This window comes from Asparagus officinalis, chromosome 7 (genome assembly GCF_001876935.1).
Source record: "Asparagus officinalis chromosome 7, Aspof.V1, whole genome shotgun sequence".
Taxonomy (NCBI): domain Eukaryota; kingdom Viridiplantae; phylum Streptophyta; class Magnoliopsida; order Asparagales; family Asparagaceae; genus Asparagus; species Asparagus officinalis.
The window spans coordinates 100,320,570-100,437,802 of NC_033800.1; the positions used below are offsets into that span (position 1 = coordinate 100,320,570).

A 117,233-nucleotide genomic window follows, 5' to 3' on the forward strand; every position below is an offset into this window, starting at 1 on the left:
GAGAGAGATAACGTCAAACTCGCGGAACTTTCGAAAACTTGTGGAGGCGGCTGTTGCTGTAGCTGCTCTTGAAAAATCACAATAGATAGCTTAAGTTCAAACAAGCTGCAAACGGGAGGTACACAATCAGACGACTTGTCCCAATCACTGCGATCCGCAAACTCCCACAAATTGACCAACAAACGCGACCTCACCTCTAAGGATGATTGATCTTTGATGGCCAGGTGTGACAACTAGGCATGGCTAATATCGTAGCAACTATTAGAGATGCTGATGAGCAGTGGGACTGCAATTTTCAGAAATAAAAAGTTGCGACTCAGTTGGTGAGTTGCTCTGGTAGAGAGCTATGGGCGAATATTATCTTTAAGCCAGCCACTATGGATTATGATTGCCCGTCTAGCTCTACAGACAAAGCTACAATCAATAGCTTTGGTCGTCGCGTGATCGAAAAGCGCGCAAATAGGAGGGACTTTTTCACATAGATCGAGAAAGGTTAATATTCAAGCGACACTTCCGACAACTGATGAATAACTTCTATGCCAGCAGTCTTTCACAATCTAGACAGTGAAAGCTTACAATTCTGACGAGCTTCACACTCCACTAACAGTAAAGCCACCGGATTTACTGAACAACGGTCTTGCAACGCTGTACAGAAGAAGTTACAAGATCAGCTAACTTCTTCTGAAACGCGGGTGTCATCCCGCGTCATAAACTTTGGCAAATGAAGGCGACCACCTCGGTCGTCAAGAACCTAGTCGCGGGCGACCTCGCGTCGTCAAGCACACAGACGACCCTCGCGTCGCAAGTCCACATGCGCCCTCGCGGTCCGTCAGAAGCTCACGGACCTTACGCTCTCGTCGTCGAACCAACAGCGACCCTCGCGTCGACAATGCACAAGCAAACTAGCTGAGCGACGCCTCGACCGCGTTCAAAGGTGTTCACGCAACACGCGACCTCGCGTCAATGGGCTTCAGCTTATACATCCAACTTTTCGCGTCTCAATTTTCAAAGAACACGAAGTTGAGGTTCTGACCGCCAGATTGGGCGTTTGACTCACATTCAAACATAAAGTTCGAAACGCGCTTCCAAAACGCGTTTATTCCCACGTTCTGAGCGTTTCGCGCCACATAGGGAGGGCGGATATAGGCAGTCAGTTACAATCTGCCTATTTCTCCTTATAAAATATCACCAAAATACTCGACAGCATTGTCTAGGCGGATGCGGATTTTTTGATAATGCAGGATCTAGGGTTGCGATTCTTTTACATCAAAACGCGACTCAGCGTTTGCGAGATCGGCAACAACGAGCAACGAAATCCTTGGAGATTAGGATTTTTGAACCAACGCTCAGAAAATGCAAATCGTGGATGAGAATCCTTCAACACAGGAAAAACCTCGGCTTGATTATTTAACCGACATTTTCCCGCCTGTCCAACAAACTCTATTACCAGAGTTTCAAAGCTCGTTCAGAGTTCTTAACTCAATTCAGCAGTTATTCATAAAACTTTCCGTACGGAAAGTTCATCGTTCCCCACGAGATAAAGACCAGCGGACGGGATTCGTCAACGAGAGCAAGTTCGGACGCAATCAATCGAAGAGAAGCACGCCATCCCTGCCAAGCAAGAACCCAGTTTTAAACAAAGGGGACAAATCAAATCGTGTTTCCCTCTTTTTGTAATCAGTTGTAAACCGAGATCAAAGGAATCAAAGTCACATTTTCTTTATTCTCTTCTTTACAATTTTTCCAACAAACAGGGGTACTGGACTTTCTGGATGAAATTGACTTTTAGCAGTCGATCGACTTTCTCTGTAGCTATCTGCTTTCTCTCAAATTCGAGAGGTCCCTTCTTCTGTTAGACCGGCTTGCTCTATCGGTCGATAGACAACTCGTGAGTTATAACTTCTGGAGTGATTCCTGGTATATCCTTAGGTCCCAGGCGAAAACATTTGTGTTGATTCAAAGGAAGGCAATGATTGTTCTAAGTTATGGCTCGGTTAGCTCCGACATGATCTTCCTTGGTTTCATCGGGGACAAGTTGAATTTTCTAATTTTTCCACAAGAGTGGTTCACTCCCTTGCTTCATCTTTTTTCAGGCTTGCATCTTCTCAATGTGCAGAGTTTTGAAAGTCCATTTGCATTTTAAGAGAGTAGATAGCAAGATCTAGCTTCTTGTTGATTGCTCTACACAAGGTCGACCCGTTCTAGAGTCAGGAACTTGATCATTTAGTTTTAAGAGGAGGGAACAACTTGAAGGTCGTTCAAGGAAGTTCTTCTAAGCAGAACTTTGTAGGTTGATTTAACATACATCATAATAAATTGAAACTAAATTATGGACTAGCGACGGTAATCACCGACTACCATGGGTAGGATGATCAATCCTTCTTGCTGAACCAAATGACTCGAGAAGCCTACAAGGGGACTTGGGCAAGGCTGTAGCTGGATTTATCAACCTGTTTGGTTGAATGCGTCCATGAATAGGACATTTGTAAAAAATTTAGTGTCCACCAGGATCCTCTTGACCTAGAATCCATCAATTTATGCGGAGATAATGATGGGGTCATCATGGGGGTGTCATCACGCTTTTCAGGTCAGCATCACTGAAGGAGATGGGCTAATCTGCTTTAAGCTTTTTCTCATAGCAATTCGCCTCCAATGCTCATTGAGCATACTTCTTCTAAGCATTATTTGACATTTCCCTTGTTGTAGGACCACCACTGATGATGTCAATGTGCCTTTGTCATTGGCCTCCTTCGGCTGATCACTTTGTCGATTTGGATGAGGTGATCTTGACCTAGATCTCCTCCTTTTTTATTTCTATTAGGATGGCTCTTTCTTGCCATGGTTGGCAAGGAACTTCATCAATAGGCCTCTTTCCATGAATTCCTTTATATCTCTTTGCAATATTTAGCAATCATTAGTGTTGTGGCCGTGATCCCAATGGTACCGATAGTATTGTCCGACATACATATTCTAAGGATTTGATCTCTTAGGAGGTCGGACCTTGGTAAGATGTCCCTCCTTTTGGATCAAATGCAACACTTGTGAAAGGGGAGCGTTGAGGGGGGCGAGCACCAATTTCCTTGTTGTCTCCTTCCTCTGCTCTCTTATGTCGACTCGGTTGGATCTAGGTTTAGATTCAGGCTAGTCCTATTCTATCTTCTTGCCTTTGGAAGACTTGGCTTCTGCGGCTTCCTATTAGGCTGCCTTCTTATGGGTGCATATGACTAGGTTTTGGCCATGAGCTGGTCAAAGTTGGCTAAGGGGTGCATGATGAGAGAATCAAACAATTTCTCATCCTCTAGACTTGTGATGATTGTTTCCATGGCGACCATGTTGCCAGGGCCTCCCACTTTCCAAGTGCTTGGCTTGGAACTTTTTGAAGTATTCTCTTGAGGTTTCTCTGGTCTTCTACTTGATCTGCGGTAGGAGAGCGGAGGGTGCCTATGATTTTGTGCCTACCAAAAGTGGTGCATGAATTTCTATCTAAGATGTTCAAAGCTGTAGATAGATTTATTCTTGAGAGAATTTCACCACATCTTCACACTACTACTAAAGGTGATAGGAAAGGCTCTGCAAATAATTGAATTGGTCGCATGCTATATGCTCATCATGAAAATGATATACTGTTCATGTTCGGTCAGGTCACCTTTGCCCTTATATTTCTCAATGTGGGGGCATCTTGGACTTAGGATAGGAGGCGTTCATGGTATCATTCGAGAAAGGAGTATTTCCCCCAGTGACATCGGCCACTATGTTGTACGCCCAATCATAGTTAGAAGCTAGATGGGCTGTAGAGGGCTTGGCCTAGGTTGCTCGAGTTTGGGTCGTGTGGGTGTGCCTTACAACTTGTGACATCCCCCATACAGCCAGAATTAGGCTGTGGCCTGCTCTCTCCTATCCCCTCTTGATAGGGTAGAGGTTGTTATGGATCGGTGGCAAAGCGAGTTTGCTATTGTAGCAGTTGGGAGTGGTTTCCTTACCCCCACCCCTCTTGCTCCTATTGCTGGCGCTGCCCTTCATGGAGAGGGGTGGCAGACAATGGAGGAGGTCGAGAGTTAAGAACATGGCTGAGAAGTTCATTGGTGAATGAAGCAAACTGCTATTAGAGAGACTAAGCTATCCTTTTGGTAGATTCATCCAACTTGGCCTGAGTAACATAGCCGGAGCTAGAAGATTCTTGAGGAGTGTGTAAATTTGGAACCATAGATTAGTTATAATCAACCTTTATCTAAGGGAGAAAAAATGCCCTACGTTGGCACCAAACTGATTATGTCAGAAAGTTAATTGCATAGATAAGTTAGTATTTAGAGGAGTTTAGGATCCTTTGATCTTCCTTGATAGATTATCAATTAGGAGGAAGTACAAGAAATAACCATTAGAGGGCTAGAGTTTGTTCCTCCGACGTGCCCTCCGACATTCAAGTCAGTAATAGATTGAACAAGTTTGCAGAATCTAGTTTCAGGGAGTTATTTCGTAGTTTTTTGTGTACCTCCGAATAGTGAAGGTTGTCAGCTATTTATAGAGAGTTGACAAATGCACATCGGCAATTTGAACAGGCCAGTGCAGTCGGCTGATTAGGCTGCACTTTACACGTGTCGATAGCCGGTTGAATGAATCACCTTTGTGTGTAATGCAACAATGACAGAAACAGCTGAAGTACTGGCATGATCCGAGGAGTCATAACTTCAACTAAAAAGTTATAATGACTCTGACTCAACATTAAATGTGATGGTGATTGAGTGACAAAGTACGAATGTGAAGTTGATAAATTTGTCTCGTCATTCGAAGCATTCTTTAGTGAGAACCCAAGTATAAGATGTGTTTCGTCTCGAATTTGACCTCTTTTAGTGTATCTCGGCTCGGAGACGATTTTTGTCCCAAACTTGGGTTGCCAGAAAGGTCAGCCATGCTCACATGCGGGTTGGGCTCTTGGATTAGTGCGACTCGGGCAGTTAATTATGACATGTGGCCGACTGCCGCTCCGTTGAACTTGATCTACACATTTTTAAACCCAAACACATCAATTTTGGTGTGAACCTGTCGTGTTTTGACCCTTCGTTGAGCCGTGCAAAAAAGTTCTATTCATTCGAAACCGTTAAAATTACGGTAAGTGGATGAAGGGTCAAAACACGACGGGTTTATCCCAAAATTGGTGTGTTTGGGTTTAAGAATGTTTAGATCAAGTTTGACAGAGCGGATCGCAAAAAAAATTTAGGAAATGATGTGATTTTAGACTACGTCCTTAGGTGGGAATCTAAGGTGTCACCTTAGGAAAACATTACCCTATATATAGGGAGAAATGAATCTAAGTATGACTCCCTAGGCTAAGTTCCTAAGGATGCGGCATCTGGACCGTTGATCCAAAAACCCTAAGAATAATGCTTAGCCGCCTTGCCGTTCATATTCAAAAATCCAAAAATAACAACTTTATATATATAATATATATATATATTTATATTATATATATATATATAATATAATATATATATATGAGAATGAATCTAAGGTGACTACCCCTATGCTAAACCTAAGGATGGCACAATCTGGACGTTGATTCCAAAAACCATAAATACATCTTAGCCTCCGTTCAATATTCAAATCCCAAAAATAACCCTACCCTTTTCTCATTACCCTCTCAGATCTCGCCATCACCGCGCTACCTCCTCCTCTTCCAGCGCCAGAAATGCGTCGCCCCGCTCAGCGTTCGGTCGTCGTCTCCTCGCCGTCTGCCTTGACATCCCCTTGCCTCGCCATCACCTCCCCCTCCTCCTCTCGCAAAACCGAGATTGCTGAGCTGAAGCGTCGCCGACCCCCCTCAGCGTCGGGCCGGCCGTCCCCGTCTGCCCTCACCCTCGACATCCCCTCGCCCTTGCCATCACCTCCCCCCTCCTCTCCAGCGCCCGAGATCTTTAAACCTGCCATTGATGGATTTGAAGCTGAAAGTTACACAGTTGTAAGTAAAGTGCAGTCTTTTTCTCTATATTCTAATGTAACTTTACTTCAACTAATTTTCCTGGACAAGTTTCCTATGCTATCATCTATTGAGACCATTTCGAATCTATGATGTAGGTTGTAGATGCTGTTCTGAGAGATTATATATTTAGGCATCTTACAAACAACCATGACAAGTTCAATTTGCTAATGTAAGTCAACAATTTTTTTTTTTTTTTTGCATTTTAACTCCCATTACATGGATCAGTTTGATTTCCTCATCCTCTGACATCTTATTTGAATGATAGTATTTGCTACTATGTGACACTTTGTCATTTAAATGAAATTGTTTAGTGAAATTGAAAGATCAACTTGATGACGATTTTCTAAAGATTTTGAACTTCTTATAATGTGATTAATTAATATGAGTGTCACTTGATTAATGTTCTAGTGTCAGCATTTTATTTTTTGCTCGCATCGGTAGTATACCATCAACCACAAGAAGTGCTTATTTTGTTGTTTTAGTGGCTGTATATTATAGACGCATGCATTTTTCTATAATACCTGTTAATCATTGTTGATCTCTGGTAAATATTTCGCTTAAACTTTCTGTTGAAAATAATCTAACCTTGAAGTTGTTTCTTTGTGATTCAGAATGTGGAGAGAGATCAGACTTCTTGCTGCCTCTAAACCTGTGATTGCATCCATGTCTGTTGTTGCTGCAAGTGGGGGATGCTACATGGCCATGGTAGCGCAGACTATTGTTGCTAAAAAGCTGACATTGACTGCTTCAATTGGAGTTGTTACAGGTAAACCTAGATTGATCCTGTGTGACGATTATAGTTCACATGTTTTTCAGGGAGGTGAGGCATTGGTGGAGGTGGGTAATTGGTGTGGTTGTGGTTACGAGTATTGTGGTGATTGGTAGTGGTGTGGTTGTGGTTTAGGACCAAGCAATTTGATAATTTATTGAGAGATCACTTACTGAAGCCAAGCAATTTCTTCGACAACTGGATTCTCAAGTCTGCATCATCGAATTGCAATACCATCAGAGGAAAACATGTACATGTGGACTATAAAGATTTTTAGCTGGTTAATTGGTATATTTGATACAATCAGTTTTCCCTTCAATTTTGTTGCTCTGAAGGAAGTTGAAATGTTGGCTTGGGAATGTTCATTGTAGACTATGTACCTGAGCTTTTGAGTATTAGTGTATCAAAATTTCTGCTGGAATGAAAAGCCCTGTTCCTTTTGATGCCTCTGTGTTTATGCTAGTCCTCAAAACTTGTGATTCTTGTACTTAGTATCACAATAGTATTAATTTTCTCACTGCAGGGTCTTCGCTAATGCAATGTTGGAGCAAGTTCCTCGCCCAATATCAATGTTGGTGCAATGTTGGAGCAAGGTCCTCGCCAATGCAATGTTGGTGCAATGTTTTGTACCCAATTATGTAACTCCTTAATTAATTTTTGTAACTCCTTAAGGAGTTACAAAAGTTTTTTCTAGAACTATGAGTTACAAAACTACAAAACTGGTTTAAATTTTTTTGTAACTAACAAAAGTTTTTTTGTAACTCCTTATTTAAATTTTATAACTCCTTAGACCAGATTTGTACCCAGCTAGTGAAGTTTTGTAACTCGTAGTTCTTGAAAAAAAATTGTAACTTCTTATTCAAATTTAGTAACTCTTTAGATCAGTTTTGTACACAGTTAGTGAAGTTTTGTAACTCACAGTTTTGGAAAAAAAATTATAACTCCTTATTCAAATTTTGTAACTCCTTAGACTAGTTTTGTGCCTAGTTAGTGAAGTTTTGTAACTCAGAGTTCTTGAAAAGAAATTTGTAACTACTTATTCAAAATTTTTAACTCCTTAGACCAGTTTTGTGCCCAGTTAGTAAAGTTTTGTAACTCACAGTTCTTGAAAAAAAAATTGTAACTCCTTATTCAAATTTTGTAACTCCTTATACCAGTTTTGTACCCAGTTAGCGAAGTTTTGTAATTCACAGTTCTTGAAAAAAATTTATAACTTCTTATTCAAATTTTGTAACTCCTTAGACTAGTTTTGTATCCAGTTAGCGAAGTTTTGTAACTCATAGTTCTAAAAAAAATTATAACTCTTTATTCAATTTTTGTAACTCCTTAGACTAGTTTTGTACCCAATTAGTGAAGTTTTTTAACTCACGGTTCTTGAAAAAAAATTTGTAACTCCTTATTCAAAATTTATAACTTCTTAGACCAGTTTTGTATCCATTTAGCGAACTTTCGTAACTCACAGTTCTTGAAAAAAAATTGTAACTCCTTATTCAAATTTTATAACTCCTTAGACCAGTTTTATACCTAATTAGTGAAGAGTTCTTGAAAAAAAACTTGAATAAGTGGGTACAAAACTTAAAGTTTTGTAACTCTTATGCAGGTTTTCGCAACATTTCAGAACGAGTTACAAAACTTGAATAAGTGGGTATAAGTGGGTACAAATTTTTTTCAGAACGAGTTACAAAACTTGAATAAGTGGGTACAAAACCTGCATAAGAGTAACACAAGAATTATACCCACTTATTCAAGTTTTGCAACTCGTTCTGAAAAAAAAGTTTGTACCCACTTATGCTGGTTTTGTACCCACTTATTCAAGTTTTGTACCATCTTATTCAAGTTTTGTACCCACTTATTCAAGTTTTATACCTCATTGTTTTGGAAAAAAGTTTTGTACCCACTTAATCAGGTTTTGTACCTCTTTAGCTCAAATTACCTACTTATTCAAGTTTTGTAACTTGCTATTCTGAAAAATATTTGTACCCACTTATTCATGTTTTGCACCCACTTATTCATGTTTTGTACCCACTTATTCAAGTTTTATGCCTCATTGTTCTGAAAAAAAGTTTTGTACCAACTTAATCAGGTTTTGTACCTCTTTAGCTTAATTATATACCCACTTCTTCAAGTTTTGTAACTCATTATTCTGGAAAAAAAAATTTGTACCCACTTATTTAGGTTTTCTACCGACTTATTCAAGTTTTGTACCATCTTATTCAAGTTTTATACCTTATTTTTTTGGAAAAAAAGTTTTGTACCCACTTATTCATGTTTTGTACCTCTTTAGCTCAATTTTATACCCACTAATTCAAGTTTTGTAACTCATTAATCTGAAAATTGTTTGTACCCACTTATTCAGGTTTTGTACCCACTTATTCAAGTTTTGTACCCACTTATTCAAGTTTTATACCTCATTATTCTCAAACCGCAACATTACAGGTACCATATGTAATATCATCGATAACTCTGCTCAAAAGAAACTATAATCAACAACTAAGTAGACATGTAAAATATCATCAACAACTCTGCTCCAAAGAAACTATCATCGACAACCAAGTAGACATGTAAAATATTACAAGTATAAATTGTACTTACAATAGAAAAATGAATATCATCCACATATTCGCGTACTCAGCAACAGCCAAGGAAAAAAATATTTACAAAAATTACAGAGATAGTTGAGGCTCAACTCCAGCTAGCAAAGCGTCAGCAATTCGAGGACAGTGCTCTAGGCTCAGTGCAGACAAATGTAAGCAATTCTCAACTATTGGCATGATCCCTTCATCATCAATAAACTAATTTATCAGCTCTAGCTTTTCAAGCTGTTATCAAAATTCAGCAACAAACATTGATCCCACATTTTTCATAGAATGACAGTTTTGAAGTGTAAGAGATGCAAGCATTGGGCTTAGTTGTGCAATAATCTTTAGGCCATCGTCAATGATCCCAACAAAAGGAACATCGTCAAGATAAAGAGAAGTCAAATGATGAAGAGGATAGGTCCCCACGCCTACATACTGAAGCACTGGCACAATGATCCCGTGACGATTCAAGGAAGTTGAAGATGCGCATCAGGCACTATGGGGGGAGTTTGTTGATTAGATTGTGACTTCCTGCCATATTTTTATTTTTCTTACACTCGAAACCAAACTTTGGCGGCTCTCCACTTATCATCCTTGTCAAGCAAAAAATCATCATATCAAAATCATGGGTATACAAATAGGAGTAGATGGAGGCTGTTGCATCACGTCAACAACACACCGGCCTCCACTCTACAAATAAACTCATAGAATTAATATTTATGGTCCACAAAACAAACGGATGCTTGTGATGATGATTGAAAAAAAAGGGAGAATGAATAGAAAGTAATCATAAAAGCTTCCTGCTTAAAACTATTTTCCCCTCTTTCATTTGCTTTCTCCTTTGAATAAATTATGTATTATTACTTATCAGTGTTGCAGCAGTGTTGCAAGGATCCTTATCAAAGATTGTCGACATGTGAAGAAAACTGAAAACTCAACCGAGAATTATTTAAGCTCCACAACAAATTTTCAATTGGAGAATCTCGTTACAAATTCCCCAAACAAATTGCATAAATGATCAGTTCTTGCTGTGCAAAGCAGATATAAGCAATAATAAAACCCAGCATGTGTCATGGTAAATGCAACAATAAGGAGTAAATCAAAAGAGAATAAGGAAAATATGTGAAGAAATACAGTATAACTGGTGAAGAACAAAATGTTGTTACATTGTAAACTTTGACACTACCAATTCCAAAGCATTACAACCTCTGAACCAACCTCCACCAATGCCTCATCTCCATGAATGAGACCACAACCACAACCATAACACTACCAATTCCAAAACATGTGTATTACATGTGAAGTTGTTGTGAGGATTTATGGACTTACAAGATAATGAGCTGATATCATAAACTAGACCAGCATTGGGGAGTGTTATTCATTCTGCAAACCTAAAGGAGATGGAGATCAAGCATGAAAACAACCTAAATGGGAAATATAAATAGATTAATTAGCACAACAAACAACCAGTCAATACCAACGTAAGCTTAAACCAAGGCTGGGCAGCAGAGTGGGAACTCAGTCCCTCGAGTTCGGCGTCTCGCGGGCGGAGGATAGTTGGTGGGGCGCTGAGATCTAGTCGAGGGCACGTGAAGGGGTTCGGCGGAGAATGCGGGAGAGGCGGGCAGCGAGGTCCGGCGGCGATCGGGGGCAGAGGAGAGGAGGGGGCGGGTGAGATAATGGTCGAGGGATCGTGGATGGGCGGCTGTGAATGGGGAACATAGAGGTGAAGGGATCTAGGCGAAGAGCGCGGCAATGTCCGGCGGGAGCGCACGGTAGAGTTCGACCGAGGAGAGGAGAAGGGACGTCGCGGGCCTAGACTCGAGAATAGTCCGAAACTTGAGGGTCGAGGTCCGAGGTGAGGAGAGGGTGAGTGCTCCAGCGGCGAGGCAATGAACGCAGGGCGCGCGAGCTCCAACAGAGACTTCAGGCGAGGAGAGGAGGAGGGGTAGGGTGTTGGCCAATCTCTGTTTGAGATGAGAAATGTAGGGTGAGCACGGGTTCGCTTCAAACCGAAAAAACCGATCGACCGACGGAACGACCAGAAAAAAGCGGTTTAAATGATAAGACGCGTTCGGGTCGGGTTAGATAACTTTTCAAACCGACCGACCCGACAACCGACTCTATTCCCCTGACCTAAACCCTACCCGTTTATCCGTACCAACCCTCAAGACTCAAGTTGCACCTAACTCTCAGCTCATTTCCTCTCCTCACTCTCACTCCCAGCCGCCCACCTCCCATTTCCTCAATCTCTCTTTCACTCTCCGCCATCAGCGACAGCCGTCAGCCATGCGACCGTCAGCAGAACCGCGAACGCGCGAACCGCGGTCCGCCTCTCTCACTCTCTCTCACTCTCCTCAGCCGACAGCCGCGGTCCACCTCTCTCACTCTCTCTCACTCTCCTCAGCCGACAACCGACAGTCGACAGCCGCCACCCGCGTCACGAGCGCTCCGCAGTATTCGATTCTTCATGGATCTGTCTCCGGCTCAGGATCAGGCTCAAGATGTATCTCCGGCTTTAGGAGGGGCATCCGCACCCGTCACCGTCGCCGAGGCCGAAGTATAACATCTCAGTGATCTCTTTTGCTCTTCTTCAAGCTTCCTTCAATTCTAATCTATTTTATTTTTGTTTTTATCATGATGCTGGTAATGGGTCTCGAAACCATCAATCCAACTCTTTTAATCAGAACAAAGATTCCAATTCGAACGATTCATCTATGGATTTGATTATTTTCATTTTTGTTGTGGATTTTTTTTGATTGAAACTTGTTAATCATAATTGCCTCAAAAATCTATGGATAATGGAAGTCAGCAACAACAACAAGATGATCCATTACCAGCATGAAGTGCTTGATGAAAGTTTTATTCACTGTACAAAGTTGTCGAATATGGTTTGTTGCGTTCGTTTGCTTCTACCTAATTCACTGTACAAAGCTGTCATGGGGATTACTTTGTTGAACTATTTGCTCAATTGAAACTTGGTTATCTATTACACTTGCTGCTGTGTTTATTTGCTTGGATGCCTGGATATAAACTCTTGGGGCAAGTTATATTTGTCCCTTTGATTTGTTATACTTGATGAAGTTAGAACCGAACAAACCGAACCGAACCGAACCGATTTGCAACGGTTCGGTTCGGTTTTGAATTGTAGGTGGTTCGGTTCGGTGGTTCAAATTTTGATAAAAACCGACCCGAACCGAACCGTGCTCACCCCTAGAGAAGATGGGTAGGGATATTTTTGAGGGAGGGGGTTTGAACGGATGACTAAGATTAACTTGAGGGTTATGAAATGGACGGTCCAGATTCCGCATCCTTAGATGAAATCTAAGGAGTCACCTTAGATTCATATTACCCGAATTGTTCCTAAGGTGACGCATTAGATAATCATCTAAGGACGCGTCCTAAAATCACATGATTGAGCTACATTATAGATGATCCGCTCTGTTAAACTTGATCTATATATATCCCAATTAAAATTGTGCCTTCATTTCTAGGAACAGCTAAGAAAGATGGACAAGATAATAACAAACAATACACTTCATCGAACTTGGGGGAAAGCTATAGCGTGCATCCACTTCCAAAAAGGCAAAAATAACAATTATCTTTCCACATCGATCCCGACCTCTCTGACGTTGAAAAGCGCGCCAAAAAAGAACAACATCCACCCTTTTATAACCACTCATGTCTCTACACGTCACCTATCGTTTCCGCCACGTCACCTTCAGCTCCATATAAACGGCCCTAAAAAAAAAAAAAAATCAAAAATCAAAAATCAAATCCTCATCGAAGTCCGTCTCTCACACGCAACAATGGAGGATCCGATCACCGCCGCTGAGAATAGCGTCCTTCAACGCCGCATCCAAACGCTAGCTCTCCACTTCCCCTCTCCCTCCTCCTCCTCCTCCGGCGATCTCCTACCCTTACCGTGCGGTTACCGTAAGCTCACCGTCAACACCTCCGACCTCTTAAATTACATGAAGGGCGAGCACAGAGAGATTCAAGAAAAGATCTTTGATTACTTTCGATCTCATCCAGAGCTCCAGACTCCGATCGAGATATCGACGGCGGAGCATCGAGAGCTCTGCATGCGGCAGCTATCAGGCCTTTTCGGTACGTGGTTGACGATCCTTCGCTGTATTTTGCGATCGTTGAGGCTGCTGGTGGGATTGATATCTCGTTGGGAATCAAGATGGGGGTTCAGTACAGGTGAGAGGATCTAATCTGGTTCTTTTTGGTTGATGGATTGTTGTCAAAATTTGATCTTGATCGGATGTGAAGTTTGCGGGGTTTTGGATCAAAATCTGAGTTTATGCTTAAAATTGATAGGATCATGAGTTTTTAACCCCTGTTAAAACGGAAGGAGGATTGGCACTTAAAGGAGCTCCCTATAATTTTGGAAAATGAATAATTTAGCTGTTTTTTTTGGACTTCTAAACAAAAAATTATTTTAGAACTAAATTGAGCTGTTGAAGTTAGCTGAATAGTGACTGGAGTTGAGGAATTGGTAGTAACTTGAACATGGACAATAAATCCACTGTTAGTGTTAGATTTTTATGTTCATTCATCCAATAGCCACCTAGGTATTTCAATGTCGTCGCTTAGATTTGTTTTGATTTTTCCGTCATCTACAATGAAGATAATAACTATTAATTTCTTGAACTTTTAATTTCTTGTGGTATGAGTTAAATTGGAAATGTTGGGCTAGTTTTAGCCAGTAATAGACCTTCTTTTTTTTTTAATGTTGATTACTCCTTGTATGTTTGATCTATAAAGTGGGATCTAATTATAGAGATGATTTTAAACTTCACCAGCACTCAAGCATAGCATGTGATTTCGCTTGCTGATACTTGTAACTTTCAGAATACCTTTTTCAGTTATTTGTATGGTTTTAGTGGCCTACTTTATGTAATGTCCCCTGTTTGCCTATTATTTCAGAGCTATAATCAAATAAATTAATATATTGTTAGGCATGTGTGATTAATAGTGCATTAAATTAGATTCTAGGTGAGTAGGAATTATACATCATATTTCCATAAGTAACTAGAGAAATGATCTCTCTGACCACTGTTGCGCTGTCTCCACAATTAATATGACGGATTTTGTCAATAACTAGTTTACCCAAAAGCCGTAGTTGTTAGCCTGTTAGGTTGTAGACTAACAATGTATATGAAGATAACATTAACTCTTAATATGCACCCTCCTATGGGATTTTATGGGCCTCATGAAATGGCCTTTTCGTGGGATTTTGTGGCCCACAGGGTTGACATAAGCGGGATAATAAATTTACTTTAAATTCGTTAATGATGAGTTTTAAACACAGGAACTCTTGAAACCTGGTGTGTGTTAGTGGAGTAACGATGTGTATTAATTCTTATATGCTACTCGAAATTTGATTTCGCTGGTGTATAATGGAAAAAGGAAAAAAAACATGTATTTTTGCTGAAATGTGTACTGCAACCATACCTTTTGTTTTTTTGCCATCATTTACTCTTCACTTTGTTGATGAGTAGCTATTTTGTATGCCACCATTTTCATATGGTTATGTTTCTGTATGGTTATATAGGCAGTTATGAAGATTTGGGGGTATATAGGCAATTATGAAGATTTTTTTTTTTTTTTTTTTTTGGGGGGGGGGGGGGTTTGGTATATGGTTATGTTTTGGGTCTGCTTAAAATGTACCCTCTGCTTTATGCGTACTGCAACTTATAGAAAACAGAAAACAACCAATTTTATTCCTTGATTGGGAACAGGTTACTTTGTTAATAACTGAAAAGGGACATACACGTCACTCCTCAACAACAAAGAAATTACATAATAATCTCATGAGTGTAATCTTTGATGCTCACAAACATTCTGAATCCAACATCCTCTACTTCTTTCCTGCTTAAGGTGATTTGTTGGATTATTCATTTTATTTATGCTTCCACATCCTTCCTAATATGGGTTTTGATGGATTGTTCACTTAAAGGCATTGGAGAAACATAACCGTATTAGTTTTTTCTAATTAACTATATTATATTTTAATTCATGTAAAAAATGAGCTTTTTTCTTCTCAATTTTCCAACTTTTGTGCAGTCTTTGGGGAGGTTCTGTATTAAACTTAGGCACAAAAAAGCACAAGGATAAGTACTTTGATGGGATCGATAACCTGGACTACCCTGGATGTTTTGCAATGACAGAACTCCATCATGGTAAAAAAACTAAATTCATATTACTTTTGTGATATTTATCATTAGAAGCTTCTAACAATCATAAGTATGATTAGGCTCCAATGTCCAAGGCCTCCAGACTACTGCCACATTTGACCCTGTAACTGACGAATTTATATTGGACACACCCCACGATGGGGCAATTAAATGGTGGATTGGCAATGCAGCGGTCCATGGAAAGTTTGCAACAGTCTTTGCCAGGTTAATCTTGCCCTTTCAAGGAAAAGGTGGAGAATCTGCTGACATGGGAGTTCATGCATTCATTGTCCCCATAAGAGACATGGAGACTCATCTGCCTCTTCCTGGTATTGAAATCCATGACTGTGGCCACAAAATAGGCCTCAATGGTGTTGACAATGGTGCACTTCGATTTAAATCTGTGAGAGTTCCTCGAGATAATCTCTTGAACCGGTTTGGGGATGTTGCTCGTGATGGAAAATATACCAGCAGTCTTCCAACCATCAACAAAAGATTTGCTGCTACCTTAGGGGAACTTGTTGGAGGGAGAGTTGGTCTGGCCTATTCCTCAGTAAGTGTTCTGAAGACTGCAACCACTATTGCAGTGAGATACTCTCTACTGCGCCAGCAGTTTGGTCCTCCTAAGAAACCCGAGGTCAGTATATTGGACTACCAATCTCAGCAGCACAAGTTGATGCCAATGCTAGCCTCAGCATATGGATTCCATTTTGCTACACGATATTTGGTGGATAAGTACTCTGAGATGAAGAAATCTCATGATGAGGAGGTCGTTGGTGATGTTCATGCTCTCTCTGCCGGCTTGAAGGCTTACATAACCTCATTTACAGCTAAGTCATTGAGTGTGTGCAGAGAAGCTTGTGGTGGCCATGGTTATGCTGCTGTAAACCGGTTTGGTATTCTGAGGAATGATCATGATATATTTCAAACATTTGAAGGAGACAACACTGTTCTTCTGCAACAGGTAAGGATGTGACATACTAGTATTAATAACGCAATAATCATAAATTCCAAGACTTGAACGAAGTAGCTTGGTTGCTAAATCCTCCTTTATTTTGTCAATTGACAATATCCAGTTTCATGCAAGTCTTTACCGTGATCTATATTCACCGCTTCAGATCATATTTCTTTCATCTACATGTTATTTTTGATTTCCCCTCATAATGGCTGGCTGTGCAATTTCTGCATCTTTCTGTTCTAATAATAGCATGTCAACTGTTAACTGAAGTCAAATCTTTTTTCCCCTCTCTTTTTGAAGGTTGCTGCTGACTTGTTGAAGCAATACACGGAAAAATTTCAAGGAGGGACTCTTAGTGTCACATGGAACTACTTGCGGGACTCTATGTCCTCATATTTGTCCCAACCAAACCCAGTAACTGCTCGTTGGGAAGGAGAAGACCATTTGAGGAATCCTAACTTCCAGCTGGATGCTTTTAGAGTAAGCTGCAATTGTCTATCGTGGTTTAGTTTAGCATGTTTTGCTATTCCCTTTAAAGTTTGAAGTTCTCACCATTTATTCTTTTCAAGATTCCCTTATCGTTGTATCTTCGGAAACTTATATTCCTTGTTGTGAACCTCCTTTTGAAATGAAACTAATTTTGCATACGTATGTAGTTACAATTGTACTAAAAAGTTCCCCATATGCTATCAAAAATGAAACTAGGGTGAATTGATAAAGAGAATAAAAAGTGTGTGATCAGTGAAAATAATCCCCTATCAACTATGGAGGTGGTTGGACACATGGTCAAATAAGATTTGATTTAAGACTCCTCTAGACATTTCCCCTTCCCTGTCAGATGGCTTGTTTATTAACCAATCCACCTGAATACATTGATGGAATTTCTAACAATTCCTTTGGGCCTTCAATTCAGTCTTATGAATGATACACTTGGTTGATCTTTTCCAAAGATGGGAAAAACTATCTTCCATGTTACAAGGAGAGAAGACTTACCTGCTGAATTAGTTTGTCTTGCTATCCTGCAAGCACTTACAAGCTGAAACGAGTCCGCCACTGAATATGAAAATACTATTAAGACATTATAGTACAAAACCAACAGACTCATTGACCTGTAGTTCGCCTTGTAAACATGGAAGTGATTATTTGAACTCAACGACATACAAGTTAAGGTGGAGCATTTGTGTTTGCTTGTGTACTAGGCATTGTGGAGGTTGAGACAGTGTGTTTATAATAGGAAACTAATAATAAGAATGGCATTGTGGAGGTTTAATAAAAACATTTGAAGGTATTCTGGTTAGGGAGCATTAAATGCATATAGAAGGTAATCTGCTTTGGGAGGATTAGCGAGCTTGGTTAGGAAGTAATAAGGTGTGAAATTGGTGAGAATAGTACCAACATCAACAAGGTTTTTGATTAACTCATGGTTAAATAATATATTTTTTAAAAAGATTATGTTAAGGATTTTTCCTTTTGGTCACCTCGGTGGACTTCCAGAGTTGGCCCTTAGCCAGATTCGTAGCTGCACAAATTCTAGGAAGGTTTATAGAAATGTCCGCCTGATTCTTGAATTTGAGCTTACAGGAAGGTCTATTGAACGTTTATAATTATTTCAGAATCTTGACCTAGATAGATTTTTATTGGTTTCAAGACAGCCAAATTCAGCTAGTTGTCACACTATACCTGACCTGACAGGGATATAAAGAGGTCCACCAGCATGGTTTTGGACTAGCTATGCTGAGCCTACCTTTTATTAGTATGTTGTTTTGGCTCGGAAGGATCTATTTATGGGCAAACAGAGCTATATATAAATAGTGTGCTTGGCTCAAATTTCTAAGCAGATCTTTATCTGTTCATGATGGTGCACAGATATGCACTAATAGGTTCCTAGAACTATAAGATTTAAGAAAACTAGGTTTTAACAGAAAAAGGCAAAGTCTTCATCATTTCTAATTATAATGTTGATATAATCAGTATCGTGCAAGTGAATTCTCCATATTGGCATTTTAGACGTATAACAAAGCCTTTGTTTTTACAGTACCGAACATCTCGATTGCTCCAAAGTGTTGCTGTACGTCTCCGCAAGCATACAAAGACACTTGGAGGATTCGGTGCTTGGAACAGATGTTTGAACCATTTGCTCACACTTGCAGAGTCACACATTGAGTCGGTTATTCTTGCCAAGTTCATTGATTCTGTCCAACGGTGAAGTCTTCAAATGTGGTCTTAGATCAGATTTTCATGTACTTCCTCAGGCTTAATTTCTTTTTTTGTCTTTTTTTGCAGCTGCCCTGATAGCAACACACGTGAGGTTCTGAAGCTGGTTTGCGATCTCTATGCCTTGGATCGGATCTGGAAGGACATCGGCACTTACCGCAATGTGGATTACGTAGCTCCTAACAAAGCTAAGGTAATTGCAATGACAGTTTCTTATTGGTTCAATGTTTCACATGTAGAAATTCCTTGCTTCCCATTTGGTTGTTGTGAGATCTTTAAAATTCTATTTTCCAAATAACTTCTGATTTCATGTTGGTTACATACTATGTAGCATGTGTACTTCTAACATGAATCTGTATCCATATCAGATGCTCCATACCCATGCCAGCGACCAATACTTCCTTAGACACTCTTTGGATATATGCATGCACTTATTAAGTATAGAGGGAAACTGGTATTATTTTTATTAAGATGAGGGTAATATATCCAAAGGTATGTGGTTTAGTTTCCCAGGTAATGCGGGACTAAAATAGCCTATACAATGAATATCATATGCCATATATTAGCACTTCCCCTCAATAGGGATATGGATGAACCGAAGACAATTTGCCAAGAAGAAACACATGTAGTTGTACTGTATGAACCTTGGCAAGAACATTTGCAATCTGAAGGTGGTGTGCACATTGGATAGAGAGATTGTGCCAGCAAGGAGATGATGTCGTGTCGGGGCAATCTATTGCAATCTGAAAAATGGTCGATTTTGCTAACTAAATTATTTTTAGGCTGGCTTTACTAATTAAATTTTAGAAGTGATCTGTTTCAAAATTTTCTCCTAATTTATACTATAAATTAACATATTCTAACGTGCACTGAATTATACAATACATGTTTTAGTTTAAAACACTCGTCATATAGTTTCTTGGACGTATATCCTACACATACACTTCTTGAAACTCATTGGACAAAGTTGTATTTATTTCAACTCGTACCCATTTCAGAATTATGATTTTAAAGGGTCTTAGATATTAGGTTAAAAAATAAGCGAATTTCTAATTTATAATTTACATAATAAAAGAACATGAAAGTGTTATATGGATTTTATCATTTTAATTTTCATAACATGTGAATGAAATATATTAACCTCATGTAAATTAATTGCAATGTTGTACAGACATACATAAATACATACATACATATATAGATTGTCATGTCCCACACCCATACTCGTGTCCGGGTAACTTAGTGTAGGGGATCTAATCGACTTTAGATTCCAAACAAAGACTTGAGCTTTTTAGAGTTTTACGGAATACCTTAACCTTATGGAGAACTAATCAAGAACAAACAACAATCACAAAAAACACAAGAAGATGTACTTGGTTCAGCAATTTGTCTACGTCTAGAGCAGGAGAGATTATACTTTATTTTAGAAGAAGTAGATATATAAATACTTTCCTCTCGTTATCACAACACAAGAATGGTTCATCTAGCTTCTTGTGGATCCTCACAAGAATAGTAACCTTCCTCTTGTAAGTTCTCATAAGAGTTATCTCCTATTCTTCTTCTTCTTCACCTTCTTGATCTTGCTGACATTGTCTTTGATCCTTTCCTTATGGCCTCCTTCCGTCACAGGCTCTCTCTCACACCCTAGGTTTGAGATAATACATTTTAAATAGAATGGGAGACTTGGTCCCCCAAAAAAAAAATCCAGATAGAAACCCGAATAAAATCCAATTTTCACAAAAGACACAGCCGGACTTTGTCGGGGTTGCGTGCGCCTACTATATGCGATCCTGATGCAGAAGATCAATTAATGGACGAGACGAGACGAGATCAAGTAATGGATGAGACAAAGGAACAGGCGGACGAGATGACATCAGTGGACGGGACGACATCAGCGAACGAGACGAGTTCTCAACTCGACGCAAGCCAGACGAGACGAGTAGACGACTCGAGGCGACAGGATGAGACGACATGTCCAGTCGACACGAAAGGCGGTACTAATCGACACTCTTCGTGTCGACTCGAATGAAACGAGACAACAAATCCAGTCGACACGAAAAGCGGTGCTAATCGACACGCCTCGTATCGACTCGAACAACAGATTATTAGGACATCAGATTTTTTGGTTATTTCCTTTTAAATTCAAACTTTCTTTTAGATTAGGGTTAGGATAGGCTTAGTTGGCTATATATATTAGTTCATTTTGTAAATCGAATAATTAACTTTTTTTTCAATTATTCAATCAATAGAATTTTTTCCCTTGTTTTCTTCCCTAAACTTGGGAAAATTTGGGCTTGTGGATTCAAACTTGTTATCTACCTGTTACTATCAGGGCTAGTCGGCATTGGAACGATATCTGATCGGCCTTCCCATTTCTACGTCTGCGTCAGGTCCACTCTAGACCGTGACCGCGTGCCGTGGGCGCACACAATCTGAGTGTTGGATCTCGATAGTGTGCGCCTACTGCACTCTATCGAGCCACTATGTTGAGCTGTTGCTGTCGCTTTCAAATGCGTGAAGGCCCCTCTCAATTTGGGCCATTTACAATAATGTCTACCTTAGCTCAAATTGTATCTATCTCCTGCTGTCAAGGCTCCACCTTATGCTGTGTACCGTCCTCAAAACCATGAGTGGCTAAATGTTTTCGTGACTCCATCTGATGTCATGTACCTTCCTCAAAACTCTGAGTTTCTGAGCATCTGTGATGATCTCCACCTAAAGCCGAGTGCATTCCTCAAATCTATGAGTACCTTCACAACCTGCGCTTGAAGTTGCATACTGTCGCAGTCTCCACCCGATACCGTGTGCCTTTATCAACTGAGTGAGTTCCTAAATTTCTTTTATAACTTTCGCCTAATGTCGTGTATTGTTTTGGTTTACACCGCATCTTGCTCATGAATGAGTACCTGAATGATCATTTCACGACACTCTGCACAATGCCGTATATTGGCCTCAATCATGATTAGTCATCACCTTCCGAGTACCTAAATGAATCTCAAAATCAACTCCTCGATCAGAAGAGCTTCACTTCAAATTTCCTGATTTTTTGACAATCAACTGGACTGTCTGATCTGAGATTTAAGAGATGAATAATTCTCAAATCACTTTCGCATGAGCCGAGTGCTGCAAAAAACTCATGTGTCCTATGTGAAACCCTCACGTTACTGCCTTCAGCACTTCACCATGCCATATGTTGCCAGTTCAGCGCCTTAACCATGCCGCTGTTCTTTCCACCCTTGAGCCGCCGGATTGCCTTACTTCTGGCATCTGTTGCTCCTGTGCACGTCTTGATCATCAGTGATTGTGACCTGCTAAATACTGTCTTCACCGTCTTCGGCTAAGCTTCTCTATCGCGGAATATACCTTACACTTCTTCTGCGAGCTGTTCAACCTTTTTGTTTTCCTGCGACGTCCGTCAACAATCAACCCGGCATTGTATGCTTGCGATAGATATGGAATCAGATCCATAGCTATTAAGCACCTACGCGGATTTTGTGCACCTCTGCCTCTGCTTGCCAACTGGTCCTCCGTCAAATCCACCGTCTTTCCACATATCCCTGCACGCTTTGACACTTTTTCCTGTGAGCACATTTTGTAAATCTCTGCTACAACGTTCACCTTATATGTCGCTTGCATCATTCACTACTTCCACTGGATCTCTTGATCACCTATGCAACGCCGAGAACCTTACAAATCCTGAACCTTATTTTCATTGTCTTCTTTGCCGTTGCTTGGAACCCTAATTTTCCCTCAAACAAACTTGGCCATGATTTCTCCACGAGAATCATGAATCTAAATAACAAGTAGCTCTGTTACATCTTTTAAGGGATCCCGTCAACTTTAGATCCCAAACAAAGACTAACTTTTTTGGATTTTGCGGAATACTTTAACCTTATGACGAAATAATCAAGAACAATCAATAATCATAGAGGACACAATAAGATTTATGTGGTTCGGCAATTTGCCTACGTCCATGGGAGAAGGGGAGAGTATACTTTATTTAAGAAGAAGTAGATACATAAACACTTTCCTCTCGTTATCACCTCATAAGAGCGTTTCATCCAGCTTCTTGTAAATCCTCAGAAGAACAATAACCTTCCTATTGTAAATTCTCACAAGAATAATTTTCTTCTTCTTTTTCTTCTTGTTCTTCTTGTTCTTCTTCTTCTTCATCTTCTTGATCTTGATGGCTTGGCCTTTGATCTTTTCCTTGTGGCCTTCTTTCCTCACAACTTCTCCCTCAAACCCTAGATCTGAGATAATTTCCCTTTAGGTAGGATAAAAGACTTGGGCCCTAAGAAACCGAAGAAATCCCCAAAGTAAAACCCAATTTGCACAAAAAATGTAGCTAGACTTCATCGTACCGTGTGCGCCTACTGCATGCAGTCCAGTCTCTGGATCATGACCACATGCGGTGGGCGCACTCAGACTGAGTGCTAGCTCTCGACAGTGTGCGCCTACTGTTCACTGTTGAGCCGCTGTGTTGTTATTTTTGTTGTGCTGCTGTCTGTTGCTTTCAAATGCAAGAAGGCCCTTCTCAATTTGGGCCATACAACACATAGGTTACGTACGAAAATTTACTTGGTGGCAAAACTGGAAATTGATTGGATAATTATAGTGTAACCTTTAATGTGGAAAGGATAATGGTAGGGCTCTTTAGAAGCTTCATGATTTACAAACTTAATTATGATGAACAAATTATACCTGAAAAATCTGAAACCACTTCCTTTGCCAGCAGAAAGCATAAGCTACAAGTCATCATCCAGTATTGGAAAATAAAAATAAAAATAAAATAAAATACCATTTTTCTTTGTACACCAGACAACTAGACTACCAATCGGAATTTCTAAAATCCTCAACTATATGAGTAAAACAGATCTCAAATATAGAAAAGGTTTTATAAGAAGCATACCTTTATTTTATTCATTTTGGGGGTTGAAAAAAGTGTACCGGTTCAGAAGTTCCCATATAGGTAGATCTCATCCTTTCGTTATTTGCTTTTCTCTTTATTATTATTTCTTTAAGTTCTTTCATGTCAATTGCAAATTAGTCTTTGTATCACTCTCCTATTTGTTGGGAAACCTACTAGTTACAGGAGACAGCTCCCAGGGAGAGCATGCTTCTCCATTTCCTACATCTAAAAATACCAAACTAAATCACGTTCAGTTTCTTACTAAATTTTTGTGCATTATTCAGGCAATCCACAAGCTGACTGATTACCTAAGTTTCCAAGTGAAGGGGATCGCAAGAGAACTAGTAGATGCATTTGATTTGCCAGATCATGTTACTCGTGCACCCATCGGAATGACATCAGAAGCTTATGCTCACTATACACAATATGTGGGATTCTAGTATGGAAAGAGTTGAATTCTCAAAGTTAAAAGGGCAATGATTTCTCCAATACTGACCAATACATAAAGAGTAAACTCAGCTGCGGCAGGAGGTCAATGCTGAAGGGTGCCTTGCTGTTGTGTTTTTATCCAAAAGCTTTGAAGAATTAACCTTTGCCGATTCTTGCTTAAAATCAGAGAAAAAAAGAGTCATAAGTTAGCCACACTTTATGCAAGTAATAAAAATCAGAGAAAAAAGAGTCATAAGTTAGCCACACTTTATGTGGTAATAAAGGCCATCCTGCGAGGAGAAAACTGTATAATGGTGATGAGTTTATATGTGGAACATACTCTTACGCAACAAGTCAATACGAATGAAAGTATGTCAATATACTGTGTATGTTGTGTGGGGAGACTTCCATGACAGCTTTTCCCCTTTATTACTTATTTTGTGCCACTAATATTCCTTCATCATTCTATTGTGATTATGTGAATATTAAGAATAAGGATCATTTGTATGAGGTGTTAACCAAAATTGGGAGGTATGGACGTGAGCTTGTACTCATTCATTCATATACATTCTTCTCACAGTGTCCAATTTAATGATTAAACGCATAATCGGCTTTACAGGAGCAAAGAGAGAACCAGCCTCAACTGAAAGCAAATCTCCATAAGAAGTAGGATTCTACATTTATCAAGCCACCATATTTATACAGATCTGCTACTAAGTCTATTTTCAGTCATATTTCCACAAAAATCCTTGAGTTACATCATAAGTTGGAAAACATATATCAGATGCAAACATAATCATCTAGAGTGAGGACATGACTTTCATGGAACCGCATTGCACAGCGATGAATGCGAAGCCAAGAAGTCTCATTTTCCTATAACATAGTACTCAGCGTGAGCAGCCTGATCACCTTCTTCGGCTCTTCAAAAGCTTTAGCTGATGCTTCCAAAAATTTGTGCCAATCCATTAAACAACGGTAAACACTTACTTCTCCTTGAGATGTGTAGCATTCAGACAACGATGGAATTGTGATGCAGTTGTGAATCCTAGAGTTGAGAGTCTTGATACGAAATTTATGCGCCTCGACCAATTCCTCAAACAATCCATCTAGATCTGGAAGTGAGAAATGGGCTTGATTGAGGAAATCATTGAGATTCTATCTTCGAGCTAGGGTTAAATTGCGGACAGACCGCTGCCCAATTGTGAGTTTACAGTTGATGGTCACGTAATGATGTTAGTCCTCATGTTCCTAATAGGCAATCAATTTCCACAACCAGTAAGTCCTCTGGAATTAAATCAAGCTGAAAGCAGGCTTCTTCCTTATCTCTTCTTCCTTCATCCAACTCCTCACTCTCCTCGCATCCTCCCACCTCCCTTTAAATGCATATATATTCGAAAGCAGCACATAATCCCCACAATGACCCGATTGCATCTTCTTTAACTTCTCCAATGCAACCTCAGCCAGTTCAACATCCAAATTTAACCTACAGGCACTAAGAAAACTTCTCCAAATGATAGGATTGGCATCCACCTCCATCGATGCGATCAACTCCAAGGCTTCCCCTAAGCGCCCCGCTCTACTATAAAGATCGATCATACATCCATAATGCTCCACTCTCGGTTTTATCCCATAGTCTCTCTTCATTGATTTGAAGTGGCCCAATCCTTCCTCTACTAACCCAACATGTCGACAAGCATTCAGCACACCAACAAAGGTGACCCCATCTGGCTTAAAACCATGCTTTTTCATCGAATCAAACAGTTTGAGTGCATCAACAGCATGCCCATGAGCTGCAAGTGCTCCAATCATCGAAGTCCATGCCATTGCATCCTTTTTCCTTATTTTATTAAATACTTCTCTTGATATCTCAATGCATCCACATTTTGAGTACATGTCGATCAAAGAAGTCCCTAAAATTGCATTGAAACATGGATATTTCTTGTCTATATATACATGAATCCTCTTCCCAATATTAAGTGCACCCAAATGTGCACATGCGCACAATGCGCTAACCAATGTTGGGGCATCAGGGCTCAGTCCCGATGCTTGCAAATCATCAAATATCTGAATCGCTTCGCAAAAATAGCCATTAGAGACGTAGCCAGCTATAAGAGCATTCCAAACACCAGTATCCCTCCTCCTCATCAAATCAAACACTTGCTTAGCCAAGTCCAAGCAACCACATTTTGCATACATATCCAACAGGGCAGTGCCTATATTAACCTCTCTTTCAAATTGCATCAGTCTTTTGCTTACAAACCCATGAATTTGCCTTCCCAATATAAAATTCTTCAGCCTAGCGCAACCCGAGAGCACGCTGATGACCGTAACATCAGTAGGCACAATTCCTATCTCCCACATTCGCCGAAACAACTCAAAAGCCTCATCTAAAAGACCATTCTGAACATACCCCGATATCATCGCATTCCACTTAATCACATCAAATGAAGGAATAGCACCAAAGAGCACGCGAGCCGAAGCTATGTCGCTGCACGAAGCGTAAGCATGCAATGCGGTGTTGACAACATGGGCACTCGATTGGTAGCCCATGACGATGGCGAGGGCATGAACGGCCCTGGCGCCACTACGAGAGTCAGAAAGAGCACAGGCCTTGAGTGCGAGGGTGAAGGACGAGGAGTTGGGTTTGGGGGAGTTTGGGTGGAGCATTTTGGCAAACAGGTGGAGGGCATTGAGAGGGGAACGAGAAAGAGAGAGGGCCCTGAGAAGGGCGTTGAAGGGGAAGCGGGAGTGGGATTGAGAGCGAGAGAGTATTTGGTGGGCATGAGAGAAGCAGAATGCGTTCGTTTGGATGAGTTGTGAAAGGAGGAAAGGGTGGGAGGAGAGGAGGCCTGAGGTTGTGAGGGAGGCTTGGATTTGTAAGAGCTTGGGGAGGGAAGTGGGGTGCCTGTCTATGAGGTGGAGGTAGGTTTTTGGGTCAATTGATGGCATCGGCTGATTTATCTGCGTATCTTGTTTATCTTCTGGCTAAGGTCATTATTTTTTGGGGGTAATTTGTACTGAGCAGTTGCATTGGACGTATGATGCCTTTTTAAGGTTACTCCTGCAAGTCAGGCTGTGTGTCAATAGTAATCATTGCATGCATTAAGTCCTTGTCACGAAATATAGTTGCATTGCATATCATGTTTTCAGATTCCTTATTTGCTATTCCTTTTTTCTTTGGGTCTGGGATTTTTAATTGTATGTCCGTTGTTTTCAGAATTTTTTCAACGTAGCCAAAGTTTCTTTTAATGGGTGTGAACGCCTCAAGGATCTTTCCTCCCAGGTTTTTGCTATAAAACTCCAATATATCTACATGTGGTGATTCTTATATCCTGGAACGTTGGTTTATGAATCCTCAATTTTAAGGTATAAGATGTTATAGCTACTTAGCAAACAAGGACTCAAATCAGCCTGTCCTACTTTTGTTAATTACTAGGCTTTATACATGTGCAATACACGTGATTAAATATTATGATTAAGTACTTTTGATTTATTTCTTTACTAAAATTTGATCCTCGGTTTTACTTTTATTGTTTTTGCTCACTTATATTTTTAAACTTTAGTATTGTGATTATTTATTTTATTTTAATGTTTGTTTGAATGGGCTACATCAAATTTAAAATTTTCATGTTAATAATTGAATTGATAAGAAATAAATGTAATCTATGTAGGGATTTTTAGATCTCACAAAAACCCAAAAAAGCCACCAAACGCAGCAAATAAAATCACATAAGATTTAAAATGGAGGGTGAGTTCACTACCACATAATTGATCTATTGCAGCAGTTAAGGTGTAATGGTTTTAACTGTTGCGTTAGATATCTATCGTAACGGTTTACAGTGCGTAATGCAACAATTTATAAAAAACGTTGCCATAGGTCTAATAATTATCCCTAGACCTAATAATTGTTCCTTCGGCTTTTGGAGCTTAAGTTTTTAAAGCCCACGACCCTAACCACTTAACGAAATATCTCCCTCTCAACTGTCAAAGACTTTTGGCCCTGACCGCTTAACGAAATCCATAAAATTTTCCGCTCCCAAAAATCGCCATGGCCAAAATTTTCCGCTCCCTAAAATCGCCGTGGCCAAGATCAACATATAATCATCGATCTCATCACTGAATCTCATCTCCCCTCTCTTCACATGGATTTCGATTTCGAAAACCCTAGAATTCTTCTTCGAGCCCATGAGCAAGGTCGATTTGATACAAGGGAAGCCCTAGCGATCCTCTCAACGTCGATCTTCATCCAATCTCAAGTAAGTTCGTGATTATTTAAGTATGTTTTTAGAAATTTCTGCGTGGATCATCTCAAGTAAGTTCGTGATTATTTAAGTATGTTTTTAGAAATTTCTGCGTGGATCGATTGATTTTCAGTAAAAAGTATGCTAGATTGCAGGGGCTTTTTTCACCAGTGATATCTGAATTTCTAGATTGGTTATAGTTTTTGATCTATTTCTCTAGAATTCCTGTATTATAAATTCAATTGATTTCAATTGTAGTCAAATTTGCTAATTTGCTTGGTGCTCGTTGGGTAAAAATAAGGGAAAATGCTGAAAATTTCGAATAAAGAAAAGAAATGCATTGAATCTAAAGCCTCCAAATCTCGAGAGAATAGGGTTTCAGGGACTTCCCCCTCTATTTTTCTTATTTTTTTCTATCTTTTCTTCCTAGTTGTTGCTCTGAAACAAAATAGAGTTTCAGGGACACATAGAAAATCATCTTGTTATGGTATCTAAGACTAACAGTAAAAACTCACTTTCTCTTCTATTTTACTTTCTTTTTTCTTCCTTTCTATCAAACCAAACAGAGCAACACACCTGGTGGCCAAGGTCTTTGTTCTCTCTTCCTTTTTAGGCAGATAGAGTATCTCTGCAGATAGATATTTAGAGTTACTAGATGCATGGTCCTGCATATTCTAATTCATGGTCATTAATTAAGAGCCTGTTGTGAAATTTTTATGCAAGGAAAGTCATGCTTTGTTTAAACTGCTCTTGTTGCTATAGAGACTTCTTGTTTTGGAGTTAAACAAAAAATAACTAGTGGATGCTGTGTTCTCTTTCTCTACTGTTCAGCATTTCAGCGAAAAATCCACATCTTAAGTATAGGATTATGTATGTATCGGTGCACTTACAATTGTATACATACAACTAGCTTTCTTTTTTTGTATACATACAACATGCAACCAGCATATTTTTTTGTAGAATTTACCATACGACTAACGAATCCTATCGTGTAAGTATTCAAACTTCGAGTTCGCTGAAAAAGGTAATGTAGTTGGAGTTCTCTTTCGGCCCCTTCCCTCCTCAACCCCCCTATATTCTTCTTTCAGACAAGAGGTAGGACATTGCGGTGTGATTTACAATATTCACTTGTCCTAATAGTCCTTGTCGAACTACACAAATTTTACTGCTCAACAATAAAATTTGGTGATCCTAATGAATTGGATTGGAAGGTCAAGAGGTGAAGTTGTGATCACCAAATTCTGCCTCTCTACCCATCTACTAGTCATGATGATGTCTTTCTATGTTAGGGACGCCGCTCTTAACATTTGGTAAACCGCAAGGAATGTTTGGATATATTCCCAATATCAACATTTTCCTCTTAATCCATAGGACGATCGCGGTAATGGAGTTTCTTTTTTCTTCTATTGCTAAATATGCAAATTGACACAAGTTAACTGCTCAGATTTCTAAATTTCCATGTTCATCACTTATCCTAACAATACTTTACCTATTTATTAAAGTTAACTGCTCAGATTTCTAAATTTCCATGTTCATCACTTATCCTAACAATACTTTACCTATTTATTAACATTCAGATTGCAATTGAGGAGAAGGAATCCATACTGGGAAGCATACCAGAAGATTTTAAGGAAAGGGGTTCACTGTTGTATACTACTCTAATAGATGGGAAGGTACGTACACCTTTTTAAAACAAGATTTTCAATTGATTACATTTTTAGCCTGCTATTTCAAAACCTAATTAGTGCTGAAGTCCAATGACATTCATAGTTTCATGTTACTCAGATCATTGGATGTCTATAGAGCAATGCTTGAAATGCTACGTATTCGCAAACAGACAATAAACCAAACATGTGATTTCAATTTTAATTCAACCTAAATGAAAATGGTTAGATGATTTACTCATTAGCTAATTGCTTGAGGTGTAAGTTAACACATGTGGTTTAAACTCAAGGTTTAATAACTAGTTTTAGTTTTGGACCTCAACTAAATAGCCGGTGTCCACAGTTTCCGTCCTTCTCCGTTGTTTTTGTTTCTATTTCTGCTCCTGTTTTGATTCCAGTGGGGGTATTTGTGTTGAAGCTTAAATGACTTGCATCAAACAAGGAGAGAAAGGAGAGCTCAGAGCTATTTTGGGGTATTTGTGTTGAAGCTTAAATGACTTGCATCAAACAAGGAGAGAAAGGAGAGCTCAGAGCTATTTTGATTGATCTTACATTGCTGAAGATAGACTTGCATCAAACAAGGAGAGAAAGGAGAGCTCAGAGCTATTTTGATTGATCTTACATTGCTGAAGATAAAGTTTGTTATGTTACCCATTCTGCTTAGACGTGGCATGACATTTCAGATAGAAAAGAAAAACTATGCGGGGGACACTTTTGTGAAAACAATATGGGATCGCCCCATTTTGCATAAATTTCTGCTAACTCTATTTCATGCCAAAGCCTAAAGCTAGTAGCTTATACATCCAAAGAAATTATTCATGAGAATATAATATCTTAAACATGATGCTAAGTAATATATATCTTAAACTATGCGGGGGACACTTTTTTTAGGGGATCTCAATTTAGATGTTGTACTTAAAGTTTTGTGTTCAATGATTAGATGTTGTTGATTGCTAGGAAGTAAATGTTTTGTGTTCAAGGTTTGGCTTATTGACTAATACAAACTCATGTAGAATCAGAGGGACCTGGTGCATCTCCTCTTTGATGAATTTTTGCATTCAACACTGAGTTTACAAGTTCTCCCTCTCCAACATCACAGCTTAATACAGGTTCAATATGTTCACACAGAGTGCTAGCATCTGACCATGAACTTCTGAAAATGCAAGTTAACCAGACTGACCTACAAACACAAAGGCACCATATTTAAATACAACATCAAGTGAATCTGCAGCATATTAAGTACAACATCAGGTGAATCTATCATGCCATGATTTTAGCCTTAAGGTCCAGCTGATGCCTTAATTTGGTAGAACAAAGCAAGTTACCAGTTAAGCTTAATCAATATGTTATACACTATATTTTACATATGAATTAATGAGGAATATAGGTAGAATCAACACAACATAAACTGAGGAAAATGTTGTATAAAATTGTAGACAGATAGGTCTAGAATTGAATGACATTATCACACCCAAAGGTTCTACAATCAACAGTAGATCAAACAAATGTGGATTTGATCTGTAAATAAAGATTGCAGACCGTGATTCTTAATAAATCTTAACAGAGGAAAATGATCCACTAGAAAGAGGACAGTTAGCATTGTGAGCACGTGATGAGTGGGTGGGGGCCACTTACGAAAAGTGAGGTGTTCTCGAAACACCTGCAGACCCACGTTCTCGCGTTCGTGGCCACGAATTCATTTGTGGTGGCAAGCGGGTAAAAGGCAGGCCCACCCAATTGAACATACATATAAGTACCTAGTTTTCTCCCAGGGCAGAGCGCGAGCAAGGACGTGTGCAGGAGGCTGTGATTTTTATTTTTCGGCTGAGCAAAAGAAGGGCAGCGGCTGAAAGGTTAAAGCGGCTGATTTGATTTAATTGCGGCTACAGTGTTTGGCTGGGGATTCTTTTCGTCAGAGGAGAAAAAAAGCGGCTGATTTGATTTAATTGCGGCTACAGTGTTTGGCTGGGGATTCTTTTCGTCAGAGGAGAAAAATACCAGATCAAATTGTGGTTTTGCTGCAGATTGTTTTCTTTTGTAGAGAGATATTGTAAGAGGGATCTGAGAGTTTGTGAGAGGGTTTTATTTGTGAGATTGTAAACCCCAATTGTATCTCTCCCTCTAATAGTAGATCTCCCCCTCCTTGCCCTGTGGACGTAGGCTATTTGCCGAACCACGTAAAAGTTGTGTTCTTGCCATGATTTGTAATAGCTTGTAGGATCCCTCGACAGGTCAGTCCTAGAACTGATGAGAGGAAGAGCCGATATCTCACTTGGTTGAGATATCCGCTTCAGATTCTTGTTTCCTTGGTGAGACGGGAATTCTTATCGATCTAATCTCTCTTGTTGTGCTGTCGAAGTGCTGCCGAAATTTCCGCTGCTCACAACAAGTGGTATCAGAGCTCCGGGTTGGATTTAGGGCTAGTTCGAAGGATTCACTGAAGGATTCTTATTTGAAGAATTAGATCGATAACATGGGAGAAACAAGCACATCGGGATCGTCTCTTTCGAAGGCGATACAGAGTCTGAGCATCAATAATATAAAAATTGATGTTCCGAAGTTCGACGGCAAGATCAATTTCGGTTTGTGGAGGTGTCAGGTGATGGACGCCTTGGATGCACAAAATTTGGAGGAGACTCTTGAGTTACAAGAGAAACCCGCTGATATGGAGGACAATGTTTGGAAGAAAATGAATAGTAGGGCTTGTGGAGTAATTCGGTCATGCTTGACGCCGGATCTTAATTATGACGTAATGAACGAGACGTCGGCGAAGAGAATGTGGGAAACACTCAATGAGAAGTATCTGACGAAGAGCATTGAGAATCGGCTTCACTTGAAAAAGAGGTTTTACCAATTCAAGATGAAGAGGGGAGTTTCCATTCGGGAGCATGTTAACAACTTCACGAAGCTAATTTCAGATATGGCCAATGTAGATATCATGGTTGAGGATGAAGACAAGGCGATGCTACTATTGTGTTCGTTGCCGGAGGATGATTTTGGAACGTTTGTTCTCACTATGATAAAAGGAAGAACTACGGTTAGCTACAAAGAGGTGACCTCAGCTTTGGTGAATTATAAGTTGAGGAAGAGTGATGGCGAACCCTCCGAGAAGGCATCAGGAGATGTATTAGCAGTTCGAGGCCGTGGTCCAAACCGTCGTCCAGGTGATCGCTCAAGATCGAAGTCAAGAGGTGGCCATAGAAATATTTGTAGGAATCAATGTCGCTTTTGCAAAGAAGAAGGACATTGGAAGAACGACTGCCCAAAGTTGAAAGATAAAGCCGGGAAGAATAAAGGGAAAGCTGTACAAGCTTCGGAAGTGAATGTTGTCAAGGCTAGTGACGACAACTCAGATACAGATTCTTCAGGCTATTCGTGCTCTGCACTACCGTCAGTTTGTTACGCTGACTCTACGGAGTGGATGATGGATTCTGGTGCTACATACCATATTTGCCCTAGGAGGGATTGGTTCTCCAGCTTTGAGGAGTTGGAAAGAGGGGATGTCGTGCTCATGGGTAATGATCACGTATGCCCTATTGGTGGTATTGGTACAGTACGAATCCGGATGTGTGACGGGGTGACTCGGGAGCTGAAAGAAGTGAGATTCGTTCCTCAGTTGACGAAGAATATCATTTCGCTTGGAACTTTGGAGGCAGCTAGCTATAAGGTGATCTTGGAGAATGCTACTCTGAAGGTCACAAAGGGGTCTATGGTGGTGATGCGAGGTATCAGGGAAAACAACCTTTACTACTTGAAGGGCAAGACAGTAACAGGGGGTCTGGCAGCTTCGATTACCACAGAGGAAGATACTACCAGCTTATGGCACATGAGATTGGGACACACTGGTGATAAGTCCCTGCAGGTATTGGCGAAGCAGGGGCTATTGAAGGGTGCAAAGACCTGCAAGATGGAGCTGTGTGAACATTGCATACTTGGGAAGAAGACAAAAGTAAAATTCGACACCGCTATTCACAATACCCAAGGTATATTAGACTACATTCACACAGATGTTTGAGGCCCTTCCAAGCACACATCACTTGGTGGGGCCAACTATTTTATCACTTTCATTGATGACTATTCCAGAAGGAATTGGGTATACCCGATGAAGCATAAACATTAGGTCCTGGATATTTTTGTGGAGTGGAAAAAGAAAGTGGAGCTGCAGACAGGTAGAAAGGTGAAGACTCTACGTTCAGATAACGGTGGAGAGTATAAGAGTGATCCATTTCTGCAGTTTTGTCGGGATCACGGTATTAGGCGACACTTCACAGTACGTGAGACACCGCAACAGAACGGGGTGGCTGAGAGATTGAACCGTACCTTGCTGGAGAAGGTGCGATGTATGATGACGCAGAGTGGATTGTCAAGATCCTTTTGGGCCGAAGCGTTGGTTTATGCGAGCCATCTCGTGAATAGGTTGTCGTGCACTGCGATACAGGGGAAGACTCCGTTGGAGCGTTGGTCTGGTTCAGTAGCTAGTGACTATGAGTCGCTTCGGATATTTGGGTGTCCAGCTTATTACCATGTCAGTGATGGTAAATTGAATCCGAGGGCGAGGAAAGCAGTCTTTGTGGGATTTAAAGATGGAGTTAAAAGCTTCAAGTTATGGGATCCACAAGACAAGAAGATAGTTATTAGCAGGGATGTCACATTTGACGAGGTGTACATGATGAAGCCTCAAGTTTCTCAGCAGGTGGAGGAAGACCAGACAGTTAGGATATCGTAGCAGGTGGAGGATGATGTGACTCCACCCACTCCAGATAATATTGTATCCATTGAGGCTCCTACAGAGGTAACACTGGAAGGAGATGAGATGACAACCGGGCATTTAGAGGATACAGTGGATGTTAAGACTCAGGAACAGGATCATGTTCAGGAGTCCATTGCAGCTAATAGACCAAGAAGAAACATTCGTCGGCCAGCTAGATATGACGATGTCATGGTTGCATATGCTTTATCAGCAGAAGTCGTTGATGATTTGGTTCCTTCTACATTCAAGGAAGCAGAGTCAAGCTCTGATTCGAATAGGTGGAGGGAAGCTATTGATGAAGAGATGCGGTCTCTTCATAAGAACGATACTTGGGAACTTGCAAAGCTACCGAAAGGTAAGAAGGCTATTGGATGCAAGTGGGTGTATGCAAAGAAAGAGGGATCTTCTATTGGGGAAATTAGATTCAAAGCCAGATTGGTTGCCAAGGGATATGCACAGCTAGAGGGCATTGATTACAACGAGGTATTTTCACCTGTTGTGAAGCATTCGTCGATTCGTATTTTATTGGCATTGGTGGCACAGCTGGATTTGGATTTGGTCCAGATGGATGTGAAAACAGCCTTTCTACATGGAGATTTAGAAGAGGAGATCTACATGACACAACCTATGGGGTTCAAAGCTGCAGGAAAGGAAGAATTGGTATGCAAGCTGAAGAAGTCTCTTTACCGATTGAAGCAATCGCCGCGACAATGGTACAAGAGATTCGACGGCTTTATGATTGGCCGAGGGTACACAAGAAGCCCATATGACCCGTGTGTTTACATGCACAAGCTACAGAATGGTGAGTATATCTATTTGCTGTTATATGTTGACGATATGCTCATAGCTTCCAGGAATACTTCAGCTATTAGAAAGTTAAAAAAAGAGCTGTTATCCGAATTTGAGATGAAGGATCTTGGAGAAGCAAAGAAGATATTGGGTATGGAGATCGAGAGAGACAGGGTGAAGGGGAAGTTGAAGTTGACACAGAAGAGTTACTTGCAGAAGATGCTGAAGAAATTCAGTTATGATGGCAATGCCAAAGCGGTGAGTACTCCATTAGCTCCCCACTTTAAGCTATCAGCTAAGATGTCACCTGTTTCAGTTGAGGACCGTGAATACATGTCCAAAGTTCCATATGCCAATGCTGTGGGTAGCTTGATGTATGCGATGGTGTGTACAAGGCCAGATTTGTCACAGGCCGTGAGCATGGTATCCAGATACATGCACGACCCCGGGAAGGGTCATTGGGAGGCCGTGAAGTGGATTCTACGGTATATCAAAGGTACCGTGGATGTTGGTTTGGTATTTCAGAAGAATGAGAAGACAAGGCAGGATTGTATTGGTTACGTGGATTCTGATTATACGGGGGATCTGGACAAGCGCCAGTCTACTAGCGGATATGTGTTTACACTAGCAGGAGCACCGGTATGTTGGAGATGCACACTTCAGTCTACAGTGGCTCTCTCCACTACGGAGGCAGAGTATATGGCGTTGACTGAAGCGGTAAAGGAGGCTTTGTGGTTACAGGGATTATTGGAGAACTTGGGGATTGCACAGGAGACCCTTCGGGTATATTGTGATAGCATGTCAGCTATCTATTTGGAGAAGAACCAGGTTTATCATGCACGCACGAAGCATATCGATGTCAGATTCCATTTTGTTCGTGACGTTTTGGAAACTCTCTCGTCCGATATCGGAATGAGATGATTCAAGATGCGTTAGAAATCTGACGAAGAGACATACAAATTTCAATAGATGAGCCACTCATGGTGTGGTCATACAATGGCCGAGCCACTCATTGTGTGGGCGAGACACAACTCCTGGCTGAGGCCTTTCGAGGCCATTGGATGAACTACGTGAGGCTTGATTCCTTGGGCAAGAGGATACGTAGGCAGTTTTTATGATGCAGCCGGTTTGGATTAGTTGATTTTGATGGGGTGAGATCGTTTTGGTGAGTAGATACCGACGTTTGGGTGAGTGTTCGCACTCTCGTTTGGGTCTCGACTTGTTGAGGATTGAGAAGCAGCAAGTGAGACATTTGGTTTGGTTGGTGTCGGCTCAGTTTTGGAAGAAACTTCACCGAGGTGGAGAATTGTGAGCACGTGATGAGTGGGTGGGGGCCACTTACGAAAAGTGAGGTGTTCTCGAAACACCTGCAGACCCACGTTCTCGCGTTCGTGGCCACGAATTCATTTGTGGTGGCAAGCGGGTAAAAGGCAGGCCCACCCAATTGAACATACATATAAGTACCTAGTTTTCTCCTAGGGCAGAGCGCGAGCAAGGACGTGTGCAGGAGGCTGTGATTTTTATTTTTCGGCTGAGCAAAAGAAGGGCAGCGGCTGAAAGGTTGAAGCGGCTGATTTGATTTAATTGCGGCTACAGTGTTTGGCTGGGGATTCTTTTCGTCAGAGGAGAAAAAAAGCGGCTGATTTGATTTAATTGCGGCTACAGTGTTTGGCTGGGGATTCTTTTCGTCAGAGGAGAAAAATACCAGATCAAATTGTGGTTTTGCTGCAGATTGTTTTCTTTTGTAGAGAGATATTGTAAGAGGGATCTGAGAGTTTGTGAGAGGGTTTTATTTGTGAGATTGTAAACCCCAATTGTATCTCTCCCTCTAATAGTAGATCTCCCCCTTCTTGCCCCGTGGACGTAGGCTATTTGCCGAACCACGTAAAAGTTGTGTTCTTGCCGTGATTTGTAATAGCTTGTAGGATCCCTCGACAGGTCAGTCCTAGAACTGATGAGAGGAAGAGCCGATATCTCACTTGGTTGAGATATCCGCTTCAGATTCTTGTTTCCTTGGTGAGACGGGAATTCTTATCGATCTAATCTCTCTTGTTGTGCTGCCGAAGTGCTGCCGAAATTTCCGCTGCTCACAACAAGCATAACATTTTACCTCCCAAATCAAAGTTGATGATTTGGATTATCAAACATGAGCATGTTTTCAATCCACTTCCAGATATTAAAAATGAGCGTGTTTGCAATCCACTTCCAGATATGATAATATTATATATTAAAGAGAGATTTTCTTCACACATATCAAATGAGCAAAAGGTTCATACTGAATGTTGCCATCCGACAGTATCTTTTGATAAATGACCTACAATTGTAAAGTCAGCATGTTATGTACTAGGATTATCACTTCTCCTCCCTGCCCCCATTATGTTTGCTCTGAGTAAAAACAATTAAAGAAGTAAGTGTTTGCAATCGATTGTATAAATAAGGCGAATGGAAGGAGTATAATACAAATACAATGTTCTATCTTACTAAATATCTGAATGCTATTACAATTACTTTGCTTCCAAATTTGCTTCCAAAGGGCATTAAACATAAATTAATAATGAGACAATAAATTTATAAACCCATGAAACCCTTATGATTCGCATTATTCCAGCATGATTTACCCTATTATCTGCTGCACTAAGCACATGAAACCACCAAATGTTCAAAAGGTTCATGTTGTACACATGATTTTCTTTGCTCACTTTTTTTTTTGTTGGTTGGTTTTTGAAACTTGTTAAGAAAATATTCGATCATATAGAAATTAACACTTACATTTATGCTAGGCTGTGACAAGAACATAATATCTGTGTAGAGATTAAAAGAGGCTCTGACAAGTATAATAATGTGCATACAATAATCTCACTTGTGTAAGGCCTCAATGATTCTTGGTCTTATTATTTTTTTCAATTACATGACCCTGAAACTAAAAAGAGAAGAAATAATATAAATTTTTAAATTCCCAAACTAATTGTTTAACTTCACTTTCACACATTATGCATTTTCCGTAACCTTCCCAAATAGGCAGATAAAAAAATATTTTTAAAAAAAATTGTCAAGTTGATTAGTATTGTGAAATACATGTTCAGCAAAAAAAGAATTAGAAATTGTCAAGTGATTATCACTTCTCCTACTTGGATTAGGTAACTTTGTATCAGGGAAAGTGTCAGCTGTCAATTTTTGAAATTGATCCAAATTATTTCGAACCAGTTCAATGCAAAAAGATTGTGGTATTTTAAAATTCATCCACAGGTGAACTTGTTAGTAATTTATTCATCCAGTGAGGATTCCTTTATGTTAAGCTATTTATTTTGAATAATTGCAATGTCTTTTTCGCCCCAATTTTATTATCATCATTGCAAAAATTATGCTGATTCTTAGAAATTTACACATGTACAGAAATGACGAAAGCCAAGATTGAGATTGATACCGACAGGTTCCTAGTGAGTATTTGACATTGAAGCACAAGTTTTTCGAAACAAATAGAGAATATAAAGTCTTTGACCGAGAAGTTTCATGTTTTGTAATCAAATGTTGATGTTGTTTGAATGTTAGTTCTGTACGATATTTTCTGAGTTGAAATGTTGGTAGTGTGGATTTAATACTTTGTAGTTTTTGTACTATACTGATGAATTTTGGCACTTATCATTATGGTTGATTATGCTCAACATTTTTAATTTGATATTGTGTATTAAAATTTAACTTGGCCATGTTCTTAGAAAGATTGTCCAGGTAATTGAATACTATATGATTGTGACGTAGAGAACCAAGAACAGCTCAATCGGAGCTGTTGCAATAGCTCAATCAAAAACTGTTGGACCCTAGAGGGGGGTGATTAGGGTCAAGAGGCTATAATTATGCAATAAAATTAAGACAAGAAAACAACAGTATTCTAATGCAATCAAAATAGAGGAGATAGGGTTAGGAATCGTTATCCTGTGACGCGCGATATGTTAATGAGGTTCGGTCCGCTGACCTACGTCCCCGCTCCCCACTCTCGAGGAGAAATCCACTACACAACCCGGTTTGGAAGCCGGAACTTCGTCTACACAGCGATCCCCACACGATCTCACACTACACAGTTGATCTCACTAGATCACACTCCCTCACAGTTGATCTACACAAGATCACACTCACTAGATAGTAGAAATGGTGTAAGACTCTCTCTTTACAACGTCCTTATGGCAAAGAGAAAGAACACACTGAAGCTGGGAAGTGAACACAAAAAACTCAGTGAAAACAGGTTTTGAAAATATAAGCTCTGAGAAAAACAACGTCACTGGTTTTTCTCTCTTTACAACGTCCTTATGGCAAAGAGAAAGAACACACTGAAGCTGGGAAGTGAACACAAAAAACTCAGTGAAAACAGGTTTTGAAAATATAAGCTCTGAGAAAAACAACGTCACTGGTTTTTGCAAAAGCTGGGACAGAGAGGAAGAAAAAGAGGTGAAGTTTAAATAGGAGAAAAACAGCTGTTTAAACCCATCCCTAAATCCCCCAAAATCTGGAACTAAAACGTGGTCGACCGACAGAAATTTCGGTCGACCGATGGAAATGTTCGGTCGACCGACGGAAAATTCGGTCAACCGCTAACCAGATCAGAAAAGAGAAAAACAAGCAGAGACTTGTCCGGTCGACCGGTGCGGTCAACTGAAGGAAGCTCTCGGTCGACCGCGGCGGTCGACCGACGAACTCTCTGCTGCCCAGAGAGGAATGAACATAAGTGCGGTCGATTTTGCAGATAGGTCCTCATACTTTTGAAAAATAGTATTTTGTGAAAAACGCTTAAAAACAAGTATGAAAACGTGTGTGTGTGATATCCCAATAGCTTCAAGTGAAGTCAATAACTCTTTGCCTATATTCTATTACTAGAGAGAAAAATAAAAGATAGCTAATATCCTCATATAGAATGCAATGCTTGAGTCTTGATATAGCTTGAATTTGATGAAGCTTCTATATGAATTTGTTGTTCTTGAAACAACGTTTGCTTCATCACTATGCCTCCTCCTCCTTTGGATATCATCGTTGTAGCGCATATTCCATCCAATCCTCCATTTGTGGCACTAATAAGCTTGATATATGAATTCACTACATTTGTACTTAATAAGCCATTAGTACCGATAATGGTGGTTGTAAAACATCATCAAAACATAAGGGCTAACAATCTCCCCCTTTTTGATGATGACAACCAACCATTATATAAGAGCAAAAATAAAATAGCTTATAGATAGGTGCTCCCCCTATCTATGAGCTCCCCCTAAATATATGCAACAAATGAGGAGATTTCTCTCCCCCTTTGTCACCATCAAAAATGGGGAAAGAAATGCAAAATACAAAATGCAACTAAACAAGCAAGCAATGTAGAACTTTCACATAGTGCATAAGCCCAAACCATTTCTTATGCGACAAAAATCATCCTCTCCAAGAGGCTTAGTAAATATATCCGCTAATTGAGATTTTGTGTCAACAAATACTAGGGATACATCTTGTCTCTCAACATGATCGCGTAAGAAATGATGGCGCACATTAATATGCTTGGTTCTAGAGTGCAAAACTGAATTTTTGGAAATATTTATAGCACTAGTGTTATCACAAAAAAATTTTATATTTTGAAAATTCAAATCATAGTCAACTAAGCTTTGTTTCATCCATAAAACTTGAGCACAACATAAGCCGGCGGCAATGTATTCCGCTTCCGTAGTGGACAATGCAACACAATTTTGTTTCTTGAGCCCAAGAAACAAGTGAATTTCCTAAGAATTGGCATGTTCCACTCGTACTCTTGCGATCTACCTTACATCCGGCAAAGTCGGCATCACAAAAACCATATAAATCAAAAGAGGTGCTTTTTGGATAAAATAAACCAAGGTTAAAAGTTCCGCAATTAAATGAGATGCTTTAGGAGATGCTTGAAAACGTGCACATGCACACACACTAAACATGATATCGGGTCTACTAGCGGTGAGATAAAGAAGACTACCTATCATACCTCGGTATAGTTTTTGGTCCACGTCTTCACCACTTTCATCCGCATCAAGCTTAACACTTGTACTCATGGGAGTAGGCGCATGCTTAGAGTTCTCCAAATTGAATTTCTTCACCAATTCCTTAGCATACTTGCTTTGAGAAATAAATATCCCATCCTTTGTTTGCTTAACTTGAAGCTCGAGAAAGAATGTAAGCTCTCTCATCATACTCATCTCAAAGTGGTCCTGCATAACCTTAGAAAATTTCTTGCACAAAGATTCATTAGTAGCACCGAAAATGATATCATCAACATATATTTGAACTAAAATGAAATCATTTTTTCTTTTTCTCACAAAAAGAGTGTTATCAATTGTTTCTTTTGAAAAACCATTTTCAACAAGAAAACTAGAGAGGCGAGCATACCAAGCTCTAGGAGCTTGTTTCAACCCATATAAAGCTTTTTGAACCCGGTAAACATGATTAGGAAAAACATGATCTATAAAACCGGGGGGTTGCTCAATATATACTTCCTCCTCTATAAAACCATTCAAGAAAGCACTTTTAACATCCATTTGAAATAATTTGAAATTTTTAAAGCTAGCAAATGCCAAAAACATCCTAATAGATTCCAACCTTGTAACCGGTGCAAAGGTTTCATCATAGTCTATGCTCTCCTCTTGATTGTATCCTTGGGCAACCAAACGAGCTTTATTTTTAGTAACAATACCATGTTCATCAAGTTTGTTTCTAAAAACCCATTTAGTACCAATAACACTAGCATTGTTAGGTCTAGGAACTAATTTCCAAATATCATTTCTTGTAAAATTGTTTAGTTCTTCATGCATAGCCAAAACCCAAAATTCATCATTTAAAGCATCATTAATCTTTTTAGGTTCTAGTTGAGATAAGAATGCAACATTACCACACTCACTCAAAGCTTTTGAGCAAGTAACAACTCCTTGTGAAGGGCTCCCAATGATTTGTTCCTTTGGATGGTTTGATGCGAATTTCCAAGCTTTAGGAAGTTCAACTTGTTCATGAGCATTGGAGCTATCCACATCCTTTTGAGCTTTTATAGAGGGAGTATCATTGATTTGTAAAAGGTCCAATCCTCCCTCAACATCATCATCATCATCTTCCTAGGTAAAACAACTTGAGAACCAACATTAGTCTCATCAAAAGTGACGTTTATAGATTCTTCAACAATGAGGCTTCATTTATTGAAGACCCTATAAGCCTTACTTCGAGGTGCATAACCTAAGAAAATACCAACATCAATTTTGGAATCAAATTTATCATGGTGATCTTTTGTATTTAAAATAAAACATTTGCAACCAAAGATACGAAAATAACCAATAAAAGAAGTTTTTCCATAAAAAAGTTCATAAGGAGTTTTCTTAAGCTTTGGCCTAATCAAAACACGATTTAAAACATGGCAAGCCGTATTGACGGCTTCGGCCTAAAAATATTTTGGCAAATCATATGAATTTAACATAGTGCGTGCCATCTCTTGTATGGTGCGATTTTTCCGTTCAACAACACCATTTTGTTGTGGTGTTCTAGGAGCGGAAAACATGTGAGTTATACCATGATGAGCACAAAAATCATAGAAAAATTCATTTTGAAATTCACCACCATGATCACTTCGTATTTTAACAACTTTCAAATCTTTTTCATTTTCAATTCTTTTGACATGATTAGCAAATTCTTCAAAACAATCATTTTTCTTTGTAAAAAATATTGTCCATGTAAAACGAGAAAAATCATCAATAATCACAAAAACATAGTGTTTCCCTCCAAGAGAGGTAACACGCATAGGACCAAACTAATCAAGATGAAGTAATTGCAAAGGTTTAGAAGTCGATACCTCATGGATGGATTTGAAGGAAGATTTTGTTTGTTTACCTTTGGCACAATCCTCACATATGGTATCTTTGATGAAGTGCAAGCTAGGTAACCCTTTAACAAGATTTCTCTTAGACAATTTTGATATTAGCTCCATATTTGCATGTCCAAGTCTCTTATGCCAAGTCCAAGGGTTTTCATCAATTGCCGCAAGGCACATCACATCTTGATTCACTAATTCATTCATCTCAAAAATATATATATTAAATTTTCGATTAGCAACAAAAACAATTTTTCCATTCATACTAATGATGCATTTATCCGGTTTAAAGGAAATATCAAAACCTTTATCACTCAATTGGCTAATGCTAAGAAGATTATGATTCAAACCATTTACCAAATAAACATCTTCTATAACGGGTGAGAGTTTCTTACCAATAGAACCAACACCAATGATTTTACCTTTCTCATCACCGTCGAAGGAGACATTACCTCCTTCAATTCTTGATAGAGTTGCAAATAACTCTTTGTTGCCCGTCATATGATGTGAGCAACCACTATCAAGGTACCACACTCCTTACGTTGTTGCCGTGATGTTCCCTACAAGAGAAGAAGATGAAGATGTAGTAACTTTTGGTACCCAAGTCTTGGGTCCTTGGTGGTTAGTAATCTTAGTACCTTTGGGTACCCATATCAATCCATAAAATTCAATGTTATCATTAATTCTACAATGAGTAGAAATATGACCATGTTTCATGCAATAAGTGCACACAAAATTTCTTTTGTATGTATGAGTGTGAGAACCATGAAACCTATTTCTACCATAGTAATGGTGATTAGCATAAGCATGAGTGGGTCTAATCCTACCACCCTCAATTTCTAATCTCTCAGTCTTTGATCTTAATTGCTTATTCTCGAAATCGAGATCTCCTAGCAATTCATCTTTTAGTGCAAGAGAGGTTGTTAATTGTTCTAGCTTGATATCACAAGAAGCATGCAACTTTTTAAAAGAAGAAAATTCTTTGGACATTCTTTTGAATTCAATGTTCAATTCTTCTAGAGCCATAGTTAGATCACATTGCATGTAGAAGGATTCACTCTCGGTGTCGGATATTACCTCATGTTCAAGGGCCATGAAGCAAACGTTGGGATCATGAAGAGAAAGTTTGGCTCCATCTTCATCGCTATCCGAATCACTTGGTTCAGATTCTTCCCATCCGGCATACATAGCCTTCTTCTTCTTGTACTTCATGTACTTCTCCTTGAGCTTGGGGCAATCCTTAGCGATGTGACCCGGTTCATTGCACTCAAAACATTTACCTACACGAGAGGAAAACTTGTTGTTAGATCGAGGGTTAAATTTCTTGTTCATTCTTATGAGTCTAGAGATTCTTCTAGAGAGATGAGCCACTTCTCTAGAAAAATCGACTTCACTATCTGATGACGAAGAGGAGTAATCACTAGCTCCTTTGAGAGCTATGGTCTTCAATTTTGGTGATGGCTCCTCAACTTCCCGTGATGGCACTTCCTCCTTCTCCTTCCCCTTGAGCTTCTTCTCATGGACCTTGAGCTTTCCGATGAGGCCATCGAGAGGTAAAGTGGTAAGGTCATGAGCTTCTTCTATCGCCGTCGCCTTGGGTTCCCACATCGGAGTCAATGAACGGAGAATCTTGTAGTTCGTCTCTTGAATAGTCAATTTCTTGTCAAGACCATGCAATTCATTGATAATGTTAGTGAAGTGAGAAAACATAGCATCAATTGATTCATTTGGAAGCATTTGAAATAACTCATATTCATGCATAAGTCCACTAATTTTGGATTCCTTGACTTGGGGGGTTCCTTCGTGTGTAATACACAATTTCACCCAAATTTCGTATGCGGTTGCACACGTGGAAACCCTATTATACTCGTTGGGGGAAAGATCACAAATTAAGGCATTCATAGCCTTAACATTGAGATTGGCTTGGTGCCTTTCTCCATCGGTCATAGTCCCAACTTTGGACTTCTCTATGTACTTTTTCTCTATGAGTTCTAGGATGTCAAGGTCAATGTAACGAAGGTAAATTCTCATCCTAGCCTTGTACTTTTTCTCTATGAGTTCTAGGATGTCAAGGTCAATGTAACGAAGGTAAATTCTCATCCTAGCCTTCCAATAAGCAAAGTTACTACCGGTGAAGAGTGGTGATCTAGTGGTGGATTGTCCCTCTAGCATATGCACATTCATTGAAGTCTCCATAAGATCTTTTCTCTAAGGTGATTAAACCAAAAACTAATATAGAGACCAAGCTCTGATACCAATTGTTGGACCCTAGAGGGGGGGTGATTAGGGTTAAGATGCTATAATTATGCAATAAAATTAAGACAAGCAAACCACAGTATTCTAATGCAATCAAAATAGAGGAGATAGGGTTAGGAATCGTTATCCTGTGACGCGTGATACGTTAACGAGGTTCGGTCCGCTGACCTACGTCCCCGCTCCCCACTCTCGAGGAGAAATCCACTATACAACCCGGTTTGGAAGCCGGAACTTCGTCTACACAGCGATCCCCACACGATCTCATACTACACAGTTGATCTCACTAGATCACACTCCCTCATAGTTAATCTACACAAGATCACACTCACAAGATAGTAGAAATGGTGTAAGACTCTCTCTTTACAACGTCCCTATGGCAAAGAGAAAGAGCACACTGAAGCTGGGAAGTGAACACACAAAAAACTCAGTGAAAACAGGTTTTGAAAATATAAGCTCTAAGAAAAACAACGTCACTGGTTTTTGCAAAAGCTGGGACAGAGAGGAAGAAGAAGAGGTGAAGTTTAAATAGGAGAAAAACAGCTGTTTAAACCCATCCCTAAATCCCCCAAAATCTGGAACTAAAACGTCGCTGAGATCTGTATTGAGCGGCATCGAAAAAGACAGAGATAGCCGTTTGAAAAAAAATACGGCGGTCGACCGGCGGATATTCCGGTCGACCGATGGAAATGTTCGGTCGACCGACGGAAAATTCGGTCGACCGCTAACCAGATCAGAAAGTTTTTAATGCTAAAAGCAAACTGTTTAGAAAAGGAATTTTGCAGATAGGTCCTCATACTTTTGAAAAATAGTATTTTGTGAAAAACGCTTAAAAACAAGTATGAAAACGTGTGTGTGTGATATCCCAATAGCTTCAAGTGAAGTCAATAACTCTTTGCCTACATTCTATTACTAGAGAGAGAAAAATAAAAGATAGCTAATATCCTTATATAAGAATGCAATGCTTGAGTCTTGATATAGCTTGAATTTGATGAAGCTTCTATATGAATTTGTTGTTCTTGAAATAACGTTTGCTTCATCACTATGCCTCCTCCTCCTTTGGATATCATCGTTGTAGCGCATATTCCATCCAATCCTCCATTTGTGGCACTAATAAGCTTGATATATGAATTCACTACATTTAAACTTAATAAGCCATTAGTACCGATAATGATGGTTGTAAAACATCATCAAAACATAAGGGCTAACAAAAACCGCTGCAATAGCTCGATCAAAACTGTTGCGATAGCTCAATCCAAACCGTTGCGTTAGGTCTTTTAAAACTGTTGCAATAACTTCAAAACCGCTGCAATAGCTTAAAAACCGTTGCAATAGCTCAATCAAAATTGTTCCTTTAGCTCTTCTAAAACTGCTGCAATAACTTAAAAACCGTTGCAATAGCTCAATCAAAATTGTTCCTTTAGCTCTTCTAAAACTGTTGCAATAGCTTAAAAACTGTTACAATAGCTCAATCAAAACTATTCTATTGCTGTAGCTCTGCTCGCTTTCCTTTTAAAACCGATGCGTTAGGTGCAGGGACAACGGTTCAAGAAACCGTCGCAATAGACTTCAAAACCGTTACGGTAGAGGTAGGGCAACGGCAGCATATAAGACGGTTTGAGAACCATCGCACTTGCTCAAGGGCAATGGTTCTATGGCTAGCGGTACGGTTTTGAACCGTTGCATTAGAGCAAATATGTGGTAGTGGTTTGAAAAATAAATGAAGGAGAATCTTAGAGTTTACAATTGAAAGACCAAATAACAAATCCTCTTTGGTTAATGGCTACAATACAACCCCCAATTATTTTAGTATAGATATAAAATATAGATTTGGTTAAAAGTAGAATAGGTGACAATATTGGATGTATAGACGAATGTGTAGGATCGCTGACCTATGGCAACACAAATACTAGAAAGTGGAAATTAATAGTGTTTATAAATCTTTAATCAGAAAAGTTACTAACTAAAAAGATAATGAATAACAACACAAATCACAGAAAAATAGACAAACACAAATACAAGGATTTATCCTGGTTCGGTCCTCCAGACCTACATCTAGTCCCAAGCCAATCATGTTTGAGATTTTTCTTTTCTTGATTTGTAAATCACAAACCAACCTGATCTTAAAAACCACAAGATCAAACTTGACCAATTGACAAAACCATGCCAATTGCAACCAATCTCTAAACCAAGAGATATTATTTCTCAAACCGGAGATAACATTCCTTTGAAGCAAAGTACAAAACCGATTCTATAAGCCTTGATAGTGTAGAGGATGTGCTTCTCACTGTGGCTATAGGTTTTACTCTCAGATATTTTGCATATCTAATCATTTGATTTGAAGAACAAATGGCAAACGAGTTTTTCTACTGGTGTTCTTGACAAATATGCACTTTTTAGAGTTAAGAGTTCTAATGCATACCATGTAAATGTAAGATGAGAACCCCTCTATTTATAGATGAAAATATGGCTGTTAAGAAGTTAATAACGTTCTTAATTTGAATAAATAGTCGTTGGAAAACATTTAAAAACGATCAACTAATTCAAATTCAAACCAGTTAGAAAAACTATCTCGGTACTCGACTACAAAGCTTAGTAGTCGACTACACTGATCAAAAAAAGAGTTTAGTTTGTGTTTAAGCATTGTTTTAATTTTGTTTAATCAAGTTTTAAAAGAGTTTAGTTTGTGTTTAAGCATTGTTTTAATTTTGTTTCAAAAGAGGAGTTTTTCACAAGGAGGAAGACTTTGATTTCAACTGAGGAATTCATCCTCATCATCATATCTACAGCTTCTTGTGTTTATAGAGAAGATTTCTAACTCCTTTATCTAGCTTATTATTATTTGATTTTCATATTAGCTAGTTTTATTTGAGTTAGAATTTTTATTGTTCTCATTGATCACTCACACCTTAATTGAGCTTTTAATATTATTCATACAATATATTATTAGGTTGTGGTGAGTGATGTAGTGAAAGTGAGATTCATAGTGTTCTCATTCATTGATAGAGAACAAATCTTATAATTGAGCCTTATTGTGAGAATATCACTTTGTAATACACATTTACACCGAGAGGAGTGTGTGGTGAGGACATAGTCGATACCAAGAGGAGTGACGTCTGTAGTAAAGCCTAGAGAGTAGTAGTAAAGCCGAGCATTTGAGGGAGATGATACGTGAGGACCAACACTTGAGATTGTAGTTTGTATATGTACATTGTGAGAGATTTATAGAGTTTTCGGTGAGCTAAAAAACCGAGTGTGTAGAGAAGTTTCGGCTTCCAAACCAGGTGTGTCGTGATAGTGGGTTTCTTCCCGAGAGTGGAGAACAGAGACGTAGGTCGGAAGGACTAAAATCCGTGATCATATCATTGTGTTTGATTTGCTCAATGTGTCCACTATTTGTTTTATTTTGTTTCTTGTTTATTTTTCCCTTTGCATATATATCCTTGCCTTAATTCAATCGAATATCTATCTTGCTAGGATATATTTGTTAATAAGTTTTAATCGACATTAATATCTAATAAGATTAACAATAACAATGTTCACCCCCCTAGGATCTTTCACTTAGTAGTCGGCTATTAAGGAGAGTAGTCGATTACACTGTACATTGTAGGCGTAAAAAAGTGCCTATAGGTCCCCGTACACGGCTCGAGACAGAGAAAAGATGATGAATGTCAATATCCGAGTCATAGAAGATCATTTGACGATGACAAACACTTGAAGTGAGTCGACGGACCATGCAAAACGATGGAACTTCGGAGTGACGGAAACACGAGCTGATCGGGAACCCCGTATCGCTTGCAAAAGGGCGGAGAGCCTCTCGTGTATTGTCCACTTTACATATGATTCAATTATGGGAGCTTGTAGATCTTCTTGACGGCTTTCCGACGCATCTTGAATCGCATGATTCCGAGTTCGGACGACGAAGATACAGTAAAAATGGACGGAATGCGCAGTACTACGTCCCGGGACTCGGCGAGAAACCCAGAGGTGTCTCAGCCAACCCGAGACACCCAAAGGTGTCTCGGATTGGCTAAGACACCCTTTGGTGTCTCGGATTGGCCGAGACACCCATGAGTGTCTCGGCCAAGCCGAGACACCCAAATGTATCTTGGAACTTGTAGAGTGATTTTGGTCATGATCCGATTCAAATCTGAAGAAACTCAAAACATGAAAGTTGTATATCTCCTCGTTATCTTTCCAATGCATCTTGAATCAGGTCATTTGGAGGTCATATGAGGAAGTTATGACCAAAATACCCGAGATACTCATTGGTGTCTCGGCCATGGCCGAGACACTCACAGGTGTCTTGGAACTTGTGTAGCTGTTTTAACCATGATCCTATTCGAATCTAAAGAAACGCAAAACATTAAAGTTGTAGATCTCCTCGTTATCTTCTCAATTCATCTTAGATCAGGTCATTTGGAGGTCATATGAGGAAGTTATGATCAAAATACCCGAGACACTCATTGGTGTCTCGGCCATGGCCGAGACACTCACATGTGTCTTGGACCTTTGTGGAGCTGTTTTAACCATGATCCGATTCAAATATAAAGAAACTCAAAACATTAAAGTTGTAGATCTCCTCGTTATGTTTCCAATTCATCTTGGATCAGGACATTTGGAGGTCATATGAGGAAGTTATGATCAAAATACCCGAGACACTCATTGGTGTCTCGGCCATGGCCGAGACTCTCACAAGTGTCTCGGACCTTGTGGAGCTGTTTTGACCATGATTATATTCGAATCTGAAGAATCTTAAAAGATAAAAGTTGTAGATATTTTCGTTATCCTTCCAACACAACTTGAATCACCTAATTCGGAGGTCGTATGAATGAATTAGAGCGAAAATACTGAAGAGGGTACAAACTGTCTCGCACATGTGCGAGACACCCCGAACTGTCTCGCACTCGGGACGTGTGTTTGACGGTTTTCGATCAGTTTTGACGGTTCCAGAGCCTCCCTAACTACCTTGGGGTTATCTTTAAATGTGATAAAGTGGTTATAACTGAAGATAAGAGGGAATCAACCGTTCCTATCTAAACACAGGGCTCCTGAAGCCTATAAATACAGCCCCAGGGCCTTCATTTTTAGGGATCTGGAATTCTCGAGCGTTGGCGAAGCCCTGCCGAATTGAGGAGTGAAGAGCCACGAATTTCAGAGAGGAGGAGGAGACTTCAGCGGATTCTTCGTCATAAAGAAGAGGAGTTCGTCAGATCTGCAGCCCGGTTCGTCCCTTAAGATTACCCCGTTGCGCTAATCTTAAGAAGAGTAATTATCTCGCCGTTACCGAGATAAGCGCTACGGTTTCTTGATTCCTTCGCGAGTCAACGAAGCTCTGCCCAATTTTTCAGCAATCAGATCTGATCGACCGTGGTCCACGGATATCAACATCCCCGTCACAGGCCAAGATCCCACGCAAGCAACAGGCGATAAACACCCGTTGCGTTTGTTTGAAGAGAGTTGTATTTGTTTTATTTTATTTTCATTGTGTAAGAGTTGCGTTTGTTTGAAGAGAGTTGTATTTGTTTTATTTTATTTTCATTGTGTAAGAAAGTCTTATAAAAGACTAATTTTACTTTGAATCTGTAATCGATAAACGTGTAATGGATTCAGCAATGAAGAAATCAACTTTCACCGCAAACATACATATGTAGTTTCTGGATATTTGACTGAGGATTTTTTAGTCGACTACTAAAGGGATTAGTCGACTCAATATATTAAGATATGAGATATTTAATATGTTTTGAGACACACTCTATATTTATAGACTCTAATGGTTAACTTAGGGGATTTCTATAGTTAAACACACATGTGTTAGTGTGTTCTAAATACTATGTGCGTGTATGTTTAGTGTGTGTGATCAAGGCTTTTAATAAAGATTCTACCCAATGAAAGAATTCCCAAAATACAATTGTATCATTGAAGCATCTTGATTTCTTTCATCTCCAATTAGCCTTGTATCAACTTCAATTGTCTTATATTGCGTGGTAACCCCAATAGCTTAAGTAGATTTTAAGAAGAAGCTCTATGAGGTCTGATTGCTCTATATTGTTGTTTGCACATCAAAAATTTTAATTAGATCTCTCAATTCTTATAAGTTGTTTAAATTACTAATTATACTCTTTATTTGAAGGATGTAATAGAAATTCAATGATTTGAGGGACTAATTTTGAAATAGGTTAAGAATTCGAAGACCTAGTAGCAATTTAAATGATTCGACAGATTAATTTAAAAATATAAAACATTTAAGGGACTATTATAGAAAACTTATTTTGGTTATTTGGTGGCTTAGTTTCACGTTAGTATCCCAACATTTATCTACTATTTCACTTTGAAGCCTAATAAGAGTACTTTTTTGAACAATAAATACTACCCTGTTAGACTAAAGGAGAAACCAATTTAATAGTAAATCTCCATCAATTATTTGTTGATGGGTATAACCAACATGCATCCTCATTAAAACTCTTGATATTCATTATTTGTCAATTGATCAAAAGGCATAAACTTTCGGGTACCAAAGTGCAAGTAATGCAACATTTAAAGGTGGAATCTTGAAAACCTTCTTTTAGTTTGCTATTCATCTAAAGTTTAATTTATAGCTTATGGATTTTTATTTATAAACCCAACGTTTCCCTCATATTTAATTTAAAACCCACATAGTTTTATATGTTCTCATACATACCCAGAGTACAAACTATATTTATCTTTGAACCCAAAATATGAATACAAAGTATGTAGCTACAAATTACAAAATAGTACGTACACCCTATAGCATGTAATTATACAGTTTATTGTATATAGCTATACATCCTCTAGTATGGAGCTGTACACCTTTACTCTGTAAGTCAGTAAGTGTACACTTAGTTGTATGTAAGTAAACTTTGTATCTCGGGTATATGAGAACCTATATAACTACGTGGGTTTTCATGTAAATGGGCACAAGACCTTGGGCTTCTAAGCATAGCTGCATAGGTTACTTTTTTGCCTTTTCATCCCTTGAAAGAAGAAGAAAGTGATACCGCATGTAATTTTCAAATTAAGGGAGTGTAAAATTGTCCTAATGCTTTTTAAGAACATCTTGTGCCGTAAAGCGTCTCATGGGCCCCACAATGCGCGAAATTGGTTCCGCAAACATACATGTGGTGGTTTCGACCTTTTTTTTATATAATTTACAGATATATTTCAAAGCTAAACTCTAGTTCCTTCGAAGCTCACCTTGTGCCAAAATCAGCCCAACACCTTTAGTAAAATAATATAAGAATATAATGAATTATTCTGTAATTTTTTTTTGGTCTAAAAAAACTAAAATTTCACTCTCATTTATTTTTAAACTCACCCATTTCGAAAATACTCTAAGCCGAAAAAACTTTATTGAAATATATATTTTAAAACTTATTTAATTTTCTATTAGTTCGGTGTACATTGTAAATTGTTATATTTTGTTCTAGTTTGCTATTTTGGTAGAAAGAAATTAGATATACGGTGTATTTTTTAGTCAAATTCCTAAACAATTATTATTTTGGCTTCCTCCACTAATATTGCAGCATAAGGGAATGTAGATGGATTTTTTCCTATAAGCTTAAAGTTTGACTCTTATTTATTTTTAAACTCACCAACTTATCAAAAGGCTTTTTTCCCCAAAAACCCAAAATTCTACACCAATTTATTTTTGAACCCTCTTGCTTAAAAAAAATCCCTGTACACCCAAAGTTTTACCCTTATTTATTTCTAAACCGATCCTCTTTGAAGAGTCGAGAACAATCTGTCGAATTAATTTTAACCCACTTTTTATATCAATATTTTAATAGTAGTTATATTTTGTTACCACTTGCTATAGTTTTGTTCTATCTGTTTAGTTTTACAATGTTTTTTTTTAACTTAATGCCTTCAATTGTTACTTTTTTTTTTGGTTTTTCTTACATTAATGACAGACATTTGTAGCGTAGGTGGGATTTTTTTTGTTCTATGAATTGAGGTTGTTAATGAGCCTTATCCAAGTTGGAATTGTTACCTTCTGGTTTGATCACCACTCAGAAACTGGCCCACTTGTTATTCCAATCAGGCTATGAATAAACCAGGATAATGCGGTTCGACGTTAAGCTTGTTTAAGCGCTATTTTCTTTTATTTTCTGTTGGGCAATTACCGGCCTAGTTTTTGACTAACACACTCTTTTTCTCAAGGTTAAATTCCCAGAAACCCCGCATACGGTTGGGCATTTCTCTGATTGCCCCCCTAACTGTCAACACGTCACAAAACCTTCAAGTTTTGGGGCTCCCAGGAAGGTCCCCCTAAACTTTAAAAATTTCCACTGAAAAAAAACTATAACAGCATTAATCAGAGTTTTTACATAGATGTATAAAATCACGCATGGTAATATATTTGCCAGTGAATGTTGTGAAAGTTGTGATTCACTATATATATGGCATTTTTGAAAAATATTGAAAGTTGAAGGGGGGTTTTCTGACAACCCTAGAAAACTAAGAGGGGACTTTGTAACATATTTTATAAGGGGTTATTTGAGAAACGTGTAAACTTAGAGGGGGCGTGAGTGAGGGGATTGTTTCAGAAATCTGCCCTTATATTTTCAAACCGGCCAAATTTGCAGGTTGCCAAATTGAACCTTAGGGCCATTACAATTGCCCTGTTAGATCTGATAGCGGCCCAAATCTCCCCATTTACCGTAGCCCATAAAAACGTAGCCCATAAAAAAGGCGGCAATTCATTTAACCCGTGCAAACGGTTTCAGCGTTCTGTCGGCTTAGTTGTTAAGAACATTGAATTCACGCTCAATTAGGAAATGTTTAATTAGTTGGGGCTGTTATTGGTGGGAAGCTACTGTAGCTGTCAAGCTATAATAATATTACATTAAATACGTTGTTTGTTTGGGTAAAGGAGGCTTACGTGGCAGTAAAAAATCTGAGTTGGCAACGTCTTGTTAATTCCTGACAAAAGGCTCTCTTTTGGGATTGTTTTACTGTAGCTGATAGGTCCATCTAGACCATTGATTTTCATATTGCTGTAGCAATCACATGGTAACCCACGAAAAAGAGCCAAACCGCCCCCTTATTGTTTTTTTCCATGGCGGTGATTGAATGATATTGGAAAAATATTCAAATTAGAGTTCGAAAAATTAAACCTAGCTTTCAAAAATGATATTGGTGATTCATGATTGAAATGATAAGACATATGTAAATCACAACTAAAATTTTAAGTTCCGTAAAAAATAATTATTATATAAATTTTAGATATACGCTAGTTTGTTATCCATGCAATGCAAGAAAAGTTCAGAGAGAGATAAATATAAACCCCTTTTAGATTCAGAACACCCAGCATGCCAAGGGGTGTTCCTAACCATAACGTCAAGTTGCCTTCATACTCCTCCTCAATAACGGTTAATAAAACTCCACTAGTACACGAGATGTTCTAAGAGAACTTTTACTAGAATGGATTGGTTGTGTAGTAGTGAAGGCAGAAAAAAAAAAGTGCAATGGCATAATTGTGAAACAATTGATGCATTTTGATGTGAGTGATGCAAAGATGATAAAGCGTGACACATGAAAACTAAGAAACGGGTTTCTTAGGAGAAGATAGATATTGTTTCCTAAGAAAATAATAACAATTATCATTATAATAATTATTGCTAGTAAATTATTAATAAATTATTAATTAATAACATCAATTATTAATTAATAATATCTAATCAAAGAGTAAACTAGTGCCAGTGTCATTCCTGATGGTTGTTTTAATATATAACTATTGAAAACAGCGAATAATTGTTGAAAAAGACGTGGAACAGGAAAAACTCTGGTCGGTCGACTAATAGAAGTCATTAGTTGACTGATACATGCACAGTGGAGGAACGGAAAAATTCACACTGGACAGTCGACAGATGAATCCATATCGGTCGACCGATGAAGACTTACCGGTCGACTGATGACTTCCTATCAGTCGACCGATAGCGGGCAAAACGGATATATCCATTTCCCAGTCTGTTTTGGTTTAGGGTTTTATATATATTAAATGCACGTTTTGTTAGGAGTTTTTATCAGAGATAAGAGAGTTGTTTGAGCACTTTGAGAGGGAGATTCTTTGAGGGTCAGTGAGATCTTGTTGGTTAGGGTTATTGTGATTGTTTCAGAGTTGTAACCCATCGTATTTCTCCTCCATATAGTGAAATCTCCTCATCCTCTCCCCGTGGACGTAGGCAACTTGCCGAATCACGTATATCTATGTGTTTGTGATTGATTTTGGCTGTTTTATTATGGATTGTGCTCGTGGAGTTCTTTGTTCGTTGCTTATCGACTCGTTGTGGTTTGAGTCTGCTTCCGCCGGGCGTAACAATTGGTATCAAAGCCCTAGGGTTTCTATCTAGAGTTTGATTTGGATGGAGAAAAATTCGGTGTTGGAAGCTTGGATTTTGGAGATCTAGGTTTCAGTGGAGATAGCGTTGCAGAGTTACCATTGGAGATCTCCCTTCCTTGTGTGGTTGGGAAATTATTTTTTGGAGTCCTATCTAGGATTTAATTTGGGTGATTCCTCAATTCTATCAATTTAAAAAGTTTTCTCTACAATTTAGAGTTAGTAAGTAATGAGAGTAGGAAGTGGTGAAGGTAGCAAGGCTATGTCGAGTACAGTTTAGGTTGCACTTCAGAATACGAAGATTAGTGTTGTGAAGTATGACGGTAAAATTAATTTTGGGTTGTGGATGAGTGATGTGCAGGATGCGTTGAAAGCTCAAAAATTAGAAGAAACAATAATGACTCATGAGAGGCCACCTAAATATGATGAGGTGATATGGAACAAGATGAATCAAAATACTTGTGGGGTGATCATATCTTGTTTAGAACAAGAGTTGAAATATGATGTTATTAGAGTGACGACTGCGATGAAAATGTGGAAGATTCTCAATAACAAGTATCTTACGAAGAGTGTTGAGAACCGGTTGTACTTGCTGCGTAGATTATTCATATTCTAGATGTTAAGGGGTACCTCACTAGCATATCATGTGAATAACTATACAAAGTTGTTGTCGGACTCAACAAATATTGATGAGAAGATATTGGATGAGTACAAGGCGATCATTTTGTTAGGCTCATTACCCGATGGAGATTTTGAAACCGTTTGGGATACTAATTCCAAACCATTTGGAAGTTTATAAAAATCCATACGAAAAACCCCAAATAGATTTAACCGTTTGGGATATTTTATCCCAATCGGTATTATATCCCAAACGGTTAACACCGTTTGGGAGTTTTGATCTGTCTTTAATAGAAACGAAAATTCTTTTTCTCCCGTTCTCCCCAACCCGCGATATTTCCCCCAAAATTTTCCCTAAAACCAGCGCACCCCCCAAAGAAATCTCCCCAGCCCTCGAATCTTCCTCAACCAAGTCCGACTGCGACTGCCTGCCAACGCGCCTCTCGTCCAACAACACTCTCGCTCCTCCGCCTCATCTTCGTCCGGGGCTCGCTGATCATATTTGCCGCGGGCCAACATAGCCCCTCCACCTCCCTCATCTTCGTCGGGGATCTTGCTCCTTCGCCTCCTCCTCCATCGCCTTTCGATTCCACCGCATCCTCCTCCACCGTCTCCACCACCTCATCCTCAAGTTGCCCCAATATCCTCTGTAAATTAGTACTATCTCCTCTCTACAAAACCCTAAACCTAATTTATTTGACCATCTAACCCAATTTCCCTATTTACTGCAAATTAATTGACTTCTCGACGTTGCCTTCTCTTCCTCAGTCATCCTCTTTCTCCAGTAGACTTATTTAAGGTAATTTCTGAGAGTTTTCTTATTTTTAGGAAATATTGAGTTTTTTCTACTATTATTTTATAGTTTCTAAACTTTATGGTTATTCACAAAAATTAATGTAATGTATGATGTTGATATTGTGATATTTATGCAATCGTATTTTCATCATTGGATCAAAACTAGTTAAAATTCTAGGAAGATCGAGGAAGGTAACATTGTAGTTTTCATAGCATTTCTAGAGAGAAAACATGCATATCTATATTGAGATTAATGATTTACATAAGAGTATATTATTTTTTTTCAATTCATGTGTTACTAGAATTAGAATTCTTATTATGTTTTTTAGTTTCTTTTATTATGTTGGTTATTATAAACTAGAAGCTGCTCGGATATTAACTAGATACTCAAAACAGCCCTTTAAAATCATATTTTTGAACTTGGGTATAGGCTGAAATGAACTCGAACTATGTTTAACAAGTTTCAAGAAATGTATGTGAGTATTGTGAAGTGTAAGATATACATTCAAGAAGTGTTTGATAAGTGTTTAAATTTAAATATATATCATATAATTAAGCACATGTCAGAATAAACATATGCATATATCAAAGGAGTTTCCATGAAGTTTGGGTACAGATAAGTATTGGGTACGTGTCGGGTACAAGTATGACATCATGATAGAAGTACCCAAGTAACATAGGAGCAACTGCTGTTTTCCTCTAGACACTTCTTAAATCTCTTAAATTATGGGTTACGTTAATACCTCATGATTTATATAATATTTACATAATTTTCTATTTTATTTAATAAGATGAACATGTTTAAACTATTTGGATTTTAATTGTAACCCTATATTCGAAGTAAAGTCATGATCATGCTTTGCTTATTCCCTAAATCCATGTTTTTAGAAGTTGTTACTGATAAATTATTTTGTTTAGGTTAGCATAACCCGTAACTACATCAGAAATAAGGATTGGATGTACATGGGTCGTGCAGAACGCATGCAATCTATTTTCGTTAATGGAGTTAGTGTTTTCATGGACTTTGTACGTAGACATAATATGGTTGGATATGGGAGACTCATTTGTCCATGTAAATTATGTGCGAATAAGTTGCATCAATTGGAGGAAGAAGTAGAACTTCATATTGTGAAGAATGGTTTTGTTAGCGATTACCATCAATTGGAGGAAGAAGTAGAACTTCATATTGTGAAGAATGGTTTTGTTAGCGATTACAAAACTTGGGTATATCATGGAGAAAGTAGAACTTCATATTGTGAAGAATGGTTTTGTTAGCGATTACAAAACTTGGGTATATCATGGAGAAATTAAAGGTCTTAGTGATGTAGATGAAGAAGAACAAGAAGAAAACTTGTTTCTCAATGAGAAAATGAAGGAAATGGTTGAGGTAGCTCTTGGTAACACTAACCCCACTAAAGATCTTCCTTTTGGAGGAGGACATCGTGAAGATAATTATGATAAATACATGAATGATGCTAGGAGGCCCATTTATGAGAATGCAAAACACTCCACACTGTCAAAGTTCGTCCATCTATTCCGAATTAAATATCTAAATAAATGGAGCAACAAGCCATTTACGATGCTCCTCAAGTTTCTTAAAGATTCTATGCCTCCGGGGAACCATGTGCCTGAGAACTGGTACGAAGCTAAAAAAACGTCTAATCTGTGTTTGAAGTGTGAGATGATACATGCATGTCCCAAATTGTATAATTTACTGAAAATAACATTCAGATAAGATAGAGTGTCCTACTTGCAGAGAGGCTAGATATAAGAAGAAAGTACATGGTCAGAAGAAAGATATACCTATCAAGATAGTACAATATTTTCCTATAATACAGAGGCTATAGAGGCTATTCAAGTAGAAGAAGACAACAGTGGTAATGACTTGACATCACCGTGCACGTCCAAGTAAAAATGGATGAATGAGTCATCCTATAGATACGCATGCATGGAAGAATTTTGACAGTAGGCACCCAACATTTAGTCAGGAACCTCGCAATATCAGGCTAGGATTGGCTAGTTATGGCTTTTGCCCCTTCAGCTTTAAGGGCAATCCCTACAACACATGGCCCGTTGTGATGATGGTTTATAACCTCTCACCGTGGTTGGCTATGGACCAACCATATTTCATGATGACTCTTCTTATTGATGGTCCTAAGTCACCGAAAAATAATATCGATGTCTACCTTCGACCTCTTATCAAAGAGTTAAGGTCTTTATTCATCGATGGTGTGGAGACATACGATGCGGATACATGGAAAAACTTCACCATGCGTGCAACCTTAATGTGGACTATCAATGATTTTCCTATGTATAGAATGCTATTTGGTTAGTCTATACATGGTTACACTGCATGTCCTTACTGTCATCTCTAGACAACATCAAGAAGACTATCTTTTAGCAAAAAGACATGTTATTGCGGCCATCGGCACATGTTGGATGAAAACCATCCATACAGAGATGACATCATCCACTTTGATAGTACTAAAGAGAAACACCCACATCCAAACCCATTATCTAAAGAGGATATACTTGCTCAGTGGAATGGTAAAAACAACATGACTTTTGAAAAAGTTAAGGGAAGACAAGAAACACTACAGAGATGGAACAAGAAAAGTATATTCTTTGAACTACCCTACTGGAAGACAAATAAAGTACGACACAATTTAGACATCATGCACATTGATAAGGGAGTATCTGAGCACATACTTAACTTACTTCTCTGTAAATATAAAAAATCAAAAGATAACCTCAAAGCTCGAAGGGATCTCTAGGCGTGGAACATTAGAAACGAGTTGCATCCTATATCAAAGGCAGGTAATCTAGACTAGTTTGTACTCCTCAATGCTGTGTATCTCATGTCACCAGATGAAAAGAAAAAGTTTCTTTAGGTGTTACATGAGTTGAAGGTTCCTACGGGGTTTTCATGATCATTTAGTAAGAAGATAAAGATTGTTAAAGGTAAGATCGAAAGGTTGAAGAGTCATGATCACCATATTATTATGGAGCATCAACGACCTTTGCAGATTCTTTCGGGAATTGTGTGCTAAAAACATTGAGGATGATAAGTTGAAGAAGCTAGAGGCTGAAATTCCCTTAATGTTGTGCAAGCTTGAGAGGATTTTTTCACTATCATTCTTTGATATCATTATACACCTGACTGTTCATCTTGCAACCGAGGCTAGGCTTGCTGGTCTGATATAATATCGATGGATGTACCCCCATCGAAAGGTACCTTTAGTTTTTTAGTTAACATAATCGATATATTTTTATTTTACAACTTGGATGTGGTGATTTAGTGTATGTTTCTGTAGGTACCTTCTCACTCTAAAAAATTATATTCACAATAGAAATCGACCAGAGGGTTCTATTATGGAAGGTTATCTACTAGAGGAAGTAACCACTTTTTATTCCCATTATCTGGATGAAGACATTGAGACAAAACTCAACAGACCTCTTCAGATTCATGACGGGCCATCTAAAAAGCCGGATTACAACAGAATGACTCTCGTATTTATCAACAAGATTCATCGCTTTATGCTTCTCAATATTGAATGGCTTGGAGAAGTTAGAGAGTATGTCTATTTCACATAATTATATATGTTTATATGACGTAATATACTTCTCACATTAACTACTCATTTTGACATTAGAATACACAAGGATGAAATACATGCAATACATAGTAATTGGAATGAGGCACGTGTTGAAACACATCATCAGGACAATTTTTTCAATTGATTAAACATTATGTAAGATTACTATTATCTTATTTTTTGACTCATTCTATTAATTTAATCTAACATATTTATGTAATTGCCGTATTAAGCTTTTTGTCAGAGCCGATTACCGGGTGTAGAATCAATATTAGACAAGAAACTTGGATATTTGGCTACACTTCCAGATGCTAAAGTTAAATACTATAAAGGATTCGGTGTTGGCGGTTATAAGTTTGCAATTAAGTCTATATAAGAATCTCGAACCACTCAAAATAGTAGAATTACAACCCTAGGCACTAATGACGAGATATACTATGGGTACCTTGATAACATACTTGGTATCAACTATCTAGGATAAGCATGATACATTTATATCTTCCAGTGTGTTTGGTATGATATGAAGACTGGAACTGGTAAGTGGAGAGATAATTACGGGACTTGGGTAGATGAATTGTTTGGTATGATATGAAGACTGGAACTGGTAAGTGGAGAGATAATTACGGGACTTGGGTAGATGAATATGGATTGACGAGTGTAAACACCACACACTGGTAAGTGGAGAGATAATTACGGGACTTGGGTAGATGAATATGGATTGACGAGTGTAAACACCACACATTTTTCCTTTGGGGACGACCAATTTATATTTCTAGAACAAGCATTTCAAGTATACTACTCTAAGTGCTTGAGGCATTCAGGGTGGAGTGTTGTATGTCGTTGGAGGCCTAAGGATACTTACAACGTCCCACAGTTCATAGATTCGGAGGTTGTAGAGATCAATGATGACGAAGAATTTGAGCAGGAAGGAGTTGTATGTCAAGAAAAATCTCCTGAATCTGATAAAGTTTCGTGGGTTAGGAATGATTTGAATAGTAAAATACTTGTTGATATTCCTACAACTTCTAGGAAATCTGTAGAACTTATTACTTCCTGTGCCACCATTCTTAATGATTTGACATTTCTACAATTCACCAAAAATATGTTGTATAATCAATCAAATCAATAAGAATTATATAGTGTGGATTTTAAATAGCTTTAAGAAGCAAATTTACCAATCGATCCATAGTCCGACACATGTTCCTTGAGCCACCTGTATAGGTAGCTCCCACCATGCAAATTTGACGCCCAATTCTGCGCATTACGTCTTGCCTCCTCCTGCATGTCATTATTATATTTAGATTTGTAATCAACCAAAGGCAAAATGAATTACATACTAAACATTTGATTTATGTATAAACTGTACACCTTCTTGTCCTCTGAATCATAATAAGCGCACAACTTAGCCCATGAGCATCTATCAATCCAAGAAAAATGTCGAAGTAGTCCAGAGTGCCTCCCTCTCTGCTTCGGGAGTATTTCTCCACACCTCAAAAACACTCTTGTTTTACTTGACACCTATTATACGGGACCCTCTCCTGCAACTGAGACTTCATTTCTCGATAAACAATATGATGGGAGAGAGGTTGATTAGGATACAGGGGGAGAAACTCATAATCCTTCTGTATATTCAATAAACGAATCACACAGTTAAAATATTATGTACCAAATGATAATAAATTAATCGAATAAATTAAAATATAAAAATATTTATACCTGACATCTTATAAAGAAATCATCAAATGACCTATTATGTTTATCACCCCATTCTAAATGAAGAGGATATTTGCAGTACCCCCGACTCTCCTCCCCCACATACTTTCCCCATTTCTCAACATAGTCACCAATGGCGCGACCCCTATTATTAAGGTACAAAGGCCATGTCTTCTCTCCCTTTTCAGCATCGGGCTTCAGCTTATGGGCAGTATTGGGCCTCGAGTGCGAATAGAGGATCGTGAATAAACTGTATGTGATGAGACAGATAATATATTAGATAATATAAAGAATAATAAATAATATAAATTAAAATGATATATATACAAACTGTTATCTCCATCGCCCTGTCGCTCCGCACGTCTCAGAGCACGATAAGGACGAAGATTAAAAGAGTGTTTTTGGCACACATGCCGGTGCAGATGTAGATGCAACTAGACAATAAAAATAATTTATTTAAGTACAAATATTTCATGATGAAAGAAGCATGCTTTTGAGAGGAAAAACACAAATACATGCTATTTATTTAAGTACAAATATTTCATGATGAAAGAAGCATGCTTTTGAGAGGAAAAACACAAATACATGCTGAAACAACCTTGAATTCCTAATAACAAATGATTCAAGTCGGGAGCGGGATAATGACAAAGCATATATTAAGTTGAGGCGCATGCTATCAAAAATTCAAAAAGAATGTAGTATATTGTATGGTAAGTTGTCATAACTGCCTTTGATCCTTATACCCCTTAAAAATAAAACTAGTAAGAAAAATGGAGATAATATCATGTCTAAAGTCCAAACATATGTATCTATTGATGTGTATCTGTAGAAAATACACAACAGATACACATATGTAGCTGCTGTGTATCTGCAGCAGATACACACATGTAACTGCTGTGTATCTGCAGCGGATACACAACATATACACAGCAGATACCTATCAAGCACCAGAAAAACTCCTTGGGTTTCACTAATAATATGATTCATCACTTTTTTCAATCTATTAGTGATAACACTAGAGTTGCACTTGTAAATGACATTAGAATAAGACATTGGTCTATAATCAAAAGCATGATTTGGACAGCTAACTTTAGGAACCAGAGTAATCTGTAGTAAAATTGATTGATTTTAAGAGTTTACTTTTATGAAAAAAGTCTTGAACAGCAGCAATAATTTCCTCCCCAATGATTGGCCAAGATCTTTTAAAAATTTTTGTATTGAAGCCATCCGGTTCTGGGCATTTAAGATCACTAATTTTATGCATACTTCCTAAGCATTCTTCAGAGCATAGTTAGCATTACATGTTCCTCTTATTTAACAGATGCATGAAAAAAATAGGTCATGTTCACATCAAAAATTGAAGAAACTAAATGGATTCGGATCCTCTCCACTACAAAAAAAATAGTGGAGGGACCACTACATAATCACAGCCATTGATTATCTAGTTGATGGTTATGATTTTTTCTTTTAGTGCAAATTAGGAATGAGTGCAATACACGGGGGTATGGTAAGTGTTAGATTTAGATTGTATCATAACCGCCTACTAAATAATCAATGCTTGAGATTAAAAGTAGTGGTCTCTCCACTACTTTTTTGTAGTGGAGAGGATCCAAATCCAAACTAAATGGTCCAAAAATTACTACCACCGGGCACCAGAACCGAGTAGATGTGAGCTGATCACAAACTCAAAACAAATCAAGGTCACAAACAACGAGAGAAAGAAATTAATGAGGGCTTGACTGTCATTCGTATATTTTCATGACAAGAGCAGCTGGTTCTTATTCTTCTGTATAGGGTTTGTATAGATAAAACTTCCTGAGTCCCAACCAGGAAGTCATGTTAAGCTCTGGGCATCATTTATCAATCTGTAAAGGCCTTAAACCCAAATAAATACCCGAGACAGCCATTTTATCCCCTCCATGTATCTGCTGTTGTGTATCTGCAGTAGATACACAGCAGATACACACATGTATCTGTTGTGTATCTGTAGCAGATACACACATGTAGCTGCTGTGTATCTGCAGCAGATACACAGCAGATACACACATGTATCTGCTGGGTATCTGTAGCAAATACACACATGTAGCTGCTCTGTGTATCTGCAACAGATACATTTCTACAGTATTGATCAGATATACATGCTAAAGTGCAATCTAAAATAATCAATGAAATGAAATGAATTGCCAACTTGCAAAAGATATGAAAATAATACTAGTTCATTATTTATAGAACTACCAACATTTTGTAAGCTTAGCAAAGCACATTAACCACCAAAAGATAATAAAGAATGATAGAAGCATCTCAATTACAACCAAGATTGAGTGTAGAAGATTACTGACCTGACGATTGTCCACAAGGTATGGAGCGTGAAGGGGGGTCATCTGTAAATCATTGTCTTCTGTAGGCGCTTGCCGATTTGCGTCTATATCTGTGTAAGAGATGGACTGCAAGTAAAAAAAATCTTTTTGTAACTGCAGTTATTAATTGTAATGAAATTTAACTGAAAACGATGTAGGAAAGTTTTTGAGTGAAAAAATGCAGAAATATTTGAGTTCAGCTGCTGGCTGACATTATAGTATCGTTTCTTATTCAGGTGCTTCAGTTCCTCCTCCACAATTTTCAGCTTAGATACAGTTTGAAACATTTTACATCCGCTGACCCTTTGAGAACAAGCTTTTTGAACAATATTTGAGTACTCAACATGTTTGGTCCACATTTTAAAAAACCTATAAGATTTTCCCTCCTTAAAATCGTCCTCTCTAATGGTTATTAATCCTGGGAAATGGTCATATATGGTTGGCAGTAGGAAATCAAATTGACTAGAGGGATAGTGTTGTATCCAAATATCAAGAATTAGGGGCTCCATACTATCTAGACTCTGTCATTATATGCATTTGCATAATTATGAGGGATTTATTAATCTAATTAAAACATTAACCAATTCATTAATCTAAACATATTTGAACATGTACCAACCTAAAGCTTTTATAAATTATTATTGCTTCTATTAAATAACAGGAGTAGCACAATTGTGATATTAAAAATACAAAATAATGAGATATAAGTAAGGGATAAAGATTAGGTATCATGTTAAAATAAAATCAAAAGAAAATTAAATAGTTACCTCTAACTGGAGTAAACTCTCCAATGCTAGGCACGGATGTCGATACATGAGCAGATTTAAGTTCTCTCCTACGCTCTCTCGCTTGGATGCAGGTCTCCGTGATGTATAAGTCTACGTGATCTTCTCTGTGATGGAACTCCAGACATATTCGTCAAGCCCTATAAAGAATTTTACAATTCATATAAGATATATGCGAAATAGGCATATTTATAAATTGGAAGATATAAATTTTAAACAACATGTATTTTTATAATGGTTACTTTTTCACTTTACAGAATTGTTAAGTTCTACAGATTCCCTAGAAGTTGTAGGAATATCAACAAGTATTTTACTATTCAAATCATTCCTAACCCATGAAACCTTATCAGATTCAGGAGATTTATCTTGACATACAACTCCTCCCTGCTCAAATTTGCTTCATAAAGGTATTTAAAATCCATATTATATAATTCTTATTGATTTGATCGATTATACAACATATTTTTGGTGAATTGCAGAAAGGTCAAATCATTGAGGATGGTGGCACACCTATAATGTTGAAACTATATTTGGGTACCCACTCGCCATCAGTAGATAACACCGGAGAGTATACATACCCGGACAACAGCACTAAGGAGTATTGCGTAAGTCTTCTTGATGAAAATATGTTTACTACACCTGAATTTCTTAATTTTTTTTCCCAGAAGTATGTTTTTTCTTTCTAGATTTAACAAAATTGAGGATCATCTGCCACATGAGAAACAATGATTAAAATACTAGAATGAATACTAAAACTTTACATCAAGTTGGATGAAAATATGTTTACTATACCTGTTTTGTACTAGTGTCATACTTTCAGAAAAAGAAAGAAAGAAAGAATAAGGTATGTCTGAATAATGACAATGATCTCTATGTATCCTTCCAGCACCTGGTTGATCGCAACCTACCTTAGATTTACACTTGATAATGGGGATAAATAAACTTGCAATTAGTATATGCATTACTTATTACTTTCTGTTCTACATTGAAAGGGCAAGTGATTGATAGCTAATGTCCTGAATCAGATATCGGATATTTTCCAGCTTGTAGTTTGATAATATGGAGTCAGATGGGTAATAAGTGCACTCTTCTAGGAAAAATGTTTCATGTCCAGTTAATTAGACAAAATGAAAACTATAGTGGAGTTTTGGAAATTACGATAATTGTGTTAAAGTTTTGAACGTTCAAATATTATGTTATGTTAAGTATGAATTGAAGACTGAATACATCCATATGTTGTTTTGTACTAGTGTTCACAGTTCTTGAAAACCTGCCGGTTGTGAATTTCCCATTATCAAGAGTTTCTTGAAACCATTCCAACTCGCTAATGGATACATATGATCTATCAGAAGATTGCTGCCATTTGAATATAGAAGTTGTAAAAAGATGAATAAGGACAAGAAAGCCGTTATGGGTCCAGCCCAAGATAAGGCCCACATGAGGTCCACATGAATTAAAATTCTATTTAGAAGAGGAATTAGATGATCTAGTTGTTATAGGAATAGATATGGAGGGCCTCAAAATAGAATTTCTTTATAAAGGAATTCTATTCATGAGAAACCGGTAAATTTTTTGGTGCTACAGTAAATCATGAATAGTAACCCGAGAGAAGAAAAGAGGGGGAAGAGAGGAAGAGAGAAAGAGAGAGAGAAAAGTTTAAATTATGGATAGCTCGGTTGTCCGATTACAGCGATTCAAAAACCGTTGTCTTCAGAATGACGACGATGTCGAGGGTACAATGTTGGTTTCTACACGAGTGTTGGAGATTTTCAGTGAGATGGGTTTTAAAGTTTTGATGCCCTAGAGGTAACACTGTATCTTTCTCTTGTGATTTAATTCTCAAGTTCAGGTGGAACTTGGAGGGATTGTACTCTAGATTCATAATAAAATATTTCTTTATGGATTGCCCATGAACGTAGGCATGATTTACCGAACCACGTTAAATCTTGGTGTTTGCTTGTTTGTGATATTTTCATCGGTGCCATTAATTGTTTAGTGTTTAATTCTGCAGATTAATATCCATAAAATCCTTAACAAGTGGTATCAGAGTTCTGGTTCAAAGCGTGCTTTGGGATAGAAAAGATGGAGAGTTTTGGCACAATGATGAAATTGGATAGTTCTAATTGGCAAGTATGGAAGTCCAAGATGGAAGATATTCTATATTGTAAAGATTTACATGATCCTATTGAGGAAAATGAAGCCAAGCCAGAAAAGATGATTGATAAACAATGTGAGAAATAACACAGGAAGGTGTTCAGTTATATTCGGATGTGGATCAAGGTTAGTGTGTTTTATCATGTATCGTGTGAGACTAATGTGAAGTCTCTTTGGAAGAAGCTTGAGGATCTCTATGAGCAAAAGACCGCGGGAAACAAGGCTCTTATTATAAGATAGTTGGTGAACTTGAAATTCAAAGAATGAAGAAACATAGCAGGGCACTTGAATGAGTTCAAGAGTTTGATTAATCAGTTAGTTACCATGAAGATGACTATCGATGATGAGCTACATGCTTTATTACTATTAGGTTCTTTACCAGATAATTGGGAGACACTGCTTGTGATAGTCAGCAATACAACTCCAGATGGTGTGTTATCGATGAGTATAGTTACTAGTAGTTTATTCAATGAGGAGACTCGGAGGAAGTCTACCAGCACAGATAACTCACTGGAACTTGTCATGAAGAACAGGGGCAGGAGTAGGTACAATGACCAGTCCAAAGGTCGTGGCACATCCAATGGTAGATCAAAATCTAAAGGGAGAGGTTGTTTTTATTGTGGGAAGCCATGTCATATTAAGAAGAATTGTTGGGCATTAAAGAAAGAGCAAGCTAGGAACAAAGATGAAAAGAAAGATGAGAAGAAAAAAACTGACAGTGACACTATAACTACTTTGTCTGATACCAATGTTATTCTCATTTGCAGGAAAGAAGACTGGTATGTATGTTACAAGTTAAAATTCTAAGTGGATAGTGGATACAGGAGCTACATGTCATGCTACCTCCAATCAAGACCTTTTCATGTCGTATAAAGCAAGTGACCTCGGCAATGTGAAGATGGGCAATACCAGCTACTACAAAATTATGGGACTGGGTGATATACACTCACAGAAAGATATCGGATGCACATTGATCTTGAAGAATGTGTGACATGTTCTCAATTTGCAGCTCAACTTGATTTCGGGTCTTACTTTGGACTGAATGGGATATGAAATTCAATTTGGTGGAGGAAAATTAAAATCACCAATGGCTCTCTTGTGGTGGCTAGAGGAAGTATATGTTATAATTTATATAAGACTCAAGTAATGTTTCATATGATTCTTTGAGCGTGGCTCAAGACAGTGACACTCTCAGTTTATGCCATAGGAGGCTCGGGCACATGAGCGAGAAGGGGTTGCAGATATTAACAAAGAAGTCTCTCATTCCCTTTCCCAAAGATTCGTCACTCATCCCTTGTGATTATTGTTTGTTTGGCAAACAACATAGAGTTTCTTTTAGTAAGCCTTCTAAAAGAAAAGATAATATCTTGGATTTGATTTATTCTGATGTTTGTGGTCCTATTGAGGTGGAGTCATTGGGTGGCAATAAGTATTTTGTCACATTTATTGATGATGCATCACGGAGGATGTGGGTCTTCTTATTGAGGATAAAGGACCAAGTGTTTTCAGTCTTCCAGTAGTTTCATGCCATGGTGGAGAGGCAGATAGGAAAGAAGTTGAAGTGTTTGCACACCGATAATGGAGAAGAGTACACTTTCATTGAGTTTAGAGATTATTGCTCCAAGCATGATATTTAGCATCAGAGGATAGAGCCCGACTTATCACAGCATAATGGAGTTGCAGAGAGGTACAATAGGACTATTGTGGAGAAAGTCAAATGCATGTTGAAGATGACGAAGTTACGTAAGAGCTTCTGGGCTGAAGCTGTTCGTACTGCATGCTACATAATCAATAGGTCTCCTTTAGTTCATTTGGGTTTTGATATTCTAAAGAGAGTTTGGTCTGAAAAATATATTTCCTATTCTCATCTGAAGGTGTTTGGTTGCAAGGTGTTTGCACACATTCCGAAGGAAAAGAGACAGAAGCTTTATGATAGGTTCCTTGCATCTTTCTTGGTTATGGAGAAGATGAGTTCGGCTACAAACTATGGGATCTAGAAAAGAGAGAAAATTATTAGACGAGCAGATGTGTTTTTTTAGGAGGATCAGACTATTGCAGATCTTGGGAGTGCAGATGTGATGCCCCAGAGTTCACACAAAGGCTGCAATCCAAGGTAAAATCCGGATTGTCAAACCTGCCAAGCACCATACACCATGCTACGACATAATTCACCATCACAATCACTATCTCTATAGTGGAATCAACAAATAGGTGAAGGTACAAGACATGCAAATAATGGAAGTAGTATAAAATCAGATATGCACAGAAGAAGTATATCAATAAATCAGCCTAACTGAAATAGAATAAAAATATCTCTGAGTCTGAAATAAATCTCAACACAATGAGTCAAATAAAATATCACTAAGGCACTCAGCCTCTGCAAAATGAATACAACTCTAAAGTGTAAAAAATGAACATAACTATACAGTGGAGCTTCAGCTGTTAAGACTGTGCGACGACGACTATGCTAGAACTCCGTCATCCTGCGGCTCTTCGAAACTCTGATATACCAGAAAGAGACAATTTAAACAAAAAGAATAACAACAAGAGCGTCAGAGCATTATAGCAAGATTACCTCCAACCACCCCCAGGGGAAAGGCTGCTAGATGAAGTGGAGGCTTTATCTATTAAGCATAGTCTACCTATATTATTTTCTCTATATCTAATGGAGTTAATATTTAGACACCTACAAAACGAGATGTAGTACGTTGAGTTAAATAACCCAAACAAGAAAACCCTCATGTATATACCATATGCCTCAAATTGTAGGCACCTAAACATTAACACTGAACTAGAGATAAACAATCTAAATAAAATTAATAATTAGAAACCCACAATACGAGACTGGTACATCGAGCAAAATAATCTAAACAAGGAAACCCTAATATATAAACCAAATGTCTTAAATTATGAATCCTTAAACACCAATTCTAACTCTATGAATAAAAACAGTACTCAAACAAAAATACTCAAAACCTTATCTGTATAGTACCATTATCACATCTCAAACTACCTTTGAGTAGTCGGTGGAATAATAAGAGAAAAAACACACAACTCATAATCACCATGGTCATATCATGTATACCATATATCAAAAGATGTACCCTACTCATGGGCAATCTAATATGGGAGCAAAACTATAAATGTAGCATATATATGTATGCATCTCTACGAACAATAGCAATACTTTTGTAATGCTCGCACAATACTATGCGGACAATAGATACAATCCTCCTTACTCAATCGCTCTGTAACAATAGGTTTTATTCCCTATTCCGGGTACACAAAATAACAATATTTTTGTAAGGTTCGCATATTACTATGCGGATATCGGATACAACCTCCTTACTCAATCTTCCTTACGGCAAATAGATTTTATCTCTCTATTTCTAGAATGCTCATTCGTCCAATGGTAATAGGTTTTATCTCCCTATTTTCGGATATACTTCCAGATGATCGTACAACGGTGAATAAGCATATCAGCCCAACCCGAAAAACATACACCGATCGAGTATTTGGTTCAATCGAGGTTTCGTTACGGGAAAAACAACCAAATACCCCTAGTGTGGTACAACCGAATCTCTCATTACGAGATAAACACCTACACTGAGCATCCATAACCATGAGCAATAGTTTATCATATATTAATTCACTTTCACCAACTCAACTTGTATCAACTATCTCAATAATGTGAGTCAAAACATTTATCATATATTAATTCACTTTCACCAACTCAACTTGTATCAACTATCTCAATAATGTGAGTCAAAACAACATAAACTAAGTGTACGTGCACCAACTCAACTTGTATCAACTATCTCAATAATGTGAGTCAAAACAACATAAACTAAGTGTACGTGCACATATCTTGTTGTGCGTGTCAATATGAACAATACTTATCAAAATCCCCTTTTGGGTTTCTCATATGTATGCTATGACACTATTCATACGTGCCCATGACTGCACGTGTAACATCATGCGGCTCGAACTCCGCGAACGCAAACAACACTCAAAGAATAAACTGGATCGCCGAGTGGTCGATCGCCGCTAAGCCCGCGGTTGACCAGCCAACGTTCGTGTGCAAACATGCACGAAAAGGTCGGCGTTCGACCACTGCTAAGTGCACGGTCGACGGGACAGGACCAAAACTGGTTCTCAGTCTTTGAACTTGCAGAACTTATAACTCATCAAAAACATGTATTTTGTCATTATAAATCATATGACAAGATTAAAACTTAATTTCTACATATTAGAAAAATATCCCATGATTTCTCAAACTCTTGATTTAATCTAATCAAGCTTAACATCCCAAATAAGTAAAATTTTCACAAGAATCTTAGTTATCGACAAAATTAGCATAAATATACTTGCATGAAACATGATACAGATATAACAATTATTTATCCACATTTTCAGATCTTGTTTGCCCCAAACCTAGGGTTTTAAGTATATCTAATCAACATGTGAACTCGTTAAAACATAATTCTAGGGTTTAAACATCATTAAAACATGATTAATAAGATAAAAACGAATTTAAAAGCAACCCTAATTATAATGATCACGCTTATATTATAAACAGTAAGAAAAACATGTAGATCTAACATTTGTTTACAGTCTAACATCAAAAATCTAGTCTTTTAACATTTCTGGTTAAGATTTAGACATGTAAACACAAATTAAACATCTAAACTAGTTATTTAACTATGGGGATGGGTTTGGGTGCAAGTGATCTTACCTTTACACGTGAACACGCCTCTGAAACGAACATAAAAAGATCTCTTGATGCCAAACGTCACAATTTCTCACCTTTCCTTCGACAAACACCCCCGAGATCTATCCCAAAACTCACAATTAGGGTAGGGTTTGAGGAGGAAGGTTGTTTGTGTTAATCTCACATGAAAAAGGGTTAAAAGAGCTTTAAAACGTATATATACTTAGGGTCATAACTGTGATTAGTATAAACAAAACCCAACCCGAAATAAACCTGGCAGAAATAGGTTCGCCTAGCGATCGACCGCCTCGACCACAACAGTCGACTACGCAGGCTCCTGGGCCGTGCTCAGACTAGGGTTTGGTATATTGACTATAACTTTCTCATCCGACCTCGGAATGAGGTGATCTAAGATTTGTTAGAAAGATATTGAAGAGACCTACAATGTTGGTCTTTTATATTTTTCCAGATTCTAAATATATCAGTACATAAAACATAGAAACACTTAACTAGTTATTTTTCTCAGATTTCTTTTCGTGCATGTTTTGTGCATTTGCACTCATATATTCACAAATATATATTGAATTAATCTCAAATCAATTCTTATCATAATTAAACATCAATATATGTTATTTTTCACCATATAACATATTTATTATTATTTATCATAAAATATTCAAATTTACGGGGTTTTACATTTTTCCCCCTTAAAAGAATTTCGCCCTCGAAATTTCGTAATCGTATATTAGGAATTAATAATACGAGAAAAGTACTAAGAGGGGATAATCTAGACAAGGAAACCCTCCTGTACATATCTTATATCATTAATCCCTAGATATGAATCACTAGCAATATCTATGCTTAACAATCTAAAGTGTGAATACTCACACTTAACCCCTAACTAAACAGAACTAGTACATCAGACAAAAAATCCAAAGAAGGAACCCCCATATATATACCATATATTCTGAATAATTAGGAGCTAAGTGTTAATACCCCTATTCTAGCGTTAAATATAAATATGACCATGTAGAAAATCAAAAATCATAAACATCAATAAGCTATAACCAAATCAATTTACCCACTCAAACAGTTGCAGGTAGTCGGGACGCACATTCTCATCGCATTCCTAAGAAGTCTTCTCAGCTCTTTTCCATCTCTATTGAACTTTAACTTAAGGTATTACTTTCTTTCTAAGCCTCTCATCCTTTCTATTGAACTTTAACTTAAGGTATTACTTTCTTTCTAAGCCTCTCATCCTTTCTAGCAAGAATACAACATGTGATCTCCATGGTAGTTAAATCTATCTGAAACTCAAATTCTGGTGCATCAATCACGCTCTGCTACTCCTCATCACGCAATTGTTTCTTAATCATCAAAAAATGAAAAATATCATGTATACTCAAAATTGATGCTAGAAGATCTATCCGATACAAATGGCTCCAAAATGTTCAACTCTCATGAACAGACCAATATACCTTGGGGTAAACTTTCCCCGTCTACCGAGTCACTGAACTCATCAGCGATATTTTCAATAAGACATAGTCCCTAATCTAGAAATCTAACGGTTACCGTCTCTGGTCTGCATAACTCTTTCGATGACTATGAGCTGCAAGAATGCATTCCCGAATATCTGCTACCTTCCTTGTAGTCCGCCTCACAGGCTCCTGTCTAAGCAATAAACTGTCATGTGATTCTACCCAACAAATAGGCGATCTACAAGGCCTCTCGTACTATGCCTCATATAGTGCCATGCTAACAGTATATGATAAATGATATTATAAGCAAACTCAATCAATGGGATATGATCCTCTCAGCTATCGTGCAAATCTATAATACATGTACACTACGTGTTTTCCGACACTTGGTTTTACTCGCTCCGTTTGTCCATCCGTCTACAGGTGGAAAACACTAGAATATCACAACTGGCTACTGAACAAATCCTGAAAGCTCCTCCAGAAGTGTCTCTTTATATCTTTGTACATTTTTCTTGTGCCTGCATGCATTATATATCTGGTATGATGCGCCTCAACCATCACAAAATATAAGCCATACCCTACGGATCTGCATCAAAACTCCTCCTAGTCCTGCTAATGATGTGTCCATGTAAACGACAAATATCATATCACTGCTCAGAAAAATCAAAATTATTACTGTAGTCTATCTAGCCTTAATAGTCTCAAAGGCTTCCTGGCACCTCCTACCCAAAGCAAACTATACACCATTCTTCATAAGGCGTGTAAGTAGTATCACGATCTTTGAAAAAAGTCTTGAATAAACTTTTTCTCATACCCTACCAAAACTACGAATCTCCGTAATGGTTCTTAGCGGCTCCTAATCAAGTACAACTTTAATATTGTCTGGATCCACTGATATGCCCTCCTTGCTAATGATGTGGACTAAAAATCTGACCTCTGATAGCCAAAACTCGTATTTGCTGAACTCAGTATATCACTGATACCTCCAATCTTGACTATCAACAATGCCCGCAAATGCCAATAGCAGATGATGCTCGTGTTCTGCCTACAATCTCGAAAGGATAAGAATGTCGTCGATAAAACGACCACGAACTAGTCCTAACATGGACGAAAAACCCGGTTCATCAAATCCATGAATACCACGGGTGCATTGGTCAGTCCAAATGACATGACAAGAAACTCAAAAGACTCATATCGAGTCCGAAAAGACGGTTTTAGGAATATCCATTTACCGCACTCGTAACTGGAAATAATTAGAACGAAGATCAATCTTCGAGAAATACTATGCTCCCCGCAGCTAGTTGAACAAGTCATAAATCCTCGATAGTGGATACCTGATCCGGGAAGTGACCTTGTTCAACTCACAATAATCTATACATAATTGCATGGTACCGTCCTTCTTCTCTACGAAGAGGACCGATGCTCCTATGAAAATGACTTTGACAAATAAAACCCTGAGTTAACAACTCATTTAGCTGAGCTTGTAGCTCCCTCATAACAGCGGCTACCATATGATAGGGTGCTCGAAATATCGGTATGGTACCTGCTGCAACTCGATACAGGAAAACAACCTCTCTCACTGGAAAAAATCTAGGTATGTCCTAAAAGACATCCGGATACTCTGTGACAACTCTGGTCTCGCTCAAATCTGCACCCCGATCCCATATCATCACCTCCTCGATGCATGCCAGAAATAACACCGCATTATGGTTACCCTATGAGGTTGCTACTATCTATACAATCCTAACGAATGTTCACAAGCGTACTATTTTAGCAAAACAGTCGATACTGATATTGTAGGATAATAACCATTCCATACCAAGAATGAAGTAGAAATTCGATGTCCACAAAATGACTAGGTCAAATATTAACTCAAACTCATCAAGACCGATGACGCATCTCTTACATATACTCTCTAATAGGGACACCTCCCCTTGAGGAGTAGAAACAGATCACGAAACATCTAAGGTCTGTGTAACTAACTGAAGCCTATTCATGAAGGCATGAGATATGAAAGAATGTAAAGCTCCTGAATCAAACAAGATTTGAGCTAGAAAAGAATTTACTATGAAAGCTTCACTTGCACTATGATCACGTGGTACGACTACATAAACCCTGTCGGTGGTTGGCGACTGCTGTGTTATTGGCAGTGGAACGTATGGGTCAATCTTACCCTGATGAACACTCTGAATAGCGTATTTATGGCCTATTAGCCCCCAAATTCTCAGAATAACAGGTAGTACATCTATCCTCTGATGCTGGTTGTAACCGTAGCCCTGAGATTGTTGATCCTGACCATTATCATGTTGGTCTCATGCTGGTGTACTGTGACAATCCTTTGTCCTATGTCCTATCTTGTTAGAATTGTAACATGTATCCCGAATCCTACGCTGCTATGGTGCTCTCGAATCATGTTGGTCTTGATTTCATAATTAACTACAGGCATATCTCCTTGCTTTATCGAACTAGCTCTAACTGCTTGTCGAAGAAGTAAATAAAATTCTCCCAAACAAGTAATATTCGCTACTCCAGTAAAAATCTAAAGTCGTAGCTATCCTTTGCTACTATTCCTCGGTGATGTTCTCTATGCTGAATATTTTTAACCTTTGGTTTGGTACTGAGTCGACGTTAAGAATTTTTTTTACATATTTCTTCCAGTTATAGGCTGCACAAAAAAATCAGTGTGCCCTAAAACTAGGGTGCTCTTAGTGGCTGATATCTTTCTTATTCTTTCAGAGCCAAGCCTTGTGTTATGCGGCTCTATCAATAGTTGGTTGTGGTAATGATGAAATCATTGGTATTGCCTCTTCAATAGGTACGACTGGTACAATTTGTGGTGGAACTCTAGAAAGTCGTACGGCTGGCGGAAACGGATACACTTCTTGCTCCTCGAGTGTTACGAAATCTTACTACTAACGACGCCATGAAGTCAACCAGGCACTGTGGAGCCTACTGTGGCTCGGGCTTTGCTTGTCCAGTTCTCTAGGTACGAGTTTTATCTCAACCACATACTCATCTTGACGTTTATAATATCAAGAGGAGAGCTTATATAAGTCACAGTAAGTGAGATCACAAACATATATATACATAACGTATCACAATACGTATTTATAATATATAGTATTCACACAAATACTTTAAATCAACATACAATAGTTGTCAAAAAAATTCAAAAATTTTGAGATATACACATATATCGTCCTCACTCATTCTAGGATTTCTTAGCTGACTCTATACATGAATCCTAAGAAAATCTATCGTAGCTCCAACATTTGATATATGAATGATCCTAAGAATGATTGAACTAGAGCTCTGATACCAACTGTGACGCCCCAGAGTTCACACAAGGTTGCAGTCCAAGGTGAAATCCGGATTGTCAAACCTACCGAGCACCATACACCATGCTATAACATATTTTACCATCATAGTCACTATCTCTCTAGTGGAATCAATAAATAGGTGAAGGTATAAGACAGATAAATAATGGAAGTAGTACAAAATTAGATATGCATAGAAGAAGTATATCAATAAATGAGCCCAACTAAAATAGAATAAAAATATCCCTGAGTCTGAAATAAATCTCAACACAATAAGTCAAATGAAATCTCACTAAGGCACTCAGCCTCTACAAAATGAATACAACTCTAAAGTCTGAATAATGAACATAACTATACAGTGGAGTTTCAGCTGATAAGACTGTGCGACGACAACTATGCTAGAACTCCGTCATCCTGCGGCTCTCTGAAACTCCGATATGCCTGAAAGAGACAATTTAAACAAAAAGAATAATAATAAGAGCATCAGAGCGTTATATTAAGATCACCACCATCCGCCCCCAAGTGAAGGGCTACTAGATGAAGTGGAGACTCTATCTATTAAGCATAGTCTACCTATATCATTTTTTTCGTATCTAATAGAGTTAATATTTAGATACCTACAAGACGAGACGTAGTATGTTGAGCGAAATAATCCAAACAAGTATACCCTCATGTATATACCATATGCCTCAAATTGTAGGCACCTAAACATTAACACCGAACTAGAGATAAATAATCTAAATAAAATCAATAATTAGAAACCCACAACACGAGACTGGTACGTCGAGTAAAATAATTCAAACAAGAAAACCCTCATATATATACCATATGTCTCAAATTATGAATCCCTAAACACCAATTCCAACTCTATGAATGAAAACAATACTCAAAAGACAATACTCCAAACCTTATCTGTATAGTACCATTATCACATCTCGAACTAACCTTGAGTAGTTGGTGCCATATATCAAAAGATGTACCCTACTCATGGGCAATCTAATATGGGATCAAAACTATAACTGTAGCATATATATATGTATGCATCTCTACGAACAATAGTGATACTTTTGTAAGGCTCGCATAATACTATGTGGACAACGGATACAATCCTCCATACTCAATCGTTCTGTGACAATAGGTTCTATTCCCTATTTCGGGTACACAAAATAATGATACTTTTGTAAGGCTCGCATAATACTATGCGAATATCGGATACAACCTCCTTAATCAATCGTCCTTACGGCAAATAGATTTTATCTCTCTATTTTCGAAATGCTCATTCATCAAACGATAATAGGTTTTATCTTCCTATTTTTGGATATATTTTCAGATGATCGTATAATGGTGAATAGGCATATCAGCCCAACCCAAAAAACATACACTGACCATCTTTGAGTATTTGGTACAACTGAGGTCTCGTTACAGGAAAAATAACCAAATACCCCTAGTGTGGTATAAGTGAATCTATCATTATGGGATAAACACCCATACTGATCATCCATAACCATGAGCAATACTTTATCATATATTACTTCCCTTTCACCAACTCAACTTGTATCAACTATCTCAATAATGTAAAACAACATAAACTAAGTTTGCATGCACATATCTCGGTGTGCGTGTCCAAATAAACAATACTTGTCAAAATTCCCTTTTGGGTTTCTCATATGTGTGCTACGACTCTATTCATATGTGCCTATGACTGCACGTGTAACATCGTGCGACTCGAACTCCGCGAACGCAAACAAAACGGTGCAAACAACACTCAGAGAATAATCTAGATCGCCCAACGGTCGATCAGTGCTAAGCACGCGGTCGATCGGCCAACGTTCAGGCGCAAACATGCACGAGAAGGTCGGCGGTCGACTGCCGCTAAGTGCGCGGTCGACGGGATAAAACCAAAACTGGTTCTCAGGCTTTGAACTTGCAGAACTTATAACTCATCAAAAACATGTATTTTGTCATTATAAATCATATGACAAGATTAAAACTTGATTTCTACATATTAGAAAAACATCCCATGATTTATTAAACTCTTGATTTAATCTAATCAAGCTTAACATCCTAAATAAGCAAAATTTTCACAAGAACCTTAGTTATCGACAAAATTAGCATAAATATACTTGCATTAAACTTGAAACTGATTTAACAATTATTTATCCATCTTTTCAAATCTTGTTTGCCCAAACCTAGGGTTTTAAGCATCTCTAATCAACATGTAAACTCGTTAAAACATAATTCTAGGGTTTAAACATCTTTAAAACATGATTAACAAGATAAAAATGAATTTAAAATCAACCTTAATGATCATGATCATGCTTCTATTATAAACAGTAAGAAAAACATGTAGATCTAATATTTGTTTACAGTCTAACATCAAAAATCTAGTCTTTTAACACTTCAGGTTAAGATTTAGACATGTAAACATCTAACATCAAAAATCTAGTCTTTTAACACTTCAGGTTAAGATTTAGACATGTAAACACAAATTAAACATCTAAACTAGTTATTTAACTATATTAACACTTCAGGTTAAGATTTAGACATGTAAACACAAATTAAACATCTAAACTAGTTATTTAACTATAGGAATGGGTTTGGGTGCAAGTGATCTTGCCTTTGCTCGTGAACATGCCTCTGAAACGAACAACAAAAGATCTCTCGACACCAAACATCACAATTCCTCACCTTTCCTTCGACAAACACTCCGAGATCTCTCCCAAAACTCACAATTAGGGTTAGAGTTTGAGGAGGAAGGTTGTTGGTGTTAATCTCACGTGAAAAAGGGTTAAAAGAGCTTTAAAATGAATATATATACTTAGGGTAATAACTGGGTTTGGTATAAATAAAACCTAACCCGAAACAAACCTAGCAGAAATAGGTTCGCCCAGCGGTCGACCGCCTCAGCCACAGCGGTCGACTGCGCAGGATCCTGGGCCATGCTCAAACTGGGGTTTGGTATATTGGCTATAACCTTCTCATCCGACCTCAGAATGAGGTGATCTAAGATTTGTTAGAAAGCTATTGAAGATACTTACAACTTTAGTTTTTAACATTTTTCTAGAGTCTAATTGTATCAGTGCGTAAAATATAGAAACCGTTAAACTGGTCATTTTTCCCAAATTTCTCTTCGTGCATGTTTTGTGCATTTGCACTCATATATTCATAAATATACATTGAATTGATATTAAATCAATTTTTATCATAATCAAACATCAAAATAAGTTATTTTTTACCATATAACATATTTATTATTATTTATCATAAAATATTTAAATTTACGGGGTTTTACAGCAAAGTAGTCAGAGAATGTTGCTAGTGAGATTATAGATATGACACCCGTATCGTCTCTAGTACAGTTGCATCCTTGTTTGTAGGGAATATTGCAAAGAAGAGAATAAAGAAAATTTGACTTTGATTCCTTTGATCTCGATTACAACTTGATCACAAAAGAGAGGAAAAACGAATTTGGTTTTCCCCTTTGTTTAAAACTGGGTTCTTCTCGGTAGCGATGGAATGCCTCCTTCAATTGCTCGCGTTGAATTTGCTCTCCGTTGACGATCCGACTGTCTCTCTCTCGTGGGAACAATGAACTTCTGTGGAAAGTTTTGTGTTTAACTCTGAATGAGTTTTTAAGAACTCTGAACGAGTTTGAACTCTGTGAGTAGAGTTGTTGGAACCGAAAATTCGGTTAATGATCAAGCTGTCATTCTGTTGCTGACGAATCCCCTCAGATTTGATCTTCTGAGATTGATTCAAAAATCCTATCTTTAAGGATTTCGCTGCTGCCAAATCTCCAAACCCGAGTGGTTTTGATCCTTGCTAAATCTTCTGTTTTCCAAGAACCAGCCGCCAGCCTTTTGATAATTGGAAAATCTCCAACCTGTGCTGTTTAGATTCTCCGAAATCCAACCCTTTACTTCGTTGGGTATGTTGAGCTTTTATAGGGGGATAAGAGGTTGTAACTGACCCCTATATCCGCTCCTACGTGGGTGAAAACCCCTCAGAACGTGGGATAAATGGTTTTGGAACCGTTCGACTCATGTTCGAACAAGTCAAACGCCCAATCTGGCGTTCAGAACCCAACTTCGCTTCTTAGGATTGAGACGCGAGGTTGTGTGTTAGCTGAACACCATTGAACGCGAGGGTCGCTCGCGTTTTGGCTTGTTGCCTACTTGTAAACGCGGGGGTCATTGTTGGTTGGACCCCTACGAACGCGAGGGTCACTCACGTTTGGATTGTGGCTTGGCGANGGGTCGCCCGCGTTTGGATTGTGGCTTGGAAACGCGGGGGTCGGCGTTGGTTGGACCCCTACGAACGCGAGGGTGACTTGGAAACGCGGGGGTCGCCTGCATTTCTAGAATTGTAACGCGGGGGTGACATCCGCGTTTCAGAAGGAGCTTTTTGACTTGTAGCTTCTTCTGTGTTGCATTGCAAGGACCGTTGTTCAGTAATCCTGGCTTTAGCTGTTGTGGAGTGTGAAAGTCGTCAGATTGTAACTTTCACTGTAGATTGCGAAGACTGCTGAATAGAGTTTTCATCCGTTGTCGGAAGAGTCGTTGAATTGTAACTCCTCTCGATCTATGTGAAAAGCCCTCCATTCGCAACTTTCGTTCACCGACCCGAAAGCTATTTGATGGTAGCTTTCGTTGTAGGAGCTAGACGGGAATCAACATCCATAGTGTTTTGAAGATGAATATTTGCCCACAGCTCTCTACCAAACAACTCACCAACTAAGTCCAACCTTTTATTTATGAAATCATCCCACTACTCATCAGCATCTCTAATAGTTATTAGTATAATATTAGTTATGTTGTCGCAGCCCTCAAGATCAATCATCTCAGAAGTGAGGTCGTGTTTGTGGCGATTGTGGAGTTGCGGATGCAGTGATTGGGAAGTCGTCTGATTGTGACCTCCATTGTCGGAGCTTGTTTGGATAAGCTATCTATTGTGATTTTTAGACAGTCTACAGAACCCCCTCCAAAGTTTTCGAAAGTTCGCGGTTAAGCTATCTATTGTGATTTTTAGACAGTCTACAGAACCCCCTCCAAAGTTTTCGAAAGTTCGCGGTTGGCTGGGACGAATTTTCAGAATACTTTGGATCCTAAAATTTGGTGGATTGATTGCTCACTCCGTTTGATCGGGCTAGATGATTTCGCCGTTGTTGATTGTGATCTATCTGTACTCCTCCAATAGACTCCCCAGTGGAGTCGTTTATTTCTTCCCACAATGGGGTTGAATGGTAGAATTCTTCCTGTGTTATGTTTTGCTTTAAACACTGAAAGAAGTCTATAAATGCTAGAGGTGTAGTTTTAACTTAGCAAGAGAGATATTGCGATCGGGGCAATTTTGAGGACTTATCGTTCTATTGACGAGAATCGATAAGTTGATTTTGTCAGAGGTGTAGTTTTTAACGTGACAGAAGAAATATTGCGATCAGGGCAATTTTGAGGACTTATCGTTCTATTGACGAGAATCGATAAGTTGATTTTGTCAGAGGTGTAATTTTAACGTGACAGAGGAAATATTGCGATCAGGGCAATTTTGAGGACTTATCGTTCTATTGACGAGAATCGATAAGTTGATTTTGTCAGAGGTGTAGTTTTTAACGTGACAGAAGAAATATTGCGATCAGGGCAATTTTGAGGACTTATCGTTCTATTGACGAGAATCGATAAGTTGATTTTGTCAGAGGTGTAATTTTAACGTGACAGAGGAAATATTGCGATCAGGGCAATTTTGAGGACTTATCGTTCTATTGACGAGAATCGATAAGTTGATTTTGTCAGAGGTGTAGTTTTTAACGTGACAGAAGAAATATTGCGATCAGGGCAATTTTGAGGACTTATCGTTCTATTGACGAGAATCGATAAGTTGATTTTGTCAGAGGTGTAATTTTAACGTGACATTTGTGGGGAAAGAATATTATAGCGTCTCACAGGGGAGAACTGCTGTGTGTTTTATCATCGGAGCGATGAATTGTGATACTCGTGATTTGAGTAGGATTTTGGGGAAGTTTGTTACTCCACTGAAAACAAGTTATTTATTGCTCTGCTGAGGAGAGCTAATAAATTGGTAATGATTTGGAGACTTATTATTCTATTCTTGAGAATTGATAAGTGGATTTTGGGGTGCAGTATTAACCCAATGAGAATTTGAATTCTGCTGAAGAAATACAGAGGTCTTGATTAACACTCTGTTAAGTGAGCTTACAAGTGCATGTTCTTCGTTTAGAAGAATTGCAACGCTGGGGTGACCTTAGCGTTTGATATTTGAAACGCGAGGTTCGAGCCTTCGTGACGTTAGCTAGAGCCTTGCACTTGTGAAATTTGAACGCGACTGTGAGCTTCGCGTTTTGGAGATGGTTGGGATTCACTTCCTAGAATCCCGTGCCCTCTTAACAGCTTGACGGCTGTTATAACTGGACCTGAACGGTCACGTCAAAAGTCAATTGACTTTTAAGACTTTCGGCTATTTCCAAGAACGAGAATTCTCGTTTGATTTCGGTGAAATCTCCGACGAACTTCGTCTCCTTCCTCGGAGAATGGGTTCGAACTCCAAGAAAGTCGCTGAGGCGACTTCCGACATGCCGTCGGCTGAGAACGCCGGCGGTGTTCTTGCTCGTGCGGGAACCTTGCCGTCGACATCGCCGCTGCAGGGGCCTCCCTGTCGTGGTGAGTGCTGACCACGATAACTTGCCTTGGCAAGTTCTCTGAAAACCCTAAATGGGTTCTTGATAACGAGGAAGATGACTCGTTTTAACTCAATGAAAACGCGGGGTTGGGATCCCATGTGGGTCTCGACCCTCGCGTTCAACTTTTTCAACACGAGGTTGACTCTCGTGTTTTGAAACTTCTGACGCGAGGTTCGACCTTCGCGTTGGAGATTTCTGACGCGAGGCTCGACCTTCGCGTTGGAGATTTCGAGATGAGCCTTTGTATTTCTGACTATGTCTTTATGTCGATAGCTCGCTTCTAGCTACTAACTTCTGCTTTTGATTGTGCAGTGCTTCTCCCAAACGTGCCGCTTTCACAAGAGCACCATTTCGGATATATTGGTGGACCTGACCCGAATGAATTATTCAGTCTTCAGAACAGGATTCCATTGTGTACTTTTCCTGATTCGGAAAGAGCGGAAATGATTAAATTCCCTCAATGCTCTACTCTCAGGATTTTGATAACTGACTTGGACTTGGAGACCCCTGTTGGTCATGCCCAGTTTCCCAAACCAGCATTCATATTTGGAGATCGCATACCAGTCGATGACCATCTCACATATGTAGAAGATTCGAAGCTGCTGCAGAGAACTGATAATCGGTTTTTATTTCTCCCAAACATGAAGAGGATGTACCCACTCTCCTATTTCTTGAATGTGAGCTGCCGTCGGGGTTTGACATTTGACATAATAAAGGAGAAGGAGAACGTGTCGCTTGCATTTGGTCGGTGAGCTCGTACACAAATCGGGGGACAGCTCAAGGGGTTAAGACTTGGTTGTTTGAGAAGAAGGAGCTGGTTCCGGAGATGCCATGTCCAGCGAACATTTTTATCCGCCAATTCCTTGCAACTCAGGGTGGATTTTCTACCCAGACGTTCAGGTCCCCTGGATGGTTCTGTTCTGGCGAAGGAGGTTGGTGGACCCGCATGGTTGACTTTGTTCTTGAGGAGCTTAAGGACTCGCTCGCTCAATCGGGTTTTACAGTTCCTGTGTTAGCTACACAACGGGGAGTCGTACAGAGCCTTCACAATTTTTTCGCTATGTTGGAGAAATATAACCCTGACAGCTGCACATTCTTTACGCCTGCTGGAGAGTTAGGTTTTGCTCTTCATGAGATGCAGGCAGTGTCGGGGCTGTCGCTTGGAAAAACGCCCTACGAGGAGTTTATTCCCACCACCGAGGAGCTTTCCTTACTAAAGGTGGCACACCCGGAAATTTATGCTACTTTCTGGGAATTGATGTGCCACTTCCACATATGTGCCCAAGTCTTTGGGATGCGTGGAGGGGGCATTATGCATACCACCTGGGCAGACTACCTCTTTCAAAACTTAAATCGGAAAGATGTAGCCGTATCCCGTGTCGCAGTTGTCTCACTTAAGGACGCCAAGGCTCGGATTAAGGCTCCTGGTGTTACTTATAAGACTGATCATGCCGAGGATGATTTTGAAGCTAGCGTCGAATTCGAAAGTTTCCACTACCAAGCCACAGTTCCTATTTCTAACACGGCTCTACTTGCAGGCTTCTTCATGATTTGGTTGAAGCGGTGTGTGGTACCGTCAAGACCAATAGAATTAATATTAGCTGAGGTTGTGTACCCAGCTGTTTTGCTAGCGCATGGGAGACCTGTAAGTCTCCTTACTGCTATGGTTGGCTGTATCCAGAACGGCCTGAGGGTATTGACTTCAGAACTTCTCAGTGCTTCGGGAGTCAAAGCTACTAAGAAGAAAGCTGGGAAGGCTCCTCAACCACGTGTACCAATGCCATATACATATTTAGTGGCCTGGTTCGTGTTGCATTGCACTTCCTTGATGACAGGAGTGCATGAGGGGGATGATGCTTATACTCCCTTCGTACAGAGATTGGAGTCGGCCACGTGGACTAGTTCTTATATAGTCAGGGCTCGACAGCTTCTATCCCGGGAAGATAACTACCGGGTTTTCTGCTGTGCTCCTAACTTTGACGGCGCTGATGTAAAGGATGCCCGTTTCATGGACTTGCTTTTTGAAGGCTCATCTTCTTTGGAAGAGGGTACATTCAGCTGGCTTCTTATGATCAGGTTGGGCTACCTGGTCTATCGCTCGCGGGAGAAGTGCATAATCGAGTCTTACATGCCTTCTCGGTTTGCCAGACAGTTTGGATATGACCAACTCTATGTTGGCAATCCTATCCCGGCGTTAGCTCAGATTGGGAATTTATACGAAGGAGCTCGCGCATGGTACTTTTTCTCCGCCGGGGGAACCCATGCGCAATTTACTTTACCCCATTCACCACACGGCTGCTCTACTGTTATGGATTTCTGCCAGTGGTTTGTTGAAGCTTCTCGTATTCCGGAATATGACGTTTATACTTCATGTATAAATGAGATTCGGGAACTGTACCATTCACGGAGTGGTTCTGCGAGTACTCGTCTGCCAGGGATGGAAGAGTACCTATCTTGTGAACAGGAAGCGATCGGAGCCGTTGATGCTCCTAAGGACTTGTCTACCGTAGAACCTTCTGAAGAAGAGGTTCCTACGGGAATTGAAGAGGGAAAGCCAATTGATGATTCTCCCGAAGAAAAGACAACTGAGACGATTAGATTCCTGCAGAAGAGCCTGTTCCTAAACCTCGTTCTTTAAGATCGGGTAAGAAGGCTCTTTCTGCTGCTGAGCAAGGTGAGTATGACAGGAGAATCCGTAAGCGGATACCTGTCATGGCCAAGAATTCCAAGAGGGCCAAATTAATGGGGGATGCAATGAAGTCTGCGCTCGTTGAGCGTTTTACTGACGGAGAGGACGAAATGCCCCAATCGATCCCCTCGGTTCCTGAGGACGATAGGGCTGGAGAGGGCCCTTCTTCTGAAGTTGTTCCAACACCTGTTCAGGATGATCATACTGATCTAATCTATCCAACTCTTCCTCCTCCACGCTCAGGGGCTCTGAAGAAATCAATTGATGAACTGGAACGTTGGATGCAAACAATTATTAATATGGTCAGTGTTGAGGGGGCTTCTCTTGAAGACTGTGAATCCATCTTGAGCCAATGTTTGGACGACATCAAAGCTAAAGGGGATGCATCCTGGACTGAACACTGCCAAGGGGGAATCACTCTTTTCATGATAGAATTAGCAGCTTTCAGGGAGCTACAGCGCACCAATTTAGATTCTGAAGTGGAGCCGGCTCTTTCCTTGGCGATAATCTCGAGGGCGCATCACCCAGGGGCTCTTCGCAAGGACCTGTCTGATAAAAAGGCCCGCATATCAGCTTTAAGGAAGCGACACTCTAAAGCGTATGCTAAAATCAAACGTGTTGTTTCTGATATCCGCGGTATTGAAGAGACTATTGCTTGATTAGAAGCCGAGTTGGACCAGAAGAAAGCCCAATTGGCCCACTATGAGGATGTCAGAAAAGAGCTTGAGCATAAAAGTGGCCAAATTTATACGAAATTTTGCCGTACACTCCACGCAGCTGAGCGGACTCGTAAGGACATTGTTGCTACCCTTCCTATTGAAGCAGAACTCAGAAAGGAGATCGAGGAACAAGTTCGAGCAGCTCACCGGGAGAAACTCTCTGCTTTCAAGTCTAGGCTAAAAACCCTCAAGTTAATGAAGCCTGATGTTTAGCTCTTGACCTGTTCTTGGCTAAGGAATTTCGTATCATTTTCACTTTGTTTGTCATTATTTTGTGTTTAGATTAACAACATTGATTTGGTTGGGGTTTAGGGGGCTACATGATTTACGGGAAGTATCTCTTAAGAAACTTCCCATTAATTGGCATCATGAGCCTGTCTCCTTCTTGATTGATGAGGCGGTATGCTCCGTTCGAATAGACTGATTCTATTACGAAGGGCCCTTCCCATTTAGGATTGAATTTCCCTTTGGTTTTGTGTGTCATCACCATGGGTCGCCTGTTGGCTAACACTAAATCGCCTTTCTTGAAAATCCGTTCCTTAACCTTTTTGTTATAGGCTTTGGAAATACGGGCTTGATACAACTCGATCTGTTGTTGAGCTTGAAGTCGCTTATCGTCTAAGGCTTCAAGTTCTTACAGACGTCGTTGATGCTTTTCTTCTTCTGTTAGTCTAGTTGTGATAGCGACTCTCAAAGAAGGAATCTGGATTTCCAATGGCAATACAGCCTCGCAGCCGTATACCAAAGAAAAGGGTGTGGCTCTTGTAGAGGTCCTTACCGTAGTGCGGTAAGCCCAAAGACATTCACCCAGTCGTTCATCCCAATCGCGCCGGCTTTTAGAAACAAACTTTTTGAGAAGCTTCACTATGGTTTTGTTAAAGGCTTCTGCAAGACCATTTGCTGGTGGATAATATGCCGTGGATGCAACACTTTGGATTCTAAATTTTTCACAGAATCTCTGAAACCCAAAGCTGACGAATTGTGTCCCGTTGTCGTGAACTATTCGCCTCGGGACTCCAAAACGATAGACAACGTGATGCTTAATGAACTTGATTACGTTTGAAGTCTTAACTTCTTTCAACGGGATAGCCTTCGCCCATTTGGAGAAATAGTCGGTTATGGCTAGAATGAACCGGTGTCCCTTGGACGTCGGAGGGGAAATCGGTCCAACGATATCCATACCCCACATTTCGAATGACGGGATTGCCTCCGCCCATTTGGAGAAATAGTCGGTTACTGCTAGAATGAACCGGTGTCCTTTGGATGTCGGAGGGGAAATCGGTCCGACGATATCCATACCCCACATTTCGAATGGCCAAGTCGCCGATGTGGGGTGTAAGTTTCCTGGTGCTTGGTGGATGAAATCCCCATGAATTTGGCACGCGTGACAACGTTTAGCATAGTCAACCGCGTCTGAAAACATCTTCGGCCAATAATAGCCGATGCGTCGGAGGCGATCTCCTAATTTAGCTCCGGGCTGATGAGCTCCGCATATTCCACCGTGAGCTTCCTTGAGGGCCTCTTTTGCTTCCTTCCGGGAGAGACATCGAAGCAAAACTCCATCATGCGATTTACGATACAGGACTTGAGAGACTGTGTCGTAATAGAATCGGAGGGCCTTTTGTTTGATAGAGGCCGCTTCCTTAGGATCTTTTGGCAGAATTCCATACACGGCATAGTCGATGTACGGGAATCGCTAATCCCTGGATTCAAACTCCATAGAAGTTGTACAGACTTCTCCTGACGGTATCTCGTCTGAGTTTTCTTCTGTAGGAATTTTAGAAAAGTATAGTTTTCGTCCCACGACTGGAATCGTTGTTTCAGTCTTTGGTGGCAACGCTAATGAGGTTGCCAAGGAGGCTAGAGCATCTGCATAAGCATTCTGAGCTCGTGGTATATATTCGATGAAGAAACCTTTGAACTTTTGAGCTTGCTCTAGCACTGCGAAGTAATACGGGATCAGATCTTCATGCCGTACTTCGTATTCTCCTCGGACTTGATTAACGATGAGTTGAGATTCACCGTAAGCCTCGAGGTGCTGAACATTAAGTTCTTCAGCAAATTGCATTGCTAATAGCAGAGCATTATACTCAGCTACGTTGTTGGTGCAAGGTTCGATTAAGGAGAATCCCCTTGGGATTATGTGGCCGTTCGGAGAGATTAATACTACTCCTACTCCCGCGGTGATTGCTCCATGAGGATTTGCTCTGGACGCACCGTCGAAGAATAACTTCCACACTTGCATGACTTCTTGAGTAGCGCAAGCTTCGGCGACTTCGTGTCGTACTGCGATAAGAGAATGGCCCATTTGGCGAGTCGGCAATTTAGAGATGACGGTTTTGTCATCAGAACTCTCAAGGGATTCACCTTGGAGATAACATGAATTGTCTGTCCAACTAGGTAATGTCGCATCTTTTGAATTGCGAATACCAAAGCGAGACATTCCTTTTCGACCGGATTGTATCGGTGTTCGGCTCCCATCATAGTCCTGCTCAAATAGTAAATGGCTTGCTCTTGCCCTTGATCGTTGTTCTAGGCCAACAAAGCTCCAAGAGAATGGTCCATGGCTCTCACATATAACAGGAATGGTTTTCCTGATATCGGGGCCACGAGAACTGGCGGTTGAGTGAGATATCTTTTAATCTCCTCGAATGCTTTTTGAAAGGATACTCTTTTCTTCATAAGCTTAGAGAAAGGTTGGCAGCGCCCTGAAAGATTTGATATGAATCTTCGAATGTAGGCCAGTCTGCCTTGCAAACCTCTGAGCTCTTTGAGATTCTTCGGAGGTGGCATGTCTTGGATGGCACGCACTTTTTCTGGGTCCAGAGAGATTCCCTTGGAAGTAACGATAAATCCTAGGAATTTTCCACTTGAAACTCCGAGGAATGATTTTGTTGGATTCATCTTCAGCTGATGTGCTCGCATGATTTCGAACATTGTCTTCAGATCTGTGAGATGATCATCTTTACATTGGCTTTTTACAGCTATATCATCAACGTAGCATTCGATCTTCTTTCGGAGGTGTTCGTGAAAGATCGTGTTCATTGCACGCTGATAAGTCGCACCTGTATTTTTCAGGCCGAAGGGCATCACTGTGTAGCAATACACCCCCAGTGGTGTTCTAAAAGCAGTGTGCTTTTCGTCGTCCGGGTGTATCTTGATCTGATTGTACCCAGAGAATCCGTCCATGAAAGACATTCTTTCATACCCGCAGGTGTTGTCAATCATAACATCCGTGATGGGGAGTAGGAATTCGTCTTTCGGACAGGCGGCATTGAGATCGCGGAAATCGATGCATATCCGGACTTTACCATTCTTCTTGGGAACTGGAACAATGTTGGCCACCCAGTCAGGGTGTTGTTCTTCCCTAACAAAATTTGAGTCTATAAGCTTTTTAACTTCTGACTCAATTGATTCCATGATCTCTGGACGAAACCTGCGTTATTGTTGTTTAACGGGTTTTGCGTCCGGATCAATGTTGAGACGGTGCATGGCAACCTTCGGGTCAAGGCCGGGCATATCTTCATAGTTCCAAGCGAAGACATCTATATATTCTCGGATGAGAGATATAAGGTCTTCCTTCTCGGTGGATGATAGGTCTTCTTTTTCGGATGATGACAAGTCTTTAGCTATGAATATGGGCTTAGGATCATGTTTATCTCCCATGTTGACCTGGATTACTTTATCTTCAGTGGGCGGTTCGCGTTGTTCGAAACGCATATCCCACAGGATATTGAGACGCTTGATCCAAGGATCATCGGTCGATTCCAATAATTCCTCGTCACCCCCTACGTCTTCATCTGGATGACTTGTTGAAACCATGTTCACAGTCAAGTTTTTAAAGAAGGGTCCAACGCTGACGTCGAACTCGTATGACGATATTCCGGATGATTGGTCATGACGTAAGTAATTACTGATTTCGTTTTCCGAGACGGGGGGAGGTGTGACGTAACCCACGCCCCTTCCGGTTTTTTGATAATAATCCGGAGGTTTTCCTTCAGGAGTGAGAGACATCCGGATCGGTGTTCGTCTTCCCTTCCCGAAGTTCAGGCCCTGTTTCTCATTAAAATTATACCCCATTCGTTTCATTAAGTATTTAGAATTGGGTTCATGGTAATGGAATTGGGGGACCCCATCGTCTTCTTCCGAACTTTCACGTTGGAGTGGTTCGGATTTGACTTTACCAAAACAGATCGGCTTCTGCCCTCTCCTTTTGGATGGGACTTTGAAGAAAGCCTTCTGTGCGTCCTCCACTTCTTCATCCGAAGCGAAAGATGACTGGATTGAGAATCATTCTCTATTTGTTTATTTTTAAGAGAGACATCAGACAAGTACGCTAAAATGGAATCTTCATTGATGAACCACTCGCCCTCGCTCGGTACATCGTTATTACTCTCACCCTGACCCATTACATCAAAGTTTAACTCCCAAGGACAATCTTCATCGGGATCTGGTTCGATGTCAGCTTCATTACCGCTGTCTACATCTTCTTTCTCTTGGGATTCCAAGTAAAAGACAGAGTCGGTATGTGTCTACATCTTCTTTCTCTTGGGATTCCAAGTAAAAGACAGAGTCGGTATGGAAGTTTTCCACCCCTCCGAAGGGGTATTTTTCTGCAATCAAGGTTCTGACTTCGCCCTTGTCATTGGCATACTTCATAACTTGATGCAAAGTAGATGGGACAATGCGGTTTGTATGTATCCATGGTCGTCCTAGCAAAAGATTGTAGGACGTGTCCGCATCTATGATGTAGCATGCTACTTCAGACTTAAGATCTCCGATATGATATCTGAGTTTGATCTTTCCCAGGGGTCGGGTGCTGTTTGCATTGAACCCGAAGATAGTAGTCTGGGTGGTGTGCAGTCGATGCATAGGAATCCCTAAGACCTGCATGACCCTGTAAGGCATGATGCTGAGCGCTGAGCCTGGGTCAACTTGAACACGACTGATTTCAGAGGACCCAATATACCCTGTGTAGTATAGTGGTCGGTCATGTTCATGTTTGACCTGCATGTCTTCTTGCGTGAACGATATGCAGGGTAGACTTCTCGCCGCTTGCAGGCATTGCAGACAAGTTTGATCATCTCTCGCCGCTTGCAGACATTGCAGACAAGTTTGATCATCAGAGGCTTCGGGAGCCGGGGTGACTTGGGTGATGAAGCTCTCTGTATTCTTCAGGGCTTCAATCAGAGCTTCCTTGGTAGTTTTGGATAACCTTAGGAGCTCATATAAAGTAATCCTGGCCGGTATGTTGGCCAGCTGCGCCATGACGTTGAATTGGAAGGGAGCGCTCGACTCTCCAGTTTCCTGGTGGAGATTTCTGTGGAATCGGAGCTCCTTCTGTTTTCCTTTGTCCACTGGCTTTTTCGGAACAGAACCCCCAGCGTCTTGGGGCTGTTCCTCGGCCTCTGGAGCGTTCTGGCCATAGTCTCTCAGGTAAGCTTTTCCTGACCGAGTGCCAGGATTGCCTTCTGGGTATGCTGCTAGGACAATCCTCTCCTCTTCTGAATCGGTAAGAGGTTTGAGGTGGTCATCATTTTCAGTAATGGAGGGGCTAATCATGTTGGAAGACTTAGCCTTGCCTCCCTTCTTTTTGGACGGGGTGTTCGTCCATTGTTGATCTCCTAGCAGATCAGGGTGGACCCACATGATTTCCCCTTTTGGGGTAGTGAGGGGCACCAACCCCCTGTCCTTCTGACTATGCACGTCAACATTTTTCAGGTGCATTTCTCCCTTGCGAATAGGGACGACGCCGTTCGCAGTTACCACCGGGGGGAAGTCACCGAATTGGACCGCTATCATATTGGTGGATACGGTCTTGTGCTCCGGCTTCAAGGTGAGCACATTGGCATTTACCAAATTCTACAAGATGTCTTTGAAGACATAGCATTTTTTGGTAGGATGTCCAAGGAATCTGTGATAACGACAATAGTTGGGGTCATCCACTTTCCCTGCTTCATCCGGCTTTCTGACCTCAGGCAATTGTAGCTTATTGTTCTTTCGGAGCAGCTGGAACAAAGTATCTACATACTCCTCTTTGAACGAGTACTGCTTGGGCGCTCTTTGTTGATTTGGCGCCTTGCCTTGCTTATTCGGCGGTGGTACTCGTGTGTAGTCGGCTGCCAAAGTCTCCTTTCCCTTAGACCGCTGTGCATTTTGCTGATTGCGTTGCTGCTGTGGCTTGGGTTGTGGTACTTCTTCAGCTTTGACACGCGCCACTATCTCCTCAGCTTGTTCTCCTTTTGAAACTAGTTGTCTCCAGGAGTGACATTCTGCCACCCCCATTTGAGCAAGGAGCTGGGTCTGCAGGTTGTGCCTGCAAGTTTCAACCAGAGTTGATTGTGTCATACCTGAGGGGCATCGTAATGCCATGCTGCGGAATCTTTCCACATAGGCCTTGATAGACTCTCCTTTCCTTTGCTTAGTGGCAAGAAGAGTTGGGACCGAGACCTCCGTGTCGTCCTCAAAGAATCTGGCCAAGAATAGCCTTTCCAGGTCTACCCATTTCTGGATAGATCCGGCAGGCAATTTCATGAACCATTCGAAAGCGACACCTTTAAGGGTACCGATGAATAGCCTGGTCAGGATGGCGTCGTTTGCTGCCACATCCCCAGTTTGGGACTTGAAGTAGTAAATGTGCTAATTCGGCGATCCTGTACCATCGAACGGTTGCAAGGTTCGAGCCTTAAACTTCGGTGGGTAGGGAGCTGTATCCCACTCAGCAGGGTAAGGCCGCACTACCCCTTCTTCACGGAGTTCGCTTCTGTTGGCGATTGCGTTAAGGCGAGCCTCCAGCTCATCCACCTTGGTAGATTGAGGGTGCAGTTCTTTCTCCATCTCCTTCTCACCTTCAGAAGAGGATCCCAGGTTGTGAGTCTCACGATCTGAATGTTCGTGCACTTTTTGTTTTCCCTTTGAAGTTGTTCTCCGGGAAGACTCAGGTTTGTGGCCTTTTTCAGCAAGAAGCTGAGCCAACATATCCTTCAATTGGAGAAGTGTCTCCTGTTGCGCCTGGAGCATGACATGATGTTCGTCCACTCTTTTGGCGATGTCTTCGTGATTCCCTGACATGTAAGCGGAGACCTCGCGTGCTCCAACAGAGCTTGAAGATTGAGATTCGGCTATTGCCGAATGCTCCTCACTTGTTGTAATGCCTTTGGCTAACTTTTGATAGTCAACCGGGCGAATAGCTCCTGTCCGAGTCCGAGTATTCTGATATACTCCTTCGAACTGGTCACAAATTTCTCGGACAGTTGGCGGATGACTCTCTTGTGACTCGTCAGAATCAGTATGCGAGGCCTTCCCTCGGCCGATCATGTTGATAGTGACCTGAGGGTATTCCGCTTCAACTGTCTTCTTTCTGTTGCGGCGTTGTCGTTTAGCGGGCCTAACAACGTTCGTCAACCTGTCGAATACGGACTGCCGAGGTGTGGATGTACAACAAGGGCATTCTGACAGGACTGCAGAGATTAGCCTCTCACATTGACATGGATGAGCTGCTTGTACTGTTGGTTTTCCTCTCGACAATAATCCCCGTAGATCAGGAACTTGAGAGGAAACTTTCTCCGGGCTTGGAGGTGGAGATGGAACCCCCTGCCCTTGGGTAGGTGAGATTGGTTCTTGTTGAACGTGGATTTTGAAGCCACACTGACTTTTTTGAACCTGACGGACCTCTTGAAGATCGCGTTCTTGAGAAGTAACGCGAGGGTCGCGTTGGGATTTGAAAACACTAGGCCGAGGCCTGCATTTAAATGATGAACCTGAACTCTGAGAGCCAAGTTTTGGTTGAACGCGCCCCTGAGGGTCGCGTTTGGTTAGTGAAACAGACTCTTGAGAGTCATGTTTCGTTTGAACGCGCACATGAGGGTCACGTTTATTTTGTGAAACAGACTCCTGAGAGTCTTGCTTCGTTTGAACGCGCACATGAGGGTCGCGTTTATTTTGTGAAACAGACTCTTGAGAGTCATGTTTTATTAGAACGCACCCCTGAGGGTCGCGTTTGGTTTTGGCAGCTCCCCGCTGAGGGCTGCGTTTTGACTGCACAACGCGCCACTCAGGGTCGCGTTTGAGCTGTATCAGCCGAGGCTCATAGTTGGGCTCATTGCCACGCAGTGAGCGTTCTTCTTTGGGAACACTAGGCTCGGTTGGATTTTCCGAAACGCGATCTTCGCGTTGGGCCAACAATCGGCTTTCTCGTAAGTGTGCTCGTCGTATGGATCTTCTCCGTCGGCGAGCGGCGTTCTTTTTGGCTTGTTTCAAAGCCTTGGCAGCAACGTCATTGATGTTTACAAGACTCGTCTCCTCCAGAGGCCGTTTGTGGCCCGAAGCATGTCTTGCTGACGCGGATGTGGGATTTTCCGCCAACAAGGCCAGTTTGAGTTCCTGACCGAAGGAGAGGGCTTTCTTCGGCACGTCAACAACAGAATTAACCTTGTTGAAGGTCTTGCGGGTATCTTGCTTAGCCTTGGGGCTAAGTGATCCAGAGGATAATGCTTCCTCGTATTTTGCTTGATCAAACTCCACAACGAGAGTTTCTACTGTTGTTCCCATGAGGTGGACATCGGACTGCGCCACCACTTCCTCGTCGGAAAAGCTAGTCCCCAGCGGAGTCGCCATCTTTTGTTTGTTGGAAAAATTGCAAAGAAGAGAATAAAGAAGATTTGACTTTGATTCCTTTGATCTCGATTACAACTTGATTACAAAAGAGAGGAAAACGAAATTGGTTTTCCCCTTTGTTTAAAACTGGGTTCTTCTCGGTAGCGATGGAATGCCTCCTTCGATTGCTCGCGTCGAATTTGCTCTCCGTTGACGATCCGACTGTCTCTCTCTCGTGGGAACAATGAACTTCTGTGGAAAGTTTGGTGTTTAACTCTGAATGAGTTTTTAAGAACTCTGAACGAGTTTGAACTCTGTGAATAGAGTTGTTGGAACCGAAAATTCGGTTAATGATCAAGCTGTCATTCTGTTGCTGACGAATCCCCTCAGATTTGATCTTCTGAGATTGATTCAAAAATCCTATCTTCAAGGATTTCGCTGCTGCCAAATCTCCAAAACCTGAGTGGTTTTGATCCTTGCTAAATCTTCTGTCTTCAAAGAGCCAGCCGCCAGCCTCCAACTCAGTTGAGTTTGTTGAGCTTTTATAGGGGGATAAGAGGTTGTAACTGACCCCTATATCCGCTCCTACGTGGGTGAAAACCCCTCAGAACGTGGGATAAACGGTTTTGGAACCGTTCGACTCATGTTTGAGTGAGTCAAACGCCCAATCTGGCGTTCAGAACCTCAACTTCGTGTTCTTTGAATTGAGACGCGAAGTTGGGTTGGCGACGTGGGGGTCGCCTTCATTTCCAAAGTGGTGACGCGGGGATGACATCCGCGTCTCAGAATGAGCTATTTGACTTGTAGCTTCTTCTGTGTTGCATTGCAAGGACCGTTGTTTAGTAATCCTAGCTTTAGCTGTTGTGGAGTGTGAAAGTCATCGGATTGTAACTTTCACTGTAGATTGCGAAGACTGCTGAATAGAGTTTTCATCCATTGTCGGAAGAGTCGTTGAATTGTAACTCCTCTCGATCTATGTGAAAAGCCCTCCATTTGCAACTTTCGTTCACCGACCCGAAAGCTATTTGATGGTAGCTTTCGTTGTAGGAGCTAGACGGGAATCAACATCCATAGTGTTTTAAAGATGAATATTTGCCCACAGCTCTCTACCAAGCAACTCACCAACTAAGTCCAACCTTTTATTTCTGAAATCATCCCACTACTCATCAGCATCTCTAATAGTTGTTAGTATAATATTAGTGCTGTTGTCGCAGCCCTCAAGATCAATCATCTCAGAAGTGAGGTCGTGTTTATGACGATTGTGGAGTTGCGGATGCAGTGATTGGGAAGTCGTCTGATTGTGACCTCCATTGTCGGAGCTTGTTTGGATAAGCTATCTATTGTGATTTTTAGACAGCCTACAATCCTACAGATATAGAACAGGTGCATGATGATGATGTTGATGATGACGATCAGATACCAGAGCATGGAGATGGTGATCAAGATCATATACAGGAGACTCCTCAGCAGAGGGAGCATCACCAGCAGCAGGAGTTTGCTGAGCCACAACTTAGGAGATCAGCTAGAGAGCATCGACCATCCACGAGATATCCTTTTTTAGAGTATTCTTTGCTGACAGAAGAGAGGGAGCCATAAAGCTTTTAGGAGGCACATACTCATAACGACAAGGACAAATGGTTCAAGCTATGAAGGAAGAGATGAAGTCTCTTGAGAAGAACGATACTTATGAGTTGGTGGATTTGCCAAAGGACAGAAAAGCTTTGAAGAACAAGTGGGTGTTAGAAGAATGGCTACAAAGAGATTCAGAAATACAAAGCCAGATTAGTGGTGAAAGGCTTTGGTCAGAAAAAGAGCATCGATTTTGATGAGATTTTTTCACCAGTTGTGAAGATGACGTCCATTAGAGTTATCTTGTGGTTAGCAGGTAGTTTAGATCTCAAGATTGAGTAGCTTGAGGTGAAGACTACATTCTTTCATGGTGATTTAGAGGAGGAGATCTACATGGAGTAGTCAGAGGGTTTTGAAGTGAAGGAAAAAGAACATGTGGTTTGTAGGTTGAAGAATAGCATCTTAATTTGAAGCAAACACCCAGGCAGTGGTACAAAAAATTTGGTTCTTTCATGTTAAGTTATGGCTACTAGAGGACAATTGTAGATTTATATGTATATTTCAAAAAAAATTCAGATTCTAGCTTCATTATCCTTTTGGTTTATGTGGACGATATGTTGATTGTTGGTCAGGATAGTCAGATAATCGGTGGGCTGAAGAAGAATTTATTTAAATCTTTTGACATGAAGGATTTGGGCTCGGCACAGCGAATTCTTGGTATGGATATTGCTCGTGATAGGAAAACCATGAAGTTGTGGTCATCATAGGAGATATATGTTGAACAACCACTTGATAGATTCAAAATAAAATATGCCAAGTCATTTAGTACTCCTCTTGCAGGTCATTTGAAGCTTAGCAAAAAGTTTTGCTCGACGACAGATGAGGAAAAGAGTGAGATGGAGAATATTCCTTACTCTTCAGCTGTGGCGAGTTTGATGTATTTCATGGTTTACACTCAGCCAGATGTAGCTCATGCAATTGGCGTTGTGAGCAGGTTTCTTTCTAATCCAGAGAAAGTTCATTTGGAAGATGTAAAGTAGATCTTAAAATATTTGAAAAGCAGTTCTAGATTGTGTTTGAGTTTTGGAGGTTCGAAGTGGTTTTGCAGATGCAGATATGGCAGGTGATCTCGATCACAGGAAGTCTACCTCATGTTGGTTGTTCACTTTTACAGGGGGGATAAGGCATTATTATAATTGTCATATTTTTTCATGCTTATAGTCGCAACATTTTCTTTCCTTTTCTCCTTTTCATCTTGTTTTTCTTTTCTGTTCTCTTATCAATTACTATATAATTAAAGACAAACCTTTTGCAATTCAATTTCAATACCAATAGGAACAGTAATATTTTCAAATTTCTTATATTTTTTGCTGATTCTTTTGAATTTTTATCTAGTTATCCAGTTTTATCTTATCTTTCAAAATTGGTAAATTTCCCAAAACCCCCCCCCCCCTCAAAATTTAGATCTATGTTCATCTACATGTCCTTGAGATACAATGATTTTGTCACATCCCGCTTCCCAAAATACTAGGAAATCGGAACATGAACAAGACAACGATGTATTAGACTGAGGAGAAATAAGTATTAGACATTCTACTCAATTTAATACGCTAAACGTCAAGCAATATAAAGCGAAGGCACAGGTCCCCGATCATAGTATCGAGAATATAATAAACAACTCAGAACAAAATGATACATATCACAACTAAAATTTCATCCGAGACATAATATTCGGGTCAAAATGCCCTTATACAAAACTATCCAACTGAATACTGGAGAGATATAAAAATACATCGATCAAACAGAAATAGAAAGGTGCTACAAAGATAAACAAGGACCATCGAACAACTAAAGGAAATAACTAAGCTTCGGTTTCTTCTTCTATTCTATCTGTAAAGCACTCCTGCTGAGAATACTCTGGCTCCTGCTGATGCTGAACCTGTCTGTCCTCTAAATCTGACATACAACCCGAGAGAATAGGAGTACGTCAGTGTGCATGGCACACGACAAGATACTAAAAAGAAGAATAGAAACGATCGAATGACCAATGCAATAACAGTAAATAAATAAAAACATGTAGTTGAAATACTAACAATCTAGGTGCAATCCATCACTATAGTATAACAATCAGAAGAATCCATAAACATCTGGGTAACAAGGTCATATAACTAGATGGAATTAATACTTAAAAATCTACAACACGAGTCGTAGTACGTCGAGCGAAATAATCCAAACAAGGAAACCCTCATGTATAAATCATATGTATTAAATTATAGATAATTAAATATTAATCCCGATCTATGTATGAAAAGAAATATAACTAGTCCACATCTCACCAGAATTCATAATCATCCACGGTGATAATCTATATAAGGTGATATTAAAGGAAATTCTAATTGTAGATATCAAACAAAACCTGCCATAGGACACACAAGCATATTATTCGTATTTTACATGTTATTTGAATTGGAGAATAATATTTTAATATATATAATCGGGTCCCTGTAAATCTGTCCGGGGGCCACACCTTCAAGTTAAGAATTGGTCCTTTGGTCCATGTATATATATAACTCGCGATATCAGGAAAGCGCTTGTGCCCATTTATATACATGTTATATTCTCCGACCATTTCCACTTTATAAACCCCATGTTTGTCAGTTTAATTTAAGTAATTATACATAAAATATTATGCACTAACCACGGAGTTATCATGGAACGACTTTTGTAAAACTATAAAAATAACTGTTACCCATAACACGTCCGATCAAGAGTCCATCGTCTAGTCGATTCTATAATAGTAATAGTAAAGGAAACCTCATATCGGGATATCAATATCAAGGGAACTCAGAACTCCTCACATTGGGATATCGATGTCGAGGTGAGTATAACCATGCTTTGAAGCACGCTTATAAATCATATTTTTTTACAAGAGTCGTCTTCATGTACAGTATCTCCTATTGGATAACAACTAGGTGATAAAGTAACAATTTCAATAAAGTCATTCATCAAACAAATCTCACGCATGTAATAACATATCACAATCTAATCTATGTATGTAATTCATAATAGATCTAAAATTCTAATAAATGATAATTAAAGAAAATGTAAATTCGCACGTACTTATTTCACGATAAATATATGAATTATAATAAACTAATTTAGAATCGGAATCCTACGCATAATTAATAGATCTAAAATTATATGGAATAATAACGAGAACAGGGATTATGCGCATAATTAATTTATGACAAAACTAAGAATTAAAATGAATGAGAAAAATCATAGAAAAGGGATCTTGCCTACGAGTTTCTATCAAACGTATCGACGTTGATGAGCGAGTCCAAGGGTGAGGCAGCGGCGAGCGTCGGTGGTCGGCTAGGTTGAGGATGTGGTGGAGCTAAAAGAGGGCAGGGCTGCAACGGGTAACGACGAGCCTGAGGAGGGTGGCGCTGATATGGGGAGGCGTTGGAGGTGAAGCTCGGGGANGTTTGAGAGGGAAGAAAGAGAGGAGAAGGAGAGAGTGAAAGAGAATGAGAAGAGAGATGAAGAGAGAGAGAAATGAGATCTGAGGGAGAGTGAGAGATAGAGCACGTGAAGAGAGAGAGAGAAATAATAGAAGAGAGAGAGAGGGTGGTTGCGTGAAAGAAAACAACAGGGAGAGAGATATATATTTATGATATTAGGGTTAGGGTTTAGGGAAAATCAATATAAATAATTAATAACAATAATAATAATAATAATAATAATAATAATAATAATAATAATAATAATAAATTCAAATATTAATTTAAAGAGTTTTTACCTTAATAATTAAATTTATAATTAACAAAACTATTAAAACCGAATTTTTAAATCATAGAAAATTCTAGAAAATCAAAAAAATATAAATACTCTTTTAAAGATAATAATTTAATATTTTAATATACCAAAAAAATTATTTAAACTAGTATCAAGAATTCATTGTCATTACATTCTACCCCACTTAAAATAAATTCTGTCCTCGGAATTAAAGTAAGGGTAATGCACAAAGAACCCAAGGATAGATATGGAATGATATCCATAAGCAGAGGAGAATGTAAAATAATAACGTCACAAAATATAAGATGTGATAGCTAAGATTCAGCATACATATAGCAGACCATAATAATAATATCATAACACATAGGAATCAATTTTTTTTATAAAGGTGGATAGGAAATTACTTCAATCATTAAGATAACATAACATCAATTAAATAATATATACATGTCAAAGGATAAAATTATAATCTCACAATCAGTTCATAATATCAATATAGTCAGACACACTTCGAAAAATAAATTATAAAATATTTATCAAAAGTCGTAGCAATAGACATATAACAATATAAAAATAAATACTCGTATACTAATATAAGGTGATATCAAGAAATTAAAAATTAATACATAAAAGAACAATTAGTAGTGTATGAAAAATTCATGTCATAATATATACAGCTGTATCACAATCATAAAATATGCTAATATTTAGTACACATGAGACACAGAAGGTGACAATTATCTTAAAAGAAATACATAGAAATATAAATATATGTATCATAATAACATGAATACATATGCATAATACACGAATCATTCAAAAGTATGGAACATATATCACATACAGCAAGATTATTATGATAAAAGATATACTGTAACTAAAAACAAAAAGAATTATAAATCGCGTAATTATCAATTAAGTAATGGGACAAGGAATCAGTCAACATAATAAGAATAAATATATCTATAAAGTAATAAAAAAATCAATTGTATGAATTATGTAAAGTAAATTATTATCACACAAACAGATATAAAATCAATAATCATGTTCAGTTGAAATCATGAATATTATTTGTCAAATTAACAAAAAGGCACATAAAATCAAAAGAATTAAGATTTACACAATCAATAATAAGAGTATTAACGTAAATCATATATATGTATAAAATAAATCAAGTATGTAAATTCAGAATAATAACATAATAAACAGAGTCACATAAATCAGTTAGAATATAGAAAATGAACAAATCAAAATCATTTAACTAATAGTTAATATTGTTTGTAAAATCAAGGCAATTATTTTTAAAATGATCAAATAAGTATATTAATACACACAAAACACACAACTAATAAAACTATATTAAAAATATAAGCATAAAAGAATCCACACCAATAAAAATACATTGTAAGAGTAAAAGAAAAATAAAATGTAATTAATAGTAAAATCAATACAAAATAGTAATATAAAAAATACATTTCAACAAAAGGAAATATATGCTTGAATAGAAAGTAATTACATTTTATAAAATCAGAAGTGAAGTAATACAAAAGCATAGTATAATCAAAGTAAACAATAAACATGCACTTAATCACAACAAGCACGTAAGAATATAGTAAATACATAAACAGTATCAATAAATTCATCACCATAGAGAGCAATGTATGTATAGTAAAATACTATCGTAAACCGAATCAATGCTAATAAAGGGAAAAGCACATACATAATAATAAGCATACAAAAGTCTGAATACTCATACTACTAATCATGCTAATAAGATAAATTATGATGAAAATAATCATAAAATATTATATGATAAAATAGACATAAGAGTAAACAAGTGATTCAAAATAAAAATATTATATAAAACATAATAAAAATGACATAATTATATATATTCGACAAAAAATATGGTAAATAAGAAATATTAAAAATATTCATAAGATAAAATAATAAATATAAACAAGATACAACAATAATAATCATTACTGTATAAAATTAATTTAGATGTAGCAATATATTGTATAGTAGTCAAAATCATATAAATACAATCAACATAAATTCGTATAAATAAAACACCGACATATTTTAGATAAACATACCATGAATGATTAATGACATGTGAACATAAACACTGATAATACATAAAACAAAACAGGATTAGACAAAGTTGATAAATGACTAAAAATTAATAAAAAATATACATCATAAATATAATAATCTATGTGAATACACTATAATGAAAAAGAGAATAGTAAGTATAAAAGAATGAAAAAGTAAAACACAACACAAGTAAACGAAAATAATGAATAGAGAATGAACAACAAACAATGACACAAAAAGAAAATCTATAAACACTATAAAATAAATACTAAAAACAATATATGTATACAATGTATATTGTCCATATACTATTTTGTCATTTGTGGTAATATACATGTCAAAAACGAAGCAAACAAACAATAAATATGAAAATATACTACAAACAACACATGAGTAAATACCATACATACCCACAAACGCTATTTAGAATTATCTTTTATAGAAAAATAATAACTAGTGATACGTGATAATGTAACAAAAACTATGTAATTAGTAGCTCAAACCCCAAACCTAACAATATGAATAAATGCCTGAATATCAAAATAGAAATACATTGCTCTTGGAAATAACGAAACCAATATGAACATACTAAAACAACCTAAACAAGACAAAACTGACTGATAAGAAAACTATATACTGAAAATATTGTGAGTTAAATAAATAAAGAGTAAGAATGTAATGCATATGTAGAATATCAAAATCATAAACTTATTAATATATATCACTAAAAATACGAACAATATATATAATAATCTAGAACATAAGTAAATAATAGATGATATGACAAAAAAAGCACACACATACACAATGTAGATATGCAAAGGTATATTTAAACATAAGAAAATAATCTGAATATCAGATATGCTATGTGATGTATATGTAAAATCTAGAGTAATGCGAAACACTTAATGAACATAGTTTGAACAATTAAAAATATATAAGTAATGATTTTCATTAGACGATGTTACTTGTATATTTTTAATGAAAAAATACAATATAACACTTTGTGTGATACATAAAATAATGTAATAAATAATGTAGAAATCAACACAATCAAATGATACATAAGTCAAATCAAAGAAAACATAGTTGTAAAAATAATAACATATAAAATAATGATCTGTATGAGAAAAGAGAAGTTATACAAAGAAGGTATAGCCGGGAATTGATGAGACAAGAAACAGTGGGAAGTTCTGGAGTCAAAAAGTGATAAGTAGGGACTAAGACATAATTCATCAAGATGATAGGATAAGGGCTAACTATAGTCTTACAGATGAAATATGACATGCGTCTAAATTATTTATTATATTCTCACTGGTAAGAACTCGGGACCGTGACCTGCATGGGCCACTAAAAAACCTATCACGCCCCGCTTCCCAAAATACTAGAGAATCGGAACATGAACAAGCCCGCGACGTATTAGACTGAGGAGAAATAAGTACCAGACCTTCTACCCAATCTAATATGCTAAGCGTCAAGCAATATAAAGTGAAGGCACAGGTCCCCGATCACTGTAGCGAGAATATAATAAATAACTCAGAACAAAATTATACATTTTACAACTGAAATATCATCCCAGACATGATATTCGGGTTAACATTCCCTTATACAAAACTATCCAACTGAATACTAGAGAGATATAAAAATACATCGATCAAACTGAAATAGAAAGGTGCTACAAAGATAAACAATGACCATCGAATAACTAAAGGAAATAACTAAGCTCCGGCTTCTTCTTCTGCTCTGTCTGTAATGCACTCCTGTTGAGAATATTTTGGCTCCTACTTATCATGTCCATCCTCTAAATCTAATGTACAACCCGAGAGAACAGGAGTACGTCACCGTGTATGGCACACGACAAGATCCCAAAAGGAAGAATAGAAACGGTCGAATGACTAATAAAATAACAGTAAATAAATAGAAACATGCAGTTGAAATACTAACAAGCTAGGTGCAATCCACCACTATAGTATAACAATCATAAGAATCCATAAACATCCGAGTAACAAGGTCATACAACTAGATAGAATTAATACTTAAATAATCCAAACAAGGAAACTCTCATGTATATACGATATATATCAAATTGTAGATAATTAAATATTAATTCTGATCTATGTATAAAAAGAAATATAACTAGTTCACATCTCACCAGAATCCATAATCATCCACGGTAATAACCTATATAAGGTGATATTAAAGGAAAATCTAATTGTAGATATCAAACAAAGCCTGTCATAGGACACTGTAAAACCCCGTATTTTTCTTTGTTATGTATATATGTGAATTATTGTGATAAATAGCTTGAGGTCATAGATGTACATGATAACAAGTTATTTGAGAAGATATGAGAGTATGTGTGTAGAGTTTTGTACGTTGGTTTTGCAAATAAGCTAAACATGCACGAAACAGGAAACTGCCAGATCAGTTGACCGATCAGTCGACTGACGAGCTCAGTCGACTAATTAGTCGACTGACGAGCTATTTTCCAGTTTTTCCAGGTTTCGGGTCTGTTTTGATTGATTCGGGTTTTGGATCGGGTCTGGCTGTTCATATATGATCTCTTCTACCCAAAAACCACCCCCTTTCATCATCAGATCTGAGAAACCCTAGCCCCCTCTCTCCTCTCTCAAACCCTAGGTTCGTTCTTGGCGATTTTTGGGGCGTTTCAAAGGATTTTAGCGGGTTTCGATCGTTGCAGCAAAGGGGAATCATACTCTCACAGATCCAGAAGTGTTGCAACACCCCAGAGGCGAGTAACATCTTGCCCAACCTTGTCCCATATTTCTAAACGTTTTCAAATGATTTTTTATGAGTTTTGATGAGCCAAAAACGTATTTTTTGTGTACAAAGGCTTCATTTTTATAGCATATAATGTGAAGATATGTTATTTCAGAATGTTAAAAACTCACCAACATTTTGTGAATCAAAGATCTAGATCTGTAATGTTTTAATGAGAGATTAAACATGAGTTTTGTTTTCAAAACATTTTTAAAGCATGAATTTATATGTTTAGGGTTTTGTTTATGTATTTACATGTGAAATTTCGTTTCAGTTTAGTACATATATGTTAAAATCAGTACCTTTATGCTTGGGATTTATGATGATGATTTTAGATAAATAGTATTGCATGTAATCAACTGTACAAACAGGTTCTGCAGCTGTTCGGTCAACTGATCAGTCGACCGACGGGCTGAATTTTTCCAGCTATCAGTCGACTGATCAGTTGACCGATGGGCTGATTTTGTTGTCTCAGTTCCTTAGTCGACCGATCAGTCGACTGGTGAGCTGAGCCTGTTTTGACTGATCTTATCAGTCGACCAATGAGTCGACTGATGAGGTGTTTTACAGATTCTTGATCCGTTTGAGTTGCTTTTCGGGGTTGCCTCGATTATTTGACACTAGTTTACAATGTTAGTGATTTATCTGTATATGTGAGTTGACTTTTGACACAAGTTTAGACCTGTACATCGAGACACGTACGAGTTTAGGATATGTATATCTTTTCGCATATACTTTTGACAGTTGCACCTCTTTACTTATAGTCCATGTGTTGGACATACATTGCTATTAGTCCATGTGTTGGACACTTATCATTTCAGTCCATGTGTTGGACATGCTTATCATTTAGTCCATGTGTTGGAAATTTGCTAAACCTTGAGCATGATACATAACCAAGTTTGGAGCACGACATATTTATGAAGTTGGGACATGATAGCTACCTAGGCTGGTCGTGACACTTATTGTGGCTTTGACATGACTTTGTTTATCGGTAGAGATGGGTTCATTTTCTTTTCTTTAATGTTCATGTATTAGACTCTGGGTTTGCTACTTAGGGACTTACAATTTGAGATACAAGGTATATACATGAGGGTTTCCTTGTTTGGATTATTTCGCTCAACGTACCTATGCTCGTGTTGTAATTTCCTAAGTACTAAAACTCACTATTGTTAGGATAAATGATTTTATATTATTATGTGTTAATCTGTATTTTCATATACAACGAGCCCTATCCCTTGGGGTTGGTTGTGATGTTGCTCGCTAGTGCTTTGACGCTCGTTGTCCCTCCCCCTTTCAGGTAATGAGCCAGGAGCCCTGAGAGTCACAGGTTGATGGCAATGCATTTTAGCTTCAGCTATCTATTTAGTTGTATTTTTCTTTTGAGCTCTACTGTAGACTTTTGTTTAGACATATGAGAGTTTTATTCTAGAAGCTGTAAAGGTTGTGTGCCTTATTTCCTCTTGTCAGATATTTTTTATATTTGAGACATGTTGAGTACCTCAGTTTTATTTATTTTAGACATTGACTTGTACTTCAGTATGCTAGATGATGGGATATCAATTTGATCTCTATTATTTCATCTGTGGATTTCTGTATTATCTTTTACCTGCTTTTGTACCTACACCTTTTATTGACTCTACTAGAGAGATAGTAATTGTGATGGTGAAACATGTTATTGCACGGTGTGGTGCATGGCAGGTTTGACATTCTTGGTTTGACCTTGGACTACAGCCATGTGTGAACCCAAGGGCGTCACAGTTGGTATCAGAGCTCTAGTTCCAGTATCCTTAGGATCATCTTGTGTCGAGTCGTGGAGTTAGGATAGAGTTTCTTAGGATTCATGTATAGAGTCCACTAGGGATTTCCTATTATGAGTGAGGATGATATATGCGTATATCTAAAAATTTGAGAATATTTTTTTTTATGACAACTATTTTCGTGTAAATTTAAAGTATTTGTGTGAATACTAAATTATTGTGAAAACCATACTGCGATATGTTGTGTATGTGTATATGTCTATTTTGACTCATAAACTCTTGTTTTCTTATGATCAGAGAGAGATGGCAGGACTTGGTAGACCTCGTACTCAGAGAGCTGGATAGGCAGAGTCACAACAGGCTCTACCTGAGCCACAGCAAGCTCAACCCGAGCCACAATAAGCACCACTTGAGCCGTAGCAGGCTCCCTAGTATCTTATTGATCTTATGGCTCCCATCGTAGCTAGGATGGTAGCAATTGAGGAGCTTGTGGCGAGTCATATTGCGCCACCGACACCACCACCACCACCACCACCAGCAGATCAGCCGCAGGGGATACCAGCAGTTCCTATCAGTAAGAGACCTCAAGAGACCGCACCTATAGTTATTCCACCAGCAGTTCCAGATAGAGCCATAGAGCAGGAGGCTTGGCTCCGTTTGGTTGAGAGGTACCAGAAGATGAGAGCACCAGAGTTCCAGGGGTCGGCAGATTCTCTTGCAGCCCATAAGTGGAAGGAGGATGTGAGTAACATCCTCGATATACTTAATGTGGATTCAGTCTAGAAGCAGAGATTAGCATCCTACAGTCTGAAGGGAGACGCCGGGAGATGGTATAGGCTTCAGTTCACTCCAGAGCACCGGATGACCCTCGCATAGGAGGACTTTATTTATTTCTTCGATGGATAGTATATTTCTTCTGCAGCACGGACTGGGAAGGAGCTTGAGTTGTCCCGTTTGACTCAGGGGGATATATCGGTGACAGATTTTGAGAGCAGATTTATGGAGTTACTCCACTTCATGGGCTTGTGGCAGACAGGAGAGCGCCAGGCTCAGATGTTCTTAGCAGGGATCCGCCCTAATCTTCATCGATACCTCATTTCAAGGAAGTTCTATTCAGTTCGAGAGGTAGTAGAAGCTGCCACCTCATAGGAGATTGAGACTGTCATGTTTCAGAAGGACAAGGAGGGGAAGACCAAGGCAGGGCAGACAGGGGATAAGGGCAAGAACAAGAGGCCTTTTTTTGGATCCCAACAGCAGTAGCAAGGCCCTTATAAGAAGGGACCCCAGCAGGATCAGAGGGCGCATCAGCAGTGCAAGTTTCAGGGAGTTTGCTATAATTGTCGTAAGGTGGGACACAAGGCATCAAAGTGTCGTAGTGCACCAACAGGAGCCTAGCAGGGCAGGGGTCCGAACCAGCAACAACAGCGATAGCAGGGCAGAGGTCAGGGCTAGCAGAACAGGCTTGAGGCACCGCCAATAGCACAGAGGACAGAGGGGCAGATTCGAGCAGTCCAGGAGGCTCCCCAGGGACAGATTATCCTATATTCTCCAGCACCAGTAGTAGAGCAGTCTTCAGCCATAGGCAGAGTATATGCAGTGGTTCCCCGTGATCATGGTGCCAGCGGAGCAGTTGTGGAGGGTACGTTCCTCGTGAATTCCTTTCCCGCCGGTATTCATTTCGTATGCTTTCATGGTTAGACTCCAGATCGTAGCTCATCCATTAGACACCCTTTTATCAGTTTCCACCCCTCTAGGAGAGGTATCGCTTTTGGAGAGTGTTTGTAGGAGGTGTATTATTAGTTTAGACGAGTCCGAGTTCATAGTCGATCTGATAGTGTTGCATATGTCCGTGTTCGATGTCATCCTTGGTATGGATTGGTTGTCATCCTACCATATTAGTATTGACTGTTTTGCGAAGACAGACAGATTGCGAGCGTGCGATGGGTCCGAGATGATTGTGGCCACTTCTCAGGGCAACCGTTTTGTGGAGTCATTTCTAGCGTACATCGAGGAGGTGATGCGATAGGATGAGGGTGCTGATTTGTTGGAGACTAGAGTTGTCTCAGAGTATCAGGATGTCTTTCAGGACATACCTGGGTTACCTCCTGTGAGAGAGGTCGAGTTTTGTATTGAGTTGTAGCCAGGCATAGCCCTAATATCCCGCGCATCCTATCGCATGGCACCAGCTGAGATGAGGGAGCTTCAGACCCAGTTGGACGAGTTGTTAGCTCAAGGATTTATTCGTCGGAGTCATTCTCCGTGGGGCGCGCCAGTTCTCTTCGTGAAGAAGAAGGACGGTAGTATGAGATTGTGCATTAATTATAGAGAGTTAAACAAGGTTACTATCCGGAATAGGTACCCATTACCTCGAATTGATGACTTGTTCGACCAGTTGTAGGGAGCATAGTTCTTCTCGAAGATTGATCTTCATTCTGGTTATCATCAGTTGCTGGTTCGGGAGATGGATATCCCCAAGACCGCTTTTCTTACTTGATATGGATCTTTCGAGTTCATGGTCATGCCATTTGGGTTGACCAATGCACCCGCGATATTCATGGATTTGATAAATCGGGTTTTCCGTCCTTTCTTGGACTAGTTCGTGATTGTTTTCATTGACGACATCCTTATTTATTCGAGATCGGAGGCAGATCATGAGCAGCATCTCTGATTAGCTTTGCAGACCCTACTAGAGCACCAGTTATATGCCAAGTTCAGCAAGTGCGAATTTTGGCTTTCAGAGGTCAGATTTCTCGACCACATCATCAGCAGAGAGGGCATATCAGTAGACCCAGCTAAGGTTATAGCAGTGCTTGATTGGGAACTGCCAAAGACGGTGACGGAGATTCGTAGCTTCTTGGGATTAGCAGGTTATTATAGGAAGTTCATCCAAGACTTCTCAAAGATTTCGATGCCACTTACACGCCTTACGAAGAATGGTGTATAGTTCATTTAGAGTGTGGACTGCCAGAAAGCCTTTGATATCTTGAAGACTAAGTTAACTTCAGCACCAGTTTTGACTATTCCGAGCAGCGACAAGACGCTCGTCGTCTACACAGATGCATCATTTGCATGATTAGGAGGTGTCTTGATGTAGACTCAGAGGGTAGTAGCATATATCTCATGGCAGTTGAGGGTGCGTGAGCAGAACTATCTCACTCATGATTTGGAGTTAGCAATAGTAGTATTTGCATTAAAGTCATGGAGACACTATTTGTATGGAGTGTAGTTTGAGTTGTTCACAGACCACCAGAGTCTGAAGTATCTTTTCTTTCAGAAGGAACTCAACCAGAGACAGAGGACATGGATTGAGTTTATCAAGGACTACGAGTTCGCGATTCAGTATCATCCGAGAAAGGCGAATGTCGTAGCAAATGCTTTGAGTAGGAAGCATCGACATCGAGTTTCGGCTTTAAGGTGTTCATTATATAGAGATCTCCTTACTCTTAGCCAGTTTGATTTCAGACCCGAGATTGGTAGAACCAATGCGTTTTTGGGAGCTGTGTCAGTTCAGCCATCTTAGAGTACCAGAGTAGTCAGAGCTCAGCTAGAAGACTCTTGGATTCAAATCCAAAAGGAGGAGATTTCCAAAGAGCCTAAGGCTGATTAGACCATTTGAGCAGATGGAAGTCTACGGATGAAAGGTAGATTAGTTATGCCAGCCAGTGCAGAGCTGAAGAGGGAGTTATTTGATGAGGCGCACCGTACTTGGTACACAGTACATCCAGGGACTACCAAGTTATACAAGGACCTGAAGAGATATTTCTGGTGGAGTGGTATGCGTAGAGAGATTACAAAGTATGTGGCTAAGTGTTTTACCTATCAGCAGATAAAGGCAGAGCATCAGAGACCGGTAGGGACACTTCAGTCTTTGCCTATTCCAGAGTGAAAGTAGGTAGATATTTCTATGGACTTTATTGTAGGGTTGCCGAAGTCAAAGAAGGGGAATGATTCTGTTTGGGTGATAGTGGACCGGTTGATGAAGTCAGCACATTTTATTCCAGTGAGGACTACATATTTAGTTGAGGCGTATGTGAGGATATTTATTCGGGAGATAGTATGACTTCATGGAGTCCCTGATACGATTGTGTCGGATCAAGGTTCAGTGTTCACTTCATATTTTTGGAGGAGTTTCCAGGATTCGTTCGGCAGCAGGTTATCTTACAGCAGTGTTTTCCACCTACAGACAGATGGTCAGACGGAGAGGGTGAATCAGGTGTTGGAAGACATGTTGTGGGCTTGTGTCATAGACTTCCAAGGTAGCTGGGAGGAGCATATTCCACTGATAAAGTTCGCTTATAATAATAGTTACCAAGCGACGATCGGTATGGCCCTATATGAGGTATTGTACGGGAGACCTTGTAGATCACCGATATGTTGGGCAGCGCCAGAGGACAGCTTAATGCTTGGACCAGAACTTGTGAGGCAGACTACTGAGAATGTAGCATTGATCAGAGATAGGATTTTAGCCGCTCAGAGTCGGCAAAAGAGCTATGCATATAAAAGACGAAGACCCTTGGAGTTTCAGGTCAGAGATTCAGTTATGCTGAAGGTATCGCCTATGAAAGACATTCAGCGATTTGGGAGACGGGGAAAGCTTGCACCGAGGTATATTGGACCCTTCCGGATTTTGGAGCGCATTAGAGCTGTTTCATACAGACTAGATCTTCCAGCATCGATGTCTAGTATCCACAATGTATTTCATGTTTCTATGCTCAAGAAACACTTGCATGATAAGGAGTAGCACTTGCATGATGAGGAGCAGCAGCGAGTATTGGATAAACTAGAGATTGAACTTCTGGAGGATTTGATTACTATTGAGATTCCAGTTTGTATACTTGCCAGGGAGGACAAGAGGCTAAGAAACAAGGTGATTCCTTTGGTGAAAGTTCAGTGGAACCGAAGAGGCGTTGAGGAGATTTCTTGGTAGCGCGAAGAGGACATGCGTCGCGACTATCCACACATGTTTGAGCATGTAAATTAAAGCTTTTTGTATGGTTTATATATATGGGTTATAGATTCTATTATGGCGACGTTTACACTTAACACTAAAATGAGGGTATTACCACTTATCTCCTAAATACTCGAAACATATGGTATATATATAAGGGGTTCCTTGTTTGGATTTTTCGCTCGATGTACTTGTTCCATTTAGTTAGGGGTTAAGTGGGGGTATTTACATTTTTGATAGTTAAGTGTAGACATCGAAGATGATTCTCGAGCGCGAAGATGATATGTAGTGCTACTTCCTGCATTTATTGAGGAAGTGAATTGATTGATATGCATGAGTATGTGTGTGATTATATTTAGATTTAACACTAGAATGATGATATTTCAGCTCAATTCTTAACCTTTTGGAACATATGGTATATATATGGGGGGTTCCTTATTTGGATTTTTCGCCCGACGTACTAGTTCTATTTGATTAAGGGTTGAGTGGGATTATGGTCATCCTGGATTGTTAAGTAAAAATATCGTTATATGCTGGTCTAGAGTATTATTATTTGTTTAGATATAATTTCTGAATTTCGAGGACGAAATTCTTTTAGGGGGGGAGCATGTAAAACCCCGTATTTTTCTTTGTTATGTATATATGTGAATTATTATGATAAATATCTTGAGGTCATAGATGTACATGATAACAAGTTATTTGAGATGATATCAGAGTATGTGTGTAGAGTTTTGTGTGTTGGTTTTGCAAATAAGTGAAACATGCACGAAACAGGAAACTGCCAGATCAGTCGACCGATCAGTCGACTGACGAGCTCAGTCGACCGATCAATCGACTGACGAGCTGTTTTCCAGTTTTTCTAGGTTTAGAGTCTGTTCTGATTGATTCAGGTTTTGGGTCGGGTCTGACTGTTCATATATGATCTCTTCTACTCAAAAAACACCCCCTTTCATCATCAGATCTGAGAAACCCTAGCCCCCTCTCTCCTCTCTCAAACCCTAGGTTCGTTCTTGGTGATTTTTGGGGCGTTTCAAAGGATTTTTAGCGGGTTTCGATCGTTGCAGCAAAGGGGAATCATACTCTCGCAGATCCAGAAGTGTTGCAACACCCCAGTGGCGAGTAACATCCCGCCCAACCTTGTCCCATATTTCTAAATGTTTTCAAATGATTTTTTATGAGTTTTGATGAGCCAAAAACGTATTTTTTGTGTACAAAGGCTTGATTTTTATAGCATATAATGTGAAGATATGTTATTTCAGAATGTTAAAAATTTTTATAGCATATAATGTGAAGATATGTTATTTCAGAATGTTAAAAACTCACCAACGTTTTGTGAATCAAAGATCTAGATCTGTAATGTTTTAATGAGAGATTAAACACGAGTTTTGTTTTCAAAACATTTTTAAAGCATGAATTTATATGTTTAGGGTTTTGTTTATGTATTTACATGTGAAATTTTGTTTCAGTTTAGTACATATATGTTAAAATCAGTACCTTTATGCTTGGGATTTATGATGATGATTTTAGATAAATAGTATTGCATGTAATCAACTGCACAAACAGGTTCTGCAGCCATTCGGTCGACTGATCAGTCGACCGACGGGCTGAATTTTTCCAACTATCAGTCGACCGATGGTCTAATTTTGTTGTCTCGGTTCCTCAGTCGACCGATCAGTCGACTGGTGAGCTGAGGCTGTTTTGACTGATCTTATCAGTCGACCAATGAGTCGACTGATTTCATCAGTCGACACATGAGTCGACTGATGAGGTGTTTTACAGATTCTTGATCCGTTTGAGTTATTTTTCGGGGTCGCCTCGATTATTTGACACTAGTTTACAATGTTAGTAATTTATCTGTACATGTGAGTTGACTTTTGACACAAGTTTAGACCTGTACATCGAGACACGTGCGAGTTTAGGATATGTATATCTTTTCGCATATACATTTTACATTTGCACCTCTTTACTTATAGTCCATGTGTTAGACATACATTGCTATTAGTCCATGTGTTGGACACTTATCATTTCAGTCCATGCGTTTGACATGCTTATCATTTAGTCCATGTGTTGGACATTTGCTAAACCTTGAGCATGATACATAACCAAGTTTGGAGCACGACATATTTATGAAGTTGGGACATGATAGCTACCTAGGCTGGTCGTGACACTTATTGTGGCTTTGACATGACTTTGTTTATCGATAGAGATGGGTTCATTTTCTTTTCTTTATTGTTCATGTATTAGACTCCGGGTTTGGTACTTAGGGACTTACAATTTTAGATACAAGGTATATACATGAGGGTTTCCTTGTTTGGATTATTTCGCTCGACGTACCTATGCTCGTGTTGTAATTTCCTAAGTACTAAAACCCATTATTGTTAGGATAAATGATTTTATATTATTATGTGTTAATCTAAATTTTTATATACAACGAGCCCTATCCCTTGGGGTTGGTTGTGATGTTGCTCGCTAGCGCTTTGACGCTCATTGTCCCTCCCCCTTTTAGGTAATGAGCCAAGAGCCCGGAGAGTCACAGGTTGATGGCGATGCATTTTAGCTTCAGTTGTCTATTTAGTTGTATTTTTTTTTGAGCTCCACTATAGACTTTTGTTTAGACATATGAGAGTTTTATTCTAGAAGCTGTAAAGGCTGTGTGCCTTATTTCCACCTGTCAGATATTTTCTATATTTGAGACATGTTGAGTACCTCAGTTTTATTTATTTCAGACATTGACTTGTACTTCAGTATGCTAGATGATGGGATATCAATTTGATCTCTATTATTTTATCTGTGGATTTCTGTATTATCTTTTACCTGCTTTTGTACCTACACCTTTTATTGACTCTACTAGAGAGATAGTAATTGTGATGGTGAAACATGTTATTGTACGGTGTGGTGCATGGCAGGTTTGACATTCTTGGTTTCATCTGGGACTGCAGCCTTATGTGAACCCAGAGGCATCATAGACACACAAACATATTCTTCTTATTTCACATGTTATTTGAATTAGAGAAGAATATTTTCATATATATAATCGGGTCCCCGTAAACCTGTCCGGGGGCCATGCCTTCAAGTCAAGTATTGGTCATTTGGCCCATGTATAAATATAACTCGCGATATCAGGAAAGTGCATTAACCCATTTATATACATGTTATATTTTCCGTCCAATTCCCTTTTATAAACACCATGTTTGTCATTTTAATTTAAGTGACTATACATGAAATATTGTGCACTAGACACGGAGTTACCGTTGAATGACTTCTGTAAAACTATGAAAATAACCATGACTCATAACACGTCCAATCAAGAGTTTATCATCTAGGTAATAGTCAAGGAAACCTCATACCAGGATATCGATATCAAGGGAACTCGGAACTCCTCACATCGGGATATCAATGTCGAGGTGAGTATAGACATGCTTTGAAGCACGCTTATAAATTATATTTTTTACATGAGATGTCTTCATGTACAGCCTCTCCTATTGGATAACAACTAGGTGATAAAGTAACAATTTCCATATAGTCATTCATCAAACAAATCACACGCATGTAATAACATATGACAGTCTAACATATGCATGTAATTCATAACAGATCTAAAATTCTAATAAGTGACAATTAAAGAAAATATAAATTCGCACATACTTATTTCACAATAAATATAAGAATTTTAATAAACTAATCTAGAATCAGAATCTTATGCATAATTAATAGATCTAAAATTGTGCGGAATAATAATGAGAACAAGGATCTTGCGCATAATTAATTTACGACAAAAACTAAGAATTAAAATGAATGAAAAAAATCATAGAAAAGGGATCTTACCTACGAGTTTCTGTTGAACGTATCGACGTTGACGCGTGAGTCCGCGGGTGAGGCGGCGGCAAGCATCGGTGGTAGGCTCGATTGAGGAGGTGGTGCAGCTGAAAGAGGGTAGAGCTGTAAGGGGTAACGACGAGTCTGAGGAGGGCGGCGCTAAGATGGGGAGGCACTGGAGGTGGAGCTCGTGGACGGTGGATCTGGAGGAGATCCAGGGGAAGGGCTGGTCGGAGATGGGAAGAGGAGAGCTTGTGGTTCGGGAGGTGGTCGGCGGGCTCGGGCTTGGGCAGAGCTGGGCTGGGGCTTGGGGTGCGTCG

The 117,233-nt window shown here is 39.1% G+C and overlaps 3 protein-coding genes and 3 long non-coding RNA genes across 9 annotated transcripts; 4 read left to right on the forward strand and 2 right to left on the reverse strand.

Annotated features, from left to right (window-relative positions):
• LOC109847563 lies at positions 5,684–7,186 on the forward strand. Its single transcript, XM_020416797.1, has 3 exons — positions 5,684–5,953; positions 6,070–6,143; positions 6,586–7,186. The coding sequence occupies exons 1-3, from the start codon at positions 5,684–5,686 to the stop codon at positions 6,857–6,859; spliced, it is 618 nt and encodes a 205-aa protein (XP_020272386.1). The 3' UTR covers positions 6,860–7,186.
• LOC109850790 lies at positions 9,270–11,083 on the reverse strand. Its single transcript, XR_002249547.1, has 2 exons — positions 10,652–11,083; positions 9,270–9,915 (listed from the first exon to the last, which is right to left on the reverse strand). It is a non-coding gene; the product is annotated as an uncharacterized LOC109850790 (long non-coding RNA).
• On the forward strand, positions 13,094–24,480 carry LOC109848426 (acyl-coenzyme A oxidase 2, peroxisomal). The gene is given in 8 exon segments (XM_020417905.1): positions 13,094–13,417; positions 13,420–13,528; positions 15,398–15,513; positions 15,588–16,471; positions 16,766–16,945; positions 18,501–18,667; positions 18,749–18,872; positions 23,876–24,480. Coding segments are annotated over 8 exon segments (2,022 nt in total). The 5' UTR covers positions 13,094–13,131; the 3' UTR covers positions 24,032–24,480.
• On the reverse strand, positions 25,307–27,073 carry LOC109848427 (pentatricopeptide repeat-containing protein At1g08070, chloroplastic-like). Its single transcript, XM_020417906.1, has one exon. The coding sequence runs from the start codon at positions 26,967–26,969 to the stop codon at positions 25,311–25,313; it is 1,659 nt and encodes a 552-aa protein (XP_020273495.1). The 5' UTR covers positions 26,970–27,073; the 3' UTR covers positions 25,307–25,310.
• LOC109850828 lies at positions 27,984–39,140 on the forward strand. The gene is made up of 3 exons (XR_002249561.1): positions 27,984–28,276; positions 29,839–29,934; positions 38,858–39,140. It is a non-coding gene; the product is annotated as an uncharacterized LOC109850828 (long non-coding RNA).
• LOC109850195 lies at positions 56,832–107,732 on the forward strand. Of its 4 annotated transcripts, none has more exons than XR_002249377.1 (5): positions 56,832–57,340; positions 66,138–66,194; positions 66,267–66,392; positions 76,946–77,116; positions 107,690–107,732. It is a non-coding gene; the product is annotated as an uncharacterized LOC109850195 (long non-coding RNA). The 4 variants fall into 4 exon arrangements; XR_002249379.1 differs by lacking the exon at positions 76,946–77,116 and adding an exon at positions 98,554–98,707 and having other exon boundaries at positions 107,690–107,727; XR_002249378.1 differs by lacking the exons at positions 76,946–77,116; positions 107,690–107,732 and adding an exon at positions 98,554–99,022.

What these genes read in the sequence shown, in the direction of transcription:
- LOC109847563 (XM_020416797.1), top strand. Translation starts at nt 5,684, where the DNA reads ATGCGTCGCCCCGCTCAGCGTTCGGTCGTCGTCTCCTCGCCGTCTGCC. An exon ending in AAGCTGAAAGTTACACAGTT is followed by an intron (nt 5,954 to 6,069) that starts GTAAGTAAAGTG and finishes TCTATGATGTAG; the next exon opens with GTTGTAGATGCTGTTCTGAG. An exon ending in GACAAGTTCAATTTGCTAAT is followed by an intron (nt 6,144 to 6,585) that starts GTAAGTCAACAA and finishes TTTGTGATTCAG; the next exon opens with AATGTGGAGAGAGATCAGAC.
- LOC109848427 (XM_020417906.1), bottom strand. Translation starts at nt 26,969, where the DNA reads ATGCCATCAATTGACCCAAAAACCTACCTCCACCTCATAGACAGGCAC.